This window comes from Ranitomeya imitator, chromosome 1 (assembly GCF_032444005.1).
Source record: "Ranitomeya imitator isolate aRanImi1 chromosome 1, aRanImi1.pri, whole genome shotgun sequence".
NCBI lineage: Eukaryota > Metazoa > Chordata > Amphibia > Anura > Dendrobatidae > Ranitomeya > Ranitomeya imitator.
In genome coordinates, this window is record NC_091282.1 from 233,742,014 (window position 1) to 233,886,192 (window position 144,179).

A 144,179-nucleotide genomic window follows, 5' to 3' on the forward strand; every position below is an offset into this window, starting at 1 on the left:
ATAGAGATCAGACTCACCGGCCTATAGTTCCCTGGGTCCACCTTCTTCCCCTTTTTGAAGATAGGACCAACATTTGCTCTTCAGTCTTCTGGGACTTCTGTTCTCCAAGAATTTTCAAAGATTATGGAGAGTGGTTCAAAAATTTCTTCTGCTATCTCCTTCAGTACTCTGGGGTGAAATTCATCTGGACCTGGAGACTTGAATTAATTTATGTTAGCCAAGTGTTTCCTCACTATCTTAAGGTTTATAGATATCCTGGATTCTTCTATTCCTTTAATAGGACAGTGAAAATCAGTTGATGTTACATTTCCTGAGAGAAAACATGCTAAATAGGAATTTAAAAGTTCGTCCTTGTCAACATCCTTTCTTACCATTTCATCATTTTCATCCTGTAAAAATCCTATAGCATCTTTGACTTTTTTTTTACTTTTGACATAGCCCCCAAATCCTTTATTGCTTTAGACATCTTTTACAAGCCTTAATTTGTCGGCTTTAGATAATCTGATTCGTGCCCTGAAGATAGCATTATATTCTTTAGATATGCTCCCCTCTTACCATTTGATGAACATTTTTTTTCCTTTTTAATGTGTTTAAGTTCTGTGTTCATTAATCCTGGTTTCCTTAAATGCTTCCCGCTTTTCAGAATTGTTAATGATTGTCCTTCCTGGACATTTTTGTCCCTAAAGAAGTTGTCCACTACTATAAAGTTTTTTGTTTTTTTTTCTTCATAAATCTTGCTATTATGTGCCACTGAAAACATCTACCGTGTTTATTTTATGAATACATGCTAGAACCGATACCATAACATGCTCCTTGTTTTTTTCGTATGATTACTGTGTTTATTTTAGAAATATTACCTGTTATCGTGCTGTAGCAGCACATCTTTAGTGCTGGATTCAGCTCTCATGGGGTTGATCGACAACTTCCTTTCTCCTGAGTTATTGTGCTCCAATACTACAAGTTCAATGATGCTTTGCACTGCCACTAAGCCCGAACCTAGCACACCCACTCCAAAAACACACTCAAACCTCTCCCTCCTCTCTCTTGAAAAAGATTTGTGATGTAATTTCTGTCCAACTCCTTTTACATTTGTCCAACCCACACTCCATTACACACAGATAGATTAGATAGATAAATAGATAAGACACACAGATAGATAGAATTAGATATGGGATAGATACATACAGATATATCTATTTCCATAGATATGTCCATATCCATGTTTCTAAACCCCTTCACCCCTGGAGCTTTTTTAGTTTATCGCTCCCCTTCTTTCCAGAGCCATAATGTTTCCGTCAATATGGCCATGTGGGGGCTTATCTTTTGCGGGACAAGTTCTACTTTTGAACGACACCATTGGTTTTAGCATGTCATGTAACAGAAAATGTGAAAAAAATTCAAAGTGCGATGAAATTGCAAAAAAAGTGCTGATTTGATTGCAGATCCACAGCGTTTTTTTGCCGTACGGAATTGCATCAAATGCGCAGTGTAGTGCACAACCAATGTAAGTCTATGGGAGCCGCAGACTTGTTGTGCACATGCTGCGGAAAAGGCCACACTGAAACGCAGCTTTTTTTTTTCTCCGCAGCATGTCACTTCTTTTGTGCCGAACTGTAGCGTTTCTGCACCCTTAGGCCGGGATCACACACAGGGACATATGGCCGAGTCTCGCAGGTTAAAACCAAGCTCTGGAGCGGAGCGTGTGGCCGCATAGCAATACATGGAGCCGCACGCTCCGGAGTGTCGGTGCCAGAGCTCGTATTTAACCTGCGAGACTCGGCCATATCTCGCTGTAGTGTGACTCCGGCCTTCGACTTTCATTGAGATGTAAAAAATATCTGCAGTTTTGCTGCGGATGTGGGTCCGAGAAACGCTGCAGTTCAGGAGGGAAGTGTGTGGGCGGTGACCAGGGCCGGACTGGCCATCGGGCACTTCTGGCAAATGCCAGAAGGGCCGGTGCCAGTAGTGGGCCGCTGCACTCTTTCCCCCCTCCTCTCGCCAGTGCCGCCGCCGCATTCAACTATAGTTCAATGCAATGATGGAGGAGAGAGCGTCCGCTGACGCTCCCTCTCCCATCATTCCCCGCTCTGCCTCTGACACTGCGGGTGCGCGATGATGTCATATCATCACACACCTGCTGTGTCCCGGGCAGACTGCCGACGAGACAGGAGACAGGAGCAGCGCCGGCAAGAGGAAAGGTGAGGTTTTTTTTTACTGGACGGTGGAGCCATTATCGGGGGGATGAGATGTGGGCTGGGCTGTGTATATACCACTGTGTGGGCTGTGCTGTATGTACTACTACGCTGACTGTGCTGTATATACTACGACCCGGGCTGTGCTGTGTACTACTACGCGGGCTGTGCTATATTTTGCAGGCTGTGCTATATACTATGCAAGTTGTGCTGTATTATATGCGGGCTTTGATATATACTATGGGAGGTATATTATATTCTATGGGGGAGGCCGTGTTATATACTATGGGGGGCTGCATTATATTCTATGCGGGCTACATTATATATTATGGGGAGGTGGGCTGCATTATATTCTATGGGGGGGCTGTATTAGATTTTATGAGGGATGATTGCATCATACTCTTTGATGGGGCTGCATTATATTCTATGGGGAGGTGGGCTGTATTCTATTCTATTCGGGGCTACATTATATTCTATGGGGGGGCTGTATTATATTTATATTCTATGAGGGGTGATTGTATCATACTCTATGGGGGGCTGCATTATATTCTTTGGGGGGTTACATTATGCTCTGGGGTGGCTGCATTATACTCAGCAAATTCAGATGTAAGGCTACTTTCACACTTGCGTCGGTACGGGGCCGTCGCAAACCGTCGGCCAGACGTACCGACGGACGTTATGCTAAATTTAGCACAACGTGGGCAGCGGATGCAGTTTTACAATGCATCCGCTGCCCATTGTGATGAGCGTGGAGGAGGGGGAGGAGTTCCAGCCACGCATGCGCGGTTGGAAATGGCAGACACGTCGCACAAAAACTTACATTGAACTTTTTTTGTGTGTCGCATCCGCCAAAACACGACGGATCCGTTGCACGACGTGTGGCCAGCTGTCACGATCCGTCGCTAATACAAGTCTATGGGTACAAAACGCATCCTGCGAGCACATTTACAGGATCTGTTTTTTTCCGCCAGATCTTTTTTTTTCGCCATATCCGTTTTTTTCTCAGAGTTGTATTTGCGCCGGAATGCGCCTGATGGCCACACGTTTCATCCGTTTTTTGCTAGATCTGTCGCTGTGCATTTTTTCGACGTACCGAAAAACCGTTCCTCTGTATGTGTTTTCCGTCCGGCGGAAACAGTTTTTTTGACGGATCCTGCAAAAACGGATTAAACGTGTGGCCATCAGGCACAATCCGGCGCTAATACAACTCTATGAGAAAAAACAGATCTGGCGGGAAAAAAACCATTCGGTGGAAAAAAAACGGATCCGGCGGAAAAAAACGGATCCGGTTGAAAAAAACCGGATCTGGCGGAAAAAAACCGATCCGGTGCAAAAAAACGGATCCTGCAAATGTGCTCACAGGATGCGTTTTACCCATAGACTTGTATTAGCGACGGATCGTGACGGATGGCCAGACATCGCCTCCGTCGTGCAACGGATCTGTCGTGTTTTGGCGGACCGTCGGCACGGAAAAAACGTTCAAGTGAAAGTTTTTTTGGCCGTCGCGCCCGCCATTTTCTACCGCGCATGCGCGGCAGAAACTCCGCCCCCTCCTCCCCGCACTTCAGAATGGGCAGCGGATGCGTTGACAAACTGCATCCGCTGCCCACGTTGTGCACAAATTGCACGCACACCCCCGGCGCCCGTCTGCACATACCAGCGCCGGCACACAGACACCAGTGCCGATCCGCAAACACCGGCAACGGCATGCTGACACCGGCACCGGTCTGCACATACCGGCGCCGGCACGCAGACACCGACACACAGACCCCTTGCGACCACAGCACAGTAGCACTGCCCCGCCCGCCCGCAGATCCAAGCACACACAGCCCCGCAGGCAGCCCCCAGCCCCGCCACTCTTGATGAGTGACTGCTGACTGTGAGGCTGGGTCACGCCTGCTGCTGACTTGACGTCAATTTCCAGAGTCTGGAAATTGACGTGACGTCAGCGGAAATGAGCGGCGGCTGCAGCCTGGGGGTCACGTGACGCGGACTCAGCAGCCAGCATAGCGCCGCACACAGGCGAAAACGGCAACGGAAGATAATTGCACAATTCATTAGGGGCCCCGGGGGGGGGGGGGGGGGGGGGGGTTAATTGAAAGTAGTGGACAACCCCTTTAAGGATATACAGCCATTGGATCCCTCCGATTCTCTTTCGGAGTCTCTTAATATCTGCTTTTCTGAAATCTAACCTTGAAGTCTGAGTCTTCACAGGTCTTCCTCCTCTAGTTATCCAAAATTCTAAAATAGCATGGTCGCTACCTCCTAGGGTCCCAGCCACTCTTATCTCCTCAACCATTTCCTCCCAGTTTTATAAGGATTAGATCCAAGGTAGCAGATTCCCTTGTTTTCTCACCTACCTTTTGGAAGATAAAGTTGTCAGCAAGAGAGGCTAAGAATTTGCTTGACCTGTTAGTTTTGCCTGAGAGATTCCCAACTATCTGGATAGTTGAAATCTCCCATGCCATATTTTTTGGACAACTTGGCCATTTGACGCATACAGAGTTCATCCATATCTTCAGCTTGCACAGGCGGCCTGTAGTAAATGCCTAAAATGGTGTAGTTTCTGTTTTTCTCTCTTTGTATTCTTACCCAAAGTTTCCACATAACTCCCAGTCTCTGAAGCTTCAATCTCTGTGCAGACATACACTTACAATATTTTGGCAAACATTGGCTGGCAAATGTTCCTTCATTAACAGATGTAGTGATAAAATGTCTGAATAGTACAATCCTTATGGTGAAAAAAAAATATATATTAAGAGGGGTGCAGCTCTTGAATTTGGGAAACAATAGGGGGATTGGATTAGAAACTGCGCAGTAGTTTCTGAGAACTGGTGAATGATGTGATTTTTAATTTAAAGGTACTTTAATGAATGTGAATGTTACAGGAAAGATGTATATCTTGGCACAATGTTAGCCAGTAGATAGAAAAATGTTTAAAATTGAGAGTCCTTAGTGGTTGATACCTTTTAATGGCTAACTGAAAAGATGGTAACAAATTGCAAGCTTTAGAGACTACTCAGGTCTCTTCATCAGGCACAGACTAAAGCAAATTCTGAAGAATCACATATTTATGCACAACACAGAACTGTCATTATTATGGGAGAGTGATAAACAGTTGTGTCCATAAATATTGGAAAGTTCCGAGATTAGGAGTGAATGTTTTGTTGTTCTCTGATTGGTGTCTGGTTCTGTTATGATGACCCCACATGGTCTGAAGTGCAAATTCCTTAATTGATGTAAAAAGACATAAATCCATGCGACACATTCATTCCTGCACTAAGTGTGTCAAAGGTTGTCAAATTTATACTCCCAAATTCTCCTGTCTCTTTTAGATTTGAAGTTACCTTTCAATACAAGTAATTTCAGGTCCATGGTGCTATGATCAGGCATACAAAAATGTTTGGCCACAGGTAGATCCATTATTTTTTCTCTTATTGTGTGGCAGTGAGAATTTATCTTTCTCAATTTTTGCCCTGTCTCCCCAACATACAGACCCCCAGTTGGACATTTAGTACAAATAATTAGGTACACCACATTAGATGTGATGCAGCTGAAGGTACCTGGTATCTTGTAGTCCTGATGTGAATTGGGGATCTTTATCTTGTCCGTGATCATTATAAATGGACAGGTTTTAAATTTTTTTTCCGGTTGCAAGGAAAGGTTCCTGCAGCTGTTCGAGAGGAAAGGGAGCTTCTGACAATGATGCTTCTTAGATTTGGGGGCTGCCTCAAACACAGTAGTGGGGGGTCTGGAAAAATGGATTGTAAGCGAGCATCTTTTTGTAGTAAAGGTTGTAATTTCCGTGCAGCTCCCCTTAGCACCTCCAGATTTGGATTGTAGGTAACTAAGGCTACGTTCACATTTGCGTTGTGCAATGTTACGTCAGCGACGCAACGCAAACAAAAACGCACAAAAACGCACACGATAAAACGCATAGTTTTGTGACGCATGCGTCCCTTTTTGCCGAATTTTGGACGCAAAAAAAATGTGTCTTGCTGCGTCCTAACGCTTGCTGCAAAAAAAACGCATGCATCGCAAAACGCATGCAAACGCATGTCCATGCGCCCCCATGTTAAATATAGGGGCGCATGCGTCGCCGCGGCTGCGCCCGACGCAGCCCGTCAGAACGCAAATGTGAACGTAGCCTAATAGAGGTACCCGGTTATTATTTTCTTTAGCTTTGTAATGTAGCAGGTGATTCCTTGATATTCTGGTGGCTCTTGTAATCTGGTTTTCAATTGTTCTTGGATGGTAGCCCTGATTCAAAAAGGTCTTTCTGAGGTGACCAAGGTGTTCATCCCTATCCATTGGGTTGGAACATATAGGATTGTATCTGATGGCTTGGATGTCATTAATCTCAACAAAGTGGAGCTGGCCATGCTTTCCAGAGGACTCTCATTTTGTCCTACTAAGGCCCTGGATAAAACTGAACTCTGCAGTGATATGGAACGTTTTTTTCAGGAGACTGCGCCTGACGGAATATTTCAATGATGCAGAAGATTCAGAACCCACCTGGACTGAAGAAAAAGGGATCCTAACAACAAAGAAGAGATCAGACTGGACACCTCCACATATATAGACTCCTTCAGACATTGGATAAAATATCACTTTGGGGTAGATACACAAATAATATTCAAACAAAACATTTGTATGTTGTGGAGGCCAAAAAAAGCAATTGTTTTGTTTTTTCTCTACTGCAGTTTACTGATCGGATTCATTTCTTTTATATTTTGACAAATGTGAATTTTCTTTAAAAAAATTCTTAATAGGTGAAAACTGGAGGGGGTGATTTGAAATTAATATTTTTTTTTTAAAACATCTATATTTACTTTTTACTGTATCATATTCCCCCTAGGGGACTTGAAGCTGTGATTGTTCAGTCGCTTGTGCTATACATAGTAGTGCAATAGTGAAAATCACGGTTTCCTATAAACGCCAGCAACAGGCTGGTATTCACAAGAGTACCAAGATGATAGGAACAGGGGTCTTAAGGTCTGTCATAGCAACCTATCGACATCTTGGGCGTGCCAATGGGCACTTGGAATGACACGCTCACTAATGGTGTGTTTAACAGCCATGAGCTCTCTTGACAGCGGAGTTTGAGATACACGATGGCTGAATAACACAGACACTACTTGCCGAGACAAAAGCAGGCTTGGGGAGCGAGCCCGCATCAAAGGCAAGGAGCCGGCCTATAACACAACTAGTACATAATTTCAGTAAAGAGTTGCAGCAATGAAAAAGTGTTAAAGAATTCTCACGACAAAAACTCCATAGCCCAGCCACAAGGTTTGCTACTTCAGAATACAGACATACAGTCTAAAAACACAAAGCAAAAGAAATATTCAGGATGTTTATTTCTGCAGTAAACCTGTTAGGTTGTCTAATATTCATTCTCCCTGGAACCATCCGGTATAAATGTTGTAACCAAAAATGCAATCATCCCGTGTCTGCTCCAAAAATAGAACTCCTCATATGCATGTTCTTGCTAAATAGTTTTTGTTCTGTCCTTGAGTAACCTTGATTGCACGTCTATCGAGCTGCACATCCCACGCTAAGATTCCGCAACAATCATATCGCGAGTGACCTGGAATGCAGCTATTAGGGAGCTAAGCTGAATCTTCTCACTAGTTCCAGAAGCCAATCTGTACCTGAAAGAGAAAAACTACCGTACTTAGAATGAAGTTTACAAAAATATGAAAAAAATAAAACATAAAAGTTTAAAATCACCCCCCTTTTCGCCCCATTCAAAATAAAACAAAAATAAAAATCAAACCTACACATTTGGTATCGCCGCGCTCAGAATCGCTTAATCAATAAAAATAAAGGATTAACCTGATCGCTAAATGGCTAGCGAGAAAAAAAAATCGAAACGCCAGAATTACGTTTTTTTTTTTGGTCGCCGTGACATTGCATTAAAATGTAATAACGGGCGATCAAAAGAACGCATCTGCACCAAAATGGTATCATTAAAAACGCCAGCTCAGCACGCAAAAAATAAGCCCTCACCAGACCCCTGATCACGAAAAATGGACACGCTACAAGTATTGGAAAATTGCGCAATTTTTTATGTATTATTTTAACCAAAGTTTGGAATTTTTTTTACCAGTTAGATAAAACGAAACCTAGACATGTTTGGCGTCTATGAACTCGTAATGACGTGGATAATCAAAATGGCAGGCCAGTTTTAGCATGCAGTGAACCTAGCAAAAAAGTCAAACAAAAACAAGTGTGGGATTTGACGGAAAAAAAACAAAAGCTATGGCTCTGGGAAGGAGGGGAGCGAAAAACGAGAATGCAAAAGCAGGAAAGGGCAAGGTCATGAAGGGGTTAAAATCACACAGGTATGTCACACAAAATATACTTCAGTAACATTTCCCACATGTCTACTTTACATCAACCCAATTCTGGAACCAACATTTTTTTTTGTTAGGAAGTTAAGGGTTAAAAGTTGACCAGTGATTTTTCATTTTTACACCCCTAACCCCAACACACCCCTAACCCTAACCACACCCCTAACCCTGACAACCCTAAACGTTATCCAAACCCTAACCCCAACACTAACCATAACAGGAAAATGGAATTAAATACATTTTTATTATTTTTCAAAAACTAAGGGGGTGATAAAGGGGGGTTTGATTTACTATTTATAGAGGGTTTTTATGTTTGGCAGCTTTTCCACACCAAAAGACGCTTTTTATTGCAAAAAATAGTTTTTGCATCACCACATTTTTAGAGCTGTAATTTTTCCATATTTTGGCCCACAGAATCATGTGAGGTCTTGCTTTTTGCGGGACGAGTTGATGTTTTTATTGGTACCATTTTCGGGCACATGACATTTTTTGATTGCATTTTATTCCGATTTTTGTGATGCAGAATGAACAAAAACCATCAATTCATGAATTTCTTTTGCTGGGGAGTGTTTATACTGTTTCCAGTGTGGTAAAATTGATGAAGCAGTTTTATTCTTCGGGTCAGTACGATAACTGCGATACCTCGTTTATATTTTTTTGTTTTGACGCTTTTGTACAATAAAAACTTTAATATAAAAAATATTTATTTTTGCATCGCTTTATTCTGAAAGCTGTAACTTTTTTATTTATCCGGTGATGGAGCTGTATGTTTGATCGCAGTGTTTCAGGGGTTAAAGTGTTAGTAGCGGTCCGTGACTGCTCCTGGCATTTAGTGCCGGGTGTCGGCTCTCCCCAGGAGCACGACTGATTGCATTGGACGTACTATTCCATCCAGTGCCAGAAAGGGGCCAGAGGTGAGAGCAATGATAAAATGCAAAAAGTGACCATAACGATAGCCAAATAGGATGAGAACAGATAAATTGTCTGTTGACACTCCCTGCAGAATCACTCCTTTATAGGAATTGCCCTGCAATTGCCTATCATTTCTACCGGTTGTCTGCTCGATTTGCACAATTGCAAGAGAAATTGATTCACAATTGATGTTGCTTCATAACTGGACAGGTTGATTTCACAGAAGTGTGACTGACTTGGAGTTACATGGTGTTTAAGTGTTCCCTTTATTATTTTGAGCACTGTGCATATACACTACCGTTCAAAAGTTTAGGGTCACCCAATTTGTGTTTTCCATGAAAACTCATACTTTTATTAATCAAATGAGTTGCCAAATGAATTGAAAATCTAGTCCAGACATTGACAAGGTTCCAAAAAAAAAGATTTTTATTTGAAATAATAATTTTCTCCTTCAAGCTTTGCTTTCGTCAAAGAATGCTCCCATTGCAGCAATTCCGGCATTGCAGACCTTTGGCATTTTAGCAGTTAATTTGCTGAGGTAATCTGGATAAATTTCACCCCATGCCTCCAGAAGCCCCTCTCACACGTTGGTTTTGCTTGACGGGCACTTTTTTGCGTACCATACGGTCATGCTGCTCCCACAACAGCTCAATGGGGTTGAGATCTGGTGACTGCGCTGGCCACTCCATTACAGATAGAATACCAGCTGCCTGCTTCTTCCCTAAATCGTTCTTGCATAATTTGGAGGGGTGCTTTGGGTCGTTGTCCTGTTGTAGCATGAAATTGGCTCCAATCAAGCGCTGTCCACAGGGTATGGCATTGCAAAATAGTGTGATAGCCTTCCTTATTCAATATCCCTTTTACCTTGGACAAATCTCCCACTTTACCAGCACCAAAACAACCCCAGACCATCACATTACCTCCACCATGCTTGACAGATGGCATCAGATGCTCTTCCAGCATCTTTTCAGTTGTTCTGCGTCTCACAAATGTTCTTCTGTGTGATCCAAACACCAAACTTGGATTTGTCTGTCCATAATACTTTTTTCCAATCTTCCTCTGTCCAATGTCTGTGTTCTTTTGCCCATATTAATCTTTTCCTTTTATTAGCCAGTCTCAGATATGGCTTTTTCTTTGCCACTTTGACCTGAAGGCCAGCATCCCGGAGTCGCCTCTTCACTGTTGACGTTGACATTGGCGTTTTGCGTGTACTATTTAATGAAGCTGCCAGTTGAGGACCTGTGAGGCGTCGATTTCTCAAACTACAGACTCTAATGTACTTGTCTTGTTGCTCAGTTGTGCAGCGGGGCCTCCCACTTCCCTTTCTACTCTGGTTAGAGCCGGTTTGTGCTCTCCTCTGAAGGGAGCAGTACACACCGTTGTAGGAAATCTTCAGTTTCTCGGCAATCTGTCGCATGGAATAGCCTTCATTTCTAAGAACAAGAATAGACTGTCGAGTTTTACATGAAAGTTATTTTTTTCTGGCCATTTTGAGAGTTTAATGGAACCAACAAATGTAATGCTCCAGATTCTCAACTAGCTCAAAGGGAGGTCAGGTTTATAGGTTCTCTAATCAGCCAAACTGTTTTCAGCTGTGCTAACATACTTGCACAAGGGTTTCCAAGGGTATTCTAACCATCCATTAGCCTTGTTACACAGTTAGCAAACAAGTACCATAAGAACACTGAAGTGATGGTTGTTGGAAATGGGCCTCTATACACCAATGAAGATATTGCATTACAAACCAAACGTTTGCAGCTAGAATAGTCATTTACCACATTAACAATGTATAAAGTGTATTTCTGGATCATTTAAGGTCAGCTTCATTGGAAAAAAAACTGTGCTTTTTGTTCAAAAATAAGGAAATTACTAAGTGACCCTAAACCTTTGAACAGTAGTGTATATACATAGACGTGTAAAAAATTTATATATAATATATGTATATGTATGTCACAGTGGTACATTAGTGGGTATACACATGTATGTACATATAAGCAAATCTTCTCCGTGACAATTCACCTGAAATGTGTAGTCATCGCTAAAAGGGTGCACGGTACTTACTCTATATCAGCCATCTTTGTTAACAAATGCATTCGAACAGATGGAGGAAAATCCACTGGGAAAAATAGAAAAAAAAAATAAAAGTAAGAAAGGGTCATTTTAGCTTGCTTACTTGGTAGGATGCTTTCCAAGAACTACTAGCTTAGTCCAATGCTCTCCACCCATCTTGGCAGCTTCCAGTTGCAGGATACTACGTACACATCCTGCAGTCATACTCCTTTTCCCTCCTTTTTGCCAAGAACAGATTCTCACATCTGTGACACGGTCAGAGAATGGACCACACAAGATCTGTGAATATGTCCAAATAAGCTGTTTCTCCCTTACCAAATACATAAGGACAGAAATAAGTAAAACTGCAGAATCTAAGTTTATATCATCATGGAGACACAGTTAAATAATTGCAATTTTTAAATCAAGACTTTTTGTAATATTGCTTCATTTCAGAGGCAGTGTAGCAACATATGATTATACAGCGCAGTACAACAGTTAGTGCACTTTACATTGCAGACATTATACAGTAGAGGAAGGATGGCTTGATGTGCACATAAGACTAGTTCACCAGATAAGAGCTTTGTGTTTAGCGCCCCCTGGTGGACAGCTAATGATTTCTTACACCATTCAGGTAGATAATTAACTTCATACAGTTGCTGTGGGAACCATTCTGAGATAGGGGAAAATCACCAGAGAAACCAGTCACAAACAGATGGCATTTGACTGAGGACTGAGTCCCCACTGCTTATTTCCCCCCTTCAGCACAGCACAACAAGGATATCAGGTATGCACTTTGCACCAGCTGGACCCAGGAGAAACACACAGACGTCATGCTTTGACTCATGGGAGAGAAAAACAACTCACCTTGGCAAAGCCAATATCAAAGAAGTTATATTGTAGTGATAATCTTGAAAATGCAACACACACGCACTAGCCCCAGAAGTAGTATACCCAGGGGGCGATACCGTGACAAAGAAAAAATGAAACATCTGAAACCAATAAGCTCCAAGACAGTCAACTAACTATATGTATGAAATAACGGAAGAAAACAGAATTGTGTACAGCTCTCTATATTCACTTTTATGGGGGTATGAAACCAGAAGGCAAGTGGGCCATGGGGCCCTAATTCTTTCTCAGCACAAGTGAAGGTCAAGGAGACCTCCGCCTTCCTGGCATTTATGCCACTGTCTTACACTCCTGGCTGTATCACTATATATGTTACAAGAAGCATGTGGCCAACCACACCATCATATGGTATCACAAGCGGTCTGAGGATCTCATCTCGGTACCTAATGGCAGTCAGGCTACACGTCGGGCGAGCACATGGAGGGTTGTGCGGCCCTCCAAAGAAATGCCACCCCACACCATTACGGACCCACTGCCACACTGGTCATGTTGAAGGATGTTGCAGGCAGCAGATCGCTCTCCACGACATCTCCAGACTCTTGTCACGTCTGTCACATGTGCTCAGTGTGAATCTGCTTTCATCTGTGAAGAGCACAGGGCGCCAGTGGACAATTTGCCAATCCTGGTGTTCTGCGGCAAATGCCAAGTGTCCTGCATGGTGCTGGGCTGTGAGCACAACCCCCATCTGTGGACATCGGGCACTCAGACCATCCTCATGGAGTCGGTTTCTAACAGTTTGTGCAGACATGCACATTTGTGGCTTGCTGGAGATCATTTTGCAGGGCTCTGGCAGTGCTCCTCCTGTTCCTCCTTGCAGAAAGGCTGAGGTAGCGGTCCTGCTGCTGGGTTGTTGCCCTCCTATGGCCCCCTCCACGTCTCCAGGTAGCGCCTCCAGCCTCTGGACACCGCAAACCTTTTTGCCACAGCTCGCCTAGATGAGCTGCACTACCTGAGCCACTTGTGTGGGTTGTGGAGTCCACCTAATGCTACCATTGTGAAAGCACAAACAACATTCAAAAGTGACCAAAACATCAGCCAGAAAATAGAATTAGACTTACCGGTAATTCGGTTTCTAGGAACCTTCCACGACAGCATAGGAGGATGTCTCCATTCCCTAACGGGGGACAGGAAGCACGAGGTTAAAAGTCCTTCCTCCCTACAAATCACCAGTGACTTACAACAGATACCATAGCACTAGCTACCTTAAAGGACCCAGGATAAATCCAAGGAACGGGAGGGAATTAGGGCTGTCGTGGAAGGTTCCTAGAAACCGAATTACTGGTAAGTCTAATTCTATTTTCTCTAGTCACCTTCCACGACAGCATAGGAGGAGTAACAACCAATTCTGCACTGGGGGGGGACAATAGCCTGGAGAACTTTCCGTCCAAAGACTAGATCCCTATTGGACAATAAGTCCAATCTGTAGTGTTTGGTAAAGGTATGTGGTGAAGACCATGTTGCGGCCCTGCAGATCTGCTCGATGGAAGCGCCTGCTCTTTCTGCCCATGACACTGAAGTAGACCTTGTAGAGTGGGCCTTGATCTTGATTGGAGGAGTCAAGTTCTGGGCCAGATAGGTTTCATGTATGGCCCTTTTGATCCAACTAGAAATAGTAGTTTTTGCCACCTTCCTTCCTTTATTCTGACCTGACAGATGGACAAACAGGTTTTGATCAACTCTGAAAGAGCTAGTTTGTTCAAGATAATGTAGAATAGTCCGTCTAACATCGAGAGAATGGAACTCTTCTTCTTTTGGGTTTGCCGGGTTCTGGCAGAAGGAAGGAAGAATAATGTTCTGAGAACCTTCGGCAGAAAAGATGGATCAAGCCAGAGAATTATAGAGTCATCTGTAATTAACAAGTAGGGTTCTCTAACCGATAAGGCTTGAAGCTCCCCCACACGTCTCGCTGTGGTAATCACTACCAGAAAGGCAGCCTTGTATGACAGGTATTGAGGAGAACAGGAAGTTAAGGGCTCAAAAGGTGCTTGCGTGAGCCCCCGAGGACTAGATTCAAGTCCCATGAGGGTACCATGGGTTGTTTCCTAGGCTGCGATCTTAGAGCTGATGTGAAGGAGAAAATGGCTAATGAAATCAATTATTAAACCTTATATAAGTCAGTTCAGATATGGTGTAGCAAGATGGAGTCTATTTCCTGATCATCAGCACACTGGAAGGAACTTTTGGAATGTGAAGACGTCACTGAACATTGAACTGGACTAAATACCATATATGGAAGTGAAGTTGGAAATGAAGTTGGAATGAACCAATAAGAGTGACACTAACTATTCAGAAGTTGTGCGACCTCCCCCATTTCCTGTTTCTAGTATCTTCCTTTGTTCAGAAGAATAAAGTTCAGTTTGGCAACAACTTTAACAGAGAGGAGTGTGTATCAGTCTCTGTGTATCTGATACATTCTTTGGCCTCTAAGCGCGCACTCAGCTTATATTTGGTCAGGTACAAACAATCATATAGATCTCACTTTAACCCCTTCAAGACCCAGCCTATTTTGACCTTAAAGACCTTGCCGTTTTTTGCAATTCTGACCAGTGTCCCTTTATGAGGTAATAACTCAGGAACGCTTCAACGGATCCTAGCGGTTCTGAGATTGTTTTTTCGTGACATATTGGGCTTCATGTTAGTGGTAAATTTAGGTCAATAAATTCTGCATTTATTTGTGATAAACACGGAAATTTGGCGAAAATTTTGAAAATTTCGCAATTTTCACATTTTGAATTTTTATTCTGTTAAACCAGAGAGATATGTGACACAAAATAGTTAATAAATAACATTTCCCACATGTTTACTTTACATCAGCACAATTTTGGAAACAAAATTTTTTTTTGTTAGGAAGTTATAAGGGTTAAAATTCGACCAGCGATTTGTCATTTTTACAACGAAATTTACAAAACCATTTTTTTTAGGGACCACCTCACATTTGAAGTCAGTTTGAGGGGTCTATATGGCTGAAAATACCCAAAAGTGACACCATTCTAAAAACTGCACCCCTCAAGGTACTCAAAACCACATTCAAGAAGTTTATTAACCCTTCAGGTGCTTCACAGCAGCAGAAGCAACATGGAAGGAAAAAATGAACATTTAACTTTTTAGTCACAAAAATTATCTTTTAGCAACAATTTTTTTATTTTCCCAATGGTAAAAGGAGAAACTGAACCACGAAAGTTGTTGTCCAATTTGTCCTGAGTACGCTGATACCTCATATGTGGGGGTAAACCACTGTTTTGGCGCACGGCAGGGCTTGGAAGGGAAGGAGCGCCATTTGACTTTTTGAATCAAAAATTGGCTCCACTCTTTAGCGGACACCATGTCACGTTTGGAGAGCCCCCGTGTGCCTAAAAATTGGAGCTCCCCCACAAGTGACCCCATTTTGGAAACTAGACGCCCCAAGGAACTTATCTAGATGCATAGTGAGCACTTTGAACCCCCAGGTGCTTCACAAATTGATCCGTAAAAATGAAAAAGTACTTTTTTTTCACAAAAAAATTCTTTTAGCCTCAATTTTTTCATTTTCACATGGGCAACAGGATAAAATGGATCCTAAAATGTGTTGGGCAATTTCTCCTGAGTACACCAATACCTCACATGTGGAGGTAAACCACTGTTTGGGCACATGGTAAGGCTCGGAAGGGAAGGAGCGCCATTTGACTTTTTGAATGAAAAATTATTTCCATCGTTAGCGGACACCATGTCGCGTTTGGATAGCTCCTGTGTGCCTAAACATTGGCGCTCCCCCACAAGTGACCCCATTTTGGAAACTAGACCCCCCAAGGAACTAATTTAGATGCCTAGTGAGCACTTTAAACCCTCAGGTGCTTCACAAATTGATCTGTAAAAATGAAAAAGTACTTTTTTTTCACAAAAAAATTCTTTTCGCCTCAATTTTTTCATTTTCACATGGGCAGTAGGATAAAATGGATCATAAAATTTGTTGGGCAATTTCTCCCGAGTACGCCGATACCTCATATGTGGGGGTAAACCACTGTTTGGGCACTCGGCAGGGCTCGGAAGAGAAGGCGCGCCATTTGACTTTTTGAATGGAAAATTAGCTCCAATTGTTAGCGGACACCATGTCGCGTTTGGAGAGCCCCTGTGTGCCTAAACATTGGAGCTCCCGCACAAGTGACCCCATTTTGGAAACTAGACCCCCCAAGGAACTTATCTAGATGCATATTGAGCACTTTAAACCCCCAGGTGCTTCACAGAAGTTTATAACGCAGAGCCATGAAAATAAAAAATAATTTTTCTTTCCTCAAAAATGATTTTTTAGCCTGGAATTTCCTATTTTGCCAAGGATAATAGGAGAAATTGGACCCCAAATATTGTTGTCCAGTTTGTCCTGAGTACGCTGATACCCCATATGTGGGGGTAAACCACTGTTTGGGCGCACGGCAGGGCTCGGAAGGGATGGCACGCCATTTGGCTTTTTAAATGGAAAATTAGCTCCAATCATTAGCGGACACCATGTCACGTTTGGAGAGCCCCTGTGTGCCTAAACATTGGAGATCCCCCAGAAATGACACCATTTTAGAAACTAGACCCCCAAAGGAACTAATCTAGATGTGTGGTGAGGACTTTGAACCCCCAAGTGCTTCACAGAAGTTTATAACGCAGAGCCATGAAAAAAAAAAAAAAAATTATTTTCTCAAAAATGATCTTTTAGCCTGCAATTTTTTATTTTCCCAAGGGTAACAGGAGAAATTTGACCCCAAAAGTTGTTGTCCAGTTTCTCCTGAGTACGCTGATACCCCATATGTGGGGGTAAATCACTGTTTGGGCACATGCCGGGGCTCGGAAGTGAAGTAGTGACGTTTTGAAATGCAGACTTTGATGGAATGCTCTGTGGGCGTCACGTTGCGTTTGCAGAGCCCCTGATGTGGCTTAACAGTAGAAACCCCCCACAAGTGACCCCATTTTGGAAACTAGACCCCCAAAGGAACTTATCTAGATGTGTGGTGAGCACTTTGAACCCCCAAGTGCTTCATAGAAGTTTATAATGCAGAGCCGTGAAAATAATAAATACGTTTTCTTTCCTCAAAAATAATTATTTAGCCCAGAGTTTTTTATTTTTCCCAAGGGTAACAGGAGAAATTTGACCCCAATATTTGTTGTCCAGTTTCTCCTGAGTACGGTGATACCCCATATGTGGGGGTAAACTACTGTTTGGGCACATGCCGGGGCTTGGAATTGAAGTAGTGACGTTTTGAAATGCAGACTTTGATGGAATGCTCTGCGGGCGTCACGTTGCGTTTGCAGAGCCCCTGATGTGCCTAAACAGTAGAAACCCCCCACAAGTGACCCCATTTTGGAAACTAGACCCTGAAAGGAACTTATCTAGATGTGTGGTGAGCACTTTGAACCCCCAAGTGCTTCATAGAAGTTTATAATGCAGAGCCGTGAAAATAATAAATACGTTTTCTTTCCTCAAAAATAATTATTTAGCCCAGAATTTTTTATTTTCCCAAGGGTTACAGGAGAAATTGGACCCCAAAAGTTGTTGTCCAGTTTCTCCTGAGTACGCTGATACCCCATATGTGGGGGTAAACCACTGTTTGGGCACACGTCGGGGCTCAGAAGGGAAGTAGTGACTTTTGAAATGCAGACTTTGATGGAATGGTCTGCGGGTGTCACGTTGCGTTTGCAGAGCCCCTGGTGTGCCTAAACAGTAGAAACCCCCCACAAGTGACCCCATTTTAGAAACTAGACCCCCCAAGGAACTTATCTAGATATGTGGTGAGCACTTTGAACCCCCAAGTGCTTCACAGACGTTTACAACACAGATCCGTGAAAATAAAAAATCATTTTTCTTTCCTCAAAAATTATGTTTTAGCAAGCATTTTTTTAGATTCACAAGGGTAACAGGAGAAATTGGACCCCAGTAATTGTTGCGCAGTTTGTCCTGAGTATGCTGGTACCCCATATGTGGGGGTAAACCACTGTTTGGGCACACGTCAGGGCTCGGAAGTGAGGGAGCACCATTTGACTTTTTGAATACGAGATTGGCTGGAATCAATGGTGGCGCCATGTTGCGTTTGGAGACCCCTGATGTGCCTAAACAGTGGTAACCCCTCAATTCTAACTCCAACACTAACCCCAACACACCCCTAACCCTAATCCCAACTGTAGCCATAATCCTAATCACAACCCTAACCCCAACACACCCCTAACCACAACACTAATTCCAACCCTAACCCTAAGGCTATGTGCCCACGTTGCGGATTCGTGTGAGATATTTCCGCACCATTTTTGAAAAATCTGCGGGTAAAAGGCACTGTGTTTTACCTGCGGATTTTCCGCGGATTTCCAGTGTTTTTTGTGCGGATTTCACCTGCGGATTCCTATTGAGGAACAGGTGTAAAACGCTGCGGAATCCGCACAAAGAATTCACATGCTGCGGAAAATACAACGCAGCGTTCCCGCGCGGTATTTTCCGCATCACGGGCACAGCGGATTTGGTTTTTCATATGTTTACATGGTACTGTAAACCTGATGGAACACTGCTGCGAATCCGCAGCCAAATCCGCACCGTGTGCACATAGCCTAATTCTAAAGGTATGTGCACACGCTGCGGAAAACGCTGCGGATCCGCAGCAGTTTCCCATGAGTGTACAGTTCAATGTAAACCTATGGGAAACAAAAATCGCTGTACACATGCTGCGGAAAAACTGCACGGAAACGCAGCGGTTTACATTCCGCAGCATGTCACTTCTTTGTGCGGATTCCGCAGCGGTTTTACAACTGCTCCAATAGAAAATCGCAATTGTAAAACCGCAGTGAAATGCGCAGAAAAAAACGCGGTAAATCCGCCATAAATCCGCAGCGGTTTAGCACTGCGGATTTATCAAATCCGCAGCGGAAAAATCCGCAGAGGACCAGAATACGTGTGCACATTCCTAACCCTAACCCTACCCCTAACCCTACCCCTAACCCTAGCCCTAACCCTACCCCTAACCCTACCCCTACCCCTAACCCTACCCCTACCCCTAACCCTAACCCTACCCCTAACCCTACCCCTAACCCTACCCCTAACCCTAACCCTATTCTAACATTAGTGGAAAAAAAAAAATTTCTTTATTTTTTTATTGTCCCTACCTATGGGGGTGACAAAGGGGGGGGGGTCATTTATTATTTTTTTTATTTTGATCACTGAGATAGATTATATCTCAGTGATCAAAATGCACTTTGGAACGAATCTGCCGGCCGGCAGATTCGGCGGGCGCACTGCACATGCGCCCGCCATTTTGGAAGATGGCGGCGCCCGGGAGAAGACGGACGGGACCACGGCTGGATCGGTAAGTATGATAGGGTGGGGGGGGGACCACGGGGGGGGGGGGGGATCGGAGCACGGGGGGGGGAATCGGAGCGCGGGAGGGGTGGAACGGAGCGCGGGGGGCGTGGAACGGAGCACGGGGGGGCTGGAATGGAGCACGGGGGGGTGGAACGGAGCACGGGGGGGGTGGATCGGAGTGCAGGGGGGGTGATTGGAGCACGGGGGGGTGATTGGAGCACGGGGGGAGCGGACACGAGCACGGGGGGGAGCGGAGCACAGGGCGGAGGGGAGCCGGAGCAGTGTACCGGCCAGATCGGGGGGGTGGGGGGGCGATCGGAGGGGTGGGGTGGGGGCACACTAGTATTTCCAGCCATGGCCGATGATATTTCAGCATCGGCCATGGCTGGATTGTAATATTTCACCCGTTATAATGGGTGAAATATTACAAATCGCTCTGATTGGCAGTTTCACTTTCAACAGCCAATCAGAGCGATCGTAGCCACGAGGGGGTGAAGCCACCCCCCCTGGGCTAAACTACCACTCCCCCTGTCCCTGCAGATCGGGTGAAATGGGAGTTAACCCTTTCACCCGATCTGCAGGGACGCGATCTTTCCATGACGCCGCATAGGCGTCATGGGTCGGATTGGCACCGACTTTCATGACGCCTACGTGGCGTCAAAGGTCGGGAAGGGGTTAAGAGATCACCCTCACACTGATACCATGAATCTTCTGATCGAACGGTGGTTGGCCAGGTCCTGGTCACAAACAGTGCTGAGAGCGGAAACCTAAACCTTTAGAGTAATGGGTCTAAGGCCTAACTAACCGACGCTGAAGGAAGTCCAATATTTGGGATATATTTGGATGGAGTGGATCTGGTTTATTAGGTAGACAGAAAGATGAGAATGTTTTCCACACTTTACCATAGATTGCATTAGTAACAGGCTTCCTGGACTTTTGTTAGCAAAGTAGAAATTACAGCCCTCTAGCATTTAGGACCTGGGCCTCAGTAACCAGGCCGCTAGGTTCAATTTTGGGGGATTCTGGTGCTGGAAGGGCCCCTGAAGGAGAAGGTCGGCATCTACTGGCAGGTGAACTGGACCGTCTATCTGTAGTTTGATGAGGAGATTGAACCAGCTTCTTTTTTGGCCATACTGGAGCAACTAGGATGGTTGGTACCTGTTCCTCTCGGATCTTTCGAATAGTTTTCAACAATATTGGGATTGGCGGGAAGGCGTAGGCTAATCGGAAGTTCCATGCCAGGACAAGAGCATCCACTCCTTTGGAATTGTCCCTGGGATTCAGGGAAAAAAAGGTTTGGACCTATGAATTTTGGTCTGAGGCAAATAAATCGACTTCTGGTAGACCCCTTTTGTTTACCAACATCCTGGAGACTCTTCTGTTCAGGCTCCATTCTCCTGGCTGAATGTCCTGGCGACTCAGGAAATCCACCTGCAGGTTGGAAGACCCCTTCAAGTGGACGGCTGTGAGAGAGAAGGTTCTTTTTAGCCCAACAGAATATTTGGTTTGAGATGCTTCTTAAACTGTTGAACTTTGAGCTCCCCTGATGTCGGAGGTGAGCAACAGTTGTCATGTTGTCCAAATAAATCTTGACAGGATTCCCCGATATTAGGCCGCCTGCGACTAGAAGAGCCTCCTCCACTGCTTTCAACTCCCTGAAGTTGGAGGATCTGGCGTTTGTTGCCTGATTCCAGCATCCCTGGAAGGGAATATGCAAAATTACTGCCCCCAAGCCCCGTTTGCTGGCGTCGTTTGTTACAAGGGGGGATTGTGACCAGCTCACACCCCCCTGTGGATATTTCTGGGGTTCAACCACCATGCTAGGGATGCCTTCACGCGCCCCGGAGTGTGTACTCTTTTGTTCAGGGAACCCAGATTTCCGTCCCAGTTTGCGAGGATGTGGGCTTAAAGGGTTCTGGAATGGGCCTGAGCCCAAGATACCGATTGAATACAAGCAGTCATAGAGCCTAGGACCGACATGCTTTTCCGTAGAGTCGGAGATCTGTCCTCTCTGAGATCTATAGCCTTCTCTATTATCGCTCGATGATCTTCTGGGAGAAACGATTTCTGTATGACTGAGTCTAACAGAACCCCCAGAAACCTCAGATTTGGAAGGCTGTAGCTGGGACTTCCTCAGATTTGGGAGCCACCCCAAGGTTTTGAGAATGTCGAGAGTTTTTGAAATATGATCGTTGAGAATCTGAGCCGAGGGGGCTATAAGCAGCAGATCGTTCAGGTATTGAACAATACAGTCTCCCTGACTCCGGATGTGAGACACTGCCTCTGCCATTATCCTGGAGAATACTCTCGGCGCTGAAGAAATGTAGAAAGGGAGCACTTTGAATTGAAAATTATTCACTTGTTGATTGAACTGTATTGCAAACCTGAGATACTTTTTGTGCCGGGGATGAATCGGCACATGAAAGTAGGCAACCTTTAGGTCGATGGTTGCCATGAAAAAATTTTGACCTATCAGGGGAATAGCAGATTTCACCGATTCCATTTTGAACCTGCGGTATAGGATATGACAATTGAGATCTTTTAGATTTATTATGACTTGCGCCTCCCCTGATGGCTTCTTTACCAGGAAGAGACGAGAGTAATGGCCTGAACCCCATTCCTCGGGGGTACTGTGGAGATTGCATTTGATTTTAGGAGGTCCCCAAGGCCTGTCATCATCATTGTATGTTCTCCCTGAGGGGTCGGGGTGGGAGGATATGAATTCTATGAGAAGGTCCTCCTGAATATCATTGAGTACCCATTGACAATTGGTAATGGCCCGCCAATGATGGATGAAGTTTGTGAGCCTCCCCCCCACCAGGACGGAGTAATTTATCTTGCAGTTGCTGGGAAATGAGGATATTTTTCCCTTAGCATAGCTCCATCGCCCAGTTTTCTCTTTACCTCTTGTTTGAGGGGTATTAGATTGGGGGGCACGAAAAGAGGGATTTTTGGTACTCACCGTAATATCTTTCTTGGAGCCTTCATTGGGGGATACAGGCAACCATGGGTGTATGCTGCTGTCGTGAGGAGGCTGACACTATGCAAAAAAAGGAAAATGGCTCCTCCTCTGCAGTATACACCGACCGACAGGCAGGAAGTACCTCAGTTAGTGTTAAAGCAGTAGGAGAAGCAACCAAAACTCAACATATGTAACCAATCCATCAACAGAGGCACATAGACCAAATAATGGTACCACATATGTACCAATCCAACATGAAAACACATAGATCAAATAATGGTACAACATATGTGCCAATGCACCAACAAAGGCACATTAATGGTACAAACAGTTAGGGAGGGTGCTGTGTTCCCCAATGAAGGCTCCAAGAAAGATTTTACGGTGAGTACCAAAAATCCCTCTATCGCTTCATTGGAGGACACAGGTAACCATGGGACGTCCCAAAGCAGTCCCTACTAGGATGGGAAACAGGAAGATTCAAGGAATAAATGGGTTCAGGTCGGTCGGTGCAAAACCGCAACCAGCAGCACCTTCCTTCCCAGGCCTGCATCAGACGAGGCATGGTATGAACCCTGTAAAGACTAACAAAAGAGGGCAAATATGACCAGGTTGCGGCCTTACAGTCTGGAAAGCAAAATCCTGGTGACAAACAGCCTAGGAGGCCCCTACCGCAAGGCGGAGTGAGCCTTCAGCCCCAGAGGAGCCTGCACCGTCGGAAGAGGCTGTTTGTCCTGGAAGCGGACTGCCTCACGGCGATAGAGAAACTAGAAGCTAGGAGCCCTTTAAGGCAACCTTCAGAGATGATGAGCAGGGAATCATATTGACGAAAGGGAGCAGTCCTTGAAAGGTAGACTCGGAGAGCTGTGACAGAATCCAGCTTGTAGAGGGACTTCTCCAGGGGATGGACTGGAGAGACACAGAAGGAAGGACAATGACTTCATTAATGAGAAAGGAAAAGACCACCTCGGGAAGAATGGAAGGGCCAGGCCTGAGAACCACCTTGTCCTGATATAGGATCAGGAACGGGGAATGGCAGGACAATGCCGCTAACTTGGAAACTCTCCTGATGGACATAATTGAACAAAGATAAATGTCATGTGTTGAATGGCGCCTAAGACTAGATTAAAATCCCATGGATTTATCGGAGGACAATAAGGAGGAGCCAGGTGGGCGACTCCTTGAAGTAAACCAAGAATGAAAGGAAAACGGACATAGGGACCAGACCCTTCTCCATACTCCACCAAAAGAAGGCCTTTCAGTATTTGTAGTAGATACGCAAGGATGCTGGTTTCCCGGTCCCAATCATGGTCTGAATGACCAGCCTGGGAAAAACCAGCTGCCCCCAGGACTATGGCCTCAATGGCCATGCTGTTAAAGACAGAGACTATGAACTCTGGTGGAAGAGGGAACCTTGAGAGAGAGGATCTGGACGGCCTGGAAGCTTCCAAGGGGTGTCTATGAACATATTCACCGGGCCTTTCTTGGCCAATCCGAAGATAACAGCAATATAGGGATCCCTTCTTCCTTTATCTTTTTCACAACTCTAGGGCCGAGGGGGAGACGGAAAAGGAGAGAGCAGATGGAATTGTGACTAAGATATTACTAGAGCATTGCAAACGGTGGCTAGCAGGTCCCAGGATCTGGCTACGAACCAAGAAACCTTGTGGTTTATCCAAGACGCCACGAGGACAACGTCCGGAGAACCCCATTTTAGCATATATGGATGAAGACAGAGGGGCTGAGCCATTGGCTGCCCGAAGCGAGACCAGATGGCTCAGAAAATTGATTACCCGGTTTCCTACGCTCGGAATGTGCATGGCTGATATGGCCGAAACCTTACATTCTGCCTCTCGCAGAATCCTTGTTAACTCTGACTTTGCTTGTTTGATGCGAGTACCACCGTAACAGTTTATGTAAACCTCGGCCGTGGCATTGTCTCTTTGGCGTTCCAGTGGCTCTGCGCTGTGTGACAAAGAAAAAACGGCTCCGCAAAAGATGAGACTGGCGTTGTTGGTGAAAACCTGCCAATAGAGAGGAAAGAGGAACTTCCTTTATAGAACTGATGTCGACGGAGTCACCAGATGAAACACTGCCTCACTCAGAGGAAGAAGCACAGGATTGTCCGTGCAGATGATCTGGGAGCCTGCTGAAGGGGGCGGGCATGGAACTGGGCAAAAGGAACGGTTTCCGAGGCGACAATCCATTTCCCCTAGAAACCCTATGCAGGACCATAGGAGAAGAGAAGCTGATCGCTTTAGAGTACAGAAACCCCTGGCAGAGGGATGAAAACCCTCCTTTGGAAGGAAGAGACAGGCTTGGGTCATGTCGAACCCATACCTAGGAACACCAAGTACTGAGCAAAGGTGAGGGAGGACTTTTCTCTGTTTATAATCTAGCTGAGATGGACCCGGATATGTAGAGTAAACTGAAGACTCTGGTTGCAGTCTCAGCGGGACGGCTCATTGATCAGAAGATCGTTTAAGTAGGGAAATATGAAAAATCCCTTGGATAGAAGAGTGACCCTGACCGCTGCCATGACATAAATAGTCTGGGAGCAGAGGCTAGGATGAAGGGGAGGGCCGTGAACTGATAAGGACCCTCCTGGATCGCACATCATAGGAGCCTCTGAAGCTAAACACAAACAAGAATGTGAGGAAAATTCTCCCGAGTCCATGAAAGTGATTACCGAACTTAGGTACATCGTCCTGAAAAGACCGGACCGAACGTGACCGGTAAATCGCTCGAGGACTAAAACTGGAGCAGCCTTCTGCTTTTCTTCGTGACTAAGAAAGAATAGAACCCCGAGAACAGTACGTTCCTGGGGACGGGTACGATCACTTCTGTGAATGGCCTGTTAGACTGCCTGAAGACTTGCTGGGGCCTGCGACGTATGTCTTGACGGGCGAAAAAACAAAAGGAAACTTCTTCCTGGGGGAGGAGAACGGTCGACATTGTAGCCGGAAGTCGCCATCTCTCTCGAGGTTGAAGCAACCTTTTCCTAGTAAAAGGACATTAGGTTTAGACTGGAAAAGCGAGGTGTTTTTCCCCGCCAGTGGCATCCGAAACTATTGATCCAGCTTGGATCCAAAAGATCTAGAGACTTGGAAAGCAAAACTAGTGAGGCCAGAGAATGCGACGTATGGAAACGATGCTGCCGGTAGTCGTGCCGGAACAACCAGCCGCATCAAAAGGGGAGCGGACACGAGATATTTGCTGGCATGGGCAATCTGATCTGCCAGATCTGGCCTCCCATCCGGAGAAGCGGCCGCTAGACTACCTTGACAAAGCATTCTTGCCCCGACAGACATGGAATTTGACACCTAGGTGTAGGCAAATGTGGGATAGAGAGAGAGGGGCGCCAGCTGCCTCCAAGGCTGACTTAACCAAGAATTTAATCTGTCTATAGAATCCTTAAGGGATGCACTGATCAGTAGAGACAAGGCTGTCTAGGAAGACAGGCAAGAAGCAGGCGGATCCACCTTAGGGATTCTGCCCATTTATCAAGAAGGCCTGGTCTAAAGGGGTAGAGGATGTGTAGCTTCCTCCTACCTGGGAGGCACTTTTCAGAGTGTTCCCAGTGTTAGACATAGTCATGACAAGTTCCCCTATCAGGGAAATTTCCGGGAAAAACATTTTTACCCATGTGAAAGTAACGGAGTGCTCGTGAGCAGGAGCCTCATCCTCCCGTAGGTTCAGATATTTGGTATTTTGCCACGATGAGGTTATTGAGCATATCTTGCATCGTTCACGACTGGTCCATATCGGACTCAGACTGGGAATCCATATCCGCCCCAAAAACCGCCTCCATGGAGGGGCATGGGATGAGGAATGCATCCAGGATAAAGTAGAGGGACCAGCCGGTTCTATTGCTTTGTACGCGATCTGTCCCTGTGAAGGTCGCAGTCAGGTGCGTGCGAATCACCGTGAGAGGTGTTCGGAGCACTGGTGGCAGAAGACAAACGTGAAGGACGCTCCAGGACCTGGACCAGGGATTGTGAGAGTTTGGTCAGATCTGAGAACGACTGTGACCTGGCAAGGAGGGGAGTGCTCTCATCCCAGGTGTTAGAGGGTTTATCTGAATGCCACTGCTCTTGTACGGATGGCACAAGCATCGCGGATTATAGGGACAGGAATGGGCCTCCCTGAGATTGGGGATAAGTAATAGGCTAGGGCTACAGCTGGGAGAGCTAAGCCCTTGTGAAGAGAGAAAATAACCAGTCTGAGCTGGTCCTACCTGATAACAGAGACGGCTGTCAATGTTCAGGCCGCAGTGTCCCCAGAACCAGTAGGATAACGATGGACGCCTTTTGTGCCCTTCGGAAGGCGATGGTGGCTGCACGATTCTTCATATGGTTTCGAATCTTCACTCAATCTGAGATACATTATGTCCCCCCCCCCCCCCTCCCTGTGGGGGGCATGTATCGGGAGAGAGGGATAGAGAAAAAACACTCTCTCATTAGGCCAGGAGACGGGGCCTCAGCGTACGGCGTGCCCTAATGAGAAGAAAGTCCCGTAACAGGGCGTGGCTATGCGGAAGGCGACCGCGGCTACACAGAGTCCGGGGAAAGGGCCCCGACGCCGGAGGCTAAATTAATGGGTACATATAATTATGTGAAGCCTCCACACCGACAATGACAGGACCGGAAATTGGCATTATAAGGTCCTAGCCCGGTATGAAAATTGGCCACATCTGACAGTGTCAAGAAGTGGGGGCCCCAAAGTTGGGGACTAAAATAGCAAAGGACATGGAATTATGTGCAGTCTCGGCACCCGCAGTGGCAGGGCCGGTAAACGAAGGTCCTAGTCTGCGTCTAGTGGGAATAGGGGCCCTTCCATTGACTGTGCCTTCGGAGAAATGCACCGGGTAGGGGGGAGGCCCCTTGATAGGGAGAAAAGCGCGCGATAAATATGCACGCTTAATGCGGAGGGCGGTAACGAAGCACTAGCTGAGGAAAAGGTGGCCGTTGTTGTTCAGTGACGTCATGTTCTGTGCAGCGTTCCGCGGGTAAACGGTGAGGCAGGCGGGTAGCTGCCAGGGACAGAGAAAAGAACATACCTGTAAAAGGTGAGTCCCGAATCCCTCTTCACTGACGAGGATCACATCAGGAGCCCTCAGGAAGGGTGAGGGTCACTGGAAACCGGGATCCTCCTTCCCGCACCGTCTCCGGACGGTGCAAAAGACGGCATCAACCCCTTACAAGGGGGAGGCCACCGCTGGTGACCACCGTCTTCCTCTCAGCCCTCTCCGAGGAGAGGGGTGAGGAGGGAAATGGCAAGGACTTGCCACCGGAATCAGCCCTGGAGCACCCATGAAGGTGACAGGGGATAAAGTCCTGCCAGCGGGCCTGAGAGTTGCGATGTGGGGGACACCACACTGCTTGCTCAGCTGCCTAATATGGGAAGGCAAAGTGAGAAATTACACCCCGTTTCCCTGAAACTGTATCTGAAAGACAAAGGGAAATTATTAATAAAACACAACAATACCTGTAAGGAAAAAAGGATTAGCTGCGGATCTGGGAACAGATCCAGGTCTGCCTCCTATAGACACTAAGCTTAAACTGAGGTACTTCCTGCCTGTCGGTCGGTGTATACTGCAGAGGAGGAGCCATTTACCTTTTTTTGCATAGTGTCAGCCTCCTAGCGACAGCAGCATACATCCATGGTTACCTCTGTCCCCCAATGAAGCGATGATAAAAATAAATAAATAAATAAATAAAAAAAACACGTTTTCTGACCGGCTTCTGTTCTGGAAGGGCCTTTTTTCTATCTGTGGCCTTTTCCAGAATTTCATCCAGAGTGGGCCCGAAAAGATAATCACCTTTAAAAGGAATTGAGCACAGCTAAATTTTGGAGGTAACATCGCAGCTCCACATTTTAAGCCGGAGGGCCCTACGGCCAGAATTAGACTAGACTAAGGATCTGGCTGCAATTCTAATAGACTCCATAGAGACGTCCGCTAAGAAAGCGGAGGCCTTTTGGAGCATGGGAAGAGAGTCCAATAGCTCCCCTCTGGAGGTACCCGGAACAATATGTTTCTCCAGCTCGTCCATCCAACGAGACAGGGCTCTGGCAACACAGGTGGCAGCAATATTAGATTTTAACCCCAAGGTGGATGTTTCCCATGACTTTTTTAATAAGCTTTCCATCTTTCTGTCTAGCGGATCTCTCAACTGTGAGGAGTCCTCAAAGGGGAGAGAGGTTTTCTTTGCTACCCTTGCCTCCTGTATGTCCACTTTAGGTATGTCCCATGAAGGGGAACCTGCCTCTAAGGGAAACCTGTGTTTAATTTCAGAGGGGGTGGATAGGCGTTTCTCCGGGAGCTCCCACTCCTGAGATATTAAATTCAAGATATTTTTATGCACCGGGAACCCCATCTGTCTCTCAGATTTCAATCCTCCGAACATTTTATTCTGTATAGATTGAGGAACAGATTCCTCCTGTAACCCCATCGTGTTACGGACAGCCATTACTAACTCGTCCGTATAATCAGAGGAGAAAAAAATATTTTCTTGCCTCCGCAAATTTAGGAGATGAAGATTCACCCCATCTCTCAGAAGAAGATGAAAACAAGTGATCGGATTCAGAGGCCTTTTTTTTTTTAGAGAGAGGGGGACACTGTGGCGGTGTAGGAGGATTGAAGGCGACTAGAGAGGTTTGTACTTCATGCTTGACTAGGGCCTGGATTTCGTCAAGGAGGGAAGGCTGCTCGGCTCTGACAACTTTATCCGTGCACCCCTGACACAGCTTTTTCTCCAGTAGAGAAGGGAAGCTGTACATTGCAGATTGCACATTTAGACATCTTTTTGGCCGGGATTATCTGAGCAGACTTGTCTCCCTGAAAAAAAGAGAGGGAGAGTGGAGTAGGGATCAGAAGGACCCCCACTAATCCTAGCCTCGGACCCACCCCGCAACGGACTTACTGGAGCAGGGGCAGCGCTGGGCTCTGCAGACGCAGGGCAGGAAGCACCATCCATTGTGATAGGGATCTGTCTTACCTGGAAGCGTCTTCAGGCTGGTTTATATATAAATAAATCCAGCGCAGGTCAATCAGGTTCCCCTCCTCCTCCCCGGGTCCTGGAGCAGGCCTTCACATGGAAAGGCGTGCTCTGTGTGGTAGTCCTGAGGGAGCTAGGAGGCCGAACCAAGAAGTGTATGCGCTCCAACTTGAGTTCCAGCAAAGAGCACAGGACCGGAAGTGACGCGCGCGCAACGATGACGTTACTTCCGGGAAGCTGAACGCTGCAGCAGGAGAGGAGGACAAGGCGGTGAGCTCATGGAGGCCACTGCCGGGGATCACTGGCCCGCTTTACCTCCGCAGAGGCGCAGGTGGGCCAGGAAGGTCCCGAGTCCAGGGGAGACGGGAGAAGCAGGAAGAGGAGGAAGGCAGAGCCCCGACCACCACTGCCCCGCAGGAAAAAACAGGTACACTGCAGTCGCCGGCCACGCAGCATACAAGAACCTCTCCATGCCCCATGGGGGACAGGAAAGACACTGGCGATTTGGAGGGAGGAGGGGATTTTAACCTCTCGTGCTTCCTGTCCCTCATTAGGTAATGGAGACATCCTCCTATGCGGTCGTGGAAGGTGACTAGAGAAAGCATTGGTACTGACATGTGGTCTATCGTCCCCATCTGCAGAACCACTCCTTTATTGAGTGTGTCTTGATAATTACCAATATTTCCATCTGTTGTGTATTCCATTTCCATTGTATTGTTCAAGATTATTGTACCTGTTTTTACTATGTATACCCCTCCTCACATGTAAAGCGCCATGGAATAAATGGCGCTATAATAATAAATAATAATTTGCAGAACAGCATGTGAAATTGATTGTCAAAGAGTGTTGCTTCCTAAGTGGACAGTTTGATTTCACAAAAGTTTGATTTACTTGGAGCTATAGTCTGTTGTTTAAAGGGAACCTGTCACCCCGTTTTTTGAGATTGAGCTATAAATACTGTTAAATAGGGCCTGCGCTGTGTGTTCCTATAGTGTATGTAGTGTACCCCGATTCCCCACCTATGCTGAGATATAACTTACCAAAGTCGCCGTTTTCGCCTGTCAATCAGGCTGGTCAGGTCGGGAGGGCGTGGTGACATCGCTGGTTCTTCCTCAGCTTTACGTTGGTGGCGTAGTGGTGAACAAGCAGCGCGCGATCTGCGCTGTAATCCCTTGCATCGGTGGGGGCGGCCATCTTCCTGGGGCCGCGCGTGCGCAGATCGAGTGCTCTGCTGCACGGGGCTTCAGGAAAATGGCCGCGGGATGCCGCGCGTGCGCATTAGAGATCGCGGCGGCCATTTTCCCAAAGCCGAGATGCAAACTCGGCTTTGGGAAAATGGCCGCCGCGATCTCTAATGCGCACGCGCGGCATCCCGCGGCCATTTTCCTGAAGCCCCGTGCAGCAGAGCACTCGATCTGCGCACGCGCGGCCCCAGGAAGATGGCCGCCCCCACCGATGCAAGGGATTACAGCGCAGATCGCGCGCTGCTTGTTCACCACTACGCCACTACGCCACCAACGTAAAGCTGAGGAAGAACCAGCGATGTCACCACGCCCTCCCGACCTGACCAGCCTGATTGACAGGCGAAAACGGCGACTTTGGTAAGTTATATCTCAGCATAGGTGGGGAATCGGGGTACACTACATACACTATAGGAACACACAGCGCAGGCCCTATTTAACAGTATTTATAGCTCAATCTCAAAAAACGGGGTGACAGGTTCCCTTTAAGTGTTCCCTTTATTTTTTTGAGAAGTGCATATCTATACAGCTATATTTATAATTTATTACTTCTTATTACAGGCTTATTTAATGAGAACCAAATCATTTAGCTTTTCTATTTTACCTCTGTGTACATAGACATGCACTTCAGTGAGAATGTCATGAAGCGCTAGGCCTTTGAGGGTTTTCAGTTCCATGATCTCTGCATAAAATACGTTAAGGAGTCTCACATTTTCAGAAGAAAAAAGAAAATCAATTAACAGTGGTGCTACTATAATAGCAAAGGTGTTATAAGGCTATAATTTGGTTTTATTTGTACTTTCTACAATATATAGGGGGCTGATTCATCAAGACTGCTATAGCTCAAGCTCACACTACTTCAGTCTTGACAGAGTAAACGGAGCCAAGTTCATGAAGAGCACAAGCTACTTAATGAAATGCCAAGTGCAGTTGAATGGTGAGAAACATAAAATGTGCTATTGTTCTATAGGTTTTGTTTACACGTCAACAGTAAAAATGAACTGGCAATATTAGTCAGGTTAGTACAAGGACGGAGATACCAAACTTCAATAACATTTGATTTGTTTTTCTGAGATCCATATTTTTTTCCCCTCATCAATGGAGCCATGTGGAATCTTGTTTTTTGAGCGATAAGCTGTAGGGTTTTTTTTGTGTAATTTTGTGGCAAATATGATGCTTTGATTGCATTTTGGTGGAAGAAGTGAGAAATCCAACCCCCAGTGCACTTCCAGCCTAATTTGCATATGACTTCTTCACTAGTATTTTCATGGCTGGCACATGGGATCTCTACAATCAAGTTGTAATTTTTATGTGGGACAAGTGCCCATACAGACAGACAATATCTAAAGGTACCGTCACATTAAGCAACTTACCAACGAGAACGACAGCGATCCGTGACGTTGCAGCGTCCTGGATAGCGATCTCGTGTTTGACACGCAGCAGCGATCAGGATCCCGCTGTGACATCGCTGGTCGTCGCTGAAAGTCCGGAACTTTATTTGGTCGTCAGGTTGGCGTGATTCGTCATGTTTGACAGCAAAAGCAACGATGCCAGCAGTGTTTTTCCATGGAGCGAACAACCAGCGAGAACGATATGTACGTCACTGGATCGCTCCTGCATCGTTCAGCTGTAACAGTGTTTGACGTTTCCTAGTGACCTAAAGAGCGACGCTGCAGCGATCGGCATCGTTGTCTATATTGCTGCAGCGTCGCTTAATGTGACGGTACCTTCAGCCAGCTTCCTTTTTTTGTTAAAGTACACAAAGGATTAAAAAAAAAAAAAAAAAAGGACAGGTCTAGCTCTGAAGTGTATTAGTAAGTTGTCTAAATTACAATTTGAAGACTATTTCAGGATATTCCTTTTAAAATGAACAATTCCTTTAAAAGGGCTTGTATGAAAATACATTAATACAGGAGCTGCTACAGTAAAATCCTAGGCGATTTAGAGGTCTCAGGGAAACAGGAGTTTTTGCTGGTGGAAGAGAATCAGCCAGTAAATATCCTCAGGAAAATGTTTGTCCCTTTGTGAATACATTTAGAAGAAAGGATACGCTTGTACGCAGTGGTGAAATCCTTATTTAGCATCCAATCCAGAATATTGGCAATATCCACTTTCAGCGGATGACCAGTACATGTATATACTGTATCCTCTGTCACTTTTCCATAAGCCATATTTGTACTCTGAAGAACACGCGCAAACAAAGGAAAAAAATTAAAGCAAACAAGCAAAATTATACCCTATGTGATTACAGAACATGACCTATTCGGTAGCAAGCAGTAGCACACTCCCAAATTACATAACCACAGTATGGGTGCAAGCAGCAAAGTATCCCAGTCACGAGGTGCAGTAAAATCAAAACTAATGACTTGTGCACCATAAAAAACATTTTGCGGATAGCACTTATCCGGCTGTTATTTAAGTCTTTGGGTCCGTGGAAAACATTGATTTTCATAAATAAACTGAATGGACAGCACTTCAGCTTCACCCAAGGTGTTTGTTCACTAGAAATACAACGTTTCAACCTCAATGGTCTTTGCCAAAGACCATTTAAGTTGTATTGGATGAATCTTCTCCTTTACTTAGGGTGGCTTGTACGGTCCATATACGGATCACAATGCCCTGACGAGTCTCCTAACCCAAATTTATAATCTCATATATGCCTTTGACACGGTTTTGGTCAGGAGACCCACAGTCAGTTGGGTATTATGGTCCATTTATGGAAGGAAGATACAGTCATCTGAAAAGATCTCAATATTAACCAACACTGAATTTTTGACCTATGTAAAGAAACCAAACATGATTGCGTATTTAACAGAATATAACAGTTTATATCCTACCTGTAATATATTCAGAGCTCTACGCATATCTCCACTAGACAGGGTCACTAAAGCCTTCATCCCATCTGGAGCAATATCAACACTATTTCAAAAGGAAAAAAAAGGTACATTTTGCAAATTGTGTAATGTTTTCAGAACACTTGGTCAATAAATTAAATGATATACTTTTCTTGCTGAACTACATATTCCAGTCTGGGCACCATCATTTCTGAACTCAAGGGACCAAAGCGAAACCTTGTGCATCGGGACTGTAAAGCTGGGATGATCTTTGACAAATAATTGCAAATCATGCAAAATCGGGTATTTTCTGTGAACTTCTCAATCACTAAAAGAAAAAAAAAAACAGGCTTTTATATTACACTAGATGGTGGCCCGATTCTAACGCATCGGGTATTCTAGAATATGTATTTATCTATGTATATAGCAGCCACATAGTATATAGCACAGGCCTTGTAGTATATAGGAGCCATGTAGTACGAGAATATAGCAGACAAATACTACGTGGCCTGTGCTATATACTATGTGGCTGCTATATACATACATATTGTAGAATACCCGATGCGTTAATAAAAGCAACGCAGTATTTAACAGTGGCCATGCAGTATATAACACAGCCACGTACTATATAACACAGCCCACGCAGTATATAGCAGCCACGCAGTATAACAGGCGACGTAGTATATATAACAAAACGTAGTATATAACACAGGCCACGCAGTATATAACACTGGCCACATAATATATAACAGGCCACGCAGTATATAACAGTGGCCACGTAATATAGCACAGCCCACGCAGTATATAACACTGCCCATGTAGTATATAGCAGCCACGCGGTATCTAACGCCACGTAGTATACAGCAGTGTAGGCACCATATCTCTGTTAAAAAAATAATTAAAATAAAAAATAGTTATATAGTCACCCGGCGGGATCCACCGAAGCTCCGGCGATAAGCGCACGGCTGCCGTCATCTTCCGTTCCCAGGATGCATTGCGAAATTACCCAGATGACTTAGCGGTCTCGTGGTAACTATCACAATGCATCGCCGGGAACGGAAGATGGCGGCAGGCGCGAGCAGATCGTAGGACGACGGAGGGTGAGTATAGCAGGTTTTTTGGTTTTTTTTAATTATTTTTAACATTAGATCTTTTTACTATTGATGCCGCATAGGCAGCATCAATAGTAAAAGGTTGGGGACACACAGGGTTAATAGCAGCTGTTACAGAGTGTTACCCGTGGCATAACGCGGTCCGTTACCGCCGGCATTAACCCTGTGTGAGCGGTGACTGGAGGGGAGTATGCGGGCGCCGGGCACTGACTGCGGGGAGTAAGGAACGGCCATTTTCTTCCGGACTGTGCCCATCGCTGATTGGTCGCGGCAAAACAGCGACTTGGATTTCCATGACAGACAGAGGCCACGACCAATGAATATCCGTGACAGACAGAAAGACGGAAATGACCCTTAGACAATTATATAGTAGATAAGTTACATTAATATGCAGATTATATATGTATTAGTAAACGAAACGGCTTGTGAGAAATAAAAATCTGTTCTGTCAGACAGATAAACAAAAAAAAAACCTTGATCTTTTTTTCTGGAATGGTAAGTCACACGAATTTGTGAATCATGCCCAATAGTACTCACTCCCAACTGCAATCAGACACAGCAGCAGCAAATGAGCCCTCTGCAGCGGTTTATTTAACCCCTTACAAGATGAGGGAGATAGATCTCGCTATCACTACATCGACCTCCAACAGCGCAATTGCGAGGACCCATTGATTGCAGTGGCAATGTGAGGCCTAAAAATGGCCTCTGGTGTGACACGGATCAATAGTCTAATATGTAGTGCATTAGCTTCTGCCACAAGCTAAGTGTTGTAGTGTATTATCCAGGGCTGTGGAGTCGGAGTTAGTTTTGGTTGGAGTCGGAGTCGGTAGAAATGTACCGACTCCAGCTTTAAAAAAAATGTATTATTTCATAATTGAACTTTCATATGAATTTTATAAATGCTACTCAAATATATATGTTCTATCAAACTATGAACAACAGTGATCAGCAGTTCTGCTGGAGATAGAGACATTTCTTAAGGTACCGTCACATTTAGCGACGCTGCAGCGATATAGACAACGATGCCGATCGCTGCAAGCATCGCTGTTTAGGTCGTTGTGTGGTCACTGGAGAGCTGTCACACAGACAGCTCTCCAGAGACCAACGATGCCGAAGTCCCCGGGTAACCAGGGTAAACATCGAGTTACTAAGCGCAGGGCACATCACCGCTGTGCTCTGCTTTACGGCCGGCCGGCGCTGACACAGTGCAGGGAAGCTAACGCCGGGGGACGTGACAGACACCAGAATGTGAGTACGTACTGTTTGTTTATTTTAACTTTTACAATGGTAACCAGGGTAAACATCGGGTTACTAAGCGCGGCCCTGCGCTTAGTAACCCGATATTTACCCTGGTTACCAGTGAACACATCGCTGGATCGGCGTCAGACACGCCGATCCAGCGATGACAGCGGGTGATCAGCGACCAAAAAAAAGGTCCTGATCATTCCCAGCGACCAACGATCTCCCAGCAGGGGCCTGATCGTCCAGAAGTACTGAAAGCAGTGGATGAGAAAGACTGCATCCAAACCAATGAACCAGTGCCCAGCTCTTCCAGCCAAACAAAGGAGCAGAGAACTTTGCAGCCATCAGTTGCAAGAGATTTTGTCAGTGACAAAGTTACTGTGACAATGACAGATACATTTAAAAAACAGATCATAGAGCTTGTTGTAAAGCAGGGGTGTCAAACAGCATTCCTCGAGGGCCGCAAACCATGCGTGTTTTCAAGATTTCCTTAGCTTTGCACAAGGTGCTGTAATCATTATGTGTGTAGGGGATTAAATTATCACCTGTGCAGTACAAGGAAATCCTGAAAACATGACCTGTTTGCAGCCCTTGAGGAATGCAGTTTGACACCCCTGTTGTAAAGGATAGTATACCTATTTCATTATTTTCAAGACCAGCTTTTATGTGTCTGAATGGGGAAATGGCCCGCAAGCTTGGTGTTTCTCTGGAGAGAGAGAGTATTAGAAAATTAGTAATCGAATAAGCTTTTAAACAAAAGGAAGAACTTAAAAAAAACTCTCAAGGGATGCTTTCTGTTTCTTACAATGGATGCCTGAACATGTCACAGAGTGAACTATTTTCCCATCAATGTCCGATTTGTTTGTGACAAAAATGAAATAGTTACCAAGACATTGGCAGTAAGGCTACGTTCACATTAGCGTCATGCGACGCAGCGTCGCCGACGCACGACAACGCATGCGTCATGCGCCCCTATCTTTATCATTGGGGACGCATGCGTTGCGTTGTCGTGCGTTTTTGGAAAAACGCAGGACGCATGCGTCGTTTCACCGCACCTGGGTGGCGTCGGAGACGCTACATGTTGCATTTTTGTAGCGTCTTAAAAACGCACGCGTCGCACTTGCATCGCTCGTGCGTCGTCATTGCGTTACAATTTCCCATTGAAACCAATTTACAACGCACTTGCGTCGCGTGTGCGCGTCGTGCGTGCGTTTTGCGACACATGCGTCGTTAAATAACATTAAGCAAAAAAGTGTCTAGACAGTGAAAACAGTGATAAAAACATCCCCCATATATAAAGAAAATGTTGGATTGTTTGTCACTTCTGCTGCAGGCTACACATCAGACCAGACTGTCTTTTTTTCTTCCTCCGCTGTCCAGAGATGTAAGTATAGAATGATTCTGTGCATTTTCTATTTTTTTTTTTTTAAATTGTTTTTGCAAGTTGTGTATTATATTCTGCACTGTGGTTGTTTAAAGATATTGTGGTATTTTTAGTCTGGTTGTGATGTATGGCGTTGTATAGGATGGCGTTTCATTGTCTGCGGCCTTGATTATTGTTCTTTCCAGGATAGATTTTTTTTTTCCATTTATTGGTTTGGGGGTGTTTTTTTGTATTCAGTTGTGATGTTTTATTCTTGCGTTATATGAATTTTATTGTCTCCGGCCATGTTGGTTTTATTGTAAAGTATGGTAGTATAGAATGATTCTGCGCCCTTTTATTAAATGTAATAATTTGTATTGCAAGTTGTGTATTATGTTCTGCACTGTGGTTGTGTAAAGACATTGTTGTATGTTTCTGGTTGTGATGTATGGCGTTGTATGGCCTTTTATTGTCTCCGGCCCTGTTGGATTTATTGTAAAGTATGGTGTGTTATTGCCGTTTCTGCCCTTAATTTTTGGGGGTTGTTAATTTTTTCCTTTCAAAAATCTATTGTGTTTTTTGTGTTGCTCCGTGCATACTGTACATTTTTTTTAAACAAAACTCTTTTGGGATTACGACATAGGGTCTGTTGTATATTTGTGTTGTTATCTTTAGGCTTTTGTTTACTCTGGCATTGGGTTGTCTCTGCCATTGTTTCTTTTAATCAATGTGGCAGTGTTGTTTGCTCAGCGTTAGTTCAGTTGGAGTGCAATGTTCTTTGTGGTTGAAATGTAAATGTTTTTTTTTTTATATATTTTACTATGTTCCGCTGTATTGTGCATAGGTGCATAGGATAAATGTTATTTTGTTCTTTATTTCAGATTTGCATTAGTCATGGCCAGTGACTCAAGCCAAACCCCACCGCTGAGGAGTCCAGTGAGTACATGATCTACTATTGCTTACTATTCGCTGTCATTTGTAGATGGGTCACTCAACTTTTTGTAAACTATTTTGCAGGCTTCTTCAAGTGAGGAGGAGAGCCAGGAGGAACAGAGGGAGCAGGAGCAGAGACCACGGGACCAAGCTGTGGTTGCAGGACGGCGAGTAAGTTTTTATGTCAAACCTATTCCTTTTTTTTCTTTAATTTTTTTGTTTTTGCGGGTATGGGGGGTGGTGGGAGGGGGGGGCGTTTGGTGGAGGTGGTAGGTGGCGGTGGAGGAGGTAGGGACAACATTTTTTATATTGCAAACATTAATATTTTACATTTATTCTAGGTTTCACAACGGGCCCATGATGACCCACTGAATGTTGACATGATGGTGGCATCCATAGAGGAACAGGGCCCGTTGTGGGACAGCCGTGACCCCCGGCACGCGGACCAGGGCATCTTGCGCCGTTTGTGGATAGAGGTGGCACAATCGCTGTGGGATGGCTTCGACAGCGCTTCCCCCACGGGCCAAGCTAAATTTCGTAAGTATTTCCAAAATGCTGCTGTGACCCATCATGCCAGGATTACACAACCGTCTGTGATGTCTTCTATTGGGATTGCACACGGTTGCGTAATCGTTTTCAATATTTTCTCTAAAACTTATATTTTTTTATTAAATTTATACACAGTTAAACAATTGAAGACCAGATGGCGCTCCATGAAGGACCGTTTTAAGAGGGGCCTGAAAAAGGAGGGACAGATCCGTAGTGGTGCTGCAGCGTCAAGGACCTCTGTCTACAAATACAACCGTATTTTGCAGTTCTTGCGACCGGTCCTTGACAGCAGAGAGTAAGTATAGTACCTATGCACACACCTAGTTTTTACAACATGCATATTCACGTACTATATTCCAGCCACGTAGCTTATTGCCCAGCCATTTTTTTGGGCAAGTACGAAGTATAGAAATGAAGAAAAAAATTCAAGCTCACCGAGGCGTGAAAAGTAAAAAATACATACTTTTATTCACTTCAATCATAAGCAGAGGATGAAACATCAGCACAATACAATAGACACTATCTACGCGTTTCAGGTGACAGGGAACATCAGACCTGAAACGCGTAGATAGTGTTATTATTGTATTGTGCAGATGTTTCATCCTCTGCTTCTGATTGAAGTGAATAAAGTATTTAGTTTTTACTTTTCACGCCTCGGTGACCTCGAATTTTTTTATTCATTTCTGGTCTTCTCACGCTTGACACAGCGGCTCCGTGCTCTGAGCCTTCTGGGATTACTACAATGGTGAGCTTGACTTCCTATTTTTTTCCCTGAAATCCAAAGTATACAGAACACAGAAAGATAGTAGATTGGCCATGCCCGGGCAATATTTCATAGTGGAGTAGTATATTGCCCATCCAGGTGTATCCCAGTTTTTTTACACAAAAAAAACTTAAAATATAATAGACACGGCATACCTTCTACTGCAAGGCAGGTTATGTTCCCATGGTTGCTCAGCTCGCAGGACCTGTGATAACGTCTTGGTCACATGACCGTGACGTCATGGCAATTCCAACGATAAGCGTAATTGTCGGGCGTTACAAACCGCAACCATGGGTGACTATTTTGAATTAAATAAATGCATTCTTTTTTTAATATTGATGCGGCATATGCAGTGTCAATATTAAAAGTAAGTTAATTAATGACGCATGTGAAATGTTATATTTAGTATACTAATGGTTTCCTTGTTTTCACAGAACACACAGCAGCACCCGCGAGACTGTCCGACCCTCTGGAGCGGTCCTTCGTGAAGCGCCATCTGAACCGTCGCAGCCATCCCACAGCGAGAGCAGGTCTGCACCACCACAATCTGGCGAACCGGCAGCCGGTCCATCAGATGTTCCCCTGGCCGAGGCCTCTGTCGCTCCTTCCTTCGGGTCTTCCCAACAGCGTCAGCGGGCCTCGGACAGGGCGGTCATGCCCGAATTTTTACATTTGAGCACCGTATTCCAGAATGGTTTCAAGGGGCTGTGCGATAAAATGTCCAATATCGACCGGCGTCTTGAAAACATAGAATCGGAGCTCTCGAGGCCGGCCAAACATTTTTTTAGTGCCATTCACAAGGGCATGGTTGAACATCTTACGCCGGATCTCCAGATTTCGGTCATGCAGGGCTGCAACAACGCATATGTCACTGCTCTGCAGCAGGCTCGGGTCATGCAGTCAGCGACTACAGTGCCCGCAGTACCATCGCTGGCTGCCATGACTCCGACTCCTGCTGCAGAGCACCACCACAGAGCTCCGCGTGCCGAGGGCCACCGCCACCACAGAACAGAGCCCCAAAGTTCTGCTCCTGCCAGGCCTTCAAGGGCACACAGACGGGAAGCCGACCCACACCCAGAGGGAGAGAGGAGGAAAAAAAAGAAGAAGACGACGACGACAAGCACTACAACCTTGGCTATGGCTGCTCCCAAAACAACCACCCTAAGTACACAGCCTGGGTCGACCCGGAGCACACCAAGTACCCAGCCTGGGTCTACACGGAGTACACCCCAGTACCCAGCCTGGGTCGATCCGGAGCACACCAAGTACCCAGCCTGGGTCTACCCGGAGCAGGAGTAGCCAGCCAAGGACACAGGTCGTCCCTCCTCCTCCCTCACCTCCTGCTTTGGCAGTCTCGCCACCGTCAACTGGCTGGATTGATGTCGACATCCCGTCTAGTGTCATAGAGTATGCTGCTTCCTCCCCCTCGTCCTCCTCCTCGGTCTCCTCACCACCCCCCAAAAGTGGGGTATATCAATCCCCCTTAATTGCGGATATAGATACCCCATAACATTTCCCATTTCTTTTTTTTTTGTGTCCCAAATAAAATTGTTATTTTGTTCAAAAATACTGAGTTTTTATTGTCTATAATAAAGTTTGCACCAAATCACACCGTGCGCCGTATAAACAAATCTTGTGTTTGTAACACCTGATGTGCAATGTCTGACAATATTTTATAAATATTTTTTTTCATTTTTTTTATAGGGCTGTCGCTCATTGTACTATGAGATGTTACAAACACAAACAGCATTGCTCAATATATCAAGTTTAAAATGTACCATCACACAACGATTTCAGTAACGATATAGTTGGTTTTTGTGTGTAACCAACGTTATCTTTTCTGAAATCGTACAACGATTAGGCCCCTGCTGGGAGATTTTTGGTGTCAGCGAATGATTAGGAATTTTTTGGGGTAACTGATCACACGCTGTCATTGTTGGATCGGCGTCTTTGACACCGATCCAGCGATGTCTTTGCTGTAAACAAGGGAATATTGGGTTACTAAGCGCAGTGTTTTAAACACTCAAATAAGTGAACAATAACCCCCCCCCCCCAAAAAAAAAAAGGTGTCAACCACGTCCCTCGCCGTCATCTTTCCGCAGTGACTGACACTGTGATTCCCGCCCGTAAAGCAGAGCACACCGTTGACTTAATAATAAACGCTGTGCTGTGCTTTAGGGCTGGCACAGTACGGAAAGCTGACGGTGATGGACGTGTCACACACCGGAATGTAAGGGTTTTTTTATTTTTTTTAAATTACATTTACAATGGTAAACAGGGAAAACATCGTGAGTGTGGCCATGCGCTTCATAACACAATGGTTACCCAGATTACACGGGGACTTGCTCTTTTTTCGTGGTCGCTGGAGAGCTGTCTGTGTGACAGCTCTCCAGCAACCACGCGACGACTAAACAACGATCACGGTCCGGTCGTATCACTGGTCGGTATCGTTGGATAATCGTTTTATTACGGTACCTTAAGAATATTGGTCAGGTGAGGTGGTAGCAATGTTCACAGTGTCGCCACTATTTGACTCTGGATGAATTCTAGCATCCTGAGTGCAATAGTGTTAACTCTGTAGAGTTTTGCAAACATGATCGTCTCCCTCCTTGTCAAGCCAGGTTCCATATGCAAATAGTCTGCAGGATTAAAAATGGTTGACAAGGTGGGAGCCGATCATGTTATACGTCAAAACTATGGAACACACGGCTGAAAAATTTTTTTGTTTTGTCACAGTCCATTTGGGTACTGGTGCTCACATAAATTTTGTGGGACACACATTAGTTTATATAACATTGGATTTTAAAATTTGATTACTATGGAAAAACATATGGGAGATTTGTTTTGTGAAAACGGAAAGGCACAAGAACTTTATTTCAAAACACAACGCACTAGACAATCAGGGGACATTATGACAACATTTAAATAACCTTACATAGGCTGGTAAAATGACATGGACTCAACAGTGTTTACATTACAGTGTTTTTATTGTATCATAATACCAAGATGAATTAAACCATTTGATCTTGCCATGAAACACGGCCAACATCGGAAACAAAGTATGCAGCAAATTGGTCCCTCATATGAGCAATCTCCACAGTTGTCCGCAGAGGATGAGCTTGATAATCAGGCAATGGATTTGGTATGGGTTCATCGAGTTCCACGTTGACTCTCTCTTTATCAATAATAAAATTGTGGAGAACCACACACGCCTTCACCACCTCATCCACTGTCTCAATTTTCAAATTTATAGCGGATCCTAAGATACGCCATTTGGAGACAAGGATTCCAAAGGCGCACTCCACAGTTCTTCTGGCCCTGGACAGTCTATAATTAAAAATACTTTTGGTGCGGTCCAACCCCCGACTGGAGTACGGTTTAAGTAGGTTGCCACTCATTTGAAAAGCCTCATCCCCAACCACAACAAATGGCAGGGCCGGGCCTTAGGTGTTGGGAAGAGGTCGTGGCTGGGGGAAATTAAAATTGTTATCGTACAATCTTCGGCCCATATCAGACTCCTTAAATGTCCGTGAATCATTTGCACGGCCAAACGCTCCAATGTCCACAGCGAGAAACCTGCAGTCCGCACCTGCAATTGCCATGAGCACGGTGGAAAAGTATTTTTTATAATTAAAAAACAGAGATCCACTTCTTGAAGGCTTGGTAATCCTAATGTGCTTCCCATCCATGGCTCCAATACAGTTAGGGAAAGAACACACTTGTTCGAATTTTTGGGCGTTGGCCTGCCATAATTCTGTTGTAGGGATGGGTAAAAATTCCTCCCGGAGGTTGTCCCACAATGCGCGGCATGTGTCGGCAATAATACCAGACAGTGTGGAGACTCCAATCCTAAACTGGAAATGCAGTGATCTCAAGGTCTCTCCGGTAGCAAGGAAACTGACAAGAAGAAAAATAAATAAATGTAATTAATTAAATTGTTATGAAAGAATTTTTCATTCTTAATTACAATCCCCCACCCCACAAAACCAAAACACGTTACTTTAAAAAATGGCAAGAACATATAAATCCTTCACATTGCATTACGTACCGTAGAGTCACCAGCAGACGTTCCTCGGGAGAAATCGATTTACGGAGCTGCGTGTCCTGCCTGGAAATGGTTCCTTCCACCAGACGCAGCAGATATCGGAAGCTGTTTTGTGACATCCTGGTGTATTCAAAGTATTTCTCCTGGTTCTCATTTAATTCGCCAAACAGACAATGGTAGGCTCCACGACTCTCTCGGACTTCCACTATAGGGTGTAGCCAAAAACGCCGACGACTCCTTCTCCGTAGTTTGTCTCTTTTCCTCTGTTCATGACAGGCAATAGCATAAGCAATAGCAAGGGCTAATTCCAGCTCCATATTGAGGTAGATACTCTCCATGGGACGCTCCATCTTGATGCTGTATGGTTGGAAATAATCTATGCCGGGGTATATATACCACAATTACATTATACCCACCCTCATCTACCCATTGGTGGCATTATCTAGTGTCTAGACACTAGACCCACCCTCTTCTATTCATTGGTGGTATTATCTAGTGTCTAGACACTAAATTGTGTGGAAAGATTACATCATTGTTTGACAACGCATGCGTCGTAAAACGCTGCGTTTTTTGGAAAAACGCAACAAAAACGCACAAAAAACGCTGCGTTTTACGACGCATCCGTTCGACGCATGCGTCAAAAATGGTGCGTTTTTGCATGCGTTTCCGATCCGTCGTGCGTTGCGTCGGCGACGCTGCGTCGCATGACGCTAATGTGAACGTAGCCTAAAAGACACCAAAGCTCATAACACCAGCGAGTTTCTCCAGGTCTTGTTGGAAAATGTTCTGCAAGACTATGAACTTAAAAAAGAGCAAGTTCTTTCTGTCATAACTGACAATGCTTCAAATAAAAGTACTATTAAGCTAATGAAAGAGAATAATGATGGTGACCAGCAGCTAGAAGAACATTCTGGGTCCACAGACACAGAAATGTTTGAAATAGAGGAACACAGTATTGTAACTGAGGAGCAAACTGAAGTTGCTTCGGATGAACAGCAACATGATAGTTTAGATGATCTTGTTGAAACTGTGTCAATACGTTCTTTCATTCATCACATGCGCTGTGTTGTGCATACGCTACAGCTGGCTATAAGAGACAATCTGCAAGAAGGACATGCTGCTGCACTGATTGGCAAGGTGAGAAAATTGGCTACTGTTGCCAGAACCCCTAAAGTTGACTCAATTTTGAAGAGACGTGCTGGAAAAGGGGCAATTATTGATCAAGCCACACGATGGGGCAGTACTTACTTAATGATTCAGCGCTTGGTTGAACTGAAAACCTTTCTTGTAGACATGGCTAACCCTCAACTGAAGCTAAATGAAAGTCAGTGGAATCAGGTGACTGAGCTGGAAAAATTGCTAGAGCACCCATTTACAGTGACTAAAAAATTACAAGCAGAGGACTTAACTCCAGGTATTTTCTTAAAGGAGTGGAAGAACCTGATGTTTCGCCTGTCCCAAAGAGGAGGGTTAATTGCAAGTGGCATTGCTACATCAATGAAACGGAGCGAGGAGCTACTATTACAAAATACCGTAAATACTTGAGTATAAGCCGACCTGAGTATAAGCCGGCCCCCCTAATTTTGCCACAAAAAACTGGGAAAACTTATTGACTCTAGTATAAGCCTAGGGTAGGAAATGCAGCAGCTACCGGTGAATTTCAAAAATAAATGCTCCATACCGTTCATTATGGCCCCATAGATGCTCCTTATAAAGCTGTGCCATATAGAATGCTCTGCACCGTTCATTATGGCCCCATAGATGCTCCTTATAAAGCTGTGCCATATAAAATGCTGCTGCAATAAAAAAAAAAAAAAAATCACATACTCACCTCTCTTCGCTCAGGTCGCCGGCGCTTTCAATATTTACCTGCTCCTCGTGCGTCTCCGTCTCCAGCACTGACGCTCAGCAGAGGGCGCACACTGACTACGTCACCGCGCCCTCTAACCTGAGCGTCACTGCCAGAGAACGCTGGAGACGGAGCCGCACCGGAGCGAGGAACAGGTAAATATCGCGCAGCGCTCCCCTCCCCGTATACTTACCTGCTCCCGGCGCATCCCTGCTTCTTCCACCGCTGCATCTTCTTCCTGTATTGAGCGGTCACAGTTACCGATCATTACAGAAATGAATATGCGGCTCCACCCCTATGGGAGGTGGAGCCGCATATTTATTTAAGTAATGAGCGGTATCATGTGACCGCTCAATACAGGAAGAAGATGCAGCGCTGGAAGAAGCAGGGATTGCAGGGACCGCGCCGGGAGAAGGTAAGTATAACTATACAGCTTTATCAATTTTACCACACATTGAACGGTATAAACGCCCCCCCTAAGAGAAATTCAGGAATTGCTGTTTTTTGTTCATTTTGCCTCCCAAAAATCGGAATAAAAAGCGATCAAAAAATGTCATGTGCCCGAAAATGGTACTAATAAAAACGTCAACTCGTCCCGCAAAAAACAAGACCTCACATGACTGTGGGCCAAAATATGGATAAATTATAGATCTTAAAATGTGGTGATGCAAAAACTATTTTTTGCAATAAAAAACATCTTTTAGTGTGTGATGGCTGCTAATCATAAAAATCCGCAAAAAAAACACTATAAGGGTATGTGCACACGTCAGGATTTCTTGCAGAAATTTTCCTGACAAAAAACGGACATTTCTGCCAGAAATCTGCATGCGTTTTTACCGCGATTTTGACGCGTTTTTGGTGCGTTTTTTCCAAAATGTATAGAATTGTGGGAAAAACACAGAAAATCCGCAAAAATAATGAACATGTTCATTTTTTTTTACCGCGATGCGTTTTTTTTCGCGGAAAAAAACGCATCCATGTGCACATAACATGCAGAATGCATTCTAAATGATAGAATGCATAATGTATGCGTTTTTAATGAGTTTTTATAGCGTTTTTTACCGCGAAAAAACCTGAACGTGTGCACATAGCCTGAAAGTAACTCCAACCCCCCCCTTCATCAGCCCCTTAGTTAGGGAAAAATAATAAAATTTAAAAAAAATGTATTTATTTCCATTTTCCCATTAGGCTGGGGCTAAAGTTAGGGTTGGGGTTAGAGCTAAAGTTAGGGTTTAGATTACATTTATGGTTGGGATTAGGGTTGGGGTGTGGTTAGGGTTATGGTTGGTATTAGGGTTAGGGGTGTGTTTGGGTTAGGGTTTCAGTTAGAATTGGGGGTTTCCACTGTTTAGGCACATCAGGGGCTCTCCAAACGCGACATGGCGTCCAATCTCAATTCCAACCAATTCTGCATTGAAAAACAAACAGTGCTCCTTCCCTTCCGAGCTCTCCCGTGCGCCCAAACAGGGGTTTACCCCCACATATGGAGTATCAGCGTACTCAGGACAAATTGGACAACAAATTTTGGGGTCCAATTTCTCCTGTTACCCTTGGGAAAATACAAAACCGGGGGCTAAAATATTTTTGTGGAAAAAAGATTTTTTATTTTCACGGCTCTGCGTTATAAACTGTAATGAAACACTTGGGGGTTCAAAGTTCTCACAACACATCTAGATAAGTTCCTTGGGGGGTCTAGTTTCCAATATGGGGTCACTTGTGGGGGGTTTCTACTGTTTAGGTACATCAGGTGCTCTGCAAATGCAACGTGACGCCTGCAGACCAATCCATCTAAGGCTACTTTCACACTAGCGTCAGAATCTCCCCGTCGCAATGCGTCGGGGAGAGATTCCGACGCTAGCGTTTAACGCATTGCAAAACGGAGGCAGCGGATGCATTTCTCCGGCGCATCTGCTGCCCCATTGTAAGGTGCGGGGAGGTGGGGGTGGAGTTCCGGCCGCGCATGCGCGGTCGGAAAAAGCGGTCCGTCAGGAGCAAAAAACTTTACATGTAGCGCTTTTTGCTCCCGACGGTCCGAAGAAGCACGACGCATCCGTCACACGACGGATGCGACGTGTGGCAATCCGTCGCAATGCGTCGTCAATACAAGTCTATGGGGAAAAAACGCATCCTGCAAGCACTTTTGCAGGATGCGTTTTTTCTGCAAAACGACGCATTGTGACGGATTGCAGTTAACGCTAGTGTGAAAGTAGCCTAAGGCTGCCATCGCACTAGCAGTATTTGGTCAGTATTTTACATCAGTATTTGTAAGCCAAAACCAGGAGTGGAACAATTAGCGGAAAAGTATAATAGAAACACATCACCACTTCTGGATTTATCACCCACTCCTCGTTTTGGCTTACAAATACTGATGTAAAATACTGACCAAATACTGCTAGTGTGACGACAGCCTAAGTCTGCATTCTGCATTCCTACTCCACACTGATGAGGGGCAAATACCCCGAAACAGCTGTCTGTGGATGGATACCATGTTTTGGCATAGGTGGTTATCCTTTTTGGATGCTGCCCTTCCCGTAATTGTTCCTTACTGGTGAAAGACCTGGCTATTTATTGCTTGCATTGAGAAACACGTGATGGTGTCTCCGCGGTGTTGGATGTTTTGATCTTCCCGAGGTCATTCATCCTTAGGTTTATAGTCCTTTTACTAGGCACTGCTCCTAATAGCCAGCTTCCTACTCCACACTGATGAGGGGCAAATACCCCGAAACAGCTGTCTGCGGATGGATACCATGTTTTGGCATAGGTGGTTTTCCTTTTTGGATGCTGCCCTTCCCGTGGTTGTTCCTTCCCGGTGAAAGACATGGCTATTTATTGCTTGCATTGAGAAACACGTGATGGTGTCTCCGTGGCTTTTCTACATGCATTTGCATTCCAAACGGCGCTCCTTCCCTTCCGAGCTATGCCGTGCGCCCAAACAGTGGTTCCCCTCCCCACATATGGGGTATCAGCATACTCAGGACAAATTGGACAACAACTTTTGAGGTCCAATTTGTCCTGTTACCCTTGGGAAAATAAAAATTGCGGGCTAAAAGATCATTTTGTGGAAAGAAATTTTTTATTTTCACGGCTCTAAATTCTAAACTTTAGTGAAACAATTGGGGGTTCAAAGTGCTCACCACGCATCTAGATAAGTTCCTTAGGGGGTCTTCTTTCCAAAATGGGGTCACTTGTGGGGGGTTACCACTGTTTAGGCACATCAGGGGCTCTCCAAACACAACATGGGTTCAGATCTCAATTCCAGCCAATTTTGCATTGAAAAGTCAAACAGCGCTCCTTCCCTTCCGAGCTCTGCCATGCGCTCAAACAGTGGTTTACTCCAACATATGGGTATCAGCGTACTCAGGACAAATTGCACAATGACTTTTGTGGTCCAATTTCTCCTGTTATCCTTGGTAAAATAAAACAAATTGGATCTGAAGTAAAAATTTTGTGAAAAAAAGTTAAAATGTTCAATTTTTTTTTAAACATTCCAAAAATTTCTGTGAAGCACCTGAAGGGTTAATAAACTTTTTGAATGTGGTTTTGAGTACCTTGAGGGGTGCAGTTTTTAGAATGGTGTCACTTTTGGGCATTTTCTGTCGTATAGACCCCTTGAAGTCACTTCAAGTGTGAGGTGGTCCCTAAAAAAAATGGTCAACTAATATATATAACTAAAATATAACTTTTATTAGAGCCATACTAAAATATCCAATGGATAATGACATCACTTGTGAACAGTGCAAAAAAAGTGCTCAAATAACCAGTGCTCTATTAAAAAATGGTTTTGTCTCACCACATGATCTTCTTTCCGGGAGTATCCACTATAATGTCTCATGGGGGAGGGGGGAAGAAAACAATGTCTCTATACTACCCCAGTCGTGCCCCTGTGTGGCTCCCGCCCTGACAAGGGCAGTTCCCAAGTCAGTCTGTTATGTTGTACCCACCACGATAAGGTAAACCTCCCTACGCGTTTCCTCTCCCATATGGGAGAATCCTCAGGGGAACTAATTATAATATATGTGTGGGGAATTGTTTCTTTTGGAGATAAGGGAGTCCCTGCGTCGGCAGGTAACACCCGTGTCAAATGCTCGCAGTGACGGCACAGACTTCTGGTAGGGTGAGACAAAGGACTGAATCCTCCCACCTAAATACCCCATCAGGGAACCCCAGCGTCCTACCTCAGTTCCGCTCCTACACGTGCTTCCAACAGGTAGAAGTTCTTAGTTGCAGTGATTGCCAAATAATCCGCCAATCACACTCTGCGTGTGTGTCCCATTCCTCTGCCGGCCTATGACTGCCTTTCACACATTGCCCGCTCACTATGGGCAATTGCGCATGCGTGCATCGCGCTCCGCCCCCGTATCTCCGGCTGAAGCATAAGTGCAACCCATATATGTTACCCCCCTTCCTCCCAGTAGCCCGGGGAGGCGCATTCCTGTTAAACGTGCATTCGCCAAGAGTATACCCGCCATGCATCCTCATTCTTAATATATCGCCAGACATACCGTCCTACCTGCCCCGCTCTTACACATCTCTCTAATCAAGCAGGCGCCGTTCAGGTTCACCGATGTCATGGTAACCGCTCCAAGTATACGGAACCATGCCGCTCATACAGAGTTTCCTTGGGGCCGGATACGGCGTAACGCGGTAACCTGGCAACACACCAGCGTCATGCTGTGACTTCACACGCCATGCACGGGTATGAGTCACATAAGTTAGATCTACCAGCGCCGGTATGACTATTGCCAGTATCGCGCTGGGGTATCTGTCGTGGCACGCAGTATTGGTCTAACATCTAACATTAACCAGCGTGACTGGATAAGTACCCATATCTATATATACACCACGGTGGGACGATACCATGATACTAATAGGGGCCATCGCTGGTATTGACGAGCCCGACATACCTACAGGGAAGATAAATGTTCCACCATCCCTATACTCCACTCTATATGCCAGACCAATAATATGACCTAAGCATAAGATATACCATGTACATTTCGGCACCTGTTATACAACCAATAATGATGTTCTATTACCAACTAAGGCACTTCATTTGAGACCTGAAAAGTGTAAGTTTGATAATACGAGGATAGGAAAAACTAATGATCTCACAGTAATGTCATAATAAATGTAAGTATATGACTTGCTGGAGTACCCAATAAGATAGATAAATGAGATATCCACCCCTTATGTCATTATCCATATATATAAAATATCCTAAACTCTCTGTTTCAAACCATATAAAGTACAGGTCGGAGAGAAATTTATATAACACGTACACAGCAAGGGCTGCCATACGTATATGGTCATAATAGACCCAGTATATCCTGTTTTTATTGACTGGAAAGCATGTCCCACGACCAGAACCTACTCTAACTGTATGCATTCACAATACGTAAAACAGACCCTTATACCAAAAAATATGAAGATAACCAAAAAGCACTCTTCATCCTTGAGCTCCACTCCAAGGACCAAATAGTCTGTACTTCTATTTATAGAAAGCACCTGTAACTCAACTGCTCATTTAAACCATGGGGATGGCAGGTATCCAAGCGAAATATCCATCTCGCTTCTTTCTGAAGCAGGATCCTGTCAAAATCTCCCCCTCTTCTGGGTGGTTTGACCTTCTCAATCCCCATGAATTGTATACTTTTAATGTCACCATTATGTGACCCATTTACATGTCAAGCAACAGCCGTGTCCCTTCCATTTCGGATGTCACCCAGATGTTCTCCTATTCTCCTTCTGAACTCTCTAATAGTTTTTCCAACGTAAGACATGCCACATCTACAAGAAATGCGATAAACGATGCCCCTAGTTCTACAATTAATGAAGTCTCTGATTTCAAAGGACCTATCAGGTCCATCAAATTTTTTGCCAACCAATATATGTTCACAAGCCACACAGTTCCCGCAACGATAGCTTCCCTGAGTTCTGACTGGTAACCACATTTTTTCTGCTGGGGGTGCGACAAAATGACTGTGCACCAAACGATTACCTATTGTTCTACTTTTTCTGTAGGTTATCTGTGGTCTCTCACCTACAAAGTCCCTTATGTCGTCATCCATCTGCAGGATACCCCAATATTTTTGGATGGTTTCTCTCACCATTTGGGCCCCATTGTCATAAGTGCATATCAGCCGTGCCCTCCCATCCAAATTTGCTTCCTTTTTCCTGGGTACCATAAGTTCTCTCCTCTCTTTCTGATTGGCATTTTTAAAAGCTTCCCTCAGTATTTTATCCGGGTACCCTTTGGTTAAAAACCTCTGGCGGAGATCATCCGCCTTCACTTTAAAGTCCTTTGTACTTGAGCAGTTTCTTTTAAGCCTCAAATACTGGCCTTTGGGTATTCCCTTTTTCAGAGAGTAGGGATGATGGCTTTCCCACCTCAACAGGGAATTCGTTGAGGTGGGTTTACGGAAAATGGTGGTCTCCAAAGTGTCCCCCCCCTTCCGATTTGGTAATCAAAACATCCAGAAATGCTAGCTTCTTTAGGTCAATTTCATATGTCAGTCTCAGATCCATCTCATTATGATTTAACACATTGACGAACTCCTGGAACTCTGCAACCGTACCTCTCCATAGAATAAAAACATCATCAATAAATCTGACCCAAAGGTCAATATGATTGGTCAGATATGTGTACTCCTCAGAAAAAACGATGGTGTCCTCCCACCAGCCCAGGAACAAATTAGCGTAACTTGGCGCACATGGATTACCCATGGCGGTGCCCCTGAGCTGGTGGAGGACTTTACCATCAAAACTGAAAAAATTATTCTGCAAAACAAATTGAAGGAGAGAGATGACCAATTCATTATGGGGGATATATTGACATCCTCTGGTAGCTAAAAAATGCTTAACTCCCATAATTCCAAACTTGTGTGGAATCGACGAATACAATGCTTCGACATCCACACTAGCCAAATATACTTCTGGCTCAATACTGATACTGTCCAACTTATTCAACAAATCAGTCGTGTCTCTAATATATGAGGGTAAGGAACTCACAAAAGGTCTGAGTATCTCATCTAGATATACACCCACATGATGACTCGTACTCCCAATGCCCGAAACAATAGGTCTACCCTTAAGGGGACATATCCCCTTATGTAGTTTAGGGAGGGCAGCTCCCCGCTGCCGTAACCCCCAGCTCATGAGTTGTTGGGAGAAGGAGGCCACAAATAGCTCTCTTAGGTTCATGAATTTACTGGTCAATGAGGAAAAAAATAATTTTGAGAAATTGGATACAAAACTGAAGGAACAGATTGAGATTGTAAAAAAATTTAAGGAAGAAAGTGATTTCGGTGTCAAAGAAACCCAGCTGCAAAACTCTATTGAGAAGTTTCAGTATAAACTAAAGGAGAGGAAACATAAACAATATTTAAGAGATCTCCAGGATTTTAAGGATAATAAGATCTATCAGGTCTTAGGTGATCGGTTGGAGAGAGGTGAAAGAGAGACGGACCTCTCCTCAACCGAAACAGACCTCTCTGACACCGAAATCAGGCAAAGAACTACACGGGGTCGACAAAGAGGAAGGAATAGAGGTTACTCAAGAGGGGGGAGCTATCATCCATCCACAAGACAGGGTTTTTTAGACAGCACGTACGCCCTCAGGAGCAGGAATCCCCCTCACAGGGACTAGAATTACAGGTAGTCAATCTATCAGACAGAGTTATAAGTGAATCTGAAATGACGGTACTTAGTAAAGGATTATCGTTTATTCCAACAACGGACTTTTCTATCTTTGATTGTGTTAAAGATATCAATTTGTTTGTCAGAAAGTTAAGGTGGCATAAATTTTTTAAACAACAGGAAAAAAGGATGTGTGCTAATTTAAACATTCCAGTGGATATTCTTCAAGAGGTCCAACTGTTGGCCAACTTAGATCAGATTCCACCATCTTTTAGTGGACAGGGCCCCTTTTCAACTTTGAAAGAAAAGAGCACTAAGATGCCGCCAGCAGGCAGTGATGTTTCGGCCATTGATGTGTTCTTGAATCTAACTACTGAGGAGATCAGACAGAGGGAAGCAGCACATGTGAGACATAATCTAACAAAAATACAGGTGGAGGCACTTCGGAGACTTGAGGAAGATACATCCATAATTGTCAAACCCTCTGACAAAGGGGGAAACGTAGTTGTTATGACTGTGGATGGGTACAGAGACATGTGCCTCGCCCTCTTGGATGACCAAACAACCTATAGGAGAGTGTCCAATAATCCAGTTGAGGCCACAAAGAAAGAACTTAAAGGTATCTTGGATGGGGCTAGAGAGAATAAGCTGATCAGTGAAGAAGAATACTCCTACTTACTGCCTATACATCCAGTAATGGCGACCTTTTATGCCCTCCCTAAACTACATAAGGGGATATGTCCCCTTAAGGGTAGACCTATTGTTTCGGGCATTGGGAGTACGAGTCATCATGTGGGTGTATATCTAGATGAGATACTCAGACCTTTTGTGAGTTCCTTACCCTCATATATTAGAGACACGACTGATTTGTTGAATAAGTTGGACAGTATCAGTATTGAGCCAGAAGTATATTTGGCTAGTGTGGATGTCGAAGCATTGTATTCGTCGATTCCACACAAGTTTGGAATTATGGGAGTTAAGCATTTTTTAGCTACCAGAGGATGTCAATATATCCCCCATAATGAATTGGTCATCTCTCTCCTTCAATTTGTTTTGCAGAATAATTTTTTCAGTTTTGATGGTAAAGTCCTCCACCAGCTCAGGGGCACCGCCATGGGTAATCCATGTGCGCCAAGTTACGCTAATTTGTTCCTGGGCTGGTGGGAGGACACCATCGTTTTTTCTGAGGAGTACACATATCTGACCAATCATATTGACCTTTGGGTCAGATTTATTGATGATGTTTTTATTCTATGGAGAGGTACGGTTGCAGAGTTCCAGGAGTTCGTCAATGTGTTAAATCATAATGAGATGGATCTGAGACTGACATATGAAATTGACCTAAAGAAGCTAGCATTTCTGGATGTTTTGATTACCAAATCGGAAGGGGGGGACACTTTGGAGACCACCATTTTCCGTAAACCCACCTCAACGAATTCCCTGTTGAGGTGGGAAAGCCATCATCCCTACTCTCTGAAAAAGGGAATACCCAAAGGCCAGTATTTGAGGCTTAAAAGAAACTGCTCAAGTACAAAGGACTTTAAAGTGAAGGCGGATGATCTCCGCCAGAGGTTTTTAACCAAAGGGTACCCGGATAAAATACTGAGGGAAGCTTTTAAAAATGCCAATCAGAAAGAGAGGAGAGAACTTATGGTACCCAGGAAAAAGGAAGCAAATTTGGATGGGAGGGCACGGCTGATATGCACTTATGACAATGGGGCCCAAATGGTGAGAGAAACCATCCAAAAATATTGGGGTATCCTGCAGATGGATGACGACATAAGGGACTTTGTAGGTGAGAGACCACAGATAACCTACAGAAAAAGTAGAACAATAGGTAATCGTTTGGTGCACAGTCATTTTGTCGCACCCCCAGCAGAAAAAATGTGGTTACCAGTCAGAACTCAGGGAAGCTATCGTTGCGGGAACTGTGTGGCTTGTGAACATATATTGGTTGGCAAAAAATTTGATGGACCTGATAGGTCCTTTGAAATCAGAGACTTCATTAATTGTAGAACTAGGGGCATCGTTTATCGCATTTCTTGTAGATGTGGCATGTCTTACGTTGGAAAAACTATTAGAGAGTTCAGAAGGAGAATAGGAGAACATCTGGGTGACATCCGAAATGGAAGGGACACGGCTGTTGCTAGACATGTAAATGGGTCACATAATGGTGACATTAAAAGTATACAATTCATGGGGATTGAGAAGGTCAAACCACCCAGAAGAGGGGGAGATTTTGACAGGATCCTGCTTCAGAAAGAAGCGAGATGGATATTTCGCTTGGATACCTGCCATCCCCATGGTTTAAATGAGCAGTTGAGTTACAGGTGCTTTCTATAAATAGAAGTACAGACTATTTGGTCCTTGGAGTGGAGCTCAAGGATGAAGAGTGCTTTTTGGTTATCTTCATATTTTTTGGTATAAGGGTCTGTTTTACGTATTGTGAATGCATACAGTTAGAGTAGGTTCTGGTCGTGGGACATGCTTTCCAGTCAATAAAAACAGGATATACTGGGTCTATTATGACCATATACGTATGGCAGCCCTTGCTGTGTACGTGTTATATAAATTTCTCTCCGACCTGTACTTTATATGGTTTGAAACAGAGAGTTTAGGATATTTTATATATATATGGATAATGACATAAGGGGTGGATATCTCATTTATCTATCTTATTGGGTACTCCAGCAAGTCATATACTTACATTTATTATGACATTACTGTGAGATCATTAGTTTTTCCTATCCTCGTATTATCAAACTTACACTTTTCAGGTCTCAAATGAAGTGCCTTAGTTGGTAATAGAACATCATTATTGGTTGTATAACAGGTGCCGAAATGTACATGGTATATCTTATGCTTAGGTCATATTATTGGTCTGGCATATAGAGTGGAGTATAGGGATGGTGGAACATTTATCTTCCCTGTAGGTATGTCGGGCTCGTCAATACCAGCGATGGCCCCTATTAGTATCATGGTATCGTCCCACCGTGGTGTATATATAGATATGGGTACTTATCCAGTCACGCTGGTTAATGTTAGATGTTAGACCAATACTGCGTGCCACGACAGATACCCCAGCGCGATACTGGCAATAGTCATACCGGCGCTGGTAGATCTAACTTATGTGACTCATACCCGTGCATGGCGTGTGAAGTCACAGCATGACGCTGGTGTGTTGCCAGGTTACCGCGTTACGCCGTATCCGGCCCCAAGGAAACTCTGTATGAGCGGCATGGTTCCGTATACTTGGAGCGGTTACCATGACATCGGTGAACCTGAACGGCGCCTGCTTGATTAGAGAGATGTGTAAGAGCGGGGCAGGTAGGACGGTATGTCTGGCGATATATTAAGAATGAGGATGCATGGCGGGTATACTCTTGGCGAATGCACGTTTAACAGGAATGCGCCTCCCCGGGCTACTGGGAGGAAGGGGGGTAACATATATGGGTTGCACTTATGCTTCAGCCGGAGATACGGGGGCGGAGCGCGATGCACGCATGCGCAATTGCCCATAGTGAGCGGGCAATGTGTGAAAGGCAGTCATAGGCCGGCAGAGGAATGGGACACACACGCAGAGTGTGATTGGCGGATTATTTGGCAATCACTGCAACTAAGAACTTCTACCTGTTGGAAGCACGTGTAGGAGCGGAACTGAGGTAGGACGCTGGGGTTCCCTGATGGGGTATTTAGGTGGGAGGATTCAGTCCTTTGTCTCACCCTACCAGAAGTCTGTGCCGTCACTGCGAGCATTTGACACGGGTGTTACCTGCCGACGCAGGGACTCCCTTATCTCCAAAAGAAACAATTCCCCACACATATATTATAATTAGTTCCCCTGAGGATTCTCCCATATGGGAGAGGAAACGCGTAGGGAGGTTTACCTTATCGTGGTGGGTACAACATAACAGACTGACTTGGGAACTGCCCTTGTCAGGGCGGGAGCCACACAGGGGCACGACTGGGGTAGTATAGAGACATTGTTTTCTTCCCCCCTCCCCCATGAGACATTATAGTGGATACTCCCGGAAAGAAGATCATGTGGTGAGACAAAACCATTTTTTAATAGAGCACTGGTTATTTGAGCACTTTTTTTGCACTGTTCACAAGTGATGTCATTATCCATTGGATATTTTAGTATGGCTCTAATAAAAGTTATATTTTAGTTATATATATTAGTTGTTCTCTTAGCTGGTTTGCCTGTTGTTGTCTGAGGACTTCTAGGGGTATTATATTGTTATACACCCTATACGTGGCTTATACTAAAAAAAATGGTTTCGCAAATTTTGTTGTAAAAATGAGAAATCGCTGTTCAATTTTTTACCCTTATAACTTCCTAACAAAAAAAAAAATTGTTTCCAAAATTGTGGTAATGTAAAGTAGACATGAGGGTAATGTTATTAATTAACTATTTTGTATGATATGACTCTAATTTAAGGGCATAAAAACAAAGTTTAAAAATTGCTAAATATTCAAAATTTTCGCCAAATTTCCATTTTTTTCACAAATAAACGCGAGTCAAATCGAAGAAATTTTACCACTATCATAAAGTACAATATGTCACGAGAAAACATTCTCAGAATCACCAGGATCCGTTGAAGCGTTTCAAGAGTTATGACCTCATAAAGTCACAGTTAAGAATTGAAAAAAAAAATGGCCTGGTCAGGAAGCTGAAAACAGGCTTCGGGGTGAAGGGGTTAAAAAAACAATGTAAAAAATTAAGTAAAAAAATTTTTTATTTTTTTTAATAAAGTCATTTAATGCAAAAACAAACAAAAAAATAATTTGTCACTGCATCAACACCACTCGACACAATAAAAAAAATTATCATTGATTGATCTTATCTAGTTCCCAAAACCTAATAACTGGTTGGGTCACCCTTAGCAGCAACAACTCCAATCAATAGTTTGCAATAACGAGCAATGAGTCTTTTACAACACTCTGGACAAATTTTGGCCCACTCATCTTTGCAGAATTGTTGTAGTTTGGCCACGTTGGAGGATTTCCGAGCATTAACCGTCTTTTTAAAGTCTTAATTTTGTTTTTCTTAAGCCATTCAGAGGTGGACTTGCTGGTGTGTTTTGGATCATTGTCCTGCTGCATAACCCAAGTGCTCTTCAGCTTGAGGTTATGAACAGTAATGTAATGGAGCATACACCTTCCAAAAAGTTCAACTTTTGTTTCACCAGTCCTCAGTATTCTCCCACAAGTCTTGGAGATCATCAAGATGTTTTTTCACAAAACTGAGACAAGCCTTTATGTTCTTATTGCTCAGCAGGTTGGAAATTCATGGCCATTTTTGTACAGTCTCTTTCTTATGGTGGAGTCAAACACTGACCTTAACTGATGCAAGAAAGGCTTGCAGTTCTTTGGGTGTTGTTGTGGGGTCTTTTGGGACCTCTTGGATGAGCCATCACTGTGCTCTTGGGGAAATTTTGGTCAGCCGGCCACTCTTGGTAAGATTCACCACTGTTTTAGGTTTCCGCCATTTGTGGATAATGGCCATCACTGTGGCTTGCTAGAGTCCCAAGTCTTTGGAAATGGCTTTAGAACCTTTTACAGACTCAGATCTCTATTTTGTTTCTCATTCGATCCAGAAAATCTTTGGATTGCAGAATGAGGTCTAGCCTTTGAGTATCTTTTGATCACTTTGTCAGGCAGGTTCCTATTTTAGTGATTTCTTGACTGAGAACAGGTGTGGCAGTAATAAGGCCTTTGTGTGGCTAGGGAATTTGAAGTCCACTTCCCAAAGATATGATAAACCTCAATTAATTTATGATTTATGTTTTAAGAGGAGGCAATGGGGGGGAGGGGACAACCACTTTCACACAGGGCCCCGTAGAATTTGACAAACAAGCAAGAGAATAGGAAATCAGGAAAGGGGAACACCACTGTACAATTAATAAAGGTTATTACAGACCCCACAATTGATCGCTGGTATTGAAAGAAATGGGCAATATTTTATGTAACTTCCAAATGAGCAAGTCCACGCTGAAGGTGGTCAACTTTAATAGTTATAGTGAGCTTCCAGATTATTTTACCTTTCTCTCAGGACTGGATGTGCACCCAAGACAATTTCTTTTGTAACTATTAAGGGTTCATTCAGTACAATAATTATGTTTTGTTTGTGGCCGATTTTAAATTTAGTGTCTCGGGACTGCGATGGGCTCTAATGTACCGCTCACTTACGCAAATATACAAATGGTGGCCGTGGATGAGATTTATGTATTTATCTAAATTTTTGGTGCAGATACATTGATGGCTGAACGGTGTGATTTTTAGAATAAAATGTCCTCTCTTTTCTGCTACAATGTGCAGTTATTATAACGTGGGTCAGTATGGCCAGCTCTCGTACACCCCGATTACCAGATGGTAGGGTTACAAAAGGTAGGGAAGGGCGGAGGGGCTAGGGACTGATGCACATTACAATATCCTGATTATAGATTGGATTATTAGTATTAGTGCAGCGCAAAATGCCAATGTGCTTAACTTCCTATACAGGCGGCAAGGAAATAGGGATGGTATGATAGTACCCACTCCCATCCCTGAAAGCCACAGAATATTGTGGGGTCCTTCTTGCCACAGGTATGAGAGTGATGCACCATGCAATGGCTTATATATGGACCCATGACAATATCCAATGTCAATGATCTAGTAATCATATATTATGATGCAGTGCATTTCAGTATACTACTCAAATTTCTTGTTAAGCATCCTGCTTTACACATAAGATCTACTTATACTGTGATAAAGAATTCACGTGTGCCATCTTAATGCCAGTCACACAAGCTGAATGGATTTCATTGAGCCATTTAATATTTGATGTTACAGTGTGAAGCACCCATGGCACAGCAGATGATGATATTGAGCTGTACAGTCCAGCCCTTATTAATGTTATTTACCAGGGGTCAATCACTTGGTATGAAGGACTCTGACAAGAACCTAACTGTTGCATTTTATTATAGGCTCCATGATCACGGCTCTCTGGCTCTAGCAAAGTTATTTCCATTTTCCATGAGTTCTATGACAACAGCACAGCCACATCTTTTTTCTAAGCCATGAATGGATGAGGCACATACTAACTGCCACTTCAGCCAATCAGAATCGAGGAACCAGTTTATGCTGTCCAATGTCGATGCTTTGTTAACCAATCAGGGATAGTTTTCCTGAGCCAGTGTGATTATTTATTCATCCACATGAATGGATGATGGACTGTATTTTGCTAAATGAGTTGTACATTTGAAGGACATCGTTCATTTTATGTCATGCATTGGAAAGCAGGAAAAAAAAGTTTCCAAGTGCATCGAAATTGCAAAAAAGTGTGCAATTTCACTATTTATTTTTAAATTTACCATGTTCATTTAACAGCAAAACTGACCGGGGCAATAGGATTCTCCGGGTACGTACAATTACGCAGATACTGTAAAGCTTTTAATTTTCGTGATATAGTGCTGGGCAATTGTCTTATTGCAATGTAGCGGCGGCCGAAAAAAAACTAAACATAATTCTGGCAGCTGTTAAAGACACATGATGGTCGATGAAATCAGCTATCATCTGTCGGGAAATATGCGGGCTCTGTGTGCGAGCATGCATCAAAGTTAGGGACAAGACATAGGACAAATGTCATGGAGGAGTTACATAGGACAATCACTAGGGGTCGAACGTTGCTACTGTTTTTGTGATGCCATAAGAAAACCGATCATTACTTGATGCTGAAACCACCTTGCTTTATATGGAATTTGCTAGGGAAAAAGGGGGATCATCCCACATTTGATTTGCGTGCATCTAGATGGGAGACGTGATGCCACGTCACATGGTGTGTCTCAGCTCCGCCCCCTTCGACGCTGACTGACAGGATTTGGGCCTCGACCGCGCATGAGTCACTATCGGCGTTGAGCTCCAGCACATTTGGTGCACTTTGTTTTGCCATCCGCAACCCTGATGTCTACCTCACCCTCGTGCCGTCGCCGTATGGATTTTTCCAGACGTGGCTGAGGTTGCTGAGGTGATGACCGATGGCGCGGCATGTTACCATGACAACTCTGCATTACTTCCGGTCCTTCTTTTAAACCGCGCACTTTTGTTTGTACCTATGCCCCCTGACGAAGGCTCCGCCGAAACGCGCATCGGAGTGATGTGGGGACGACTGGCACTACCTTTACCCCCCTACCTCCTGGGTCAGCCACCGGACTTGTACATAGGTATACGAATTAATATTCACTTTTCTTTGGTTTTGTTTGCACTACCACTTTATCTATATAGTGCCTATGATTGCCAAATTGACTTCCGGGGAATCCAGACATGCTAATGGATGTATTTATAACCAGCTGGGGGCTAGACTAAAGGGTCTCTCAGTATTAACTTATTACCGATTGACAATGGTAAACATGATATGTTGATTATATTAGCCAGGGTCTCCATGTCTCATTTCTGTAAAGTTGTTCATATGTACTGTGGTTGTATCCACCTCTCTACCTGTTTGTATTTAACCTGAATAAAGTTTTTCTATATCTTTATATAATATTTGGCCCTTTTGATCATCCTTTTTCGGTTGTGTTATACATGGTATTGAAGCCTGATTCGGACTCAACACCATTACTGTTTTGATTAAGAGGTTCTTGAGAGCAGAGTATTCTTTATGAAAGTAAATTGCAAAGAATAACCTTGTGGGCATCCTGTGCACTAAAAAAGGTATAGGGCTCCGGCATGGAGGGATTGGGAGAGATCTACCGTGCCTGACGACCAGATGTAAGCACATTTAGGAAGACATTGTGATCAAGGACCTGTCTGACAGTTGGCTGCTCGAAGCCAAACAATCTCAACAAGAAAATAAATATGCATACTTAACTGGCAGCTGAAGTCCAGCCGAAAACGGTCAACATGCAGGTTTGGTTTTCACATGGCTTGTGGTCTGTGCAATTTTACTGTTTCACCCACAAAACTTGTGGCAAATGTTAATGGCAGTAAAAATATATGGCAGTGTTTTTATCATTTGCTGCATAAATATTCTGAAAAATGTTACATATCAAAAGATATCGTAAACTGTGATAACTGAGCTACATTTACACTTCAGTAAAAGATGGATGAGCAGTTTGAGGCATGGAGTTGTCACCTCATCTTTCCTTGCATCCATCCTTCTGGGTGCTTCCACACTTGGACATTCAGCAGTGGGGCACGACCTATAATTTTGGTGTAATATGCACTATATAAAAACGATAGATGTCCAATACTTCAAAGCTGTAGTGTCACATGTCGTACTTGTGGTAATAATGAGAGTCCCTGTAAAGGTACCATATATACTAGAGTATAAGCCAACCAGAGTATAAGCCGAGGCACCTAATTTTGCCATGGAAAATTGGGTAAGCTTATTGACTCGAGTATAAGCGGGGTATGCATTGTCCCCCTTATCACTGTCCTGCTATGCGTGGCTCCCCCGTTCTGTCCTGCTATGTGTGGCTTCCCCTGCTGTATTCATGGCTCCCCAGGTCCCGCATTGGCTCACTTCCACCCCCCGTCCTACTCACCCTCCTTGTGCCGTCGCTGCATCTCCATTGTCCCGGAGCAGCAGCTCTTCCTGTGCTCAGCGGTCACATGGTACCGCTCATAAAGGTAATGAATATGCGCTCCACACTTATGGGAGTGGAGACGCGTGCATATTCATTACCTTAATAAGCGGTACCACGTGATCGCTGAGCACAGAAAGAGCTGCCGCTGCCGGGACGGAGATTACAGTGTGAGGAGGGAGAGTATAATGTCTTCTGTTAACCCCTTTCTGTCATTGGACATACTATTCCGTCCATGTGGGGTGGGCCCTAATTTCCCAATTTTTGTTCAGCAAAAAAAAAAAAAAAAAGTGCTGAAAATCTCGGCTTATACACGAGTATATACAGTAAATAGTTTTTCAGAGAATCCACGTGGCCCAATATGTCAACTCTATCCTTTTCCAAAATCAGTAATGCCAATGCAACTTTAAAACCTATAAAAAACAATGACAAGATCTCCTTTCAAAACCCAAGTTTCATTACTCATACCCAGCAAGCAGCAGTGGAAATAAGCACGACAGACAATTTGTCTGCATAAATTCAGCTACTGCAGCATAGAGACATGGCAGATTGTTATGTCTATCTAGGATTTTCAGAAGACCTGGTAATTTTGTACCGCTTCCAGGCATATGACAGATGAGTAGTGTGCCACTTTACCTCGCCTCAAAGCATTCTGTGCATCTTGAGTCATTGCATCTGCTTCATCCAAGATCACAAGTTTAAAACCTTTTCTGCAACAAAAATAGGCAGGTGTCACACCGAAATAACACATATGGCTTAAATTGTGCACTAGAGTAACAAAATACAGAAAAACATCCAGGCACTTCAGAGGCAAAAATGTCAACTAAAGGGACAGTGTAAGGTCCAATAGACAAGCAAACTTGGCAAGCATAAAACACCCAGCACCAGGACCTCTACACAGACTGCAGGTTTGTTGCATTTTTTTCTGAGCAGATTTGTCACAAAACCTTAAGGGTTTCCTGATGCCAACAAAGTGAATGAGAATCCTGAAGTCTCATGCACGTTCCTTATTTGTGAATTGCAGATTACGTGCAGATATAAACATAGAGGATGTCAATTGTTTCGGTGTTTTTGCAGCAGAGTTCACTCATACTAATGAGTGGAGAAAAATCTGTCCCCCCCAAAAAAATGCATAAAAAATGCACATAGCGAAGAGATTTCTGCACCAAGTGTGTATATACCCATAGGATTTGGTTCTGCTTGCCAGTACAGTTCAAGCAGTTCACTGTGCACACGTAGAATGGTCCACTGCGGATTTTTCCGCAGCTTATTTGATAAATCCGTAGGGCAAAAGCACTGCTTTTTTCCTGCGGATTTTCTGTGGTTTTTGTGCGGATTCCACTGCGGTTTTACACCTGCGGTTTTCTATTATGGAGCAGGTGTAAAACCGCTGCGGATTCCGCACAAAGAATTGACATGCTGCGGAATGTAAACCACTGCGTTTCCGCACGTTTTTTTCCGCAGCATGTGCACAGCGGATTGCGTTTCCCATAGGTTTACATTGTACTGTAAATGCATGGGAAACTGCTGCGGACTCGCAGCTGAGGAAACGCAGCGGATCCCCAGCAAAATCCGCAGCGTGTGGACATAGCCTCAGTGTTCAAGCAGTGCCAAATACTAACAGGGTATATAATGGTATATTGACCCACTGAGAGAAGCCAGTCTGCATCTGAATGCAAGTTGCATATTTGCAATAATGTGACAACTCCTCAAACCAGCTAGAAGAGCAGAATCCTAACAGTGTGTACACTATACAATAGTGGAATTCGGCAAAATGCTGTGCTAGTTGAAAATGTCCCCAGGGCTGGCAAAGCTTTTTAACAACTAAACATGGTGCTAATCACAAAAGTGGCAGCTTATCCTCTGCGGTTAGATCATGAATGCACTACAGAAATATTGCCATACTAAATACATTACATACAGGCTGTGATTTTTTTTATAGGTTGACCTCATGTAGTTTTATTTTCATGTAAAGCACATCAAAATGTACCACCAGTCTTATGGCCATGTAAAGTATGAACAAATTTAGCTGATCACTATGCAGGTAAGCCATTCTAGCTCTCAGGGGGCTGCTTTTTTGTTGCCCACTCTATTAGAGTTGGCACTCCTAGCAGATTTCACCAACAGTCAAATCACAGCAAGTGCTTGGCCTGCGTGAATAAAGAGTTAAAAAATACAGAGGTGGAAAAGGAGTTGTCCATTTACTAGGGACATCTGTAAAAGTATACAAAAAAATAAGGAAAAAAAAAACATCAACAACTCCACAGATATAACAAACTGAAAATCCACTTACTTAAATATTGTTCTTGTGCTGGCAAAACTCAATATTGGGCCTCTGACAATATCTATACCACGATCATCAGATGCATTCAGCTAGTAAAAAGAAAAAAACATTTGCAAAGTTAAACGTTTAGACAAAGTACACAGTGAAACTTTCAGAACAAAACTAAAGGTACCGTCACATTAAGCGACACTGCAGCGATATAGACAACGATGCAGATCGCTGCAGCGTTGCTGCTAAGGTCGCTAGAAGACGTCAAAAACTGTAACAGCAGAACGATGCAGGAGCGATCCAGTGACGCACTTATCGTTCTCGCTGGTTGTTCGCTCCATGGAAAAACATTGCTGGCATCGTTGCTTTTGCTGTCAAACATGATGAACCACGCCGACCTGACGACCAAATAAAGTGCCGGACTTTCAGCGACGACCAGCGATGTCACAGCGGGATCCTGATCGCTGCTGCGTGTCAAACACAACGAGATCTCTATCCAAGATGCTGCAACGTCACGGATCGTTGTCGTTCTCGTTGGTAAGTTGCTTAATGTGACGGTACCTTAAGAAGAGGATATTTAGCAATATCGATGCATCACACAGAGCCCAGCATCTTCACGACCAGTGTAGGAAAAGACATGTTCTGTGACCCTAAACAACTTATTTGAAAAGTTTAGAAAATCCATGTTGATCACCAATTATAACACTTCTACATAATATTGTGTATTCGGACAAATGGATCTTCATAATTTACCATAGTTATATTAGCTTTTCTTTATCTACATTCTTATAATATCAAACTTTTCCTTTAATTCCTCTGCATAATGGTACAATGCCTCACCATCAGTAATACACAGCAGGACACATTTTGGCTGTATAGAATGTTATAGTTGGAAGGGACCTCATGAGTCACGTTCAACCCTCTGCTCAATGCAGGATTCACTAAACTATCTCAGATGCCAGTATAGCCTCTGATGGAGGACTTCCATTGAAGGAGAACTCAACATCTCTCATGGTAGCCTGTTCATCACCCTGTCAAAGTTTTTCTAATATCTAATTTGTGTCTACTCCCTTTCAAATTCATTCCATTCTCTCATGTTTCCATGTGCAAATTAGAATAACGGATGATCCCTCTACCAGTGTTCCCCATCTCCGGTGCTCAAGAGCCACCAATGTCATGTTTTCAGGATTTCCTTAGTATTGCACAGGTGATTGAATGCTTGCCTGTCCAGGTGATGCAATTATCACCTGTGCAATAATAAGGAAATCCTGAAAACATCACCTGTTGGTGGCTCTTGAGGACCGGAGTTGGGGAACACTGCTCTACACGGACATCCCTTCAGATTTTTGTAGATAGCCATTGAGTCTCCTCTTAGCCTTCTAAGCATTCCTAGATCCTTTATCCGTTCCTCGTAGGACATACTTTGCAGTCTGCTCACCATCCTGGTTGCTCTCCTCTGAACTTGCTCCAGTTTTTTATGTCTTTTTTTAAAATGTGGTGTCCATAACTGGACACTAAATGCCAGATGAGACCTGATCAAGGAGTAGAGGATGATAATTACATCACGTGATCTAGACTCTCTGCTCTCTTAATACATCATAGAACAGCGTTTGCATTTTTTGCTGCTTCATCACACTGTTGACTCATGTGCAGTCTGTGATCTATGACTATACCCAAGTCTTTTTCACACGTGCGGTTGCTTAGTTCTATTCCTCACATTCTGTAGATACATTTTTTTTGTTTTTCTTGCCCAGATGTAGAATCTTGCATTTCTCCCTGTTAAATATTCTATTAATCACTGCTCACTGTTCAAGCTTATCTAGATCCTTCAGAATCCTTTCTCTGTCTTCTATAGTGTTAGCTATCCCACCTTGCTTTGCATTATCAGAATATTTGATTAATTTACCTTAAATTCCCTTGTCTAGATCACTTATTAAAAAAAAAAATGTTGAATAACACAGCGGTCAGGATAAAGCCTTGTGGTACTCCACTTCAAACACTCTTCCAACTGGACGCGCAACCATTTATCACCACTCTGAGTATGATCACTGAGCCAGATATGAATCCACCTAACCGTAGCCTTGTCAATTCCATACTTAGCATTTTTTCAATACGGATAGTATGATACTTTATCAAATGCTTTGCTGAAGTTGAGATACACTATATCTACTGCATTTCCCTGATCTACCCAGTCAGTGATTCCATCGTACAAGGAAATAAGAATAGTCTGGCATGACTTGTCTGCTACAAACTCATGCTGCCTTTGGTTAATTACGGTATTCTTATGCAAGTAATTACATATATGCTGTTTAATAATTTGTTCAGAGCTTTCCTGTTACAGAAGTAAGGCTCACTGGCCAGCAATTTCCTGGCTCCATCTTGTTTCCTTTTTTGAAGATGGGGACATTTGCCCTTTTCCAATATTCTGCCACTTGTCCTGTTCTCCAGGATTTTTCAAAGATTCTGGCTAATGGTTCTGCAATTTCCTCTGCTAAGTCTTTCAGTACCCTAGGATGTAATTCATCTGGACCCGGAGATTTGAATTAATTTAAATTAGACAAGTGTTCTCTCATCATCTCTGTTTATAGATAGTGTGGATTTTTTATATTCTTTCAATACTGTGACGATCAACTGATGTTACATTTGCATTCTTAGAAAAAATACAGATGCAAAATAGGAATGTAAAAGTTCGGCCTTCTCGACATCATTTTTGACCATTTCACCCTTATCATCCTGTAAAAATCTTATAGCATCTTTGACTTTTGTTTTGCTTTTGACAAACCTCCAAAATCCTTTTTTATTGCTTTTGGTCTCCCTTGCAAGCCTCTGGCTTTAGCTCTAACGATTGCCCTTCACTCCCTGCAAACAGCATTATATTCTTTTTTCAGATATGCCTCCCAATTTCCATTTAAAATACATTTCTTTTTTCCTTTTTAACAATTGTTTTTGTGTTTAGCTTTCATTCATACTGGTCTCTTTAAATGCTTCCAATTTTTCCTTCTTTTCTGGATTGTTAACGATTGTGCAGTGATCCTTTCATTTAGCAAAATTGCCCATCCTTCTTGGAAATTTCCGTCCTTTCGAACATCCAGCCATCGGACCTTTCCTATCCTCTTTCTGAGTCCATTAAAATCTGCCTTTCTGAAGTCTAACCTGCAAGTCAGTCCTTGCTTTTCTTCCTCTTCCTGTAATCCAAAATTTGACAACAGTATGATTGCTGTCTCCTAAATTCGCAGCCACCTTTACTTCCTCAACCATTTCCTCCCTGTTGGTAAAGGAACAGGGAAAGGGGCAGCAAGACTGTATTCCTGATTCTCTCAAGAGTTCAATGAAATAGTCTTACCTCTAATACCATCGAGTTGAACTCTTTATCTTTATAAAGCTGCTTTGCACAAGCCAGTATTGTGGAAGTTTTGCCAGTTCCAGGGGGTCCATAGAATAAAAGGTGAGGCAGCTTGTCTTCACTTATAAACCTTTGAACTATAAAAAACAAACTCAGCAAGTGTTGCTTATCAAGTACAGCAAGCACAGAAACTCACTGAAAAAGGACATAGAATTTCAAAAATATCACAGAAAGATAGGTAGCTGCATTAATCAACACAAGGTCACAATGCTAATACACTATAGCAGGGGGTCACAAAAACGCAGCCCTGGAGCCGCATGTGGCCCCTGAAGCTGTTATCTGCGATCCTTGTGGCAAAGAGAAACATTTAAGACAGCAGAGTGCAGTCAAAACGAGGAGCGCCCTGGCACCCCTTAATGACATCAAGCTGAAGCACAGCATGTCAGAGTGGAGGCAACTCTTTCTCGAGTTGCTGGATTGCTGCTGGTAGGTGACTATGGCGAGGATGATTTTTTTTTTTAGCCCCCTTCCTGACGTCTGACGTACAAAGGTGACCTACTGCAAACTACCTTATTCTGTAGGGCGCGATTAAGGTACTGGTTCACAATCAGAGATGGCACCAACATCAGTGGGTGTCCTTGGAAGCACATCCAGCTAAAGTGTATTGCAGTGCACAAACTTGCCAGCAACACCTGTTGTTGGCCAAAGGCCAGCAGCTGAGGTTGACTTACACGTGACTGGGCGCATGGCAGTGACATCATCTCCGCGTCGCTTGGATGCTGAAGACAGCTGCCACTTTCAGAAGACAATATGGCGCGGGAGAGGTAGGAAGGCTAGTGAGGTTTTTTCTATGCATTGAACAGAGGTGCCGGCAAGATGAGGTGGAGGAGTGCGCATGCATGGAAGGGGGAAGAGAGCAGCTGCAAAAGAAAAACAAAAATTATGTATTTTTTAGTTTTAAAAATTACAAAAAGGAAAAATGAACCAATGCAAGAGTTTGGGCACCCTTGGAGATTTGTGGGCTCAGATAACTGTGAGCAAGGTTTCAGACCGTAATTAGTTTGTTAGGGTAATGGCTTATCTACCATCATCGTTAGGAAAGGCCAAGTGACGCAAATTTCCCAGCTTTATAAAAACCCAGCCTCTTCTAATCTTGTGCCAAAACACAGCAGCTATGAGTCCTTTTAAGCAGCCATCTAGCAGTCTGAAAATGAAAATGGTGGAGGCCCACAAAGCAGGAGAAAGCTATAAGAAAGTAGCAAAGCGTTTTCAAGCTGCCCTTTCCTTAGTTTGAAATGTTATCAAAATATTGTCTTGTTTTTCCCACTGAGGGCAATCTTGTGGTTATGATACCTTTTAATGGCTAACAAAAATAAAATAAATGATGTTACAAAGCAAGCTTTTGATACTTCTTATAGGTCTCTTCCTCAGGCATGAACAAAGTTTCTGAAGAAAAATACATGCACAAAAAAAACAGGCATGGCAAAAATAATTGGACATGTAAAAAAAACCTGAATTTTAGAAGTTCTTGTTCAGACTCAGTCCAGATTAAGAGGTCATCCGTGTAATATGCAAATAGACCAAAGATTTAAGACTTGCTACAGAATATGAGGAATCTGCTCAAGAGACAGTGAGAACACCATGCCACTGATCTTACTTGGATATTGGGACTATAAACCTTTGACACTGTTGAGGAGAGCCATAAGATCAAATACTTAATTAACCCCAAGAAATAAGAGGTTGAGAGAAGCGACCCATAACGTGTATTGTTTAACCTTACAAGCTTTCTTAGATTAAAAGTAAGACACTAAAGATGGCTGCCATTTCCTGTATCAAGAGAGCCATGTGGCTGCCTGGCTGGTATCCAAGATGACGCCCACCCTGATGACCTCATGGATCCACCCACAGTGACGCCCACCTTGATGACCTCATGGACCAACCCACCCTGATGACCTCATGGATCCACCCATGGACTTGCTCATTGCCCAACCCACTAACCAATGGAATGCATCCGATCACTCCCATTTTAGAGCTAACCGAGCCCCCTTACAGGGGATATATAAATCTGTGTCTTGCCTGAATAAAGTCTCTTTTTCCCTTGCAGCTGGGCCATAGATTGATCATGGAGAGTTTACATATGACTGTGTGTTGTTATATGTTTATTTCTTTGGTGCGCACCTGATCAATATCCATTAGGCCAGGAGTAGGCAACTTAAGTGAAGTGAACATTTTATTAAATTGTTCAACCTAACAACACCACTCATCTATTCCAATTAAAGATTCATTCTCTGTGCTCAGTTTTTTTTTATTTTATTGTCCATTTATTATACCATGCCTCTGCTTTTTTGCACACAGTACCAAACCCTTTTTTCTTTTAACTAAATGTTATTAAGAAAAGACAGTTAACAGGAACAGTTGAGGTCAAGATAAGTTCTGGAAGACCAAGCAAATTTTCAGTGAAAGCTGCTGGTAGGATTGCTAGAGAGGCAAACTAGAATCCTCGCTTGACTGCAAAAGACCTTCGGAAAGATTTAGCAGACTCTGAAGTTGTGATAAAATTGTTCTACTGTTCAGAGACGCCTACACAAACATGGCCTTCATGGAAGAGTCATCAGAAAAAAACCTCTCCTGTGTCCTCAGCATATAATTCAGCATCAGAAGTATACAAAAGAACATCTAAACAATCCTGATGCATTTTGGAAACAAGCCATGTGGAGCAATAAGGTTTCAACAGAATTCTTTGGCCAAAACGATGAAATGTATGCGTGGAGAAAAAAAAGGCACAGGATTTATGAAAAGAATATCACGCCAACCATTAAGCATGGGGGTGGATTAATCATGCATTGTGGTTGTGTTGTGGCAAATGGCACGGGGAGCATTTCATGGGTAGAGGGAAGAATGGATTCAATTAAATTTCAACAAATATTTGATGCACTCATAACACTATCTGTAAAATAGCTGAAGTTGAAAAGAGAACGGCTTCTACAAATTGATAATTATCCTAAACACATGTCAAAATCCACAACAAAGTATCTCAAAAGGCGCAAGCTGAATGTTTTACAACTGCCCTCACAGTCCCGTGATCTGAACATCACTGAAAATCTGTGGCTAGACCTGCAAGACGACCCAGGAATCTAACAGAACTGAAAGAATTTCCAACGAATAATGGATGAAAATCCCTCAAGCAAGAATTCAAAGGCTCTTGTCTGGCTACAAAATACAATTTAAAGCTGTGCTAATTTCAAAAGTGGGTGCTATGTACGAACCATGTAGGATGCCCAAACGTTTGCATCAGCACATTTTCCTTTTTGTGATGTTTAAATTGTAAAAGATGAATATATATATTTCATGTTTAAATTTAGGTCTAAATAAATAAGAGTAATTTTGACAAGGGGTGCCCAAACTTGTGCCTGCGTGCACATTATACACACATATATATATAAGTGCACCCCACACGACAGGCATACCAAATTCCCCCAACCAACACTAAAAGGCCCAGCCGCACATTACAAAAGATTTGAAAAAAATGGGTATCAAAAAAAAGATGTAACAAATGCATGAGGTATTGGTCAATATTTTGGCCAAAATATCCAAGTTCACAACCCAGGTAAATGGTCCTCGTTGTGCAAGTCACTATACTACAATTCCTCTGTTACTCCAATTTCAGTAAACTTAAGGCTGTCTTAACCTGGACCCTAAGTGATTACAACTTTTAAAGGGAAAATGTCACCCCGTTTTTTCAGATTGAGATAAAAATACTGTTAAATAGGGCCTGCGCTGTGCGTTACAATAGTGTATGTAGTGTACCCTGATTCCCCACCTATGCTGCGAAATACATTAACAAAGTCGCCGTTTTCGCCTGTCAATCAGGCTGGTCAGGTCAGGTGGGCATGGTGACATTGCTGTCTCTTCCCCAGCTTTCCGTTGGTGGCATAGTGGTGTGCGCATGTCCAAGTGCCGAATCCACTGCACGCAGGTGAAGAAAAAGCACGCGATCTGCGCTATTACCCTTGTCATCGGTGGTGGCGGCTATCTCCCTGAGGCCGCGCATGCGCAGATGGAGTGCTCTGCTGCACGGGGCTTCAGGAAAATGGCCGCGGGATGCCGCGTGTGCGCAGATGGAGATCGCGGCGGCCATTTTCCCAAAGCTGAGTTTATTTTTATTTTTTAACCTGTGACATACGTGGCTAGGCAATATACTACGTAGCTGGGCAATATACTACGTGGCTCTGTGCTGTATACTACGTCACTGGGCAATATACTACGTAAATGGGCAATATACTACGTGGCTGGGCAATATACTACGTGGCTGGGCAATATACTCTGTGCTGTATACTACGTGGCTGGGCAATATACTATGTGGGCTGTGCAATATACTACGTCGCAGGGCAATATACCGTATATACTCGAGTATAAGCCGACCCCCCTAATTTTGCCACAAAAAACTGGGAAAACTTATTGACTCTAGTATAAGCCTAGGGTGGAAATGCAGCAGCTACCGGTGAATTTCAATAATAAAAATAGATCATTATTTCCCCATAGCTGTGCCATATAGTGCTCTGCGCCGTTCATTATTGCCCTATAGCTGTGCCCCATATAGTGCTCTGCACCGTTCATATTGCCCCATAGAAAGCTCTGCCCCATATAGTGCTCTTGCACCGTTCATATTGCCCCATAGAAAGCTCTGCCCCTTATAGTGCTCTTGCACCGTTCATATTGCCCCATAGAAAAGCTCTGCCATTGTCGCTGCTGCTGCTGCAGTAAAAAAAAAAAAAAAAAAAACACATCCTCACCTCTCTTGCTTGCAGCTCCCGACGTCTCGTTCCGGCATCTCCGCTCTGACTGATCAGGCAGAGGGCGCCGCGCACACTATATGCGTCATCGCGCCCTCTGACCTGATCAGTCAGAGCGCAGAGACGCCGGGAAGATGGAGCGGCGCCCGGCGGCTGGAACGCGGACAGGTGAATATTACATACTTACCTGGTCCTGGCGTCCGGCTCCTTCCCCCGGACAGCTGGTCTTCGGGTGCCGCAGATTCTTCCTCTATCAGCGGTCACCGTTACCGCTGATTAGAGAAATGAATAGGCGGCTCCACCCCTATGGGAGGTGGAGCCGCTTATTCATTTCTCTAATGAGCGGTCCCACGTGACCGCTGATAGAGGAAGAACTGCAGCACCGAAGACCGTGGGACGGCAGGGGGAGCGCCAGGATCGCTGGGACTAGGTAAGTATGCCTCAGCGCCCTCTCCCCCTCACCCGCCGACCCCACCGCCGACCGTGACTCGAGTATAAGCCAAGAGGGGCACTTTCAGCCCAAAAATTTGGGCTGAAAATCTCGGCTTATACTCGAGTATATACGGTACTACATGGCTGAGCAATATACTCCGAAGACAGATTTTCTCCCCGGTGATTTTCCTTAGGCGTCTTCCCAATCGTTTTTTCCACTGGAAAAACGAAGGCAGTATTCAAATCTGTGGAATCAATCTGCAGCTATATGAACGGCAATGCAGATTTTCCATTAAAAACAAAATGTATTATGTATGGAGGAAAATTTGAGAGAAATACTGTTAACATAACTTGATCTAATACATACAACTTACTTGTGCTGAGGATATCTTGATGGGAGATCAAATCATCAAGTGTGTGGGGTCGATACTTTTCCACCCTGTGAGAATATGATACTGTATATGGTCAATCCACTGGCATTTATAAAATAGGAAACCATTACATTATCTAATATGCTTGTATAGAAAATTATTCCAGGATGGTATAGCCTATGGATCAAGAATTGTAAGTAATCCATGGGACAACTGAACAGGACTATGCACAGCACTAAAACTATAACCTCTGGCACTACCATTGTGTGTATCTACATCTAGACCAGGGGTGGACAATGCAACCAGTAATGTGTAACTGGAGCATGGAAAAGTAACTCCTTAATTTGTTATTTTCATGCAGCACAATCCATTGGACAGAAAAATATTTTTTTCTAAAACCTTTTTAACCCTTCACCCCCCCACGGCTGTTTGCACCTTCATGACCAGGCCAAAATTTTACCACGGTCACTTGATGAGGTGATAACTCTGGAATGCTTCAATGGAACCCACTGGTTCCCACTGGTTTGGAGATTGTTTTTTTTTCAGGACATACTGTACTTTGTGATAGTGTTAACATTTCTTTGATATGACTTGGGTTTATTTTGTGGAAAAAAAAATGAAATTTGGAAAGCTTAATTTTTGTGCCCTTAAATCAGAGTTATATCACACAAAACGGTTAAATAACTTTTCCCACATGTTGACTTTACATCAGCACAATTTTTGAACTATATTTTTTTTTGTTGGGAAGTTATAACGGTTAGAAGTTGACTAGCGACTTATGATTTTTTTCAGCAATATTTCCAAAACCATTTTTTTTAGGGACCACATCACATTTGAAGTTTACACAGTAAAATATCGATATTTGCAGATGATACAAAACTATGTAAAGCAGTTAATACAAGAGAAGATAGTATTCTGCTACAGATGGATCTGGATAAGTTGGAAACTTGGGCTGAAAGGTGGCAGATGAGGTTTAACAATGATAAATGTAAGGTTATACACATGGGAAGAGGGAATCAATATCACCATTACACACTGAACGGGAAACCACTGGGTAAATCTGACAGGGAGAAGGACTTGGGGATCCTAGTTAATGATAAACTTACCTGGAGCAGCCAGTGCCAGGCAGCAGCTGCCAAGGCAAACAGGATCATGGGGTGCATTAAAAGAGGTCTGGATACACATGATGAGAGCATTATACTGCCTCTGTACAAATCCCTAGTTAGACCGCACATGGAGTACTGTGTCCAGTTTTGGGCACCGGTGCTCAGGAAGGATATAATGGAACTAGAGAGAGTACAAAGGAGGGCAACAAAATTAATAAAGGGGATGGGAGAACTACAATACCCAGATAGATTAGCGAAATTAGGATTATTTAGTCTAGAAAAAAGACGACTGAGGGGCGATCTAATAACCATGTATAAGTATATAAGGGGACAATACAAATATCTCGCTGAGGATCTGTTTATACCAAGGAAGGTGACGGGCACAAGGGGGCATTCTTTGCGTCTGGAGGAGAGAAGGTTTTTCCACCAACATAGAAGAGGATTCTTTACTGTTAGGGCAGTGAGAATCTGGAATTGCTTGCCTGAGGAGGTGGTGATGGCGAACTCAGTCGAGGGGTTCAAGAGAGGCCTGGATGTCTTCCTGGAGCAGAACAATATTGTATCATACAATTATTAGGTTCTGTAGAAGGACGTAGAACTGGGGATTTATTATGATGGAATATAGGCTGAACTGGATGGACAAATGTCTTTTTTCGGCCTTACTAACTATGTTACTATGTAAGTGACTGAGGGGCCTGTATAACCGAAAATAACCAAAAGTGACACCATTCTAAAAACTGCACCTTTCAAGGTGCTCAAAAAACACAGGCGCTTCACAAGAATTTTTAGAAAGTAGAAAGAAGAAATGAACATTTACCGTATTTTTCGGATTATAACACGCACTTTTTTTTCCCAAAATGTGGGGAGAAAACTGGGGGGCAAATGCACTGCAGGGTGCAGCCAGCCCATAAAGCAAGATGTTAGCAACACAGGTGCAAAATGCCAGATCAACAGCCACTCTCCACATACCCACTCCTGGAGGGGGTGACTGCCCAGTATACAATTGCACAATAAAGGCCCACATAGGGCGTTGTTCACACAATGGTACTGCATAGTGTCTGGTTCACAGCCTATTAGTCACCCCTCTACTTTTCGATTAGGCGGGCTGGCCAGTACACTCTCAATGCATCCCAGTGCGAACATCCCTCACTTGCAACACTTACCTGCCCAGATCTTAGAACAAATGCACTGCTGTTGAAAATTGAATTTTTGTAGACCTTGAGTCTCTAGTGGCTTTGCTATTTAGTTTAGTGTACGACTCGTAAGCGTGGAGACCCTTGGCGTGGGTTACGAACTTGCGTATTTTGTCCCAAATATCAAGCAATACCTCACTATTTTTGAATATTTTTTGCACTATATTTTTCGGGGTGCAGCCAAGCCCAAACATGTTCGGTCTTGCATGAGGGGTGTTCACACTGGGATGCACTGAGAGTGTACTGGCCAGCTCGCCTTATCGAAAAGTAGGGGCGTGACTAATAGGCTGTGAACCAGACACTATGCAGTACCATTGTGTGAACAACGCCCTAGGTGGGCCTTTATTGTGCAACTGTATACTGGGCAGTCACCCCCTCCAGGAGTGGGTATGTGGAGAGTGGCTGTTGATCTGGTATTTTGCACCTGTGTTGCTAACATCTTGCTTTATGGGCTGGCTGCACCCTGCAGTGCATTTGTTCTAAGATCTGGGCAGGTAAGTGTTTCTGCCTTTTTTTCTACTGTTGAAAAAAGAAAATGGGGGTGCATCTTATAATGCATATATACCTTACCGGTACCATTGCTGCAGGCTGGTATGAGGCGGTGATGCTGCAGGGTCTCTGCCAACATTTTGTGAAAGACCAAAGCCCCTGCAGTGCCATGGATTACTGTGCGGTGGACTCCGGGAAAATGGCCACCGGAGGGGCGGCACATGCGCAGATGGGAGAGAAGAGATTTTGAGATCACATCTCCTGAGATCTTGGTGCCGAGATCTCCATCTGCACCACCCCCCATTTTCCCTGAGTCCACTGCACAGGAATCCATGGCACTGTGGGGGCTTTGGCATTTCACAAAATGTCGGCAGAGCCCCTGCAGCAGCACCATCGGACACCCCCACAGCGGCATGCTACACATTTTAACACCCCATCATCCCAGTCAGTGGCCTGCAGCATCACCCCACTCCTGCCTCCTCCAGCAGCGACCCTAGGACCCCACTTCACCGCAGCCACCACTCCCAGTAAGCAATAAGACACGTGGATTATAAGAAGCACCACCATTTTATTTAAAAAAAGAAAAAAAGTTCCTATTTTTCTCCTCAAAAATTGGAATGCATCTTACAATCCGAAAAATACGGTAACTTTTTTGCACAAAAAAATTATACTTTAGACTCAATTTTTTATTGACCGCAATATTTATTGTGCAATTTCTCCTGAGCCTCATAAGTGGGGGAAAACCACTGTTTGGGCTCACGGCATGGCAGGGAAGGAGCAGGGAATAATTAGCAAAAATGCCTTGTTGCATTGGGAGAGTTCCAGATGTACCTAAACAGTGGAAACCACCCCCTCACCCCCAAGTGACCCCATTTTGGAAACTAAACCCCTCAGAGAACTGATATAGATGTGTGGTGAGCACCTTGAATCCCCAGGAGCTTCACAGAAGTTTATAAGGCTAGGTGCACACGTTGCGGATTCTCCGCGGCTCCGCAGCGTTTTTTGAGGTGCAGAAACTCTGCAGATCCGCAATTGATTTACAGTACAATATAAATCAATGAGAAAAAAAAAATGCGGTGCACACTTTGCGGAAAATCCGCTGCGGAAAGGCTGCGGTTTAAAAGAAGTAGCATGTCACTTTTTTGTGAACCTGCAGTGTTTTTGTACCCATTCTATTATAGAAAACCGCAGGGGTAAAAAAACGGAGCAAATCCGCAGGAAAACCGCAGCAAAAACGCACAAAAAACGCTGCGGAACCGCACAAAAGACGCGACAAATCCGCAGGTGCGTTTTCTGCCAGGAGAGGCAGAATCCGCACCAGAAATTCTTAAGCCTAATCCGCAACATGTGCACATTGCCTTAGGCTACTTTCACACATCAGGTTTTTGCTGTCAGGCACAAATCAGGCAAATCTTGAAAAAAAAAAAATAACGGATCTTTTTTTCCCCTCACAGATCCGGTTTTTTTCTCATAGAGTTGCGCCTGATGGCCACATGGTTCATCCGTTTTTTGCGGGATCCATCAAAAATGATTTTGCCGGCGGACGGAGAAAACATACAGAGGAACATTTTTTCTGTCCGGCGAAAAAACGCACAGCGACGGTTCCAGCGATAAACGGATGGAAAGTGTGGTGAAATGAGTGGATTCGGCTACCGATTCCAGTATTTTTACACTGAACATCGTAGCTTCGTTTTCCACTCTGGAGTCTCTCTCTCTCTTCCACCAGAACAGGAAGTCCAAACTCTATGCCCGATAAACAAAAACCGATCCAGGACATCAGTTTTTCACAATTTGCACCGGATCAGTTTTTTTTTTTAATTTTCCAGATTCAGCTTCAAGGCAAGAACCTAATGTGTGAAAGTAGCCTAACAGAGCTGTGAAAATAAAAAAATAAATTTTTTTCCCCTGCAAATTTTTTTTTTTTTAATTTTCACTAGGATAGCAGGAGAAATGAACCCCAAAATTTGTTGTGCAGTTTCTACCGAGTACGCAGATACCTCATACCGCAAGACTCAGGAGGGACAGAAGCGCTATTGGCAAATAGCACTCCGTCCCTCCAGAGCCTCGGCGTATGGATAAGCAGTACTGTTATACAGGAGGCATCCTGGAGCGCAGAATTTTCTATAAAAGTTTTCAGAGTCCATATACCGTATATACTCGAGTATAAGCCGACCCGAGTATAAGCCGACCCCCCTAATTTTGCCACAAAAAACTGGGAAAACTTATTGACTCGAGTATAAGCCTAGGGTGGAAATGCAGCATTTACCGGTGAATTTCAAAAATAAAAATAGATCATTATTTCCCCATAGCTGTGCCATATAGTGCTCTACACCGTTCATTATTTCCCCATAGCTGTGCCCCATATAGTGCTCTGCACCGTTCATTGTGCCCCATAGCTGTGCCATATACGGTGCTCTGCACTGTTCATTGTGCCCCATTGCTGTGCCATATACAGTGCTCTGCACCGTTCATTGTGCCCCATTGCTGTGCCATATACGGTGCTCTGCACCGTTCATTGTGCCCCATTGCTGTGCCATATACGGTGCTCTGCACCGTTCATTGTGCCCCATTGCTGTGCCATATACGGTGCTCTGCACCGTTCATTGTGCCCCATTGCTGTGCCATATACAGTGCTCTGCACCGTTCATTGTGCCCCATTGCTGTGCCATATACGGTGCTCTGCACCGTTCATTGTGCCCCATTGCTGTGCCATATACGGTGCTCTGCACCGTTCATTGTGCCCCATTGCTGTGCCATATACGGTGCTCTGCACCGTTCATTGTGCCCCATTGCTGTGCCATATACAGTGCTCTGCACCGTTCATTGTGCCCCATTGCTGTGCCATATACGGTGCTCTGCACCGTTCATTGTGCCCCATTGCTGTGCCATATACGGTGCTCTGCACCATTCATTGTGCCCCATTGCTGTGCCATATACAGTGCTCTGCACCGTTCATTGTGCCCCATATCTGTGCCCATATACAGTGCTCTGCTCCGTTCATTGTGCCCCATTGCTGTGCCATATACGGTGCTCTGCACCGTTCATTGTGCCCCATATCTGTGCCCATATACGGTGCTCTGCACCGTTCATTGTGCCCCATTGCTGTGCCATATACGGTGCTCTGCACCGTTCATTGTGCCCCATTGCTGTGCCATATACGGTGCTTTGCACCGTTCATTATGCCCCATTGCTGTGCCATATACGGTGCTCTGCACCGTTCATTGTGCCCCATAGAAATCTCTGCCGCCGCTGCTGCAATAAGAAAAAAAAAAAACACATACTCACCTCCCTTGATTGCAGCTCCCGGCGTCTCGTTCCGGCGCCTCCATCTTCCCGGCGTCTCTGCTCTGACTGATCAGGCAGAGGGCGCCGCGCACACTGTATGCGTCATCGCGCCCTCTGCCTGAACAGTCAGAGCGCAGACGCCGGGAAGATGGAGGCGCCGGCCGGGAAGATGGAGCGGCGCCCGGCGGCTGGAACGAGGACAGGTGAATATGCTATACTTACCTAGTCCTGGCGATCCTCGCGCTGTCCCTCTGCCTGGTCTTCGGTGCCGCAGCTCTTCCTGTCAGCGGTCACCGGCACCGCTGATTAGAGGAATGAATAGGCGGCTCCGCCCCTATGGGAGGTGGAGCCGCTTATTCATATCTCTAATGAGCGGTCCCACGTGACCGCTGAAGAGGGGAAGAAGCTGCAGCACAGAAGCCCGTGGGACGGCAGGGACAGCGCGAGGATCGCTGGGACTAGGTAAGTATACCTCAGCGCCCTCACCCGCCGACCCTGCCACCCACATTGACTCGAGTATAAGCCGAGAGGGGCACTTTCAGCCCAAAAATTTGGGCTGAAAATCTCGGCTTATACTCGAGTATATACGGTAATAATAATAATCTTTATTCTTATATAGCGCTAACATATTCCGCAGCGCTTTACAGGTTGCACACATTATCATCACTGTCCCCGTTGGGGCTCAAAATCTAGGTTCCCTATCAGTATGTCTTTGGAATGTGGGAGGAAACTGGAGTGCCCGGAGGAAACCCACGCAAACACGGAGAGAACATACAAACTCTTTGCAGATGTTGTCCTTGGTGGGATTTGAACCCAGGACTCCAGCGCTGCAAGGCTGCAGTGCTAACCACTGCGCCACCATATCCAGAGCCCTCAAGTGCTAGAAGAGAAGAATCCCCCCTTAAGTGACCCGATTTTGGAAATTATACTCCATTGGGAATTTATCTACAGGTGTAGTGATGATTTTGACTCCATGAGCGTTTTCCAGAGACAAGCAGCAGTGGATGTTGCAGAGTAAAAATTGCAAATTGCTGTCGTAGTGATCAATACTTTGTTCCCAGCTCGTGCACCTGTAAATTAGGTGGGCTCATCACTACAAAAATGCCAAACATGTGGGACCTAACTGCGGTTTAAGCACACTGGGGCTCATGAGGGGGGGGTATTTGGATTTGGGAACACAGAATTTGAAAAATGTATTTTGGGAGGTGAGGGCCATTTCACTATCCCAGAGCCTTTGTGCTACCGGTAACGTAGAAGCCCTCCTAGATTTTCATTAACAGATCACAAACCTAAGTGGGGACTTGCTTTATTTGTGGATTGAGTTTGAGCTTTTATTTAGAACATTTTACATAACATTTTGGATCACATTTATCCAGCACTCTACGCTGAGCAGTTCCTTTGGGGTTTCGCTTTAAATATCTGAGTGACGTAATTCAGATGAAACCCCCGAGGGATCCATTCACTATAATGAGGCAGTAAAGTTACTCTGGGCTCTGTTCAGCTGCGTCCTTTTTTCCCCAGAGATGCACAAAACTGTGGCCAATGACGAAGCTGAAGTTGGTTTCTTATTCGTTCAGTTTCTTATTCGGAGCTGAAGTTGGTTTCTTATTCGGCAATTTTTTCTTTTCTGTTTTTTATAGGTTTAACCCCTTCGTGACATGCGCCGTACTAGTACTGCGCTGCCGGCACTGCATTAGTGCCAGCAGCAGTACTAGTACGGCGCACCGATCACCGCGGTCTCGCGTTGAGCGCCGCGGTGATCGGGTGCGGGTGTCAGCTGTATATGACAGCTGACACCCCACAGCAATGCCCACGATCGGCGCTATCGCCGATCGCGGGCATTTAACCCCTCTGATGCCGCTGTCAGTAGTGACAGCGGCATAGAGGGGGATCGCGCAGGGACGGGGGCTCCCTGCGCTCTCCCACCGGAGCAACGCAATGAGATCGCGTTGCTCCGGTGACCCGGAAGGAGTCCCCGGATCCAAGATGGCCGACGGACTCCTTCCGGGTCATGAAGTGACCTGGCTAGCCGGCGCCTGCTGAGAGCAGGCGCCAGAAAGCCACCTAAACTGCCTGTCAGATCGTTGATCTGACAGTGTGCTATGCACAGTGTCAGATCAACGATCTGATCTAATACAGAGATGTCCCACCCTGGGACAATGTTAGAAAGTAAAAAAAAAAAAAAAAATAGAATGTGTAAAAAAAAAAATAAAAAAAAATCCCCAAATAAATAAAAAAAAAAACATTTCCCAATAAATCCATTTATTTATGTGTAAAAAAAAAAACGACAATAAATGTACACATATTTGGTATCGCCGCGTCCGTAACGACCCGCTCTATAAAACTATCCCACTAGTTAACCCCTTCAGTGAACACCGCAAATAAAAAACAAAAAAAAACAAAACAAGGCAAAAAACAACGCTTTATTATCATACAGGTGAACAAAAAGTGGAATAACACGCGATCAAAACGACGGATATTAATAACCATGGTACCACTGAAAAAGTAATCTTGTCCCGCAAAAAAAAAAAGCCGCCATACAGCATCATCAGCAGAAAAATAAAAAAGTTATAGCTCTCAGAATAATGCGATGGAAAAACTATTTTTTTATATAAAATAGTTTTTATTGTGTAAAGGCGCCAAAACATAAAAAAAAATTATATAAATGAGGTATCGCTGTAATCGTACTGACTCGAAGAATAAAACAGCTTTATCCATTTTACCACACGTGGAACGGTATAAACTCCCCCCTAAAAGAAATTCAGGAATTGCTGGTTTTTGTTCATTCCGCCTCCCAAAAATTGGAATAAAAAGCGATCAAAAAATGTCATCTGCCCGAAAATGTTACCAATAAAAACGTCAACTCGTCCCGCAAAAAACAAGACCTCATATGACTCTGTGGGCCAAAATATGGATAAATTATAGCTCTCAAAATGTGGTGATGCAAAAACTATTTTTTGCAATAAAAAGCGTCTTTTAGTGTGTGACAGCTGCCAATCATAAAAATCCGCCAAAAAAACGCTATAAAAGTAAATCAAACCCCCCTTCATCACCCCCTTAGTTAAGGAAAAATAATAAAAAGTAAAAAAAAAAATGTATTTATTTCCATTTTCCCATTAGGGCTAGGGTTAGGGCTAGGGTTTCAGTTATAATTGGGGGTTTCCACTGTTTAGATACATCAGGGGCTCTCCAAACGCGACATGGCGTCCGATCTCAATTCCAGCCAATTCTGCTTTGAAAAAATAAAACAGGGCTCCTTCCCTTCCGAGTTCTCCTGTGTGCCCAAACAGTGGTTCCCCGCAACATATGGGGTATCAGTGTTCTCAGGACAAGTTGGACAACAACTTTTGGGGTCCAATTTGTCCTGTTACCCTTGGGAAAATAAAAACATAGGGGATAAAATATCATTTTCGTGGAAAAAGCATTAAGCTACTTACTGGTAGCGGCATTTTTCGGAGGCCCATGACAGCACACGAGAGAGGGGATCCGCCCTTAAGGAACAGGAAACCTACAGATACAAAAGGGCGGCACCTCTCCCCATGCATCAGTTGTATTTCAGAGCCTGAGAGGACTGCCGCGGTTAGTGGTACACAAATATACAATATATACATTATATACATTTGAAACAAAATAACCCATTATTGTAATAAGACACCATACGTGAGATTTACATATTACGCTATATACATATCAGGAAGTGCTACCCCCACGTGAATAGGGAGGGAACTAAGGGTGCTGTCATGGGCCTCCGAAAAATGCCGCTACCAGTAAGTAGCTTAATGCTTTATTCGGACTCCCATGACAGCACACGAGAGATTTACAGAGATGTAAGCTACCTTAGGGAGGGACTATAGATTGTAGCACCCTTAACCCAAAGGAAAGATCAGAGGAGGACCCCAAATCCAACCGATAGTGTTTAAAGAAAGTGGAAGGGGATGACCATGTGGCCGCCTTACATATCTGCTCCACTGACACTCCAGATCTTTCTGCCCAGGATGACGCCATGGCCCGGGTGGAATGTGCCTTTAGGTTCTGCGGAGCTGGCCCCCCACCTGCTGTATAAGCTAGAGAGATAGTTTCCCTAATCCATTTAGCCAGTAAATATTTCGATACTCTAAATCCTTTCTTTGGACCTTGGAAGGAAAGAAGCAGTGCCCCATCCTTCTTCCAATTATCAGTAGCTGAAATATACTGAAGAAGAGATCTCCTGACGTCTAACGTATGAAGCTCCTGCTCTTTAGGATTAGAGGGATTAGGAATAAAGGACGGCAAAACTATCTCCTGTGATCTATGGAACCGTGTCGCCACCTTTGGCAGATATGCTGGGTCTAGTCTAAGGACTACTCTGTCTGACAAGATTTCAGTGTATGGAGGAGCTCTGGAAAGTGCCTGTATATCCCCTATCCTGCGAGCTGAGGTTATGGCGATCAGGAAGGCTGTCTTAAGTGTCAACATTTTGATCGAGGCCTCCTGCAGAGGTTCAAAGGGGGGTTTAGTTAGAGAGGACAGAACTAAATTTAAATCCCATGGAACTGTTCTGTCTTTATGCAGTGGTGTAGATCTACTAACTGCCTTCATAAACCTCGCTATCCAGTAGTTATTCGCTATATTACAGGAAAACAGGGCACCTAAAGCTGAGACCTGTACCCTAAGGGTACTAGGAGAGAGTTTCAACTCGAACCCCTTCTGTAGGAACTCTAGGATTTGTTGTACTGGCACCCCGTCTTGGATATTAAACTTTGAACAAGACAAGAACTTTCTCCAAGTCCTAGAGTAGATTTTCGTAGTTATTTGCTTTCTACTCTTTAGGAGCGTCTCCACCAAGTTTGGAGAGAAGCCTTTTCCCACTAATAGTGACCGTTCAAACACCATGCCGTCAAATGGAGCCCCGTCACTTGTGGATGGGAGATCGGTCCCTGCGAAAGCAAGTTCGGGATCTCTGGCAGTACCCAGGGGACCGCTACAGACATTGTCTTGAGCCAGGCAAACCAGGTTCTTCTGGGCCAAAAGGGGGCGATAAGGATGACTTTCGCTCGATCCTCCCTGATTTTCCTCACCACTAGAGGTATCAGGTTCAGTGGTGGGAAAGCATAGGCTAGTGGAAAATCCCATTTTATGAGAAACGCGTCTACCGCCAGGGGATTCTCCCTGGGATTTAGGGAGCAAAAAAGTTTTACTTTTCTGTTGTTTCTGGTGGCGAATAGATCCACCACTGGTTGACCCCATCTGCGGACGACAAGATTGAAAATGTCCTCGTTGAGAGACCACTCTCCCTGTTTTAACACATTTCGGCTGAGGAAATCTGCTGCCACATTTTCTTTTCCTTTGATGTGAAGAGCTGTCAAAGATAGAAAATTGAGCTCTGCCACCTGGAACAACCGATCCGTGATCTGCATTAAAGTTTCGGAACGAGTTCCCCCTTGCCGGTTTATGTAAGCGACCGCCACTCTGTTGTCCGACAGAATTCTGACGTGCTGGCCCTGCAGATATACGAGGAATTTTTTAACAGCCAGTTCAACCGCCAACAACTCTCTTTGATTTGATGAAAATGTTGTGAAGGGTTCCCACTGTCCCTGGACCACCATGTCTCCCATATAGGCTCCCCACCCTGAAGAGCTGGCATCCGTGGTTATCACGTGGGTGACATCTATCATCCAGGGAACCCCTGCTGATAAATTTTGTTTATCTAACCACCATCTAAGGGAATTCAATGTTATCGGCCTCAATGTCAATTTTCCATTCAATGCGCCTCCTAAGGCTCTGTCATGGAACAGGACTTCATTTTGTAGGGACCTGGTGTGGAACTGAGCCCACTTAACTGCTGGGATGCAAGATGTGAGTGACCCAAGTAGAGACATTGCTTGCCTAAGTGTCATGGAAGGTGTATTGATTGCTCTTAATACAAAACTCTGAATTTGGTCCATTTTCTCTATAGGGAGGAGACACTGCTGTGTCACTGAATTCAACATTAACCCCAGGAATTTTTGAACATTTAGGGGCTGTAATTTAGATTTTTCAAAGTTTATGATCCAACCCAACCGTTCTAGTTTGGTTTTAGCAATCTCCCATTGTGACAGACAATGATCTACCGAGTTACCTACAATGAGGAAATCGTCTAAGTAGGGGACTATAAGGATATTTGACTCTCTTAAATGCGCCATAACTTCCGCAATTATTTTAGTAAACACCCTAGGTGCCGAGGTGATCCCAAAGGGGAGCGCTCTGAATTGAAAATGTCGAATCCTACCCCCCATTAGTATCGCTACCCTCAGGTATCGTTGGAAATCAGCATGAATGGGTACATGATAGTAGGCATCTTTCAAATCCACTACTACCATGAAACAGTTGTTGAAAAGCATTTTTATTGCCGAATTGATGGACTCCATTTTGAAAGTATGTTTCACCAAAAACTTATTGAGACCCTTAAGATTTATAATGGTCCTGTAAGATTTATCAGGCTTCTGGATTAGGAACAGGGGAGAGTAAAACCCTTCCCCTGCCTGAGAATACGGCACTTCTACCAAAACATTTTTGGAACAAAGAGTCCTCACTTCCTCTTCTAGGGCGAATTGTTCAGTGGGAGATGAGCGCCAGGGTGTTAACCTAAAATTGTCCTGTGGAATATGAACAAATTCCAGCTTGAGACCATGGGAAACAGTGTCTTTTATCCAAACGCTGTTTGTGATTTTCGACCACTCTGCCGAGAAATGCAATAGTCTCCCTCCCACTGGAATTGCCAGTCATTGGTCTTGTTTTTTATTTTCCGTCTGGTTACGGCGAAACATGAGACCTGTACCTCGCTTTCGCCTATCCTCCCATCTGGGACGATCTCTCCCTGGTGAAAAGGCTCGCTTTCCTCCCCGGTTGAACCTTCTTTTGTTGAAGGGACGACGGTATGGATTGAACAGGTTGGGAAACTTTTTCTTATCATCTCCTGCTTTCTCCAGGAGTTCATCCAGGGTAGGCCCAAATAAATATTCGCCTTTACAAGGGATAGCGCAGAGCTTCGCTTTTGCCTGCATATCCCCCGGCCAGCATTTCAGCCATAGGGCTCTCCTTGCAGCATTAGAAAGTCCTGCTGCTCTAGCTGCCAACTTTACGGAGTCAATTGAGGCGTCTGATAAAAAAGCCGCCCCCTCCTGGATTACAGGTAATGCTGAGAGAATGGACTCTCTAGAGGCCCCTTGTTTTAATTGGGTCTCCAACTGGTCCAGCCAGACCATCATTGACCTTGCCGTGCAGGTTGAAGCTACCGCAGGTCTTAAGGAGCCAGCTGCCATCTCCCAGGTTCCCTTCAGGAAGGTATCCACTTTCCTATCCAGGGGGTCTTTAAGTATTCCCATATCTTCAAATGGGAGAGAAGATCGTTTAGCTACCTTGGCAATTGCTGCATCCAGCTTGGGTGCTTTCTCCCAGTTACCTACTGCTGGGTCATCAAAAGGGTATCGGCGTTTTTGCGCAGGTGGTAAGGAGCCTTTTCTCTCAGGTTTCCTCCATTCCCTATTAATAAGATCTTGTATTTTCTCATTTAAAGGAAACACTCTGCGCTTCTTTTGCTCCAATCCACTGAACATCATTTGTTCTTTGGATAGTTGAGGCTTGGGTTCCGATATACCCATTGTGCCTCTGACCGCCTTTACCAATTTGTCTATCCTTTCTAGGGGTAGGCAAAACCGAGCAGCGTCTTCTTCCGAAGAGGAGGATGATGCTGCTGAATTGTCTGATTCTTCGGACTTGTCCTTTTCCACAGACGAATCAGATGCCCACTCAGTTCTCTGCCTAGAACCTCCTGACTGTGAAAGGTTTTTAAAGGACTCTTTAACCTCCATTCTAATCATCTCCTTGAGACTGGCCGTAATAGAGGAGGATTCTTCGGCTACCTACGGGGATAAGTAAGGTAGACTAGAGTGTAAAATCTACATGCTATACCCCCTCCCCTCTTTCCAGAACCTCACCGTCTGCTGGATACAGGGGTCACATAGTTTTTTAGGGTGTGAGTCAGGCAAGGGAACCCCGCAGATGGCACATTCCCTATGCTTCGCCTTACTGACGTTTTTCCTTCCCTGCATAAAACACATGAGGGGAGACTAGTCACTAAGTGAACTTTCTTGAAGATCACTTACCAGTGGCTGCTCACACCCAGAAATACCGAAGCACGAGGGGGATCCTTTTTGACTGACCCTCCAGACCCCTGTCTGGAGGAGCTTCTGCGGCCTGAACCATCGCTCCTTTTTTCATGTTCCTTCTCCTTGGGTTTCTGGGATGCTTGTTCCAGCAGCACAACCTGCTGATCCTGATCTGAATCCATTTTCAGTAAATTGGAGCCAGAACCCGGGAACATGCTGCTGGAGCCGCCTTATAAGGCCCCTCCTTCGGTCAGCGCACTTTGCCCAGCTTGCTTGTTTAATTTTCCCGCCCCCCCGCAGCTGTGGGGAATCAATCGTCGCTCCGGAGGGATTGCGGCATGATCTCCGGTGGGCGCCGCCATCTTGGAGCCCCCGCGCATGCGCAGGAGCTCACCGATCCGGAAGACGTCGCCGGCTCCGCCCCCCGACGTCACCACAGCTTACAGCGCTTCCTGTCAGCGCTGCAGCTCTCGTGGAACGCCGAGGCCGGCCAGCTACGATCCGATCGGCGCCCCCCAGATGCCGCCGCGCTCCCCCCTGCTCCAGAGAGACCCACAGCCCACGGGAAGGGCGACTTACCAGACGCTGGCCCCGGAGACCGGACACCCCCTGGCGACCGCTCCTCGCTGCCTAGTCACCGCCGTGCCGCCCTGCCAGGGCCACCGTGACTACTTCAGGTACCCGCACCGGCCGAAGTGGGAGACCCTCTCGCCACCAGAATCGGTCCGGCCGGCCTGGACTCCTGTAGTTTCTATAGGCATCCAGTCCCTTCAGGAACAGGAAACCAACTGATGCATGGGGAGAGGTGCCGCCCTTTTGTATCTGTAGGTTTCCTGTTCCTTAAGGGCGGATCCCCTCTCTCGTGTGCTGTCATGGGAGTCCGAATAAATAATATTTTTTATTTTCACGGCTCTGCGTTATAAACTGTAGTGAAACACTTGTTGGTTCAAAGCTCTCACAACACATCTAGATAAGTTCCTTGGGGGGTCTAGTTTCCAATATGGGGTCACTTGTGGGGGGTTTCTACTGTTTAGGTACATCAGGGGCTCTGCAAATGCAACATGACACCTGCAGTCCATTCCATCTAAGTCTGCATTTCAAACGGTGCTCCTTCCCTTCCGAGCTCTGCCATGCACTCAAACGGTGGTTCCCCCCCACATGTGGGGTATCAGCGTACTCAGGACAAATTGGACAATAACATTTGTGGTCCAATTTCTCCTGTTACCCTTGGGAAAAAAAAATTGCGGGCTAAAACATCATTTTGTGGAAAGAAAAAATGATTTTTTAATTGTCACAATGCTACATTCTAAACTTTAGTGAAACAATTGGGGGTTAAAAGTGCTCACCACACATCTAGATAAGTTCCTTAGGGGGTCTTCTTTCCAAAATGGGGTCACTTGTGGGGGGTTTCCACTGTTAAGGCACGTCAGGGGCTCTCCAAATGCGACATGGCGTCCGATCTCAATTCCAGCCTATTTTTAATTGAAAAGTCAAATGGCACTCCTTCCCTTCCGAGCTCTGCCATGCGCTCAAACAGTGGTTTATCCCCATATATGAAGTATCGACGTACTCAGGACAAATTGCACAACAACTTTTGGGGTCCAATTTATCCTTTTACCCTTGGGAAAATAAAAAATTTGGGGCAAAAAGATCATTTTTTGTGAAAATTAATATAAATTTTTTTTTACGGCTCTACATTATAAACTTCTGTGAAGCACTTGGAGGTTCAAAGTGCTCACCACACATCTAGATTAGTTCCTTAGGGGGTCTTCTTTCCAAAATGGTGTCACTTGTGGGGGTGTCCACTGTTTAGGCACATCAGGGGCTCTCCAATCGTGACATGGGCTCCGATCTCAATTCCAGCAAATCTTGCATTGAAAAGTCAAATGGCGCTCCTTCCCTTCCGAGCTCTGCCATGTGCCCAAACAGTGGTTTACCCCCACATATGGGGTATCGGCGTACTCAGGACAAATTGTACAACGACTTTTGTGGTCCAATTTCTCCTGTTACCCTTGGTAAAATGAAACAAATTGGACCTGAAGTAAAAATTTTGTGAAAAAAGTTAAATGTTCAATTTTTTTAAACATTCAAAAAATTCCTGTGAAGCACCTGAAGGGTTAATAAACTTTTTGAATGTGGTTTTGAGTACCTTGAGGAGTGCAGTTTTTAGAATGGTGTCACTTTTGGGCATTTTCTGTCATATAGACCCCTCAAAGTCACTTCAAGTGTTAGGTGGTCCGTAAAAAAATGGTTTTGCAAATTTTGTTGCAAAAATGAGAAATCGCTGGTCAACTTTTAACCCTTATAACGTCCTAACAAAAAAAAATTATGTTTCCAAAATTGTGCTGATGTAAAGCAGACATGTGGGAAATGTTGTTTATTAACTATATTATGTGATATAACTCTCTAATTTAAGGGCATAAAAACTAAGAGTTTGAAAATTGCAAAATTTTCATAATTTCCGACAAATTTTAGTTTTTTTCACAAATAAATGCAAGTCATATCGAAGAAGTTTTACCACTATCATGAAGTACAATATGTCACGAGAAAACAGTGTCAGAATCACCAGGATCCGTTGAAGCGTTTCAGAGTTATGACCTCATAAAGTGACAGTGGTCAGAATTGTAAAAATTGGCCCTGTCACTTAGGTGAAAACAGGCTTTGGGGTGAAGGGGTTAACAACAAAAAATAATCATCACAATAATAAAACACAATGCAGTGAGGAGCCCTGATGTGAATACACTTAAAAACGGCAACAAAAACAATAAAACTGGCACAAAAATGGGCATCAAAGTGGGCACCAAAGAGCGCTGAAGAAAGGGTTAAATGCCTTTGGGCCACTAATCTCACACTGCAGACATATAGAACAGGGCGCCCCACATCCAAACCAGTTTTTTCCAGCCTGGCCCAAATGGGTTCTGGGCATCAGAACTGGCATCAAAGTGGGCAGTCAATTTTGGACATTTGAATAAGTAACTGATGTTTTTAAGGGGTTAAATGCCTTTGGGCCACTGATACAACACTTACAATACATAGACAGTGATGCCCTGCATCAAAACCAGGTCCCTTCAGCCTCGCCCAAATGGGTTCTGGGCACCAGAACTGGCATCAAATTAGGCAAACAGCCCATTTTCACAGATTTGAATAAGTAACTGATGTTTTTAAGGGGTTAAATGCCTTTGGGCCACTGATACGACACTTACAATACATAGACAGTGATGCCCTGCATCAAAACCAGGTCCCTTCAGCCTCGCCCAAATGGGTTCTGGGCAACAGAACTGGCATTAAAGTGGGCAAACAGCCAATTCTCACAGATTATAATAAGTAACTGATATTTTTAAGGGGTTAAATGCCTTTGGGCCACTGATACGACACTTAAAATACACAGATATTGATGCCCTGCATCAAACCCAGGTCCCTCCATCCTGGCCCAAATAGGTTCTGGTCATCAGAACTGCCATCAAAATGGGCAAACAACCCATTTTCACAGATTTGAATAAGTAACTGATATTTTTAATGGGTTAAATGCCTTTGGGCCACTGATCTGACAGTTAAAATACAGATATTGATGCCCTGCATCAAACCCAGGTCCCTCCAGCCTGGCCCAAATAGGTTCTGGGCATCAGAACTGGCATCAAAATGGGCAAACAGCCCATTTTCACTGATTTGAATAAGTAACTGATGTTTTTAAGGGGTTAAATGCCTTTGGGCCACTGATACCACAGTCCATACATATAAAACAGGGAGCCCCACATCAAAAACAGGTCTCTTCAGCCTGGCCCAAATGGGTTCTCGGCATCAGAACTAGCATAAAAGTGGGCAAACAGCCCTTTTTCACAGATTTGAATAACTAACTGATGTTTTGAAGGGGTTAAATGCCTTTGAACCACTGATACCACAATGCATATGTCAGGAAACAGGAAGAAGTCCTGATTACTTCAATTACACATACAGAGCTCTAACCTGCAGTTTCCTCTGCCTGCCAGCACAAGGCTGGAATTCTAAGCCACTCTTTCTCCCTCCTCCCACTATACAGCCGTAATGTAAGATGAGCCTGCCAGGTTCATTGAAGAATTTATATGGCCCTGTGCTGCTGTCACGATAATGCCAAAAAATGTCATGTTGTGAGTGTAGTTTCAGAAGGACATAGCGAACCACACACACACACTCACAATGCAGCTGCGACCCCTTGCTCTCCCGCCCCCTCCGCTGTTGTGAATTCTGCTCTTGGGCTCCCTCCGGTGGTTATGAGTGGTAGTGCTGCTGTCTGTGGATTGCAGCATCTATCAGGTGTTTTCACTTTTTGCAATTTGAACTCAGCTATTTAGTCCGGATTGATCCTTTAGTCAGTGCCAGTTGTCCATTGTTTTTGGAGGATTCACATCCCTTTCTGTTCTCTCCTGTTTGCTGTGCTTTTCTTCAAAGATAAGTCCTGGCTTAGTTTTTGCTGTCCACATGCTGTGGGCCTTATAGCTCTGTGCATTTTCATGTATTGTCTTGTCCAGCTTGTCTGTGAAAGGATTTTTTGCAGCCATCTCTGGAGATGCAGATATATCCTCCATGTCTTTAGTCAGATGTGGAGTTTTGTAATTTCTGTGGTGGCTATTTTCTAGTGTTTTAATACTGAACGCATAGTTCTCTGTACTATACTTTCTATTTAGCTAGTATGGCCTCCTCTGCTAAATTCTGATTTCAGTCTGCGTTTGTCATTTCCCTCTCCTCTCACAGTCAATATTTGTGGGGCGCTGTCTTTCCTTTGGGGATTTTCTCTGAGGCAAGATAGTTTTCCGTTTCTCTCTTTAGGGGTATTTAGTCCTCAGGCTGTGTCGAGGTGTCTAGGGAGCGTTAGGTACATCCCACGGCTACATCTAGTTGTGTTGTTAAGTTCAGGGTCTGCGTTCAGTACAGGTACCATAGAGACTGGGCAACCTGATACTAATGATGGGCAGGGTGTGGCTTTAAACTGCAGGTGACCAATCCAGCAAAGCCACCCGTTGTCCCTCCCCTCTCACTCAGGAATGCCTTTGTCTGAGACCTTGGAATAATGTAAAGAACTATCCGATCATATCATTAACCAGCCCTTTAGTGATGTCACAAGCTCAGAAGTCACAGTCAACGCTGTGCTTTCCGGCCGGCGCTCACAGTCAGTGCAGGAAGCTGACGGCGAGGGACGTGACAGACACCGGAATGTGAGTATGTAGTGTGTTTTTTTTTTTACTTTTACAATGGTAACCAGGGTAAATATCGGGTTACTAAGCGCGGCCCTGCACTTAGTAACCCGATGTTTACCCTGGTTACAAGTGAACACATCGCTGGATCGGCGTCACACACGCCGATCCAGCGATGACAGTGGGTGATCCAGCGACGAAATAAAGTTCTGGACTTCTAGCTCCGACCAGCGATGTCACAGCGGGATCCTGATCGCTGCTGCGTGTCAAACACAACGAGATCGCTATCCAGGACGCTGCAACGTCACGGATCGCTATCGTTCAAAAGTTGCTCAGTGTGAAGGTACCTTTAGGAGGATAAATACATCCAGATGCATGGAACAGCTTTGCTAAGCTGTGTTAGATCGCTTCCCGGCCAAGAATGAAGGCTGGTCTAAGGGTATAGTGACTTATACTTCTGAGCTTGTGACATCACTAAAGGGCTGGTTAATGATATGCACTGATCGGATAGTTCTTTACATTATTCCATGGTCTCAGACAAAGGCATTCCTGAGTGAGAGGGGAGGGACAACGGGTGGCTTTGCAGGATTGGTCACCTGCAGTTTAAAACCACACCCTGCCCATCATTAGTATCAGGTTGCCCAGTCTCTATCATAGGCTTTGTTTCAGGTAGGAGTGAAGCTGAGGGGGGCGGAGGGGGCGGGAGAGCAAGGGTCACAGCTAAATTGTGAGTGTGTGTGTGTAGTTCGCCATGTCCTTCTGAAACTACACTCACAACATGATATTTTTTGGCATTATCGTGACAGCAGCACAGCGCCGTATAAATTCTTCAATGAACCTGGCAGGCTCGTTGTCACGATATGGTATGAAATATCATATAAGTAGTTTCTCTTGCTAGCAGGCTGTGGGCTAAAAAGCCCCCCCCCCCCCCCTTCCCTTTTGGCTCAGCCAAGAGCTGCCTTGCCAATGTACTGGGGGGAGTTTTATTGAAGAAAGGAATTTACGATCGCTTTGGAAGGCTCCAACTCTTCTCTAGCTATAACTGGATTAGAAATTTCCAGAATCCATGAAAGTTATTTGTTTTGTTTTTGTAAGATATTACGCAAACCGTTTACGTTAAGAACACGAAAATATATATTCTTAATCTCCCTCGGTGGATCTACCCATCCCTCGAAACACGGGCTTCTAACTCCATCTGGTAAAGAAGTAGGGATTTCTCTGTAAATATGTATCACAGATAGGACATATTTGATCTCATTAGAATGCCCACGTTAATCCGAGATGACTGCTGGGTTTGTTATGACTATGACATGTTTTGTAGCGAAGTTATAGAAATTAGAGAAAATAGTTTAAAGTTTAGTTAGACTGAAAAGGTAGGAGGGTCTGGGATAGCCAGCCCTGTTGGTGATGTCACCAAGCTGAGCTATAACTGTCTGCCCAGATCCCAGCAGTCAGTCTGCTGCTGGAAGGACATGTGAGTCTGATCTGAAGAGCTGTATCTCATGCATTGGGACAGATGGAAACTCCACTAGCCTGGTTGCCTGCAATGCTTTGAACACATGTAAGTGTTATTCTCATGTAATCCTTGTTTTTTTATAATTACCCTGTACATATTTGCAATTGATTCATTTGTAACATCTTTTTATATAAACACTGCCTGAAACTTTTGATGGGGTATATTATTTAATACTAGTTCGTTCATCCTGTCCTAAACTGTACCCTAAGTCTCCCGAAGGGAATTACGCTACTGTGTTGGGTTAGCTTCGGACCCGTTTAATCGAAGCTGGTGGCAGCATACGTTTTGTACTGGGTAGTTGGGTGGCGTTGTAGCGACTGCGGTGTTGATAATTATTGTTCCTGCCTGAGTGGGAGTAGTTTATCGTGTCGCTGCAGCGTGCCCAATAGCCAGTACATAGCAGGCAGTCTGTCTGGCGACTAATTACCCAGTGTGCAGTACCTAATCTGACCTGAGAGTAGGGGGGGGGGGGGGGGGGGCCCGAGAGAGCTGCAAGTGTTAAGTTGAACTGTAAGCGGGATATACATAAATCCCTGCAGTTCGTGGTATATTGAAAAGCAGTGGGATACCTAAAATAAGCCCCTGCTGTAAACTAAGAGGTCAATAGCTTTGTGTGTGTTGTTTCATCACATTGTGGAGTGGAGGGATAACTAAGATAAGCCCCCCTGCACATGTGGTAGCCGTCTGTTGGCCTAAAGTCACCCCGATCTGTGACGTAGGGGTGACAGTCACGGTGTGAATCGTGACAAATTGGTGGCAGCGGTCAGGGAATCCTGACACTCGTCTTACATTACGGCTGTATAGTGGGAGGAGGGAGAAAGAGTGGCTTAGAATTCCAGCCTTGTGCTGGCAGGCAGAGGAAATTGCAGCTCAGAGCCTTGTATGTGTAATTGAAGTAATCAGGACTTCTTCCTATTTCCTGACATATGCACTGTGGTATCATTGGCTCAAAGGCGTTTAACCCCTTCAAAACATCAGTTATTCAAATCTGTGAAAAGGGCCATTTGCCCACTTTGATGCTAGATCTGGTGCCCAGAACCCATGTGGGCCAGGCTAAAGGGACGTGGGTTTGATGCAGGGCATCACTGTCTGTGAATTTTAAGTGTCAGATCAGTGGCCCAAAGGCATTTAACCCCTTAAAAACGTCAGTTACTTATTCAAATCTGTGAAAATGGGCTCTTTGCCCACTTTGATGCCAGTTCTGGTGCCCAGAACGCATTTAGGCCAGGCTGGAGGGACATGGGTTTGATGCAGGGCATCAATATCTCTGTATTTTAAGTGTCAGATCAGTGGCCCAAAGGCATTTAACCCCTTAAAAACGTCAGTTACTTATTCAAATCTGCGAAAATGGGCTGTTTGCCCAGTTTGATGCCAGTGCTGATTCCCAGAACCTATTTGGGCCAGGCTGAAGAGAACTGTTTTTGATGTGGGGCTCCCTGTTCTATATGTATGCACTGTGGTATCTGTTGACCAAATGCATTTAACCCCTTAAAAATAACAGTTACTTATTCAAATCTGTGAAAATGGGCTGTTTGCCCATTTTGATGCCAGTTCTGGTGCCCAGAAACCATTTGGGCCAGGCTGAAGGGACTTGGGTTTGATGCAGGGCATCACTGTCTGTGAATTTTAAGTGTCGTATCAGTAGCCCAAAGGCATTTAACCCCTTAAAAACATCAGTTACTTATTCATATGTCCAAAATTGACTGTCTGCCCACTTTGATGCCAGTTCTGATGCCCAGAACCCATTTGGGCCAGGCTGGAAATAACTGGTTTGGATGTGGGGCGTCCTGTTCTATATGTCTGCAGTGTGAGATCAGTGGCCCAAAGGCATTTAACCCTTTCTTCAGCGCTCTTTGGTGCCCACTTTGATGCCCATTTTTGTGCCAGTTTTATTGTTTTTGTAGCCGTTTTTAAGTGTATTCACATTAGGGCTCCTCACTGCATTGTCTATTATTGTGATGATTATTTTTTGTTGTTAAACCTATAAAAAACAGAAAAGAAAAAATTGCCGAATAAGAAACTGACGAATAAGAAACCAACTTCAGCTCCGAATAAGAAACTGAACGAATAAGAAACCAACTTCAGCCTCGTTGGCCAATGGCACTTTTATGCACTACTAATAAAAAGACGGCCACCGGATCACAAGTCAGACGGCGTTCCCAGTGCTAGAGATATACAGTGGGGCAAAAAAGTATTTAGTCAGTCAGCAATAGTGCAAGTTCCACCACTTAAAAAGATGAGAGGCGTCTGTAATTTACATCATAGGTAGACCTCAACTATGGGAGACAAACTGAGAAAAAAAAAATCCAGAAAATCACATTGTCTGTTTTTTTTAACATTTTACTTGCATATTATGGTGGAAAATAAGTATTTGGTCAGAGACAAAATTTCATCTCAATACTTTGTAATATATCCTTTGTTGGCAATGACAGAGGTCAAACGTTTTCTGTAAGTCTTCACAAGGTTGCCACACACTGTTGTTGGTATGTTGGCCCATTCCTCCATGCAGATCTCCTCTAGAGCAGTGATGTTTTTGGCTTTTCGCTTGGCAACACGGACTTTCAACTCCCTCCAAAGGTTTTCTATAGGGTTGAGATCTGGAGACTGGCTAGGCCACTCCAGGACCTTGAAATGCTTCTTACGAAGCCACTCCTTTGTTGCCCTGGCGGTGTGCTTTGGATCATTGTCATGTTGAAAGACCCAGCCACGTTTCATCTTCAATGCCCTTGCTGATGGAAGGAGGTTTGCACTCAAAATCTCACGATACATGGCCCCATTCATTCTTTCATGTACCCGGATCAGTCGTCCTGGCCCCTTTGCAGAGAAACAGCCCCAAAGCATGATGTTTCCACCACCATGCTTTACAGTAGGTATGGTGTTTGATGGATGCAACTCAGTATTCTTTTTCCTCCAAACACGACAAGTTGTGTTTCTACCAAACAGTTCCAGTTTGGTTTCATCAGACCATAGGACATTCTCCCAAAACTCCTCTGGATCATCCAAATGCTCTCTAGCAAACTTCTGACGGGCCCGGACATGTACTGGCTTAAGCAGTGGGACACGTCTGGCACTGCAGGATCTGAGTCCATGGTGGCGTAGTGTGTTACTTATGGTAGGCCTTGTTACATTGGTCCCAGCTCTCTGCAGTTCATTCACTAGGTCCCCCCGCGTGGTTCTGGGATTTTTGCTCACCGTTCTTGTGATCATTCTGACCCCACGGGGTGGGATTTTGCGTGGAGCCCCAGATCGAGGGAGATTATCAGTGGTCTTGTATGTCTTCCATTTTCTAATTATTGCTCCCACTGTTGATTTCTTCACTCCAAGCTGGTTGGCTATTGCAGATTCAGTCTTCCCAGCCTGGTGCAGGGCTACAATTTTGTTTCTGGTGTCCTTTGACAGCTCTTTGGTCTTCACCATAGTGGAGTTTGGAGTCAGACTGTTTGAGGGTGTGCACAGGTGTCTTTTTATACTGATAACAAGTTTAAACAGGTGCCATTACTACAGGTAATGAGTGGAGGAAAGAGGAGACTCTTAGGGTATGTGTCCACGTGCAGTAAACGCTGCGTGTCTGACGCTGCATAGAGCCGCAGCGTCAGACACGCAGCGTCCAGATGTTACAGCATAGTGGAGGGGATTTAATGAAATCCCGTCTCCACTATGCGTGGTAACACGCACGCGGCGGCCCTGCGACTCCGGACATGCTGCGCGTCTTTTCAGATCGCAGCATGTCCGTATATCTTGCGGCGACGCTCCGACGCTGCAAGATATAGCACAGGGCCCTATGGTGGGGAGCGATGATGCCGGATGTGTGCTGTGAACACATCCGGCATCATCGCGTCCCAGAAAGGGGGCGGGGCTTACCGCAGAGCGGCTAAGCCGCTCCGGCGATACCGCCGGCCATCCTGAACGTGGACACGCAGCCTTAAAGAAGTTGCAGGTCTGTGAGAGCCAGAAATCTTGATTGTTTGTTTCTGACCAAATACTTATTTTCCACCATAATATGCAAATAAATTGTTAAAAACACAGACAATGTGATTTTCTGGATTTTTTTTCTCAGTTTGTCTCCCATAGTTGAGGTCTACCTATGATGTAAATTACAGACGCCTCTCATCTTTCTAAGTGGTGGAACTTGCACTATTGCTGACTGACTAAATACTTTTTTGCCCCACTGTATAACATATCACTTAATATATTTAAAGAAAAAAAAAATATATAGGAAGAGTGGTTAAAAAAAAATCTATCCCTACTAAACTCAATCCCATGATCCTGACTATGGGGGTTGGCAGCCCAAATGATATATGGCGACACCGCTAGTCCCTAGTCAGGCCCTACCATCTATATACATAATTGTCTAAGGGGTTCTTCCGTCTGTCTGTCCTTCTGTCACGGATATTCATTGGTCCTGGCTTCTGTCTATCATGGGAATCCAAGTCGCTGATTGGTCGTGGCTGTTTTGCGGCGACCAATCAGCGACGGGCACAGTCCGGAAGAAAATGGCCGCTCCATACTCCCCGCAGTCAGTGGCCAGCGCCCGCTCCCCGCAGTCACTGTCCCCGGCGCTCCGCTCCCCGCAGTCACTGTCCCCGGCGCTCCGCTCCCCGCAGTCACTGTCCCCGGCGCTCCGCTCCCCGCAGTCACTGTCCCCGGCGCTCCGCTCCCCGCAGTCACTGTCCCCGGCGCTCCGCTCCCCGCAGTCACTGTCCCCGGCGCTCCGCTCCCCGCAGTCACTGTCCCCGGCGCTCCGCTCCCCGCAGTCACTGTCCCCGGCGCTCCGCTCCCCGCAGTCACTGTCCCCGGCGCTCCGCTCCCCGCAGTCACTGTCCCCGGCGCTCCGCTCCCCGTAGTCACTGTCCACGCCGCTCCGCTCCCCGTAGTCACTGTCCACGCCGCTCCGCTCCCCGTAGTCACTGTCCACGCCGCTCCGCTCCCCGTAGTCACTGTCCCCGCCGCTCCGCTCCCCGCACGCTCCATACTCCCCTCCGGTCACCGCTAACACAGGGTTAATGCCGGCGGTAACGCATTCCGTTACCGCCGCTATTAACCCTGTGTCCCCAACCTTTTACTATTGATGCTGCCTATGCGGCATCAATAGTAATAATATGTCATGTTAAAAATAATAATAAAAAAAACTGCTATACTCACCCTCCGCCGCCTTTCTCGCTCCTCTCCATGCTCCCGGCACTACTCCATTGCAAGCGGCAGGTTCTGCTCCCGTCCCAGGGTTGGTGTGGGACAAGGACCTGCCGTGACGTCACGGTCGGTCATGTGACCGCGACGTCATCATAGGTCCTGCTCACACCAGCCCTGGGACCGGACCGCAAGTTGCCGCTTGCAATGGAGCGATCCCGGGAGCGTGGAGAGGAGCGAGAAAGGCGGTGGAGGGTAAGTATAGCAGGACTTCAATGGGCTATCGGTGAGTATATGTTTTTTTTTTTTTTTTAAGTCTCTATACTACGTGCCTCTGTGCTGGGTAATATACTACGTGGCTGGGCAATATACTACGTGGACATGCATATTCTAGAATACCTGATGCGTTAGAATCGGGCCACCATCTAGTAAATATTAAATCTCATGACCCTGCTGGTCTGTATGCCACTTTAAAAAAAAAAAAAAAAATTAAGAATGCGATGTCCCACAGTCAATAGTATATATAATAAATTGTGCCCCAATAGTGATTTTTTTTTGCTCAATGTTGCACAATAAGTACAGTAGTATATATAATACAGAAAATGATCCAGCGGGGAAGAATAGTAAATACAATTTCACATATTAGTCCAAAAATATAAAAGGAAATTGGAGGGTAAACCACTACCATTACAGCATTATTAACAAAAAATAGCGTTTAGCCAACGCGTTTCGACATCAGTCTTATTCTATGCCATGAATAAGATGGCTGTCGAAACGCATTGGGTAAACGCTATTTTATGTTCATAATGCTGTAATAGTGCTGTAGTGGTTTACCCTCCAATTTCCTTTTATATTTTTGGACTAATAAATATGTGAAATTTTATTCATTATTCTTCCCCGTTGGATCATTTCTCTTTTTTCTTGTTATACTACCGATTGCTCTATGCATTCCATGTGGGGATAAATGTGGAGGCGTCTACATGCAGGTGAGCTGACTTTTCCATTTTTTAATGTCTGAATAAGCCCTAAAGTTTATAGAAGACCCAGGCAAAAGTGCAGCCAATGTGCCAAATGCAGCCCTTCGGGTGTTCTGGTACGGCACAAGGACAAAAAAAAACAAAGGGCTGGAAACAATGACATCCTGTGTAGAGATGAGCGAATTTGTTTGGGCTCCCTCTTATTCAGCAAGCTATAGCACTTACCCAATAAGCTGCAGAGGGAACCCGGATCGCTCCTACTGATCAGCTGTCCGGCACCGCAGCTGCACGTGTCGTGGCTGTGTCACAGCACATGCACGGAGAGCCCAACACACAGGCTGTGCATGTGATGGGACAAAGCCGCGACACATGCAGCTGCGGTGCCGGACAGCTGATCAATGATCCAGGAAGTGCTATAGCTTGCTGAATAAAGAGGGAACCCAAACAAATTTGCTCAACTCTAATCCTGTGTCACGGGGCTGCCCCTTGACCAGCGTCTCACTTTCACCGGTATACGCATCCTTCAGATGCAAACACTGATGAATACAGTAACGAAAGAGTAGTCAGCTGCCTCTTCCATCATTGTACGTATAAAACAAAAAACTGCAGCCGCGATGACGTCACATCGCCAGTGTCTCATTAAGGCTACTTTCACACAAGCGTTGTTCGACGCATGTCACAATGCGTCGTTTTGAAGAAAAAACGCATCCTGCAAAGTTGCCTCCATAGACTTTCATTAGCGACGGAGTGCCACACGTTGCATCCGTCGTGCGACGGATGCGACATGTTTTTGCAGTCGGACAAAAAACGTTGCTTGCAACGTTTTTTGTGCGTCGTGTCCGCCATTTCCGACCGCACATGCGCAGCCGGAACTCCGCCCCCTCCCCGGACCTTACAATGGGGCAGCGGGGCATCCACTGCCACCGATGTGCTTTTACTTCACAGCATGCGTCGGTACGTCACACTGCGACGGGCCCGTACCGACACTAGTGTGAAAGTAGCCTAAGCAGTGCAGACCGAAACAGCGGGGGAACAGAGTTAGAGTAGCTTTTTATTGACACTACACTGTAGGAAAAGAATAGAGGGTCTAAACGGGGGTCCCCGTGGGGACTGTATAAAAGCATCAGAGGACCTGACGACCCCTTGAAGACCTTACATATTCGAGGTCAATAGCACCCACAGCATATAGGTGGTTATACTAGAACCAGGGGCATCACTGGTGCCATATAAAGTAGTGGGTGCTACATGTCTACTGGGACTCCCCGCAGCCATAGCGGCATGCAGCAGCGACCTACAATGCAGGAGGCGGCCTGTGCCGTGACACAGGAGGACCATGGCTGCTCGGCGGCCTATAGACACTACTAGCAGGTGACACCCGACTATGCACAGGAGGCGCCGATACAGCTGGACGGAACACGTGACCCAGGCTCCCCCAGCATCAGTCCGTTATCCCAGCACATACAGCATGATGTCCGGTAACCCCGCACTCCGTACCATGGCAGGTTTCTGCTTTGTCCAGGCTGACTTTTGCCGTCGGATACCATGTTATCTGTACAGCGCGCTGACCCCGGTGTCACCGAGGAACGGGCAGAACACAAAACTGAGGCAGGCGGGATTGAGTGGCGCGCTTCATTCAGGGGCGTGGCCTGGGTTTCGCGCCGCCTGCCGCCTGACGCTTCCCGCGAGACTTGCGCTGTGTGAGAGAGGCGGACGGGCTGTGCGGTGCTGTTGTGGTGGCTGGTGCTGACGCCCGGTGCTCACTGGTGTCTGCTCTGACTGCCGCTGCTGAGGGCGGCGGGACGTGTTGCTCGGTGCAGTGTTCGCCTCACGCCTGTGGCCTCCCCGGTTCACGTCATTTTTCACTCAGATTGCACAAATCTGGCTTGCGACATGTTTAACTCCTTGCGGACCGACGATTTCTCACTTTTGTGCTCGTTTTCCTTTTTTTCCCACGAGCCCATACTTTTTTCTGTAGTCATGACTGTATGTACTGAAAGATGGGGAAACGTTCATCAAAGTGAGGTGAAAAACACAACGCTACAATTTTGTTTTCAAGTTTTATTTTTTTGATGGCATTCATAGGGTTAACCCCTTTACCCCGAGGGTGGTTTGCATGTTAATGATCGGGCCAATTTTTACAATTCTGACCACTGTCCCTTTATGAGGTTATAACTCTGGAACGCTTCAACCGATCCCGGTGATTTTGACACTGTTTTCTTGTGACATATTGTACTTCATGATAGTGGTAACATTTCTTTGATATTACCTGCGTTTATTTGTGGAAAAAAACGGAAATTTGGCGAAAATTTTGCAATTTTCCAACTTTGAATTTTTATACAATTAAATCACAGAGATGTGTCACACAAAATACTTAATAAGTAACATTTCCCACATGTCTACTTTACATCAGCACAATTTTGGAACCAAAATTTTTTTTTCTTAGGGAGTTATAAGGGTTAAAAGTTGACCAGCAATTTCTCATTTTTACACCACCATTTTATTTTAGAGACCACATCTCATTTGAAGTCATTTTGAGGGGTCTATATGATAGAAAATACCCAAGTGTGACACCATTCTAAAAACTGCACCCCTCAAGGTGCTCAAAACCACATTCAAGAAGTTTATTAACCCTTCAGGTGTTTCACAGGAATTTTTGGAATGTGTAAATAAAAATGAACATTTCACTTTTTCACAAAAAATTTACTTCAGCTCCAATTTGTTTTATTTTACCAAGGGTAACAGGAGAAAATGGACCCCAAACGTTGTTGTACAATTTGTCCTGAGTACGCCGATACCCGACATGTGGGGGTAAACAACTGTTTGGGCGCATGACAGAGCTCGGAAGCAAAGGAGGGGCAATTTGACTTTTCAATGCAAAATTGACTGGAATTGAGATTGGACGCCATGTTGCGTTTGGAGAGCCACTGATGTGCCTAAACATTGAAACCCCCCACAAGTGACACCATTTTGGAAAGTAGACCCCCTAAGGAACTTATCTAGAGGTGTGATGAGCACTTTGACCCACCAAGTGCTTCACAGAAGTTTATAATGCAGAACCGTAAAAATAAAAAATCATTTTTTTTTTCACAAAAATTATCTTTTCGCCCCCAATTTTTTATTTTCCCAAGGGTAAGAGAAGAAATTGGACCCCAAAAGTTGTTGTCCAATTTGTCCTGAGTACGCTGATACCCCATATGTGGGAGTAAACCACTGTTTGGGCGCATGGGAGAGCTCAGATGGGAAGGAGCGCCGTTTGACTTTTCAATGCAAAATTGACAGGAATTGAGATGGGACACCATGTTGCGTTTGGAGTGCCACTGATGTGCCTAAACATTGAAACCCCACCCAAGTGACACCATTTTGGAAAGTAGACCCCCTAAGGAACTTATCTAGAGGTGTAGTGAACACTTTGACCCACCAAGTGCTTGACAGAAGTTTATAATGCAGAACCGTAAAAATAAAAAATCCTTTTTTTTTTCACAAAAATTATCTTTTCACCCCCAATTTTTTATTTTTCCAAGGGTAAGAGAAGAAATTGGACCCCAAAAGTTGTTGTACAATTTGTCCTGAGTACGCTGATACCCCATATGTGGGAGTAATCCACTGTTTGGGCGCATGGGAGAGCTCGGAAGGGAAGGAGCGCCGTTTGACTTTTCAATGCAAAATTGACAGGAATTGAGATGGGACGCCATGTTGCGTTTGGAGAGCCACTGATGTGCCTAAACATTGAAACCCCCCACAAGTGACACCATTTTGGAAAGTAGACCCACTAAGGAATTTATCTAGATGTGTGGTGAGCACTTTGACCCACCAAGGGCTTCACAGAAGTTTATAATGCAGAGCCATAAAAATAAAACATTTTTTTCCCACAAAAATAATTTTTTAGCCCCCAGTTTTGTATTTTCCCGAGGGTAACAGGAGAAATTGGACCCCAAAAGTTGTTATTCAATTTGTCCTGAGTGCGCTGATACCCCATATGTGGGGGGGGGACCACCGTTTGGGCACATGGGAGAGCTCGGAAGGGAAGGAGTGCCATTTTGAATGCAGACTTAGATGGAATGGTCTGCAGGCGTCACATTGCGTTTGCAGAGCCCCTAATGTACCTAAACAGTAGAAACCCCCCACAAGTGATACCATTTTGGAAAGTAGACCCCTTAAGGAACTCATCTAGATATGTGAGAGCTTTGAACCCCCAAGTGTTTCACTACAGTTTATAATGCAGAGCTGCGCAAATAAAAAATATTTTTTTTCCACAAAAATTATTTTTTAGCCCCCAGTTTTGTATTTTTCCAAGGGTAACAGGAGAAATTGGACCCTAAATATTGTCCAATTTGTCTTGAGTACGCTGATACCCGATATGTGGGGGGGAACCACCGTTTGAGCGCATGGCAGAGCTCGGAAGGGAAGGAGCATCATTTGGAATGCAGACTTAGATGGATTGGTCTGCAGGCGTCACATTGCGTTTGCAGAGCCCCATATGTACCTAAACAGTAGAAACCCCCCACAAGTGACCCCATATTGGAAACTAGACCCCCCCAAGGAACTTATTCCCATAGTCCTGTATTTAGCAACGGCTAGAATCACTTCGACATACAGTATAAACACATTTCCACATGGTGGGTACCAGGAGAAAAAAGAAGTGAAGATGAGAGTACTATTAAAACCAATAAATTTATTTAGAACTTCTTCTAAAAAGTGTATGACACATAAAATAAAAACAGACATAAAGGGGGGAACGGAAACCTCCAAGTACCTGGGAGGCACACCACAACACTAGGATATGAACTTGGGATCCAAAGCAGCTAAATCAATCTCTCACATGTGTGTCAGATATTAGAAAGCAAGGCTGAAGAGATCCCAGAAAAGGATAATACAGAACAGCGCACAGGGATATATGTGCAGTAATAGTATACAGAACTGGAGGAAGGGTGTATGGTAACCGAAAGAAAAAAGGCTCCTAGAATGTTAGCCTGCGAATCCGCTATAGCAATAATTCTGGGGAGTGAGGATTTCACTATGTATGCCAGGAGGTTATACCATATAACACCTGATCACAGTTCAAAGGCAGAGTGGTTACCTGTGGTCTCAGTGTCCTGAGTCTGTGCGCCCGGGTAAAGATGAAAGTAAGGCGGATTCGCAGGCTAACATTCTAGGGGCCTTTTTTGCCTTTTTTCTTTCGGTTACCATACACCCTTCCTCCAGTTCTGGGTTCTGCTCCATTAATAACCACCCTTTGTTTCCTATCCCTGAGCCAGCTCTCAACCCACATACACATATTTTCCCCTATCCCCATTATTCTCATTTTATGTATCAACCTTTTGTGTGGCACCGTATCAAAAGCTTTTGAAAAGTCCATATACACTACATCCACTGGGTTCCCTTGGTCCAGTCCGTAATATAGTAAAACGATCTAATGTTAAAAATAATAATAATAAAAAAAACAACTTATTCTCACCTTCCGCTGTCGCGTCCTCTCCTCGGCACTGCAAGCGGCAGCTTCCGCTTCCAAAGATGCTATGGGAGAAGGACCTTCCATGACGTCACGGTCATGTGACCACGACGTCATCACAGGTCCTGCGCTCATACCAATCCTGGGACCGGATGCTGCCGGGTGCACCGCACACAAGCCCCGGAACTACAACGGGCTCTTCGGATGGTGAGTATATGTTTTTTTATTTTTCAACCTGTTACATACGTGGCTGGGCAATATACTACGTAGCTGGGCAATATACTACGTGGCTCTGTGCTGTATACTACGTCGCTGTGCAATGTACTACGTGGCTGGGAAATATACTACGTGGCTGTGCAATATACTACGTGGCTCTGTGCTGTATACTACGTCTCTGTGCAATATACTACATCACTGGGCAATATACTACGTCGCTGGGCAATATACTACGTGACTGGGCAATATACTACGTGGCTGGGCAATATACTACGTGACTGGGCAATATACTACGCGGCTGGGCAATATACTACGTGGCTCTGTGCTGTATACTACGTCTCTGTGCAATATACTACGTCACTGGGCAATATACTACATCGCTGGGCAATATACTACGTGACTGGGCAATATACTACGTCGCTGGGCAATATACTACGTGACTGGGCAATATACGTGACTAGGCAATATACTACGTGACTGGGCAATATACTACGTGGCTGGGCAATATAGTACGTGGCTGGGCAATATAGTACGTGGCTGGGCAATATTCTATGTGGCTGGGCAATATTCTATGTGGCTGGGCAATATACTACGTGACTGGGCAATATACTACGTGGCTGGGCAATATAGTATGTGGCTGGGCAATATAGTACGTGGCTGGGCAATATAGTACGTGGCTGGGCAATATTCTACATGGCTAATATACTATGTGGCTGGCCAATGTACTACGTGACTAGGCAATAAACTACGTGACTGGGCAATATACTATGTGACTGGGCAATATACTACGTGGCTGGGCAATATACTACGTGACTGGGCAATATACTACGTGGCTGGGTAATATAGTACGTGGCTGGGCAATATACTACGTGACTGGGCAATATACTACTTGGACATGCATATGCTAGAATACCCGATGCGTTAGAATCGGGCCACCATCTAGTTGTCAATAAGCTCCTGTACTTTGTATCTCCCCCACCTCATTATAGATTATAAGCTCTCACAAGCAGGGTCATCTTATTGTGCTTTAATTATTGTATTGTTAACGTTGTTACTTATGACTTGTGTTTGAAACTGTTAAACTGTAAAAGCGCTGTGGAATATGTTGGCGCTATATAAAGATTATTATTATTTTTACATCGGCAGATGCAACCGCTCTCCAGGGGCTCCGGTGATAAAATGACAGAAGGTATCCTTCCGCACTATATCCCTCTGCCACTGTAAGTACAGTATAGTTGATACTGTCACTTGTGGCACAGCTGCATGGGAAAATTCTCACGCAGCAGTGCCATAAAGTGAGGACAATGAACTCATTGAACCCTCAGTGATAACACTGCAGGAGCCATTGTCACCTGTCAGTGTGTCACTGGAGGCCTATAGAGTGGTCATATCTCCTGATGTGACAGCTCTTTAGGGGAGATCGTCATGGGACATTGGACTCCGTCGGACAGGGAGTATACGGTTGGTTTATTATTTTTTGCAGGTGATCGATGGTGGTTGTAAATATGGTGAAATTAAGAATATTAAAATACTTTTTTCTGGCTTTTTTTTTTAACTCTTTCACTACTATAGGATTAGTAATGGATAGGTGTCTTATTAACGCCTCTCCATTACTAACTGGGCTTAATATCACCTTACAGTCAAAGGTGACATTAACCCCTTATTAGCCCATATGCCACCGCTACAGGGCAGTGGGAAGAGAGAGGCTAAGTGGGGCGGCTGGGAGCTGGTATTTGTAGCGGGGGTGGGGGGGGGGCAATATCTATGGTCCCTCTCTAGGCTATGAATATCAGCCCGCAGCTGTCTGCATAGCCTTTCTGGCTATAAATTATAGGGGGACCCCACGTCATTTGTTTGGGGGGTCCCCCTATTTTAATAGCCTGAAAAGGCTATATACAGTGGCTTGCGAAAGTATTCGGCTTCTTGGAACTTTTCAACCTTTTCCCACATATCATGCTTCAAACATAAAGATACCAAATGTAAATTTTCGTGAAGAATCAACAAAAAGTGAACGAAATTTATTGGTTATTTTAAATTTTTGTGGAAATTCAAAAACTGAGAAGTGGGGAGTGCACTATTATTCGGCCCCTTTAACTTAATACTTTGTTGCACCACCTTTTGCTGCGAATGGAGCTGCAAGTCGCTTGGGGTATGTCTATCAGTTTATTTACATCGAGAGACTGAAATTCTTGACCATTCTTCCCTGGCAAACAGCTCGAGCTCAGTGAGGTTTGATGGAAATCAATTGTGAACAGCAGTTTTCAGCTCTTTCCACAGATTCTCGATTGGATTGAGGTCTGGACTTTTATACGTTTGTGAACCATTCCATTGCAGATTTTGCTTTATGTTTGGGATCATTGTCTTATTGGAAGACAAATCTCCGTTCCAGTCTCAGTTCTTTTGCAGACTCCAACAGGTTTTCTTCAAGAATGGCCCTGTATTTGGCTCCATCCATCTTCCCATCAATTTTAACCATCTTCCCTGTCCCTGCTGAAGAAAAGCAGGCCCAAACCATGATGCTGCCAGCACCATGTTTGACAGTGTGTTCAGGGTGCTGAGCTGTGTTGCCTTTACGCCAAACATATCGTTTGGCATTGTTGCCAAAAAGTTTGATTTTGGTTTCATCTGACCAAAGCACCTTCTTCTACATGTGTGTGTCTCCCAGGTGGCTTGTTGCAAACTTTAAAGACACTTTTTATGAATATCTTTGAGAAATGGCTTTCTTCTTGCCACTTTTTCATAAAGGCCAGAGTTGTGCAGTGTACGACTGATTGTTGTCCTATGGACAGACTGTCCCACCTCAGCTGTAGATCTCTGCAGTTCATCCAGAGTGATCATGGGCCCCTTGGCTGCATCTCTGATCAGTTTTCTCCTTGTTTGAGATGAAAGTTTAGAGAGACGGCCAGGTCTTGGTAGATTTGCAGTGGTATGATACTCCTTCCATTTCAATATCATCGCTTACACAGTACTCCTTGGGATGTTTTAGGCTATGTGCACACGTTCAGGATTTCTTGCAGAAATTTCCTGAGAAAAACCTGAAATTTTCTGCAAGAAATCTGCATGTGTTTTTTGCGCGTTGTTATTGCGGATTTTTCCGGAGATTTCCCAATGCATTATATAGTAGGAAATCCGCTAAATTAATGAACATGCTGCCTTTTTTACCGCTATGCTTTTTTTTCGCGGAAAAAAACGCATCATGTGCACAAAAATTGCGGAATTCATTCTAAATGATGGGATGCATAATGTATGCTGTTTTTTGCGGTTTTATAGCGCAAAAACACGAAAAAACTGCGAAAAATCAGCAACGAGTGCACACAGCCTAAAGTTTTGGAAATCATTTTGTATCCAAATCTGGCTTTAAACTTCTCCACAACAGTATCACGGACCTGCCTGTTGTGTTCCTTGGTCTTCATGATGCTCTCTGTGCTTCAAACAGAACCCTGAGACTATCACAGAGCAGGTGCATTTATACAGAGACTTGATTACACATAGGTGGATAATATTTATCATCATTAGGCATTTAGGACAACATTGGATCATTCAGAGATCCACAATGAACTTCTGGAATGAGTTTGCTGCACTGAAAGTAAAGGGGCCGAATAATATTGCACGCCCCACTTTTCAGTTTTTGAAATTCCACAAAAATTTAAAATAACCAATAAATTTCGTTCAACTTCACAATTGTGTTCCACTTTTTGTTAATTCTTCACCAAAAATTTACATTTGGTATCGTTATGTTTGAAGCATGATATGTGGGAAAAGGTTGAAAAGTTCCAGGGATCCGAATACTTTTGCAAGGCACTGTATACAGCTGCGGGCTGATATTCATAGCCTGGGAAGCTCCATGGGTATTAACCCCTTCACAGACTATAAACATCGGCCCCCAGTCGCTGGCTTTCCCACTCTGGACTTGAAAATTAGGCGGGAGCCTACGCCATTTTTTTTAATTAAGTAGATATTGCATTTAAGGTCGGGGTCACACTAGCGAGGATCTTGCACCTCAATACCCAGCACTGCCGCCGGCACTCGGGACCGGAGTGTGCGGCTGTATGTATTTCTATGTAGCTGAACGCTCCGGTTCCAGTGCCAGCGGCCGTGCCGGGTATTGAGGGGCAAGTTTATCGCTAGTGTGACCCCAGCCAACGCAGATTTTGTGTTTGTCTTTAATTAACTCTTTATGTACCATTTTATTATGTTTATTACTAAACATCGGGTTTGGTATTATCGATCTATAGATCTATCTATCTTTCTGTGTGTGTGTAAACATCATTCGTCAATGGAGTGTGTAAATGAAGCTGTTAGACAAGAAATTACATCACAATTCTTTTTTTCCCCAAAAAATAGCTCTTTATTTAGCTTTGAAAAACGCATACAAATCGGATTTTTAGCTGCGTTTTCTGGCAAGAGATGCAGATTCTGTGCAGAGAAATCCGAAGGCAAATCCGCAACGTGTGTACTTACCCTCAAAATGAATTCAAATGAGATGTGGTCCCTAAAAAACATGGTGTTGTAAAAATGAGAAATCGCTGGTCAACTTTTAACCCTTATAACAAAAAAAATTGGTTCCAAAATTGTGCTTATGTAAAGAGTAAACCTGTGGGTAATGTTACTTAAGTATTTTGTGTGACATATCTCTGTGATTTAACCCCTTTCTGCCAATGGACGTACTATTCCGTCCATGTGGGGTGGGCCCTACTTCCCAAGGACGGAATAGTACGTCCAGCGCGATCGGCCGCGCTCACAGGGGGAGCGCGGCCGAGTGTCAGCTGCCTATCGCAGCTGACATCCGGCACTATGTGCCAGGAGCGGTCACGGACCGCCCCCGGCACATTAACCCCCGGCACACCGCGATCAAACATGATCGCGATGTGCCGGCGGTACAGGGAAGCATCGCGCAGGGAGGGTCTCCTCACCTCCCTCCCTGCTCCAGGCCCGGATCCAAGATGGCCGCGGCATCCGGGTCCTGCAGGGAGGGAGGTGGCTTCACAGAGCCTTCTCAGAGCAGGCACTGTGAAGCCTGCAGTGCTGCAAGTCAGATCGGTGATCTGACAGAGTGCTGTGCAAACTGTCAGATCACCGATCTGTGATGTCCCCACCTGGGACAAAGTAAAAAAATTAAAAAAAAATTTCCACACGTGTAAAAAAAATAAAAAAAAAATTCCTAAATAATGGAAAAAAAAATATATTATTCCCATAAATTCATTTCTTTATCTAAATAAAAAACAAACAATAAAAGTACACATATTTAGTATCGCCGCGTCCGTAACGATCCCCCCTATAAAACTATATCACTAGTTAACCCCTTCAGTAAACACTGTAAGAAAAAAAAAAAACAAGGCAAAAAACAACGCTTTATTATCATACCGCCGAACAAAAAGTTGAATAACACGCGATCAAAAAGACAGTTATAAATAACCATGGTACCGCTGAAAGCGTCATCCTGTCCCGCAAAAAACGAGCCGCCATACAGCATCATCAGCAAAAAAATAAAAAAGTTATAGTCCTCAGAATAAAGCGATGCAAAAATAATTTTTTCTATAAAATAGTTTTTATCGTATAAAAGCGCCAACACATAAAAAAAGATATAAATAAGGTATCGCTGTAATCGTACTGACCCGAAGAATAAAACTGCTTTATCCATTTTACCAAACGCGGAACGGTATAAACGCCTCTCCCAAAAGAAATTCATGAATAGCTGGTTTTTGGTCATTCTGCCTCACAAAAATCGGAATAAAAAGCGATCAAAAAATGTCACGTGCCCGAAAATGTTTCCAATAAAAACGTCAACTCGTCCCGCAAAAAACAAGACCTCACATGACTCTGTGGACCAAAATATGGAAAAATTATAGCTCTCAAAATGTGGTAACGCAAAAAATATTTTTTTGCAATAAAAAGCGTCTTTTAGTGTGACGGCTGCCAATCATAAAAATCCGCTAAATAACCCGCTATAAAAGTAAATCAAACCCCCCTTCATCACCCCCTTAGTTAGGGAAAAATTAAAAAATTTAAAAAATGTATTTATTTCCATTCTCCCATTAGGGTTAGGGCTAGGGTTGGGGCTAGGGTTAGGGCTAGGGTTAAGGCTACAGTTAGGGTTGGGGCTAAAGTTAGGGATAGGGTTTGGATTACATTTACGGTTGGAAATAGGGTTGGGATTAGGGTTAGGGGTGTGTCTGGGTTAGAGGTGTGGTTAGGGTTACCGTTGGGATTAGGGTTAGGGGTGTGTGTGGATTAGGGTTTCAGTTATAATTGGGGGGGTTTCCACTGTTTAGGCACATCAGGGGCTCTCCAAACGCGACATGGCATCCGATCTCAATTCCAGCCAATTCTGCGTTGAAAAAGTAAAACAGTGCTCCTTCCCCTCCGAGCTCTCCCGTGTGCCCAAACAGGGGTTTACCCCAACATATGGGGTATCAGCGTACTCGGGACAAATTTGACAACAACTTTTGGGGTCCAATTTCTCCTGTTACCCTTGGGAAAATACAAAACTGGGGGCTAAAAAATAATTTTTGTGGGAAAAAAAAGGATTTTTTATTTTCACGCCTCTGCGATATAAACTGTAGTGAAACACTTGGGGGTTCAAAGTTCTCACAACACAACTAGATAAGTTCCTTGGGGGATATAAACACATTTCCACATGGTGGGTACCAGGAGAAAAAAGAAGTGAAGATGAGAGTACTATTAAAACCAATAAATTTATTTAGAACTTCTGGGTAGCGGTTAGCAGTGGGGTACCACAGGGGTCAGTATTGGGCCCTTTTCTTTTTAATATATTTATTAATGACCTTGTAGGGGGCATTCAGAGTAGAATTTCAATATTTCCAGATGACACTAAACTCTGCAGGGTAATCAATACATGGGAGGACAATTTTATATTACAGGATGATTTATGTAAACTAGAAGCTTGGGCTGATAAATGGCAAATGAGCTATAATGGGGATAAATGTAAGGTCATGCACTTGGGTAGAAGTAATAAGATGTATAATTATGTGCTTAATTCTAAAACTCTGGGCAAAACCGTCAATGAAAAAGACCTGGGTGTATGGGTGGATGACAAACTCATATTCAGTGGCCAGTGTCAGGCAGCTGCTACAAAGGCAAATAAAATAATGGGATGCATTAAAAGAGACATTGATGCTCATGAGGAGAACATAATTTTACCTCTATACAAGTCACTAGTTCGACCACACTTAGAATACTGTGCACAGTTCTGGTCTCCGGTGTACAAGAAAGACATAGCTGAATTGGAGCGGGTGCAGAAAAGAGCGACCAAGGTTATTAGAGGACTGGGGGGTCTGCAATACCAAGATAGGTTATTACATTTGGGGCTATTTAGTGTGGAAAAACGAAGGCTAAGGGGTGATCTTATTTTAATGCATAAATATATGAGGAGACAGTACAAAGACCTTTCTGATGATCTTTTTAATCATAGACCTGAAACAGGGACAAGTGTTATGACCTGGTGGTTAGGAGCACCCGGAATGACCTGATAGTTAAACCTCATACAGGACGAAGCTCTGGGATGTGGGAGCTCTGCTGACCGCAAGCCCTAATCCTATCACACACACTAGAAATAGCCGTGGAGCGCTCCTGACCAGACCTAGGCGCCTCGTCACAGCCTAAGAACTATCTAGCCCTAGAGATATAAAATAAAGCCTACCTTGCCTCAGAGAAATTCCCCAAAGGTAAAGGAAGCCCCCCACATATATTGACTGTGAGTAAAGATGAAAGTCACAAACGCAGAAATGAAATAGGTTTCAGCAAAGGGAGGCCAGACTTACTAAATAGACATAGGATAGGAAAGGTAACTTTGCGATCAGCACAAAAACCTACAAAAGACCACGCAGAGTGTGCAAAAAAGACCTCCGCACCGACTCACGGTGCGGAGGGGCCACTCTGCATCCCAGAGCTTCCAGCTAGCAAGACAAAATCATGAAAACCAGCTGGACAAGAAAACAGTGAACAAATAATGACTATCAGGAACTTAGCTTCTGCAGGAGAAGGCAGGTCACCAGAGAGATCCAGGAGCGAACTGAACCAATGCAAAAACATTGACAGCTGGCATGGAGTAACGATCTGAGAGGAGTTAAATAGAAGAGCCAACCAAAGGATAAACCACGTCACCTGTGTAAGGAACCTCAGAAGCAGCAGCTTCACTCACAGCCACCAGAGGGAGCCCATAGACAGAACTCGCCGAAGTACCATTCACGACCACAGGAGGGAGCCCGACAACAGAATTCACAACAGTACCCCCCCCTTGAGGAGGGGTCACCGAACCCTCACCAGAGCCCCCAGGCCGATCAGGATGAGCCAAATGAAAGGCACGAACAAGATCGGCAGCATGAACATCAGAGGCAAAAACCCAGGAATTATCTTCCTGACCATAACCCTTCCACTTGACCAGATACTGGAGTTTCCGTCTCAAAACACGAGAATCCAAAATCTTCTCCACCACATACTCCAACTCCCCCTCGACCAACACCGGGGCAGGAGGATCAACGGAGGGAACCATAGGCGCCACGTATCTCCGCAACAACGACCTATGGAACACATTATGGATGGCAAAAGAAGCTGGAAGGTCCAAACGAAATGACACAGGATTAAGAACTTCAGAAATCTTATATGGTCCAATGAAATGAGGCTTAAACTTAGGAGAGGAAACCTTCATAGGAACGTGACGAGATGACAACCAAACCAAATCCCCAACACGAAGTCGGGGACCAACACAACGCCGGCGGTTAGCGAAACGTTGAGCCTTCTCCTGGGACAATGTCAAATTGTCCACCACATGAGTCCAAATCTGCTGCAACCTGTCCACCACCGCATCCACACCAGGACAGTCCCAAGGCTCAACCTGCCCTGAAGAGAAAAGAGGATGGAAACCAGAATTACAGAAAAAAGGAGAAACTAAAGTAGCCGAGCTGGCCCGATTATTACGGGCGAACTCGGCCAAAGGCAAGAAAGACACCCAATCATCCTGATCAGCAGAAACAAAGCATCTCAGATATGTCTCCAAAGTCTGATTAGTTTGTTCGGTTTGGCCATTAGTCTGAGGATGGAAAGCCGAAGAAAACGACAAATCAATGCCCATCTTAGCGCAAAAGGACCGCCAAAACCTCGAAACAAACTGGGAACCTCTGTCCGAGACGATGTTCTCTGGAATGCCATGCAAACGAACCACATGCTGGAAAAACAATGGCACCAAATCAGAGGAGGAAGGCAAATTAGACAAGGGTACCAAATGGACCATCTTAGAGAAGTGATCACAAACCACCCAAATGACCGACATCTTTTGAGAAACAGGGTGATCAGAAATAAAATCCATGGAAATATGCGTCCAGGGCCTCTTCGGGATCGGCAAGGGCAAAAGCAACCCACTGGCACGAGAACAGCAGGGCTTAGCCCGAGCACAAATCCCACAGGACTGCACAAAAGAACGCACATCCCGTGACAAAGAAGGCCACCAAAAGGATCTAGCCACCAAATCTCTGGTACCAAAGATTCCAGGATGACCAGCCAATACTGAACAATGAATCTCCGAGATAACTCTACTAGTCCATCTATCAGGGACAAACAGTTTCTCCGTAGGACAACGGTCAGGTCTATCAGCCTGAAACTTTTGCAGCACATGCCGCAAATCAGGGGAAATGGCAGACAAAATTACCCCTTCTTTAAGAATACCCGCCGGCTCCGGAACACCCGGAGAGTCAGGCACAAAACTCCTTGACAGGGCGTCAGCCTTCACATTCTTAGATCCCGGAAGGTATGAAACCACAAAATCAAAACGGGAGAAAAAGAGCGACCATCGAGCCTGTCTAGGATTCAACCATTTGGCAGACTCGAGATAAGTCAAATTCTTGTGATCCGTCAAGACCACCACGCGATGTTTAGCTCCTTCAAGCCAATGTCGCCACTCCTCGAATGCCCACTTCATGGCCAACAACTCCCGATTGCCCACATCATAATTGCGCTCAGCAGGCGAGAATTTTCTAGAAAAGAAGGCACAGGGTTTCATCACCGAGCCATCAGAACTTCTTTGCGACAAAACAGCCCCTGCTCCAATTTCAGAAGCATCAACCTCCACCTGAAAAGGGAGCGAAACATCTGGCTGGCACAACACAGGGGCAGAAGCAAAACGACGCTTCAACTCCTGAAAAGCCTCTACAGCCGCAGAGGACCAATTGACCACATCAGCACCTTTCTTGGTCAAATCAGTCAACGGCTTTGCAACACTGGAAAAGTTAGCGATGAAGCGACGATAAAAATTAGCAAAGCCCAGGAACTTCTGCAAACTCTTCACAGATGTCGGCTGAGTCCAATCGTAAATGGCCTGAACTTTAACAGGGTCCATCTCGATAGTAGAAGGGGAAAAAATGAAACCCAAAAATGAAACCTTCTGAACTCCAAAGAGACACTTTGACCCCTTCACAAACAAGGAATTCGCACGAAGGACCTGGAACACCATTCTGACCTGCTTCACATGAGACTCCCAATCATCCGAAAAGACCAAAATGTCATCCAAATATACAATCATGAATCTATCCAGGTACTCTCGGAAGATGTCATGCATAAAGGACTGAAACACAGATGGAGCATTAGAAAGCCCGAATGGCATAACCAGGTACTCAAAATGGCCCTCGGGCGTATTAAATGCCGTCTTCCATTCATCACCCTGTTTAATTCGCACAAGATTATACGCACCACGAAGATCTATCTTGGTGAACCAACTAGCCCCCTTAATCCAAGCAAATAAATCAGACAGCAGCGGCAAAGGATACTGAAATTTGACTGTGATCTTATTAAGAAGGCGGTAATCAATACAAGGTCTCAAAGAACCATCCTTCTTGGCCACAAAAAAGAACCCTGCTCCCAATGGTGACGACGACGGACGAATATGACCCTTCTCCAAGGATTCCTTTATATAATTCCACATGGCGTGCTCTGGCACAGATAAATTAAACAGACGGCCCTTAGGAAACTTACTACCAGGAATCAAATCAATAGCACAGTCGCAATCCCTATGAGGAGGTAGGGCACCAGATTTGGGCTCTTCAAATACATCCCGGTAATCTGATAAAAACTCAGGGACTTCAGAAGGAGTGGAAGGTGAAATTGAGAGCAATGGAACATCACCATGTACCCCCTGACAACCCCAGCTGGACACAGACATAGATTTCCAATCCAACACTGGATTATGGACCTGTAGCCATGGCAACCCCAAAACGACCACATCATGCAGATTATGCAACACCAAAAAGCGAATATTCTCCTGATGTGCAGGAGCCATGCACATGGTCAATTGAGTCCAGTACTGAGACTTATTCTTGGCCAAAAGCGTAGCATCAATTCCTCTCAATGGAATAGGATACGATACTGCAAGGGCTCCAAGAAAAAACCCACAGCGCCTGGCAAACTCCAAGTCCATCAAATTCAGGGCAGCACCTGAATCCACAAATGCCATTACAGAATAGGACGACAGAGAGCAAATCAGAGTAACGGACAAAAGAAATTTAGACTGTACCGTACCAATGGTGGCAGACCTAGCGAACCGCTTAGTGCGCTTAGGACAATCGGAGATAGCATGAGTGGATTCACCACAGTAAAAACACAGCCCATTCCGACGTCTGTGTTCTTGCCGTTCAGCTCTGGTCAAAGTCCTATCACACTGCATAGGCTCAGGCCTATGCTCAGAGAATACCGACAGATGGTGCACAGCTTTGCGCTCACGCATGCGCCGATCGATCTGAATGGCCAAAGACATAGACTCATTCAGACCAGCAGGCGTGGGAAATCCCACCATGACATCCTTAAGGGCTTCAGAAAGACCCTTTCTGAAAATTGCCGCCAGGGCACATTCATTCCACTGAGTAAGCACAGACCACTTTCTAAACTTCTGACAGTACACCTCCGCTTCATCCTGACCCCGACACAAAGCCAGCAAGATTTTCTCTGCCTGATCCACTGAATTTGGTTCATCATAAAGCAATCCAAGCGCCAGAAAAAACGCATCAACATCACGCAATGCCGGATCTCCTGGCGCAAGGGAAAATGCCCAGTCTTGAGGGTCACCACGCAACAAAGAAATAATGATTTTTACTTGTTGAACGGGGTCACCAGAGGAGCGGGGTTTCAAAGCTAGAAACAGTTTACAATTATTTTTGAAATTCAAGAACCTAGATCTATCCCCAGAAAATAAGTCAGGAATAGGAATTTTAGGCTCTAACATCGGATTCTGAACCACAAAATCTTGAATGTTTTGTACCCTTGCAGAGAGATGATCCATACAAGAGGACAGACCTTGAATGTCCATATCTACACCTGTGTCCTGAACCACCCAAAGGTCTAGGGGAAAAGAAAGACAAAACACAGTGCAAAGAAAAAAAAATGGTCTCAGAACTTCTCTTATCCCTCTATTGAGATGCATTAATACTTTGGGCCAGCTGTACTGTTATGACCTGGTGGTTAGGAGCACCCGGAATGACCTGATAGTTAAACCTCATACAGGACGAGCTCTGGGATGTGGGAGCTCTGCTGACCGCAAGCCCTAATCCTATCACACACACTAGAAATAGCCGTGGAGCGCTCCTGACCAGACCTAGGCGCCTCGTCACAGCCTAAGAACTATCTAGCCCTAGAGATAGAAAATAAAGCCTACCTTGCCTCAGAGAAATTCCCCAAAGGTAAAGGAAGCCCCCCACATATATTGACTGTGAGTAAAGATGAAAGTCACAAACGCAGAAATGAAATAGGTTTCAGCAAAGGGAGGCCAGACTTACTAAATAGACATAGGATAGGAAAGGTAACTTTGCGATCAGCACAAAAACCTACAAAAGACCACGCAGAGTGTGCAAAAAAGACCTCCGCACCGACTCACGGTGCGGAGGGGCCACTCTGCATCCCAGAGCTTCCAGCTAGCAAGACAAAATCATGAAAACCAGCTGGACAAGAAAACAGTGAACAAATAATGACTATCAGGAACTTAGCTTCTGCAGGAGAAGGCAGGTCACCAGAGAGATCCAGGAGCGAACTGAACCAATGCAAAAACATTGACAGCTGGCATGGAGTAACGATCTGAGAGGAGTTAAATAGAACAGCCAACCAAAGGATAAACCACGTCACCTGTGTAAGGAACCTCAGAAGCAGCAGCTTCACTCACAGCCACCAGAGGGAGCCCATAGACAGAACTCGCCGAAGTACCATTCACGACCACAGGAGGGAGCCCGACAACAGAATTCACAACAGTACCCCCCCCTTGAGGAGGGGTCACCGAACCGCCAACCAAAGGATAAACCACGTCACCTGTGTAAGGAACCTCAGAAGCAGCAGCTTCACTCACAGCCACCAGAGGGAGCCCATAGACAGAACTCGCCGAAGAACCATTCACGACCACAGGAGGGAGTTCGACAACAGAATTCACAACAGACAAGGGGGCATCCTCTACGTCTGGAGGAAAAAAGGTTTAAGCATAATAACAGACGCGGATTTTTTACTGTAAGAGCAGTGAGACTATGGAACTCTCTGCCGTATGATGTAATGAGTGATTCATTACTTAAATTTAAGAGGGGACTGGATACATTTCTGGAAAAGTATAATGTTACAGGATATATACACTAGATTCCTTGATAGGACGTTGATCCAGGGAACTAGTCTGATTGCCGTATGTGGAGTCGGGAAGGAATTTTTTTCCCCAAGGTGGAGCTTACTCTTTGCCACATGGTTTTTTTTTGCCTTCCTCTGGATCAACATGTTAGGGCATGTTAGGTTAGGCTATGGGTTGAACTAGATGGACTTAGGCTGGTTTCACATTTGCGTTTAAATCTGCAGCGTTTTAAACGCATCCGCAAGTGGTAAAAAAACGCATGTAAACGCGTACAAACGCTGCGTGTTTTTAGACGCATGTGGTTAAAAAAACACTGCGTTTGTACGCGTTTACATGCGTTTTTTCCTGCGTTTGCGCTTTTGGTACGCATGATGAGAAATTTCACAAGCTGGTTTTTGTTCATTCTGCTTCACAAAAATCGGAATAAAAAGCAATCAAAAATGTCCTGTCCCCTAAAATGTTACCAATAAAAATGTCAACTCGTCCCGCAAAAAACAAGACCTCACATGACTCTGTGGACCAAAATATGGAAAAATTGTAGCTCTCAAAATGTGGTAACGCAAAAAATATTTTTGGGAATAAAAAGCGTCTTTCAGTGTGTGACAGCTGCCAATCATAAAAATCCACTAGAAAACCCCTTATAAATAGAAATCAAACCCCCTTCATCAACTCCTTAGTTAGGGAAAAATTAAAAAAATGTATTTATTTCCATTTTCCCATTAGGGCTAGGGTTAGGGTTAGAGTTTGGATCCCTTTTGGCTTAGGGTTAGGGTTTGGATCCCTTTTGTGTTATGATCTGGTGATTAAGGAGCGACATGCGTCTAGCTCTGAGCAGGTGGCAACTATACTGACCGCAGTCCCTAAGCTCAACACAACACTAGAAGTAGCCGTGGAATGCTCCTAACTCGGCCTAGGCATCTCGTCACAGCCTAAGAGCTAACTACCCCTAAAGATAGAAGCAGGAAAACTATCTTGCCTCAGAGAAAATCCCTAAAGGATAGATTAGCCCCCACAAATAATGACTGTGAGAGGAGAAAGAAATGACATACGTAGTATGAGACAAGATTTAGCACAGGAGGCCACTTCTAACTAAATAGAAATAGTACAGAACAGAACACTGTGCGGTCAGTAAAAAAAAACTAGAAAAAGTCCACCGCAGAGAAATGCAAAAATCTCCACACCTGACTAAAGGTGTGGAGGGCAAACTCTGCTGCCCAGAGCTTCCAGCTTAACTGAATAGATCCATACTGAAAAGCTGGACAAATGAACAAAAACAAAGAAAGTGCTGAACAACAAGTCCACAACAAGAGAACCGCAAAAGGACAAGCAAGGACTTAGCTTTTGATGAACTGGTCAGAGTGTCAGGAAAGTCCTAAGAGCAATGACTCCAGGCAGGAACAATTGACAACTGGCATTGAATGAGGGATAAGGCCAGACTAATATAGCCGAGCCAGAAAGACGATCAGTGAAAACAGCTGCTGAAGCTAAATCCAAGAAGCAGCCATACCACTCAAAACCACTGGAGGGAGCCAAAGAGCAGAACTCACAAAAATGCTACTTACAACCACCGGAGGGAGCCCAAGAGCGGAATTCACAACAGTACCCCCCCCCCCTTAAGGAGGGGTCACCGAACCCTCACCAGAGCCCCCAGGCCGATCAGGATGAGCCAAATGAAAAGCACAAACCAAATCAGCGGCATGAACATCGGAGGCAACAACCCAAGAATTATCCTCCTGGCCATAACCCTTCCACTTGACAAGATACTGAAGCTTCCGCCTCGAAAAACGAGAATCCAAAATTTTCTCAACCACATATTCCAACTCCCCCTCAACCAACACCGGGGCAGGAGGATCAACAGATGGAACAACGGGCACCACATATCTCCGCAACAAAAATCTATGGAAAACATTGTGGATGGCAAAAGAGGCTGGAAGGGCCAAACGAAAAGACACAGGATTGATACTCTCAGAAATCTTATAAAGACCAATAAACCGAGGCTTGAACTTAGGGGAAGAAACCTTCATAGGAACATGACGAGAGGACAACCAAACCAAATCCCCCACACGAAGCTGAGTACCAACACACCGACGGCGGTTAGCAAAACGCTGAGCCTTTTCCTGGGACAACGTCAAATTGTCTACCACATGAGCCCAAATCCGCTGTAACCTGTCCATCACAGAATCAACACCAGGACTATCAGAAGGCTCAACCTGCCCTGAAGAAAAACGAGGATGGAAACCAAAATTACAAAAGAAAGGCGAAACCAAAGTAGCTGAACTGGCCCGATTATTAAGGGCAAACTCGGCCAACGGCAAGAAAGTCACCCAATCATCCTGATCAGCAGACACAAAGCATCTCAAATAGGTTTCCAAGGTCTGATTAGTTCGCTCAGTTTGGCCATTGGTCTGAGGATGGAACGCTGGAAAAAGACAAATCAATACCCATCCTAGCACAAAAGGCCCGCCAAAACCTGGAAACAAACTGGGAACCTCTGTCAGACACAATATTCTCCGGAATGCCATGCAAACGAACCACATGCTGAAAAAACAATGGAACCAAATCAGAGGAGGAAGGCAATTTAGGCAAAGGTACCAAATGGACCATTTTAGAGAACCGGTCACAAACCACCCAGATAACAGATATCCTCTAGGACACAGGAAGATCCGAAATAAAATCCATGGAAATATGCGTCCAAGGCCTCTCCGGGACGGGCAAAGGCAAAAGCAACCCACTAGCGCGGGAACAGCAAGGCTTGGCTCGGGCGCAAGTCCCACAGGACTGCACAAAAGCACGGACATCACGCGACAAGGAAGGCCACCAAAAGGACCTAGCAACCGAATCTCTGGTACCAAAAATCCCAGGATGACCAGCCAACACTGAACAATGGACCTCAGAAATCACCTTACTCGTCCATCTATCAGGAACAAACAGCTTCCTCACAGGACAGCGGTCAGGCCTATCAGCCTGAAATTCCTGAAGCACCCGCCACAAATCAGGGGAGATGGCAGAAAGAATCACCCCTTCCTTAAGAATGCCAACCGGCTCAAGGACTCCAGGAGAATCCGGCAAAAAACTCCTAGAGAGGGCATCCGCCTTAACATTCTTAGATCCTGGAAGATATGAGACCACAAAATCAAAACGGGAGAAAAACAGGGACCACCGAGCCTGTCTAGGGTTCAGGCGCGTGGCCGACTCAAGGTAAATCAAATTCTTATGATCGGTCAAGACCACAATGCGGTGCTTGGCTCCCTCAAGCCAATGTCGCCACTCTTCAAATGCCCACTTCATAGCCACCAACTCCCGATTGCCGACATCATAATTGCGTTCCGCAGGCGAAAACTTTCGGGAAAAGAAGGCACATGGCTTCATCAAGGAACCATCAGAATTCCTCTGTGACAAAACGGCCCCTGCCCCCATCTCAGAAGCGTCAACCTCAACCTGAAAAGGAAGAGAAACATCCGGTTGACGCAACACAGGGGCAGAAGTAAATCGGCGTTTAAGCTCCTGAAAGGCCTCAACTGCCTCAGAGGACCAATTAGTCACATCAGCGCCTTTCTTCGTCAATGAAACGGCGATAAAAATTAGCAAAGCCCAAAAATTTCTGAAGGCTCTTCACAGATGTGGGTTGAATCCAGTCATGAATGGCTTGGACCTTAACAGGATCCATTTCTATAGACGAAGGAGAAAAAATAAACCCCAAAAAAGAGACCTTGTGAACTCCAAATAGGCACTTAGATCCCTTCACAAATAGGGCATTATCACGAAGGATCTGGAATACCATCCTGACCTGCTTCACATGAGACTCCCAATCATTGGAAAAAATCAAAATATCATCCAAATACACAATCAGGAATTTGTCAAGATAATTGCGAAAAATATCATGCATGAAAGACTGGAACACAGATGGAGCATTAGAGAGCCCAAATGGCATCACAAGGTATTCAAAATGGCCTTCGGGCGTATTAAATGCAGTCTTCCATTCGTCACCCTGTCTAATACGAACAAGATTATATGCCCCTCGAAGGTCAATCTTGGTAAACCAACTAGCCCCCTTAATCCTAGCAAACAAATCAGAGAGCAAAGGTAAAGGATATTGGAATTTGACCGTGATCTTATTAAGAAGGCGACAATCAATACAGGGTCTTAAGGAGCCATCCTTCTTGGCAACAAAAAAGAATCCCGCTCCCAATGGTGACGAAGACGGCCGAATATGCCCCTTCTCTAAAGACTCCTTAACATAACTCCGCATGGCGGCATGCTCTGGCACAGACAGGTTGAAAAGTCAGCCCTTAGGGAACTTACAGCCAGGAATCAAGTCAATAGCACAATCACAGTCCCTGTGTGGTGGAAGGGAACTGGACTTGGGCTCATCGAATACATCCTGGAAATCTAACAAAAATTCAGGAACATCAGAAGAGGGGGAAGAGGAAATTGACATCAAAGGAACATCACTATGTACCCCTTGACAACCCCAACTAGTCACAGACATTGATTTCCAATCAAGCACTGGATTGTGTACTTGTAACCATGGAAAACCCAGTACAACAACATCATGTAAATTATGCAACACCAGAAAACGGCAATCTTCCTGATGTGCAGGAGCCGTGTACATAGTCATCTGCGTCCAGTACTGAGGTTTATTCTTGGCCAATGGTGTAGCATCAATACCCCTCAAGGGTATGGGACTCTGCAAAGGCTGCAAAGAAAAACCACAGCGCCTAGCGAATTCTAAGTCCATTAAGTTCAGAGCAGCGCCTGAATCCACAAATGCCATGACAGAAAAAGATGACAATGAGCAAATCAGGGTCACAGACAGGAGAAACTTAGGCTGCACAGTACTAATGGTAACAGATCTAGCGACCCTCTTAATACGCTTAGGGCAATCAGAAATAGTATGAACAGAATTACCACAGTAAAAACACAGCCCATTCTGACGTCTGTATCCCCTCTGTTCCGCTCTAGTCAAAATCCTATCACATTGCATGGGCTCAGGACTTTGCTTAGAGGACACTGCCATATGGTGCACCACTTTGCGTTCGCGCAGGCGCCGATCAATCTGAATGGCCAGAGACATAGATTCGCTCAAACCAACAGGCGTGGGAAACCCCACCATAACATCATTAAGGGCTTCAGAAAGACCCTTTCTGAAAATTGCTACAAGAGCGTCCTCATTCCATTTAGTGAGCACAGACCATTTTCTAAATTTCTGGCAGCATAATTCTGCCGCTTCCTGACCCTGACACAGGGCCAACAGTGTTTTCTCAGCATGCTCTACAGAGTTAGGTTCGTCATACAATAATCCGAGCGATTGAAAAAATGCATCTACATTAAGCAATGCCGGATTCCCTGACTCAAGTGAGAATGCCCAGTCCTGAGGGTCGCCACGCAGTAGAGAAATAACTATCTTTACTTGCTGAACGGGATCACCAGAGGAACGGGGTTTCAGAGCAAAAAACAATTTGCAGTTATTTTATTTAAAGTTCAAAAACTTACCGTATATACTCGAGTATAAGCCGACCCGAGTATAAGCCGACCCCCCTAATTTTGCCACAAAAAACTGGGAAAACTTATTGACTCGAGTATAAGCCTAGGGTGGAAATGCAGCATTTACCGGTGAATTTCAATAATAAAAATAGATCATTATTTCCCCATAGCTGTGCCATATAGTGCTCTGCGCCGTTCATATTTCCCCATAGCTGTGCCATATAGTGCTCTGCACCGTTCATTATTTCCCCATAGCTGTGCAATGTAGTGCTCTGCACCATTCATTATTTCCCCATAGCTGTGCCATATAGTGCTATGCACTGTTCATTATTGCCCCATATAGTGCTCTGCACCGTTCATTATTTCCCCATAGCTGTGCCATATAGTGCTCTGCACCGTTCATTATTGCCCTATAGCTGTGCCCCATATAGTGCTCTGCACCGTTCATTATTGCCCTATAGCTGTTCCCCATATAGTGCTCTGCACCGTTCATTATTGCCCTATAGCTGTGCCCCATATAGTGCTCTGCACCGTTCATTATTGCCCTATAGCTGTGCCCCATATAGTGCTCTGCACAGTTCATATTTCCCTATAGCTGTGCCCCATATAGTGCTCTGCACCGTTCATATTTCCCCACATAAATCTCTGCCATTGTTGCTGCTGCTGCTGCTGCTGCAGTAAAAAAAAAAAAAAAAAACACATACTCACCTCTCTTGCTTGCAGCTCCCAGCGTCCGGTCCCGGCGTCTCTCCGCTCTGACTGATCAGGCAGAGGGCGCCACGCACACTATATGCGTCATCGCGCCCTCTGACCTGAACAGTCAGAGCGCAGAGAAGATGGAGCGGCGCCCGGCGGCTGGAATGTGGACAGGTGACTATGCGATACTTACCTGGTCCTGGCGTCCGGCTCCTTCTCCCGCACAGCTGTCTTCGGTGCCGCAGCCTCTTCCTCTATCAGCGGTCACCGTTACCGCTGATTAGAGAGATGAATAGGCGGCTCCACCCCTATGGGAGGTGGAGCCGCCTATTCATTTCTCTAATGAGCGGTCCCACGTGACCGCTGATAGAGGAAGAACTGCAGCACCGAAGACCGTGGGACGGCAGGGGGAGCGCCAGGATCGCTGGAAGCAGGTAAGTATGCCTCAGCGCCCTCACCCTCTCACCCGCTGACCCTGCCACCCACTTTGACTCGAGTATAAGCCGAGAGGGGCACTTTCAGCCCAAAAATTTGGGTTGAAAATCTCGGCTTATACTCGAGTATATACGGGGTAGATCTATCCCCGTAAAACAAATCCTAAGTAGGAATTCTAGGCTCTAAGGCCGGAGTCTGAACCACATAATCTTGAATACACTGTACTCTTGCAGCAAGCTGATCTACACGAGAAAACAAACCCTGAACATCCATGCCTGCATCCAAATCCCGAATCACCCAGAGATCAAGAGAAAGGAAAAAGACAAAACAAACTAAAGAAAAAAAAATGGCTCAGAACTCTTTTTCTCTTCCTTCTTTTGAGAGGCATTCAGCTCATTTTTGGCCAGTTGTACTGTTATGATCTGGTGATTAAGGAGCGACATGCGTCTAGCTCTGAGCTGGTGGCAACTATACTGACCGCAGTCCCTAAGCTCAACACAACACTAGAAGTAGCCGTGGAATGCTCCTAACTCGGCCTAGGCATCTCGTCACAGCCTAAGAGCTAACTACCCCTAAAGATAGAAGCAGGAAAACTATCTTGCCTCAGAGAAAATCCCTAAAGGATAGATTAGCCCCCCACAAATAATGACTGTGAGAGGAGAAGGAAATGACATACGTAGTATGAGACAAGATTTAGCACAGGAGGCCACTTCTAGCTAAATAGAAATAGTACAGAACAGAACGCTGTGCGGTCAGTAAAAAAAAACTAGAAAAAGTCCACCGCAGAGAAATGCAAAAATCTCCACACCTGACTAAAGGTGTGGAGGGCAAACTCTGCTGCCCAGAGCTTCCAGCTTAACTGAATAGATCCATACTGAAAAGCTGGACAAATGAACAAAAACAAAGAAAGTGCTGAACAACAAGTCCACAACAAGAGAACCGCAAAAGGACAAGCAAGGACTTAGCTTTTGATGAACTGGTCAGAGTGTCAGGAAAGTCCTAAGAGCAATGACTCCAGGCAGGAACAATTGACAACTGGCATTGAATGAGGGATAAGGCCAGACTAATATAGCCGAGCCAGAAAGACGATCAGTGAAAACAGCTGCTGAAGCTAAATCCAAGAAGCAGCCATACCTGTTATGACCTGGTGGTTAAGAGGCCACACTGAAATGACCTGGTGGCTAAAACGCAACATGGAACGAGCTCTGAGAAGGTGGTATCTCTACTGACCGCAGTCCCTAATCCTAACAACACAACTAGAAATAGCCGTGGGATGTTCCTGACACTCCCTAGACACCTCGTCACAGCCTCAGATATAACTACCCCTAAAGAAGGAAATAGAAAGCTATCTTGCCTCAGAGAAACCCCCAAAAGGAAAGACAGCCCCCCCACAAATATTGACTGTGAAAGGAGAGGGAAATGACGAACACAGAAATGAAATTAGATTTCAGCAAAGGGAGGCCAAAACTAAACTAGATAGACAGAGAGCAAAGGATACTGTGCGGTCAGTATTAAAAACTACAAAATCCACGCAGAGTTTACAAAAATGAACTCCACACCGACTCATGGTGTGGTGGGGCAAATCTGCTTTCCCAGAGCTTCCAGCTAGCCTGAATAAGACATAGTGACAAGCTGGATAAAAGAGACAAAATACAACGCAATAGAGTCCAAACAAATGGACAAACAAAACTAGCAAAACTTATCTTTTGCAGACAAGGACTGGCCATATGAGAAATCCAAGGGAAGAATCAAATCCAACCAAGAACATTGACAGCAGGCATGGACTAAAGCCCAGAGCAGGTTTAAATAACAAACCCAGGCAAGGCGATTAGTGAAGGCAGCTGCTACAGCCACCCAACGGAGCAGCAGTTCCACTTGAAACCACCAGAGGGAGCCCAAGGGCAGAACCCGCAAAAATACCATTAGCAACCACAGGAGGGAGCTCCAGAACGGAACTCACAACAGTACCCCCCCCCCTTGAGGAGGGGTCACCGAACCCTCACCAGGGCTCCCAGGCCGATCAGGACGAGCCAAATGGAAAGCATGAACCAAATCGGGAGCATGAACATCGGAGGCAACAACCCAAGAATTATCCTCCTGGCCATAACCCTTCCACTTGACCAAATACTGAAGCTTCTGCCTCGAAAAACGAGAATCCAAAATCTTCTCTACCACATATTCCAATTCCCCCTCAACCAACACCGGAGCAGGAGGATCAACGGAGGGAACCATAGGTACCACATATCTCCGCAACAAGGATCTATGGAACACATTATGAATGGAAAAGGAAGCTGGAAGGGCCAAACGAAAAGACACTGGATTGATAATTTCAGAAATCTTATAAGGACCAATAAAGCGAGGCTTGAACTTAGGGGAAGAAACCTTCATAGGAACATGACGAGAAGACAACCAGACCAAATCCCCAACACGAAGCCGGGGACCAACACACCGACGACGGTTAGCAAAACGCTGAGCCTTCTCCTGAGACAACGTCAAATTGTCCACCACATGAGTCCAAATTTGCTGCAACCTGTCCACCACAGAATCCACACCAGGACAGTCAGAAGGCTCAAGCTGCCCTGAAGAAAAACGAGGATGAAAACCAAAGTTACAAAAAAAAGGCGAAACCAAGGTAGCCGAACTAGCCCGATTATTAAGGGCAAACTCGGCCAACGGCAAAAAGGTCACCCAATCATCCTGATCAGCAGACACGAAGCATCTCAAATAGGTTTCCAAGGTCTGATTGGTTCGCTCCGTTTGGCCATTTGTCTGAGGATGGAATGCAGAGGAAAAAGACAAATCAATGCCCATCCTAGCACAAAAGGACCGCCAAAACCTAGAAACGAACTGGGAACCTCTGTCAGACACAATATTCTCCGGAATACCATGCAAACGATCCACATGCTGAAAAAATAATGGAACCAAATCAGAAGAGGAAGGGAACTTAGGCAACGGCACCAAATGGACCATCTTAGAAAACCGGTCACAAACCACCCAGATGACAGACATCTTCTGAGAAACAGGAAGATCAGAAATAAAATCCATGGAAATATGCGTCCAGGGCCTCTCAGGAATAGGCAAAGGCAAAAGCAACCCGCTGGCACGGGAACAGCAAGGCTTAGCCCGAGCACAGGTCCCACAGGACTGCACAAACGAACGCACATCCCGCGACAAGGAAGGCCACCAAAAGGACCTAGCCACCAAATCTCTGGTACCGAAAATCCCAGGGTGACCAGCCAACACCGAACAATGAACCTCAGAAATTACCCTACTAGTCCATCTATCAGGAACAAACAATTTCCCCACAGGACAGCGGTCAGGTTTATCAGCCTGAAACTCCTGAAGTACCCGCCGTAAATCAGGGGAGATGGCAGAAAGAATCACCCCCTCCTTGAGGATCCCAGCCGGCTCAAGAACTCCCGGAGAATCAGGCAAAAAACTCCAAAAAGGGCATCAGCCTTCACATTCTTAGATCCAGGAATATACAAGACCACAAAATCAAAACGTGAGAAAAACAAAGACCACCGAGCCTGTCTAGGATTCAACCGCTTAGCAGACTCGAGGTAAATCAGATTCTTGTGATCAGTCAAGACCACCACGCGATGCTTGGCTCCCTCAAGCCAATGTCGCCACTCCTCAAATGCCCACTTCATAGCCAACAACTCCCGATTGCCGACATCATAATTACGCTCAGAAGACGAAAATTTTCTGGAGAAGAAGGCACAAGGTTTCATCAAAGAGCCATCAGAATTTCTCTGAGACAAAACGGCCCCTGCCCCAATCTCAGAAGCATCGACCTCAACCTGAAAAGGGAGAGAAACATCTGGCTGCCGCAACACAGGGGCAGAAGTAAAACGACGTTTAAGCTCCTGAAAGGCCTCAACAGCCGCAGAGGACCAATTCTCCACATCAGCGCCCTTCCTCGTCAAATCAGTCAGAGGCTTCACCACACTAGAAAAATTAGCAATAAAGCGACGATAAAAATTGGCAAAGCCCAAAAATTTCTGAAGGCTCTTTACAGATGTAGGTTGAGTCCAATCATGAATGGCCTGGACTTTAACAGGGTCCATTTCAATAGCTGAGGGAGAAAAAATGAAACCCAAAAAAGAAACCCTCTGAACTCCAAAGAGGCACTTAGACCCCTTCACAAACAACGCATTAGTACGAAGGACCTGAAACACCATCCTAACCTGCTTCACATGAGACTCCCAATCATCGGAGAAAACCAAAATATCATCCAAATATACAATCATAAATTTATCCAGATAATTCCGGAAGATATCATGCATAAAAGACTGAAATACCAATGGAGCATTAGAGAGCCCGAATGGCATTACAAGATATTCAAAATGGCCTTCTGTACTGTTATGACCTGGTGGTTAAGAGGCCACACTGAAATGACCTGGTGGCTAAAACGCAACATGGAACGAGCTCTGAGAAGGTGGTATCTCTACTGACCGCAGTCCCTAATCCTAACAACACAACTAGAAATAGCCGTGGGATGTTCCTGACACTCCCTAGACACCTCGTCACAGCCTCAGATATAACTACCCCTAAAGAAGGAAATAGAAAGCTATCTTGCCTCAGAGAAACCCCCAAAAGGAAAGACAGCCCCCCCCACAAATATTGACTGTGAAAGGAGAGGGAAATGACGAACACAGAAATGAAATTAGATTTCAGCAAAGGGAGGCCAAAACTAAACTAGATAGACAGAGAGCAAAGGATACTGTGCGGTCAGTATTAAAAACTACAAAATCCACGCAGAGTTTACAAAAATGAACTCCACACCGACTCACGGGGTGGAGGGGCAAATCTGCTTTCCCAGAGCTTCCAGCTAGCCTGAATAAGACATAAGGCCCCGTCACACATAGCGACGCTGCAGCGATACCGACAACGATCCGGATCGCTGCAGCGTCGCTGTTTGGTCGCTGGAGAGCTGTCACACAGACAGCTCTCCAGCGACCAACGATCCCGAGGTCCCCGGTAACCAGGGTAAACATCGGGTAACTAAGCGCAGGGCCGTGCTTAGTAACCCGATGTTTACCCTGGTTACCATCGTTAAAGTAAAAAAAACAAACACTACATACTTACCTATCGCTGTCTGTCCTCGGTGCTCTGCTTCTCTGGTCTGGCTGTGAGCACAGCAGCCGGAAAGCAGAGCGGTGACGTCACCGCTCTGCTTTCCGGCTGACCGGCGCTCACAGCCAGACCAGAGAAGCAGAGCGCCGAGGACAGACAGCGATAGGTAAGTATGTAGCGTTTGTTTTTTTACTTTTAGGATGGTAACCAGGGTAAACATCGGGTTACTAAGCGCGGCCCTGCGCTTAGTTACCCGATGTTTACCCTGGTTACCAGCTAAGACATCGCTGAATCGGCGTCACACACGCCGATTCAGCGATGTCAGCGGGACCTCAACGATCAAAAAATGGCCCAGGCCATTCCGACACGACCAGCGATCTCACAGCAGGGGCCTGATCGCTGGTACGTGTCACACATAGCGAGATCGCTACTGAGATCGCTGTTGCGTCACAAAACTTGTGACTCAGCAGCGATCTCGCTAGCGATCTCGCTATGTGTGACGGGGCCTATAGTGACAAGCTGGATAAAAGAGACAAAATACAAAGCAATAGAGTCCAAACAAATGGACAAACAAAACTAGCAAAACTTATCTTTTGCAGACAAGGACTGGCCATATGAGAAATCCAAGGGAAGAATCAAATCCAACCAAGAACATTGACAGCAGGCATGGACTAAAGCCCAGAGCAGGTTTAAATAACAAACCCAGGCAAGGCGATTAGTGAAGGCAGCTGCTACAGCCACCCAACGGAGCAGCAGTTCCACTTGAAACCACCAGAGGGAGCCCAAGGGCAGAACCCGCAAAAATACCATTAGCAACCACAGGAGGGAGCTCCAGAACGGAACTCACAGCACATACCACTCAAAACCACAGGAGGGAGCCAAAGAGCAGAACTCACAAAAATGCTACTTACAACCACCGGAGGGAGCCCAAGAGCGGAATTCACAACACTTTTGGCTTAGGGTTAGGGTTTGAATCCCTTTTGGCTTAGGGTTAGGGCTAGGGTTAGGGTTTGGATTCCTTTGGGGTTAGGGTTTGGATCCCTTTTGGGTTAGGGCTAGGGTTAGGGTTTGGACACCTTTATCACCTTTATGGTGGGGGTGGCTTATCATTGTCTAGACTTGTTTTTCTCTATGGAAACGCATGCGTTCAAAAACGCAACCAAACGCATGTGTTTGCGGCAAAAAAATGCCTCTAGAAATTACTACATGTTGCATTTCCGCGCCAAGACGCATGCATCGAAACGACGCATGCATCGTCAAACGCGGCCAAACGCGTACAAAAAACGCATGCGTTTTTAATGTTAAATATAGGAAAACAAGTCGCATGCGTTTTTATGCGTTACAAACGCAGCGGCAAAAAACGCAAATGTGAAACCAGCCTTATAGTCTTCCTTCAACCTTAATAACTATGTAACTATTGATGCTGCATAAGCAGCATCAATAGTAAAAAGTTGGTCACACAGGGTTAATAACTGCGTAACCGGAGTGCGTTACACCGCGGTCCGGTAATGCTGGCATTAACCCTGTGTGAGAGCTGACTGGAGGGGAGTATGGAGCGGGCACTGACTGACTGCGGGGAGGAAAGAGCGGCCATATTGCCGCTGGAGTGCGGCCGTCGCTGATTGGTCGTGGCAATGGTCGTGGGCGTTTTGCCACGACCAATCAGCGACTTGGATTCCATGACAGACAGAGGCAGCGACCAATGAATATCTGTAACAGAAAGACAGAAAGACGGAATTGACCCATAGACAATTATATAGTGAATGATGTTTTTACAATGATGGTCCAGCCATCTTCAGGGGGTGGGGGATAGATGGAGGTAGTGAACTGGGCTACACACGCGCCCTTACACATAATATGACTTTTATTAGGGAACGTGATAGGCCGCTCTGAACAAATATGTTTTGAGGGTGCGCCTAAAATTATGCAAATTGTGAATGGTCCTAATTTCTTGGGGTATAGCATTCCAGCGGATTGGCACAGCGCGGGAGAAGTCTTGGAGACGGGAGTGGGAGGTATGGATTAGTGCAGAGGTTAGTCGACAGTCATTTGCAGAGCGCAGCGGTCGGCTAGGCTGATAGACAGAAATAAGTTAGACGATGTAAGGGGGTGCTGCACTGTGAAGAGCTTTGTGGGTGAGGACAAGTACTTTGAATTGGATCCTGTAATGAATGGGCAGCCAGTGTAATGACTGGCGAAGAGCGGACACGTCTGAGTACCGATTAGCCAGGTAGGTGACCCTGGCTCCTGCATTAAGGATGGACTGGAGAGGGGAAAATCGAGTGTGGGGGAGGCCAATTAATAGAGTGTTACAGTAATCCAGATGGGAGTGGATCAAGGCGACAGTGAGGGTTTTTGTTGTTTCCATGGTGAGAAAAGGGCCGATTCTAGAGATGTTCTTTAGGTGTAAGCGGCAAGAGTGGGCAAGAGATTGTATATGGGATGTGAAGGAGAGATCGGAGTCAAATATAACACCCAGACAGCGCGCCTGCTGCCGGGGTGTTATTATGGTGCCACCCACGGAGAGGGAAACGTCAGGTTTAGGGATGTTAGTACATGGCGGGAGCAGAAGATGTTCAGTTTTGGAGAGGTTGAGTTTCAGATAGAGGGCGGACATGATGTTGGAGACTGCAGACAGTCAGTCACTGGCGATGTGACAGCTCTACACATGAGATCGTCGCGGGCAGCACGGTGGCGCAGTGGTTAGCACAGCAGCCTTGCAGCGCTGGAGTCCTGGGTTCAAGCCCCACTAAGGACAACATCTGCAAAGAGTTTGTATGTTCTCTCTGTGTTTGCGTGGGTTTTCTCTGGGTACTCCGGTTTCCTCCCACATTCCAAAGACATACTGATAGGGAATTTAGATTGTGAGCCCCAACGGGGACAGCGACGATAATGTGTGCAACCTGTAAAGCGCTGCGGAATATGTTAGCGCTATATAAAAATAAAGATTATTATTATTATTATTATTATTATTACATAGACTACTGCGAATCAGGGAGTATATTGTTGGTTTATTATTTTTATATTTCTTACATGTGATCGATGACTTCGGGGATTAGCTGTGTGGTGAGTATGTACTGTGTGTTGTATGTACTGTATGTCTACATGGTGTTCCAAATTATTATGCAAATAGGATTTAAGTGTCATAAAGATTTAATTGTTTTGTTTTTCAAATAAACTCGTCCATGGTATTGTGTCTCAGGGCACAATGGATCACTGAAATAAATCTTAAACACATGTGATAATTAGTTTTTGAGGTGATTCTAATTATAGGAAAACTACTTAAAAATAATGTTCCACATTATTAACCCCTTACCGGCATCGGACGTACTATACCGTCCGATGCCGGCTCCCCTGCTTTGATGCAGGGCTCCGCGGTGAGCCCGCACCAATGCCGGGACATGTCAGCTGTTTTGAACAGCTGACATGTGCCCGTAATAGGCGCGGGCAGAATCGCGATCTGCCCGCACCTATTAACTAGTTAAATGCCGCTGTCAAACGCAGACAGCGGCATTTAACTACCGCTTCCGGCCGGGCGGCCGGAAATGACGTAATCGCCGACCCCCGTCACATGTCCGGGAGTCGGCGATGCGTCTCCATTGTAGCCATAGATGTCCTTGAGACCTCTATGGTTACTGATTGCCCGTCGCTGTGAGCGCCACCCTGTGGTCGGCGCTCACAGCACACGTGCAATTCTGCTACATAGCAGCGATCAGCAGATCGCTGCTATGTAGCAGAGCCGATCGTGCTGTGCCTGCTTCTAGCCTCCCATGGAGGCTATTGAAGCATGGCAAAAGTTTAAAAAAAAAGTTTAAAAAAATGTGAAAAAAATAAAAAAAAATAAAAGTTTAAATCACCCCCCTTTCGCCCCAATCAAAATAAATCAATAAAAAAAATATCAAATCTACGCATATTTGGTATCGCCGCGCTCAGAATTGCCCGATCTATCAAATAAAAAAAAGTATTAACCTGATCGCTAAACAGCGTAGCGGGAAAAAAACTCGAAACGCCAGAATTACGTTTTTTTGGTCGCCGCGACATTGCATTAAAATGCAATAACGGGCGATCAAAAGAACGTATCTGCACCGAAATGCTATCATTAAAAACGTCATCTCGGCACGCAAAAAATAAGCCCTCAACCGACCCCAGATCACGAAAAATGGAGACGCTACGAGTATCGGAAAATGGCGCAATTTTTTTTTTTTTTTTTTTAGCAAAGTTTGGAATTTTTTTTCACCACTTAGATAAAAAATAACCTAGTCATGTTTGGTGTCTATGAACTCGTAATGACCTGGAGAATTATAATGGCAGGTCATTTTTAGCATTTAGTGAACCTAGCAAAAAAGCCAAACAAAAAACCAATGTGGGATTGCACTTTTTTTGCAATTTCACCGCACTTGGAATTTTTTTCCCGTTTTCTAGTACACGACATGCTAAAACCAATGATGTCGTTCAAAAGTACAACTCGTCCCGCAAAAAATAAGCCCTCACATGGCCAAATTGACGGAAAAATAAAAAAGTTATGGCTCTGGGAAGGAGGGGAGCGAAAAACGAACACGGAAAAACGAAAAATCCCCCGGTCATGAAGGGGTTAAGCAAACCACAGGTTTCAAGCAATATTGGAAATAAAAAGGATCTCTCTGCTGCTGAAAAGCATTAAATAGTGCAATGCCTTGGACAAGGTATGAAAAAATTGGATATTTCACGAAAAATTAAGAGTGATCATCATACTGTGAAGAGAATTGTGACTGAAACAGAGCACAGACAGAGTTCATGCAGATAAAGGCATAATGAGGAAGGTTTCTGCCAGACAGATTCATTGAAATAAGAGAGCAGCTGCCAAAATACCATTGCAAAGCAGCAAACAGTTATTTGAAGCTGGTGGTGCCTCGGGAGTCCCTCGAACTTCAAGGTGTAGGATCCTTCAAAGGATTGCTGTGGTGCATAAACCTACTATTCGGGCACACCTAAACAGTGTTCACAAGCAGAAATGGTTGCAGTGGGCCCAGACACACATGAAGATTAATTTTCAAGCAGTCTTCTTTACTGATGAGTGTCGAGCAACCCTGGATGGTCGATAATTGGCGGATGGCCACCATGTCCCAACAAGGCTGCGACATCAGCAAGAAGGTGGAGGAGTCATGTTTTGGGCCGGAATCATGGGAAACAGCTGGTAGGGCACTTTTAGGTTCCTGGAGGTGTGAAAATGACCTCTGCAAAGTAAATAGAGTTTCTGACTGACAACTTTCTTCCATGGTCTAAAAAGCAGAAACGTGCCTTCAGGAGCAAAATCTTCTTCATGCATGACAATGCACCATCTCATGCTGCAAAGAATACCTCTGAGTCATTGGCTGCTATGGGCATAAAAGGAGATAAACTAATGGTGTGGCCACCATCTTCCCCTGACCTCAGCCCTATAGAGAACCTTTGGAGTATCGTCAAGCAAAAGATCTCTGAGGGTGGGAGGCAGTTCACATCAAAACAGCAGCTCTTGGAGGCTATTCTGACTTCATGCAAAGAAATACAAGCAGAAACTCTCCAAAACCTCACAAGTTCAGTGGATGCAAGAATTGTGAAGGTGATATCAAAGAAGGGATCCTATGTCAACAAGTAACTTATCCTGTTAGGATGTTTTAGAGTTAAATTGCTTTTTTGTTCAGTGAATGTGACCTCCTAATGCTGCAAATTCCACTTATGAGCATTTTCAGTTCTTGAAAACATATCAAATGTTTAGAAATTCTACGGTGCCTAATAATTTGGAACAGTGCATTTTGAGTTTTTATTCATTTTGGAGATTATACTGTTATCATTGGGAGGTTTCTTCAATAAAATACTCTAACGGGTGATGACTTTTATTAGACTGACTGTCATTTGCACCGACCATTTAGGAAAATCAGAGAAAAATGTAATTTGCATAATAATTTGGAACATGGTGTATATGTGTGTATGTGTTTGTTTTTTTTTTTTTCACACTTGAACACAGTAGCCGGATGACGGGACATCAAGACCCCCGCACCCTGCCACCAAGACCCCCGCACAGCCCCCTAGACCCCCGCACAGCACCACAGACCCCCGCGCAGCCTGGCACAGCCCCGCAGATACACACAAACACCCGCACATAGACACGCACATCTCCGCACACACTCAGTCTCCACCCGTACACTTCCCCCTACCAATCTGCAGCATTTTATTCGCAGCAAATCTGCATGTCTTTTTTACATCTGCGGGTTTGCTGCGGATTGGCCTGACACAATTGAAGTCAATTGGTGCAGAAACGATCCAGATCCGCAAAAAGAATTGACATGCTGCGGAAAATAAAATGCTGCGATTCCGCGCATTTTTTCCGCATGTACACAGCGTTTTGGTATTTCCCATTGATTAACATTGTGTGCACAACACACTGCAGATTTGAAGTAATCCCGCGGATCCAAAAACGCTGTGGAAATACATCAAAATCCGCAACATGTGCACATACCCTCATGGGGTCTATATGATAGAAAATACACAAAAGTGACACCATTCTAAAAACTTCACCCCTCAAGGTGCGCAAAAAAACACAATCAAGAAGTTTATTAATCCTTCAGGTGGTTCACAGGAATTTTTGAAATGTTTAAAAAAAAAAATGAACATTTACCTTTTTTCACAAAAAAATTATTTTAGATCAAAAAATTTTTATTTTCCCAAGGGTAACAGGAGAAATTGGACCCCAAAAGTTGTGCAGTTTGTCCTGAGTATGCTGATACCCCATATGTGGGGGTAAACCACTGTTTGTGCACATGGCAGAGCTTGGAAGAGAAGGAGCGCTGTTTGACTTTTTCAATGCAAAATTGGCTGGAATTAAGATTGGGCACCATGTCGCGTTTGGAGAGCCCCCTGATGTGCCTAAACAGTGGAAGCCTCCACAAGTGACACCATTTTAGAAACTAGACCCCCCCCCAAGGAACTTATCTAGATGTGTGGTGAGAACTTTGAACCCCCAAGGGCTTCACAGAAGTTTATAACGTAGAGCCGTAAAATTAAAAAAATCATATTTTTTCCAGAAAAATTATCTTTTAAGCCCCAATTTTAATTTTCCCAAGGGTAACAAGACCACAAAAATTATTGTGTAATTTGTTGCGAGTACGCTCATACCCCATGTGTGGGGGGTAAACCACTGTTTGGCGCATGGCAGAGCTTGGAAGAGAAGGAGCGCCTTTTGACTTTTATCAACGCAAAATTGGCTGGAATTGAGATCGGACGCCATGTCGCGTTTGGAGAGCCCCTGATGTGCCTAAACAGTAGACACCACCCACAAGTGACACCATTTTGAAAACTAGACCCCCCCAAGAAACTTATCTAGATATGTGGTGAGAACTTTGAATCCCCAGGTGTTTCACTAAAGTTTATAACGCCCGAGCATGAAAATAAAAATCATATTTTTTCCACAAACATGATCTTTTAGTCCCCAATTTTTTATTTTCCCAAGGGTAACAGGAGAAATTGCACCCAAAAAGCTGTCGTCCAATTTGTCCTGAGCACTGTGATACATCATATGTGGGAGAAAACTACTGTATGAGCACATGTCGGGGCTCGTAAGGGAAGTAGTGATGTTTTAGAATGCAGACTTTGATGGAATTGTCTGTGGGCGTCATGTCGCGTTTGGAGAGCCCCTGATGTGCCTAATCAGTGGAACCCCCCACAAGTGACACCATTTTGGAAAGTAGACCCCTAAGGAACTTATCTAGATGTGTGGTGAGCACTTTGAACACCAAAGGGCTTCACAGAAGCTTATAATGTAGAGCTGTAAAAGTAAAAAATCATTTTTTTTCTTCACAAAAATGATCTTTTCACCCCAATTTTTTAGTTTCCCAAGGGTAACAGGAGAAATTGGACCCCAAAAGTTGTGCAATTTGTCCTTAGTATGCTGATACCCCATATGTGAGGGTAAACCACTGTTTGGGAGCATGGCAGAGCTCGGAAGGGAAGGAGCGCCATTTGACTTTTCAATGCAAAATTGGCTGGAATTGAGATCAGACACCATGTTTGGTGAGCCCCTAATTTGCCTAAACAGTGGAAACCCCCTAATTCTAACTCCAACCCTAACCCCAACACACCCCTAATCCCAACCATAACCCTATCCACAAACCTAACACAGCCCTAACCCTAATCCAAACCCTAATCCCAATTGTAACCCTAACTTTAGCCCCAACCCTAACGTTAGCCCCAACCCTAATTTTAGCCCCGACCCTAACTTTAACCCCAACCCTAACTTTAGCACCAACCCTAACGTTAGCACTAACCCCAACCCTAACCCTAATGGTAAAATGGAAGTAAACACATTTTTTTATTTTATTATTTTTCCCTAATTAAGGGGGTGATAAAGGGGGGTTTGATCTACTATTTATAGCGGGTTTAGATGTTTGGCAGCTGTCACTAAAAAAACACTTTTTATTGCAAAAAATAGTTTTTTCATCACCACATTTTGGAAGCTAGAATATTTCCATATTTTCGCCCACAGAGTCATGTGAGGTCTTGTTTTTTGCGGGAAGAGTTGGCGTTTTTATTGGTACCATTTTTGGGCACATGACATTTTTGGATCGCTTTTTATTCTGATTTTTGGGAGGCAGAATGAACAAAAGACAGCAATTCATGAATTTCTTTGGGGGGGGGGCATTTACATCGTTCCGTGTGTGGTAAAATTGCTAACGCAGTTTTATTATTCGGGTTAGTACGATGACAGCGATACCTCATTTATATCTTTTTTTATGTTTGGCTCTTTCATACAATAAAAACAATTTATATAAAAAATAATTATCTTTGCATCCCTTTATGCTAAGAGCTATAACTTTTCTATATTTCCGGTGATGGAGCTGTATGGTGGCTTGTTTTTTGCGGGACAAGATGACGCTTTCAGCGGTACCACGTTTATTTATATCTTTCTATATGTTCACGTGTTATTCCACTTTTTGTTCAGCAGTATGATGATAAAGCATTGTTTTTTGGCTTGTTTTTTTTTAATGGTGTTCACTAAAGGTGTTAACTAGTGGGACAGTTTTATAGGTCAGGTCGTTACGGACGCGGGCGATACCAAACGTGTACTTTTATTGTTTAGATTTTTTTTTTTAATTCAAATATTTATTTATTGATGGAATAAATATTGATTTTTTTTATTATTTTGTAAAATATTTTTACAATTATTTAGACTTTTTTTTTCATTTCATTCTAACTTTTACACTGTGTCCTGCTATAACACTCATTTTGTGCAGACTGATCGCTTCTAAAGCATGCAAATCTGCATGCTATAGAAGGTGTCAGCACTGCAGCATCTGTACACTAACCTTCCTCACATGCACTGCTCATTTCAGGATTTCTCTCAGCTCTGGAGACCCGGGGTTTCCGATCCAAAGGCAGAGGGGCTGTTAAAGTGCCAGGAGCGGTCCCTGTTTAGTTTGGTACGATTATGGCGATACCAACCTTATTTCTTTTTTTTGTAATGCTTTTCGTAGTAGTTGCCATTTTCTTTACCTGTTTTGTTCCATTGATGGAGCCGTGCGAGAGTTATTGTTGATCCCATCTTGTAGTGTATCAGATGAGCTAGAAAAGAGGACACGGCCACAGAATAATGAAGGGATCTACATGTCACATAATGCAAAACAGTACAGTTTGTATGCAGAAGAAAAGGGCACAATGTGATGACCATGATCACCTGATATGTAGAGAAATTCTTTACTGACAACACGCCAAACAACAAAATTTAAAAACAATTAAAAAGCATCGAACAATATGCTACAAACCAGACCATAACAGAATAATGTTATATGTCAGAGATCAAGTCACAAAAATATATTAATAAGGTATGGGGAAATTCAGGCCAGCGGGGCAGGATTGGTGAGAATCACAGAGGTACAAACAAAATGATCCAAAAACATCTGACTAGGTACAAAGATAAGGAATAATCCCCATAAATAAAGTGCATATAAGCAATAACGTGCACATGCAAACCATCAAATGTAAACTATGAAAAGTACCAGATAAAAGTACAAATATGTCACGGATTCAGACCGCTGCCACCAATATGTCATGGTTTACACCGTGACTGTCACCAATATGTCACGATCGGGGTGATCTTTGGCCAGCCCACGGCTATCACATGTGCAGGGGGGGGGGGCTTATTTTAGTTATCCCTCCATTGCACCAATGTAATGCAAACACAAACAAGGCTATTGACCTCTTAATTTGCCGTAGGGGCTTATTTTAGTTATCCCACTGCTCTGCAATATAACATGAACTGCAGGGATTTATGTATATCCTGCTTTACAGTTCCGCTTGAAAACTTGCAGCTCTCTGGCGCCCCCTTACCCTCAGGTCAGATTAGGTACTACATCTAGGGTAATTAGTCACCAGAAAGGCTGCCTGCTATGTACTGGCTATTGGACATGCTGCAGCGAGGCGATATAACTACTCCCACTCAGGCAGGAACAATAATTATCAGCGCCGCCGTCGCTACAACGACTCTCCAAGGCACAGAACAAGGTATGCTGCCACCAGATTCGATTAACGGGTCCGAAGCTAGCCCAAAACAGTAGCGTAATTCCTTTTAGAAGACTTAGGGTACGTTTTAGAGCAGGAGAACGAAGCTAGTATTTTAAATATTTTACTCCATAAAAGAACAGGCAGTGTTTATAAAAAGGTATATAAAGATGTTACAATGAGACAAAGTATGTATGTACAAAGCAATTATAAAATATCATGGATTAAAGAAGAAAGATAAAACTCACGTGCTCAGATCATCTCAGGCAAATCCATGCTGGTAGGCGGAGCCAAATATCACAATTAATGAGATAGTCTTTCTATAGTGAGATCCCAGGCAAAAACTGAAACCTGGCTCACCCCTTCTGACACAGCCTCTCCTGCTGCACTTTCCTATGGTGGCTTCCACCTTTCTTACACCCTCTGCCCCAGCAGCAAGCATGGCGGAGGAGTTGGTTTTCTCCTGTCAGATAACTGCTCCTTCACCCCAATCCCACTGCCACCCTCTGTTACCCTCCCTTCTATGCCCCCACCAACCTCCAACTGGCTGTCATTTACCGCCCCCCAGGGCCAGCCACCACCTTCTTTGACCACTTCACCACCTGGCTACTTCATTTCCTTTCTGCGGACATCCCCACTATCATCATGGGCGACTTCAACATCCCCATTGACACTTCCCTCTCAGCTGCCACTAAACTTCTATCTCTCACTTCCTCCTTCAGCCTCACTCAATGGTCTTCTGCAGCCACTCACAAAGATGTTCACACATTGGACCTCATCTTCACCTGCCTCTGCTCCCTCTCTAACCTCTCTAACTCACCTCTTCCTCTTTCTGACCACAATCTACTCACATTCTCTTCCCTCTCCACTTCTTGTCTACAATCCCCACCCCACAAACTTGCACACCCTCCCAGAAATCTTAAACACCTTGATCTACATTCACTCTCTGAATCCCTCCTCCCTCTCACAGACATAAGTTCCCTACACAATGCGGATGACGCTGCCGCTCTATATAACACCACAATAGCTGCAGCTTTGGAATTTCTTGCCCCTCTCACACATACCAAAGCTCGCAAAATCAACAGACAGCCCTGGTACACCAGCCTGACCAAAGAACTGAGGCGAGCTTCCAGGGCTGCAAAGCGGAGATGGAAAAGATCCCACACCAACGAGCACTTTATCGCATTCAAACAATCCCTCACTACTTTCAAGACCACACTCGCCATAGCTAAACAAACCTACTTCTCATTTCTCATATACTCCCTGTCTCACAACTCTAAACAGTTATTCAACACCTTCAACTCTCTCCTCCATCCCCCAGCACCTCCTCCCTCCCTACTCATCTCAGCTGAAGACTTTGCCTCATTTTTCATGCAGAAGATTGAGAACATCAGAGACAGTTTTAGTCGACAACCCCCAGAGCCCTTCCTCCCAACTACCCAGCCCTCAACCTCGAAAACCAACTTCACCATTACAGAAGATCGACTCTCCACTCTACTCTCAAAATCGCATCTCACCACCTGTGCACTTGACCCGATCCCTTCCCACTTCATCCCAAACTCTCCACAGTCTTCATCCCAACTCTAACCCATCTCTTCAACCTATCACTAAAAACTGGTGTTTTCCCGTCAAGCTTTAAACTACCTCAATCACACCTATCCTCAAAAAGCCCTCTCTTGACCCATCCTCTGTATCTAGCTATC

The 144,179-nt window shown here is 44.7% G+C and overlaps 1 protein-coding gene across 3 annotated transcripts; it reads right to left on the reverse strand.

Moving 5' to 3' along the window:
- Positions 1–7,534: 7,534 nt before the first annotated feature.
- RFC5 (replication factor C subunit 5) lies at positions 7,535–102,841 on the reverse strand. 3 transcript variants are annotated; one of them, XM_069754606.1, is made up of 11 exons: positions 102,503–102,841; positions 74,025–74,089; positions 68,426–68,562; positions 65,104–65,183; positions 63,447–63,520; positions 33,922–34,081; positions 33,757–33,838; positions 32,970–33,099; positions 31,524–31,601; positions 11,522–11,576; positions 7,535–7,846 (listed from the first exon to the last, which is right to left on the reverse strand). In XM_069754606.1, the coding sequence occupies exons 1-11, from the start codon at positions 102,550–102,552 to the stop codon at positions 7,750–7,752; spliced, it is 1,008 nt and encodes a 335-aa protein (XP_069610707.1). In that variant the 5' UTR covers positions 102,553–102,841; the 3' UTR covers positions 7,535–7,749. The 3 variants fall into 3 exon arrangements, with proteins under 3 accessions (XP_069610707.1, XP_069610714.1, XP_069610722.1); XM_069754613.1 differs by having other exon boundaries at positions 74,025–74,105; positions 102,503–102,643; XM_069754621.1 differs by lacking the exon at positions 74,025–74,089 and having other exon boundaries at positions 102,503–102,665.
- Between the last annotated feature and the right edge of the window lie 41,338 nt (positions 102,842–144,179).

Bases quoted from the DNA above. Each gene is read 5' to 3' on its own strand.
- RFC5 (XM_069754606.1), bottom strand. From the start codon at position 102,552: ATGGTATCCGACGGCAAAAGTCAGCCTGGACAAAGCAGAAACCTGCCA. The intron at 34,082-63,446 runs GTAAAGTGGCAC...TTTTTCTTTTAG, and splicing joins ACAGAATGCTTTGAGGCGAG to TGATTGAGAAGTTCACAGAA. The intron at 7,847-11,521 runs GTAAGTACCGTG...TTTCTCTTTCAG, and splicing joins ACAAAGATGGCTGATATAGA to GTACAGATTGGCTTCTGGAA.